The sequence below is a fragment of the Pteropus vampyrus genome, unplaced genomic scaffold (assembly GCF_000151845.1).
Source record: "Pteropus vampyrus isolate Shadow unplaced genomic scaffold, Pvam_2.0 Scaffold167, whole genome shotgun sequence".
Classification (NCBI taxonomy): domain Eukaryota; kingdom Metazoa; phylum Chordata; class Mammalia; order Chiroptera; family Pteropodidae; genus Pteropus; species Pteropus vampyrus.
Window position 1 is genome coordinate 4,699,952 of NW_011888948.1, and position 144,179 is coordinate 4,844,130.

Below are 144,179 nucleotides of genomic sequence, written 5' to 3' on the forward strand. Positions count from 1 at the left end.
TGGGAGAATGGGGTGAAGGGTTAAAGAAGTACAAATTAGTAGCTGATGGATGGTCACAAGGATGGGGAGCAGTATAGGGAATACAATTTGCATTAATACATTGGCTAGGTGGAGAGTCAGGGGAGGGAAGGAGCAACTGGAGGGATCATTTTATTAAATATATAGGTGTCTAACCAAAGTACTATATACTTGAAATTAATTAAAATTTTAAAAAATAAATAAATAAATAAAGGAAAAAAAGAATACTATGAAATAGTATATAACACCAAATTTAATAACCTAGAAGAAATGGACCAGTACTTAGAAAAATGGAACCTTCCTAGACTGAATCAAGAAATTGTAAATCTAAACAGAATGATCAGCAGTATGGAAATTGACATAATCATCAAAAATCTACCAAAAAATAAAAGTCCAGGACCAGATGGCTTTGTCAATGAATTCTACCAAACATTCAATGAAGATTTAATACTTATTCTTCTCATACTCTTCCAAAAAATCGAAGAGGAGACAATACTTACCAATTTATTTTATGAGGCCAATATTACCCTGATGCCAAAACCTGATAAAGATAACACAAAAAAAGAAAACTACAGACTGATATCTCTATGAACACAGATACAAAAAGCCTAAATATGATACTAGCAAACCAAATACAGCAACATATTAAAAAGATTATACACCACAATCAAGTGGGCTTCATCCCAGAAGTACAGGGATGGCTCAACATATGCAATTGATTAATGTGATACACCATATAAATTAAAAAATAAAATCATGATCATATCAATAGATGCAGAAAAAGCCTTCGACAAGATATAGCACCCATTTATGATCAAAACACTTAACAAAATTGGTATAGAAGGAAAGTACCTTAACATAATAAAGGCCACATATGACAAGCCCTCAGCCAACATTAACTGAATGGTGAAAAACTAAAAACCTTCCCTCTAAGATCAGGAAACTGGAAAGCCACCTGCAAAAGAATGAAACTAAACTGTTGTCTATCACCACACACCAAAAATAACTCAAAATGGATTAAAAATCTGAATATAAGACCTGAAACAATAAAATGCAAAGAAGAAAACATAGGAACTAAACTTAAGGACCTTGAACTTAAGAGGATTTTATGATTTTGACCTCAAAGACAAGGGAAGTACAAGCTAAAATAAATTAATGGGACTACATCAAACTAAAAAGCTTCTACACAGCAAAAGAAACCATCAACAAGGAAAGAGACAACCATCCGAATAGGAAAATATATTTGCAAGCAATGCCTCCAATAAGGGCCTAATATCCAAAATATACAAAGAACTCATACAACTCAATAACAACAACAACAAAAAACAAACCATTGAAAAAGTGGGAAGAGGACCTGAACAAACACTTCTCCCTAGAGAATATACAAATGGCCAACAAACATATGAAAAGATGCTTAATACCGCTAGCTATTAGGGAAATGCAAATCAAAACCACAATGATTTACTATCTCACACCTGTTAGAATAGCTATAATCAACAGGACAAGTAATAACAAAAGTTGAAGAGGATGTGTAGAAAAAGGAACCTTCATACGCTGTTGGTGGGAATGTAAATTGGTACAGCCACTATGAAAAACAGTATGGAGGTTCCTCAAAAACTAAGAATTGATCTACCATATGATCCAGCAATCCTTCTACTTTGTATTTACCCACAAAGACTTGAAAACCCATATCAGAAAAGATATTTGCACACCGATGTTCATAGCAGCATTATTCACAGTGGCCAGGACATGGAAGCAACCGAAGTGTCCTATGATAAATGACTGGATAAAGAAGTGATGGTACATATATACAATGGAATATTACTCAGACATAAGAATAGATAAAATATTGCCATTTATGACAATTAGATGGACCTCAAGATAATCATGCTTAGCGAAATAAGCCAGACAGAAAAAGTTGAAAATCACATGATATCACTTATATGTGGTATATAAACCTGAAAGCAGCAAATGAATAGGACAAATGAACAGAGATTCATGGACATGGACAATATATCAATGGTTATCAAAAGGTAAGGAGGAGGGGAGAGGGGAGACATAGATGTGGTAAAAGGGGTCAAATACGTGATGACAGAAAGATATCTAATCATGGGAGGTGAGCACACAATGTAAATATGTGCCTTACTGTAAAAATATACAGCTGAAACATCAGATTTCAGTAACCAATGTCATCATAAAAAATAAATTAATTAATTTAAAAAATATATATAGTTAATGTGTTTATTATTTATTTTCTTTCTTCTACTACAAAACAATGAATCTTCAGGTTTCTTGAGAGATGTGCAGCAGAAAGACACTCTGAATGCTTCAGCCTCTCATACATATATGCTTCAACAACCATTTTCTGTTCAAACATACAGCATTTCTTATGGATGAAAAATAAGGCTTCCTAATGTGTTAGAGAAGAGTGATTAGAGTGGTTGGCATTCTAGATTTGTGGAGGTATGGCTTTCTGAGATTAATTACATTTGAGACAATTGCATTACTCACTAGCCAAGGAATATATTTAAAGATTAGAAATGCATAACTAAGCAGAACTTGGAGAAAATAGAAAAAAGAATCATTTTTTTATCATTAATCTCTATATTCTCTCCCTTCCCTAACTGTAATGAAAACAACAAATAAAACAATCAGAGATCCTCAACTGACATGCAATTGATTAGAAATGTCATTGTGTTGATAATTTTAAAAGAAGAAATTAGAGAAATATGTGTTTAATACCTATTTAAAAAGACAAACAAATCATAATGCCCTTGTCAGTACTCATCACTTATAGAAGAGGAAATTTGGCTGGGTGTCAGGAGATGCATTCTAACATTAAAAATAAAAGGTAACATTTTCTGAGCTCCTACTCTGCCAGGTCATGCACTAGGTGCTTTGTCAATCCTGTAATGGGCTGAGAAGCCTTGGGTAAGTCATTCGACTTCTGACCTTGGCTTTTCTTGACATTATTAGAAATAAGGACCCTGAGTCTGTGCTCTGGGAGGGGAAAGAACCAGCTCTCATTCCCTCACCTCCCTAACCCACCATGGCTGCCCAAATGAGTTGTCCACTTGCTAGAACAGCTCCACATATACATGTGACCCCGATGCACTTTTCCAACTGGGTGTCAACCCATACTGCTGGCAAGCGGGGGGAGAAAGAAGTTTGGAAGGGGTCAAGAATTAGTAAAAGAAGGTGATTGGCCTGTAGAGGGCCTATTCACCACTGAAGAATGGGACACTTGTCTGGCCTTCCTGAGCAAGCAAACTCCAGCACCTCAGGTCCTGACCCTTGCACCTGCAGGAAGCAGAGGCCTCGGGTACTACATGGAATGCTCATTGCAGCTGCATCAGCCTGGGCTGGAGAATGCTCTTGGCTGTCTTGTTTGAGGACTGGTACTTCCTCATCCCTACTCCTGATATCTCTAGCAGCCAGTGATACCATAAATATCACCAAATTGTCATTCATGAGATGTTGCAGGGAATGCAAGTTATAGAGTAAGATTATCAAGAATCACAGGGTCGGGGTACATGAAGTCAGATGTGAAAGTAAAGCCCCACTTCCATGGACACGTTATGGTTAAACAGTAAATCCGTGAGTGACTTCTGAGCCCCTGCTGTCTAAGGAATATTTAATATCCCTTGTGATGTACAAGGGTCATTATGTACTTCTGCTCACTTAGATTCCAAGCATAGAAATGCCAATTGCCAGCAAAAGGGGTTTATTAGAAGGCCCTGCCCTCCTAGTCTCACTCCCTGCCTTTCGTCACAGTCAACTAAGCAGACTGATTTCACAGAGAGCTCTGATGGCCAATAGGACATAGCAGAGAGCAAGCAGAGCTGGCATCCAGAGCAAGGTGGATATCCTTGGAGTTACATGAATCAAAACTCTGGGCTTGAAAATTATACTTTTTGAGTAAATGCATATCCATGGTTATTGCTCCCAAATAAGATACAGACATTTTGTCAAAAACAGTATGAGTCATACAGAAGCAAATCCCCCAGTGACCAAATTTTTACTATCATTATTATTGTTATTACATAAGTGAAGTTACACAGTATATGATCTTGGCAGGGGAGACTATATATTTTGTTTTCTTGAAATTCTAATCAAAATCCAAAATAGTTTATTCAGGGTGGGGGAAATGAAACAAAATAATTATAAAGATTATAATAATTGTTATATAAAAATAAAGGTACAAGAATAGCTAAAAAGTATTAAGTATAGCAATGAGTGAGAACTTGATAAACTAGATATATTAAGATGTGATTTCAGTTGAAATTATTAAAACAGTGTGATGTTGGCATCACATAGACAAGTTAAACAAATAGAAAATGAAAAAAAATAGGCCATACTCTGTAAGGATTTAGTGTATCATAAAGGTGGCATTTCACAGTGGTGGAGTAAGGATTCAGTAGATAATAAATGAGGGCACAACTTCCCAGCATTCTGAAAAGAGTTGAATTTTGGAACATTACTTCACTTACTATACTAAAGTAATTTTGAGATAAAGCAAAGATTGAAATGTAAAATAAGCAAAATATAAATCAATATTTAAGTAATTTGGGAGTAATAAAGGACTTGTTAAGTTTAGCAATAAAAAACAAAAACAAAAGGATAAATTAATTTTAACCAGCATCTCTCCATTTCTCCTAACCCCCTGCCCCTGGTAACCCCTACTCCACTCTCTAATTTAGTAAATTTGACTATTTTAGATTCTATATATAAATGAGACTGTGCAATATTTTTCTTTCTGTGTCTGGCTTATTTCACTTAGCATAGTGTCCTCCAGGTTCATTCATGTTAATCCATGAGGTTTAGATTTACAACCTAAAATTTAAAATCTTATTTACATAAAAAATTTATCATACATGACATGAGGATTAATATTCTCAATCTATGTAAATCATTGCAAATCAATAAGATGAACCTAACAATAGAAATATCAGAAGAAAGATATAAAGGAAAAATCAGAAAAATGATAGAATCATGACTATTTAACATGGAACCAAAATCAACTTTATTAGTAATAAAAGAAAGTAAATGAATCATATATACTTCTTGTCTAATTCACAATGAATATACTAATTAATAAATTAAGTAAAATTAATGATGTGTTTGGAAAAAGTATTATATATACTGCTCAATAGAATAATATGCAATCATAAAAGACAATATAAGCTAATAATGTACTGATGAGGAACTACCTCTGTGACATATTAAATAAAAAGGTGCACACGTTATGTTAATATTATATTCATAGTAAGAAAGAAATATTTATTTATTAGCTCACATATGCTTAAAATATCCTGGAAAAATACAAAAGGCTTGAAATCATTTGTTGCCTCCGAAAAGGGAAATGAGTAGCAGGGCACTGGGATTAAATAATTTTTAAGATATATTCTTTTATGCCTTTTGAATTTTGAATTACATGATTATATTACCTAGTAAATATTTCTTTTTTGTAATTTATTTTTAATTAAATTTATTGAGGTGTTATTGGTTAATAAAATTATATAGGTTTCAAGTGTACAGTTCGATAATGTTATCTGTGTATTGCATTGTGTGTTCACCATGATCCCTTTACCCTTATTTACCCCCTTCTAAGCAACTTTTTTTTTCAAATGGAGTTGACATTTAATATTATCTTATATTAGTTTAAGGTGTACAGAATATTGGCCAGACATCCATACAATTTACAAAGCGATCTCCCCAACCAGTCCAACACCCTTCCGGCACCTCACACTCACCTGGATACCATTGATCATATTCCCTTTGCGGCACTCTACATCCCTGTGACTATTCTATAACTACCAATTAGTTCTTAATCACCTTCATCAGTTTCTTCTTTGTATCTTTGAGTCTGTTTTAATTTTGTTTTTTTCATTTACTGTGTTCCATAGATTTTAGATATAAGTGAAATGACTGACTTTTTCACTTAGCATAAAACCTCTAGCTCCATCCATGTTGTTGCAAATGGTAAGATTTGATTTTTTTATGGCTAAGTAATAGTCCGTTGAATATATGTACCACCTCTTCTTTATTCAATCATCTACAGATAAGCACTTAGGATGCTTCCATATCTTGGTTATTGTAAATATCGCTGCAGTGAACATAGAGGTGCATATTTTATTTTTTAATTACTGTTTTAGTTTTCTTTGGGTAAATACCCAGAATGCAATTGCTGGGTCATAAGGTAGTTCTATTTTTAATTTTTTGAGGAACCTCCAAACTGTTTTCCATAGTGGCTATACCAAATTGTATTCCCACCAAGAGTGCACAGGGTTCACTTTTCTCCACATCCTCACTAATACTAGTTTTTCAATTTATTGAAGATAGCCATTCTGACAGGTGTGAGATGCTATCTCATTATGATTTTAATTTGCATTTCTCTGATGCTTACTGATATTGAGCATCTTTTCATATGTCTATTGCAATCTGTATGTCCTCTGTGGAGAAATGTTCATTCGGGTCCTTTGCTCATTTTTTAATTGGATTGTTTGTTTTTTGTTGTTGAGTTGTATCAGTTCCTTATCAATTTTGGATATTAATCCTTTATCAGATGTATCACTGGTGAATATCTTCTCTCATTCAATACGTTGGCTTTTCATTTTGTTGATGGTTTCTTTTGCTGTGCAAAAACTTTTTAGTTTGATGTAGTCTCATTTGTTTATTTTTCTTTTGTTTCCCTTGTCCAAGAAGATATATCAGAAAAAAATATTACTAAGAGCAATGTCAGAGAGTTTGCTTCCTATGTTTTCTTCTAGGAATTTTGTAATTTTAGGCCTTGTATTTAAGTGTTTAATACATTTTGAGTTTATTCTTGTATATAGTACAAGGAAGGCTAGTTTCACTTTTTTTTTTTTTGCATTTATCTGTCCAGTTTATCCAACGGCATTTATTAAATAGACAGTCTTTGCCCCATTGTATATTCTTGCCACCTTTGTCATAGATTAAATGACCATACAGGCATGGTTTTATTTCTGTCCTCTTTATTCTGTTTCATTGATTTGTGTGTCTGTTTTTATGTCATTACCATGTCATTTTGATAACTATAAGCTTGTAGTACAATTTGACATCAATTAGTATGATATCTCCAATTTTGTTTTTTCTCAAGATTGTCATGGCTATTTGGCATATTTTATGGTTCCATATAAATTTTTGGATTATTTGCTTTAGTTTTCTGAAAAATACCATTGGTATTTTGATAGAGATTGCATTGAATCTATAGATTGCTTTGAGTAGTACAGACATTTTAATGATGTTAATTCTTCCTATCCATGAGCATGGTGTATATGTTTCCATTTATTTGTATCTTCATTTTCTGAGTACAGATCTTTTACTTCCTTGGTTAAATTTATTCCTAGATATTTTATTATTTTTTGATGCAGTTTTAAATGGAATTGTTTTCTTAATTTCTCTTTCTGATAGTTTGTTATTGGTATATAGCAGTGCAACTGATTTCTGAATATTTATTTTGCATTCTGCTACTTTACCGAATTCATTTATTAGTCCTAACATTTTTGGGTGGAATCTTTAGTGTTCTCTACATATAGTATCATGTCATCTGCAAATTATGACAGTTTTACTTCTTCCATTCCAATATAGATGCCTTTTAGTGTTTTTTATTGTCTGATTGCTGTGGCTAGAACTTCCAGTACTATGTTGAATAAAAGTGATGAAAGTGGGCATCCTTGGCCTGTTCCTAATTCTTAAGTAAAATGCTTTTAGCTTTTCCCCATTGAGTATGATGTTACCTGGGGGTTTGTCATATGTGGCCTTTATTATAAAAAGAGGTATGTTCCCTCTATTTCCACTATGCCGAGAGGTTTTATCCTAAATGGATACTGGATTTTGTCAAATGCATTTTCTGCATCTATTGATATGATCCTATGGTTTTTAATCTTTTGTTTTTGTTAATGCAGTGTATCACATTAATTGATTTGTGGATATTGAATCAAGCTTGTATCACAGGGATAAATCCAAATTGGTCATGATGTGTGATCTTTTTAATGTATTGCTGAATTCGATCTGCTAATATTTTGTTGAGGATTTTTGCATTTATGTTCATCGGGGATATTTTCTTTTTTCGTAATGTCTTTGTCTTGTTTTTGGAATCAGGGTAATGGTGACTTTGTAGAACGAGCTTGGGACCCTTCTCTCCTCTTGAATTTTTTGGAATAGTTAGAGAAGAATAAGTGTTAATTCTTCTTTCAATGTTTAGAAATTCACCTGCAAAGCCATTCAGTCCCTGATTTTTCTTTGTTGGGAGTTTTTGGATTACTGATTTGATTTCATTAGTAGTAAGCTGTTCAGATTTTCTGTTTCTTCTTGACTCAGTTTTGGGAGATTGTATGTTTCTAATAATTTATCTATTTCTTCCACATTGTCCAATTTATTGGCATACAATTGCTCATAGTATTTTCTTATAATCCTTTGTATTTCAGTGGAGTCAGTTGCCACTTCTCTTTCATTTCTGATTTTGTTTATTTGGGTCCGTCCTCTTTTTTTCTTGATGAGTCTGATTAAAGATTTGTCAATTTTGTTTATTTTTTCAGAGAACCAGCTTTAGTTTCATTGATCTTTTGTAATGTCTTTTTTTGTTGTTGTTGTTAGACTCTATTTCTTTTATTTCTACTCTGATCTTTATTATTTCCTTTCTTCTACTCACTTTGGGCTTTGCTATTCTTTTTCTTGTTCCTTTAAGTGTAAAGTTAGCTGTTTATCTGAGATTTTTCTTGTTTCTTGAAGTAAGCCTGTATTGCTATGAATTTTCTTCTTAATACTGCTTTCACTGTGTTTCTTTTGTCTCAAGGTATCTTTTGATTTCTTCCTTGATCTCATTGTTAACACATTTTTTGTTTAGTAGCATGTTATTTAGTCTCCATGTGTTTGTGTATTTTTCAGGTTTTTCTTTTAACTGACTTCTAGTTTCATATTATTGTGGTCAGAAAAGATACTTGACATGATTTCAATCTTATTAAATATACCGAGACTTGTTTTGTGGCCTAACATGTGGTCTACCTGGGAAAATGTTCCATGTGCACTTGAGAAAAATGTATATTCTGCTGCTCTGGGGTGAAATGCTCTAAAAATATCAATTAAATCCATCTGGTAGTATATCATTTAAGACCACTGTTTTCTTGTTGATTTTCTGTCTATTGGATCTGTCTATTGGTGTCAACAGGGTGTTAAAGTCCCCTACTATGACTGTATTACTGTCAATCTCTCCCTTTATGTCAGTCAATATTTACTTTATATATTTAGGTATTTCTATGTTGGATGTATAAATGTTTACTAAGGTTACAGCCTCTTGTTGGATTTATTCATTTATCATTATGTAATGTCCTTTGTCTCTTAATATCAACTTTGTATTAAAGTCTATTTTGTTTGATATAAGCATTGCTACCTCAGTTTGTTTTTTCATTTCCATTTACATGAAATATCTTTTTCCATCCCTTTACTTTCAATCTATGTGTCTTTCGATCTGAACTGAGTCTGTTGTAGACAGCATATGTATGGGTCTTGTTTTCTTATCCATTCAGCTACCTTATGTCTTTTTTTCCTGTTTTTATCAATACAGCTTTATTAAAGATTTTTGGGGCTTAGGAGGTATACTAGCATAGTCATCACTGACATTTAAAAGTGCATATGCTTATCTCTTGTTAAAAAAATAGTATATGAGATAACATATAATGTATCATGGCTGTGATCTAGAAAGAAATCTTTTTTTACCCTATGTCTTTTGATTGGAGCATCCAGTACATTTACATTTAAAGCAATTATTGATAGATATAGTTACTGTCATTTATTATTAATATTTATATATTTTCTCTTTTTCTTCTTAAAGAAGTCCTTTTAACATTTTTTGTAATACTGACTTGGTGGTGAATTCCTTTAGCTTTTTCCTGTCTGGGAAGCTCTTTATCTCCCTTTCAGTTTTAATTGATAGCCTTACTGAGTAGAGTAATCTTGGTTGTAGTTCCTTGCTTTTCATCACTTTGAATATTTGGTGACCATTTCTTCTGGCCTGCAAAGATTCTGTTAAGAAATAATCTAACAGTTTTATGGAAGCTCCCTTGTAAATAACTAGCTGCCTCCCTCGCAGCTTTTAGGATTCTCTTTTTGCCATTTTAATTATGATGTGTCTTGGTGTGGCTCTGTTTGGGTTCACTTTGTTTGGAACTCTGCACTTCCTGGGCTTGTATGTCTATTTCCTTCACCAGGTTAGGGAAGTTCTCCATTATTATTTCTTCAAATAGGTTCTCAATCTTTTGTTTTATTTCTTCTCCTTCTGTTACCCCTGTAATGTGAATGTCGTTCTGCTCGATGTTGCCCCAGAGGCCCTTAAACTATCCTCATTTCTTGGATTCTTTTTTTCTTTTTTGTTATTCTGATTCGGTGTTTTTCTAAAGATATTTCTCTAAAAATACTTGGTAGATATCTTTTAATGTCAAGGAAAACAGAGCTTCCTAATATTTTAATAGGCTGAATTATGTTATATTGTTGGAATTACCATATTTAACCAATTTAAGGAATACCTTCTTATAATTATTATGATGAAATAATACATGTATTTAATTTTGATTGTTTTAAATATTTAGTTTATCTATGTGTAATTATTATTATTTGTAACAGCTTATGGTTCTAGATTTTAGCTGCTTAAATTGTTTCTCCCTACTATTTGAAGTTCCAGAACTCTTCCTTGTGGAAAATCTATTTCATTTTGTTTGAAAGAAGTTAATTCTTCCTTTCCTGGTTCCAGAGAAGAGCATGTGACTCAGTCTTGGCCAATCAGAGTGTTTTGTCTATGAGACTATAATGTTTTTTCATACATGGATATGCTGAGCCAAGTTGAACCAATGAAAATCATCTCTAATAGGTTTTACAGTTACTATTTGGAATATATAGTGCACTTTTCTTTGAGGGTCCTGACTTCCCAGTACATAAACTTGGAATCAACAGTGGCCATCTTTGAAACCTAGAAATGAGGTAAATTTAAAAAAAAAAAAAAGTGTTGCTAAGAGATAGATCAATAAATAGTGATAGATAGGAAAATGGATGTTTCCTTAACAACACAGTTTAAGTTTCCAAGTTAGCTGTACCCAAAGACACAGGCACAAACTAATACTAATATATTTCCTTTTGTTGCTTCAACTGGCTCAAGTGGTATTTGTCTTTTATAACCAACATTCTTTGGTTAATAGCCTAGTTCTTTCTCAAACAAATATATTACAGATATTTTCCCCAGTGTGTTGCTTATCTTTTGACTTTATTTATTGTAGTTTTGGCTGTATAATTTTTTTTTTAATTTTACATAGTGAATCTGTTAATTTTTTCTTTTAGGTTTCCATTTTCTGAGCATGAGTGTTAATACCCTATATGCTACTAGGATTTAACCTTATTTTTTAATCTTGTTTTACAATTATGGGTATATTACATTTTTTAAAAATAATGAATTAATCTGTTATTATGCTATAAATATCTCTTCTAGATTGCATATGTGATATGGTAGTTACTTCTATATAAATAATTTTATTCTTTTCCTGGGAAATATAGCACATACTTCCCAGGCAAGGTTTCTTACTTCTGCTTCAAACCAAACTGAGTCTCAAAGAGAAGAATACAAGCATCTCAATTTCTTAAAATCAATAATCAGAAAAATCATTTTACCTAGTATATTTTATCTTTGATTTAAGTCATATTACTACTTGATATGCACAAACCTGACATAATGTGTATTTTCTGACATTTTCTGATGATAAGATAGATGTATAAATTTATGTCATTTTGTTAGGTAGTTAAGCAGACATGAGTGACAGGGGAACAAAGTAATAAAGGCCCAGCGATCTCCAAAGATTTCCATGAAACACTCATTTTATAGTTGTAAATCACCCTTGCATCCTGACGGGGGAAGAAAAGAGCAAAAAAAGCCATAAACATAGCAGGTTTAATCTGGCCAAAAATGCTTGTTCAGTAAGGATTACTCTGACCTTCTTTTCACCTCGGTGTATTTATATCATCATTATAATATTATGCCTATGTCTGGAAGTTCGTGAATCTAATTATAACAGACTAAATTCTGGGTAACTGCATGCACAGTAGGCAGAGAGTTATATAACAGCCAAATGTCAATCAAAATGGCCTCATGTGCCAATCATCTAGGAATGCCTTTGTAACCTCACATCATGGCCCTAATATAATACAGACCTCTCCAATTCTGTGTGGTTATAGCCTTCTTCACTGAAACACACCCTTCACTTGGAACACACTCAGACTTTTGTCTTTTCATTTCCAAAATTCCACGGGGCTGCAGCCTTCCTTGGCATGGCCCATCTCCTTCTAAAAATATACTTTCAATAAATCTTACTTTTCCTAAATCTCTCTGACCTATAATTCTTTACTGAGTTTGGCTGGAAATAACTGAGGGCCCCCTCCATGCCACTGAGGTGATGCCAGATTTCAGATAACTCCAATGGTAACGGTTTTATTTCATCAAGTTTAATTAGCAGTAACATTTTAGATTTAATAACACATAAGTGATATGTCATTCTAAAATTGTTATATCAAAATACTCTTTTACCTTTCTCTTACCAAATACTAATTCTTAAAGCCTTAAGTTCTACTGTGTGCATATATGGCTCTGCAATGTAATTGTGTAAGTCTTACTGTATTTTCTTGCCAGGCTATTACCAAAGGCCTGTTGAATACTGGCACTAGCCTATGGAGTCAGGCTTTATGAGATGAACGTCAGTAGAAGGGAGAGATTATACTAGTTTTCTAAGAGCTTAAGTAATGGATGCAAACAAGTAAATATAAGACTGGAATTTTATTCCCAAAAGCAACCCACAATTGAGATAGTTGGCACTGGATGGATTTCCACAGAAATGCACAAACGTTGGGAATTTGGATACATGACTTTGAGGCCATATGAGGCAAAACTCCACTGATGACTTTGAAATATTATCTTATCACTTAGAATGGATGCATGAAAAGGCCAGTTGTGCAATAAATTCCTTTTGCAAAGAATTATAACACTTTTTTATAGTAAACATGCTCTGAAAGAAATTTTCTAGATTTTCATTGAAATCCAAAAACCTTCACTAATTTTTTAAAAGTAATTATTCTGCAACATTCCCTCATAATCATAAACTTTCATAGAGAGCTAGGCTTACAAAGAAGATTCACAAGAGAAGACACTTCTCTTCTATACAGTACCTATTCTCTCAAAGAAATGAATTACTATATACATAAACACTAATGGCTTTTAAAGTGGGATTCAAAAATCATTGTATGATTCATCAAATCAGAATTTAAAACTACTCTCTTACCAGGAATACTATCTAAAATTAAACTATTTTTCTTTTACTTTTCTATAGCAGGAAGAAGAACAGACATGAAACATAACAGGAAGGTGTGTTGCTCCAAAAATATTGCAGGATTGGATGACACGATAACCATCAAATCTGGGACCATGACACCATTCACATCTGGTTGTGCTGCAATGGAGGAAACATTAAATCAACATTTAGTAAACTTATAATAAAAGAAATACATTTTGTTGATGCTACGAAGGAATCAAAGTAGTATAAAACATGGCTTTTATCATCATTGATCTTACCATCTAATTGAAGGACTAAGATATATGCAAGTGAACAATTAAATGCTAAAAATAAAGTAGATACGTGAGTATAAAACTAGTTTTCTAAAACAAAAAAGTATAGATTCATAGTACAAAAACACTCTAAAGATCAATCCCAATTAGAAAACAGTAATTATCCTTGGACAGCGTAATTAGAGAATTTTAAATTTTTTTATGATGTTTTTCTGCATTATCTCAATTTTCTATAATCAATATGTATTATTTTTATAACTCAAAATAAGTGTATCATTTTAAAAATAAAGAGATTAACATAAACTAGTGTAAGATTAGTGTTCATACATATTGAAAGCTAACAAATCAGTTTTAAAAGAAAGATGTCAACCCATTAGTACACTGACATTGGCATATGAACAGACTATTTACAGAAGAAGAAATCTGAATGTCCATAGAACACTGAAAAGTAAAGCTTCTCAATCAGAAGAATGTAATCAGAGAATACAAAATAGCAAAGAAATATCATTTCACAATCATCGGATGGGCAAAATGTAAAAATGAAATGGTACAAAGTTTGGTGAGGATGAGAACCATCAGGGACTCTCACACTTTCTTGTTGGAATATAAATTGGTATAATCACTTTGGAGAGCAATTTGGCGATTTCTACTTAGGTTAAAGATACACATATCTGTGAGCTAGAGACAATTGCATATTTGCATAAGGAGATATGCTTTAAAGTCATTATCGCTGACTTCTTGGTAATAGTAAAATTGGAACTAATCCAAGTGTCTACCAGCAAGAAAAAATATAAATAGATTGTAAATATTCATTCTGAGGAAAACTATGTAGAAGTTAATGAACTAGAGCTATATAAATCGATATGAATAAATTTTTTAAAAAGTTGAGCATAAAAAGTTGAAGAATAACATTTTGTGATAGTTACATAAAGTTTAAAACATGGAAACTAATACTACATATCTGTTAGAGGTTTTTTCTGACAACAACCAATTTTTCAATTTTCTGTAAACATCAACTGGGTGTCCTAAAATTCAATTCAATTCAATTCTGACACTAATTACCTGAAGTTAGTGCCAGACTCTGCAGATTTAAGAGCTCAGTCCCACAGGAGTCCCCTCACTTCAGATGTAGTTGCAAGTATGAGGTCCCCAGGTTACCCACACTTCTCTTCTACTTGGCTACAAATTAGGAGTTCCCCTGATAACCCCCCCCAGGTTTGATAATTTGCCAGAACTGCTCAGAAATCAGGATAATGCTGTACTTACTATTGCTTATTATAAAGGATACAAAAGAACAGCCAGATGAATTGAGATCTGAAAAAATCCTGAGTGCAGGAGCCTCTGTTGCTGCAGAGTCGGTGTTGGCATGTGTGAAGTCTGGGCACCACATGTTTGCTAACTTAGAAGCTTTTCAAACCTCTTTGTTTAGAGGTTTTTATGGAAGCTTCATTATGTAGGCATGATTGATTAAATGATTGGCAAGTAAATGAACTCAATCTCAAGCACCTCTCTCCTCCCATGCCCGAGGTGGAGAAGCATGGAGTTGAAAGTTCCAATCTTCTAATAAAAGCTTGATCTTTCTGACAATCAATTTCCATTCTGAAGTTATCTAGGGACCCTCCTTAAGAGTCACCTTATTTACATAAATTCAGGTACTGTTCGAAGGAGTTTATGACAAGCAATAAAAGATACTCCCATAACTCAGGAAATTCCACGGATATTAGTTCTGTGCCTTTAGAAACTGAGGACAAATACCAAATATTTTTTTCTTATACTACAATCTTGTTTATGTAAATATACAGATGTTATAAAAGTAAAACATGTAGGGGAATCATAACTATCCAGTAAAGAAGAGTGGTTACCTCTGGAACAGAAGCAAATTAGATTAGGGAAAGACCAAAGGTGACTTTAAATACACCCATAATATTTTACTTAAAAAAATCTAAAGCAAATATAATGAAATGATAAGAATTTGATAAAGGTGTTATTTTAACTAGATTCATTATATAATTAGCCTGCTTTTATATATATATATCACAATAGAAAAGCAATATATGCTAAATTATTAAATGAACACTCCTTAAAGGAAATTGTCTAGTTATGATACATGACATACTCAATCTGTTAGTCAAATCGAGGCTTTTAAAGGTGATCTCATAGAAACAGAGAGTAGAATGGTGGTTGCCAGGGGTTCAGGGAGATGAAAATGAGGAGCTATTACAAAATTTTAGTTATAAAATGAATACATTCTAAGGATATAATGTATAGCATGGGGACTATAGTTAATAGTAAGGTATCGTATACTTGAAATTTGCTGAGAGTAAATTGTAAGTATTCTTACCACATAAAAAAGAGGTAATTGTGTAAGGTGATGAATGTGTTAATTAACTTGATCTTTGCAATCATTTCACAATGTATATCACATAATTATTTTGTACACTTTAAATACATACAATTTTGTAAGGAGGGGGAGAGGAGAGGGGGAATGGAAGAGGAGGAGGAGGAGGAAGAGGAAGAGGATCCAAAACCAAACTGAGGCTTTTGAAACAACCTTCCTCTAATTGAGGCTTTTGAAATAAGCTTCCTCTGGCTGGGAATTGCAAAGGAGGAAGAAAATCCAGTTTGTAAACTGGGTCTCTGGAAATTAACTCATCAGTTTAAACTTGTCAAACAGACTGATGAGAAAAAATAGTTATTAGTACCAAACCTAAAATATGCTGTTTTTTCTTATACATACATACTTATGAAGCACTTTAAACTATCAATTAGGCTCAGTAAGAGAGCAGCAACAATAATAATAAATAGAGCAATTGTAAAAATATACTGTAACAAAACTTTTGTGAATGTGGTTTCTCTCTCAAAATATATCGTAATATACTCACTGTTCTTGTGATGATGTGAAATGATCCAATGCCAAATCTATTCCTGAGTCTGTGTAACTGTTCCTTGTTGTACTAAATAGCTTGGTGTCATTAGTTTTAGGGATCCCTTGCTGAAGTCTTCATTTAGGCTCAGTGCTTTCTGGTGCAACATTCTGTTGTCAGTTAGAACATGTTTTCCGCTCATCTTCCACCCATAAATTTAATACCTTTTCTATCTTAACTAAGCACTTATCATGGCCATAGCTTTTGCAGTTTGAGGTGTGACAACAAAACTAGCAAGAATTTCTTTTTCCTTCTCTACAATTTCATGGATAGAAGGTTTGTTCTTACCATAGACCTTAGCAACCTCAGCACACAATTTTTGTTTTCCTTATTAAGTAAAGAATTTTTACCTTTTCCTTAAAGGAAATACTTTATGGTTTCTCTTTGACATAACAGAATTGCTAACATCACTACTCCTTTGCTTTGGGGACATTATTAAATAAAAGGTTACTGGAACACAAGCACTGAGACTGAGATAGTCAATCCGATAACACAGAAAGCTACTAAGAAACAAATGGGCAGTAGTGTATACAGTGTGGATATGATGGACAAAGGAGTGATTTATGTTCTGGGTGAGTCAGGATCCGAATGGCATGAGATTTCATCATGCTACTGAGAATGGCACACAATTTAAAACTTATGAATTAATTCTGTAATTTTCCATTTTATATTTTTGGACAATAACTGACCACAGGTAACTGAAATCAAGGAAAATGAAACCATGGATAAATGGAGACTACTGTATTATGTTCCAGAAACTATCCTAGGTGCTAGAGGTAATATTAATAAACAAAATCATCAAGTATGTTTGTCTTCATGGAGCTTACATATGAGAGAGAACCAAATATGAAACAAAATAATTAGATAAAATACATAATGAAATGATAATAAGTGTTACAGAGAAAAATAAAGATGGAAAGGAGGATGAAATAAGGAGTACCAGTAATGTGAGGCACATGGTGTTCAAAATTTTTTTGTTTTTATTTTTAATTTACATGTTATATTTTTATTTTTCATTTAAAGTTGACATTCAGTATTATATTTATTTCAGGTGTACAACAGAGTGATTAGACATTTATATAACTTATGAAGTGATCCTCCTGATAAGTCTAGTACCCACATGACACCATACATAATTATGACGGTATTATTCCCTATGTTGACTATTTTGTAACTGCCAAATTGTACTTCTTAATCCCTTCACATTTTTTTACCAGCTTCCCAATCCCCTCCCATCTGGCAACCATCTGTTTGTTCTCTGTATCTATGAGCTTGCTTTTGCTTTGTTTGTTCATTTTGATTTTTAGGTTAACTTATAAGATTATATGGTATTTGTTTTTCTCTGTCTATTTCACTTAGCATAATACCCTCTAGTTCCATCTATATTGTTGCAAATGGTAAAATTTTAAACAGGGTGTTCATAACTATGTTGGGATTTGGAGGGAGGAAAAAATGTATGCATAAAGGTTGATAAGAGTCCTAAATACCTATCTTGCTTAGTAGAAAGTTTAGAGACAAAAAATTCAAATTAAAAACCAAATAAAAATTGTCAAGGCTGCTAATTAAAAATATGAAGGTAACTCCAAAATAAACCCTTACATATATGGTCAAATGATTTATAATAAGGGTGCAAGACAATTTAGTGGGGAAAGAACAGTTTTTTCAACAAATGGTGTTGGGAAAACTGGTTATCTACATGCAAAAAAATAAAGTTGGGCTGTTATCTCATACCATATACAAAAATTAACTCAAACTGAATTTTAAAAAAACCTAACTGTAAGAACTAAAACTATAAACTCTTAAAAGAAAATATAAGGAAAACTTCATGACTATGGCAATGAATTCTTGGATAGGACGCCAAAAGTACAGGACACAAAAGAGTCCTTTGCCCACTTTTAAACTGAGTTGTTTATGTTTTGTTCACAAGTTGTTGTTCTTAATATATTTTGGATATTAACTCCTAATCAGATATTTAATTTGCAAATATATTCTCCCATTTTGTCAGTTCCCTTAGTGATAGTGTCCTTTAATGTACAAAAAATTTTAATTTTGATGAAGTACAATTTTTTTTCTTTTGTGTCATGTGTTTTTGGTGTCATATCCAAGAATTCATTGCCATTGTCATAAAGTTTTCGCCTACATTTTCTTTTAAGGGTTTATAGTTTTATTTCTTACAGTTAAGTTTCTTTATCTAGTTTCAGTTAATTTTTGTATATGGTGTGAGGTAACAGCCCAACTTAATTGTTTTGTATGTAGGTTACCAGTTTTTTGGAAGACAACTGCAAAAGAGAGTTTGGCAATAAAAAGAGGTGACTCTAAGGGTAAAGCATAAGTAGGGGAGAGCTGTGGGCAGGGATAAATTGATTTTCATTATAGGTAGTAAATATTTCATCTTTAAAACTAAATATTTGTGCTGATTTAAAAATAAAATTAAAATTATATTAGAAAGAAAAGAAAACTTTGGTTGAGCAGGTCAATTACTCTTGGGAAATCCATCTTCAGAAAAAGTTTAGTAGCCTGAGTTATTGTTTCCTAATTACTTCTGACAAAATATTTTTATTACTCTCCCCATGTAAATGATATCTATTTTAAAAATACACTGTTATTCGGAAATTAAATTTAAATAATGAATATAATAATCTTATCAAAATTCAAAGATTTTTGCACAATAGTGAATTATGGAAGGCTATAAAGATGTTAAAAACATAGTGAATTACTTTTAGTAAAGATGAATTCCAAGTATTAAGTACTATCAAGGCTTATAGGTTAGTGGATTTGAGTAATGATTTTTAAACTGTAGTCTATAACTCTAATTAAATATTTTTATAATTTTCATGCACAAGAAAGTTAAGATAAAATTCTATACAACATGAGTCTTCTTCTGGCCCAACTCTCGACAAAAGTGATTCTCTCTCAGATTGAGGCGATATAATGCAGGTAGAGAAAGAGAGAGAGACAGATGGTGATAAGAAGCTATAAAGGACAAAAAAGAAGTATACAGCTGCTAATTGATAGGACCAAAGCCACTGGAGGAAGGGGCAGCAGAAACTGAGCTTTGAGCATTCCATGTGCTGGCATTATGAGAGTCCAGAGCTGAGCTGCAGTCTAGAGACCTTAGCAAAAGTAATACTTAGGAGATAAATTGAAAATTCATGACCAAAGCTAAAGGTACACATTAGAGGAAAAGGGTGGGGTTGAATGACAAATACCTCATTATTTCTATTTTTATTAATATCACTACAATCATCTTTAATGAGATTTAATCCTTGGTCATTTTTACTCCTCCCTCCCTCTCTTACTTGCCCCATGTACCTAGGCAGCTGTTGAGTTCACTTTAGTAATTTGACTTGTGTCATTTCCTACCTGTTTAGTCCCATGCCTGTTACTTGGATTTAATCCCTCCTTACTAGTCATAGACAACAGTGTTTTAATTGACCTTCAGCCAACCTTCCCCTACTCTAGCTCATCTTTGATACTACTGCTAGGTCTGCTCATGTTTCACTCAGTGACTCCATGCCCTAAAGTTGAAACTCTCATGCATTCCATGACCTCCATTAGCTACCTCCAACTTTCTTTTTAAACTTATATTTTGCTACTCTTCATAGATATTTTGTACTGGATGAACATTCATCTTTCTCTTTGCATACATCCCTTCTTTTACCTAACTTTGGTTCATTTCCCCATTTGGTTCCCTCTTCCTGGAATATCCCTTGAACACAGTATGTATATCAAAACATATATATTTTACTCATCCTTCTACGTCCTACGTTCCCAGCAGTTATAACCACTCCATCTCTAGCCCTTTTTATTTATCATTCACTAGTGTCACTTTTTAATTACATAAAAATCCATCCTTGTAAAATTTCCAGACAATATACAATTATACAGAGAAAACCACAAAATTTTTCCTTTATTTCCTCTTCAATCACTGTAACTATCCTCTTCAGAATAACTAAAGCTCTGGATGTCAGAAGAATGGGAGAGTGAGAGATGTCCCCAGATCTCTCCCCTTGAAATAATAAGCTGAACATCTAAAACTCAACAAAAAATATCCAACCTGCACGCAAGCATGTCTGAGTGAGGGATCTGTGAATATGAGCTACCACAGGTCAGAAACGAAGGAGTTGAGCGATAGAATGGGAGAAAAAAAGAAGCTGCCTCTTACAATTGGAGCTCCCTGCAGGAAGAAGGGGAGAGGATAAGGTGCAGTGGGTTCCCTGAACAGCTCTGCCTGAGAGAACTGTGAGCTCCTCGCAGCAGCAGAGCCTAGGGATCAGGGCAGAAAGCAAAGAAGTGGGGATGGCAGAGAAGCAAAAGCTGATGATTAACAGCCGCCATTGCAAAACACGAGGCTGAGCTGTAGCTCCCATCCCACAACCCAGAGGGCCCGTCTCCTCATATCCTCCAAGACCAAACACCACGAAGCCCCAAGGGATTATGAGCAAATGCTATCTTAACTGTTGCTAACACTGACAGGGACTGAGACTGAGGGTAGTGATCATGATTGAATATTTATAAGAAAAAAAAGGCATTATTAAGACTTTATATAAAGCAGGGATCCAAGAGATAAGATGCCACTTACTGGAAAAATACTTTCGTGCAACAGTATTCTAAACAGAGACTTTTAGAAAATAAATCTTCTTTCTGGAAAAAAAAAAAAAAAGAAAGCAGAATACACTTCCATTAATGCCCAGGCAGAGAAATAGTCCATTAAACACCACGAACAACCAAGATGAGAAGGCAGCTCAGAAACAAAGAGAAAAATCTCCAGAAAATGAGCTTACAGTCATAGAAATATACGACTTAAGTAATAGAGAATTCATGATGGTACTTCTGAAAAAACTCATTGAGTTCTGAAATGAGTCATATCAACAATTTCAGAAATTGCAAAAACAACTAGATGAGCAGAGCAAGGAGATTAAAACCTTCAAAAAGAACCAAATAGAACTCTGGAGACAAATAAAAAATAAAAAACAAAAAACACCACTGCAAGAGTTGAAAAATGAAATAGCAAGCTTGGGAAATAGAGTCAACCAAATGGAGGAAAGGATCAGTGATATCAAAGACAGAAATCTAGAAATAAATCATAAGGAAGAAGAGAGAAACAGAAGAATGAAAAATAATGAAAGAGAAATTCAAGAATTAGCTGATACCATCAGGAGAGGAAACATAAAAAAATGGGCATTACCAAAGGCGAGGAAAAGGAGCAGGGAATAGAAAGCATTTTCAGACAAATAGTTGATGAGGATTTCCCAAATCTAAGGAATGAGCTAGAACTTGGAATTCAAGAAGTCAACAGAACACCCAATTATCTCAACCCAAAAAGCCCTTTGCCAAGACACAAAAATCAAAAATCAACAACAAAGATAGAATTCTCAGGGCAGCCAGGGAGAAGAAAATTGTAACGTATAAAGGGAAACCCATTAGATTATCATCAGACTTCTCAGCGCAAACCTTACAAGCCAGAAAGGAATGGAATCAAATAATGTATCCAGCTAAGCTTTCCTTTACATATGAAGAAATTAAGACCTTTCCAGACATACAAAAATTGAGAGAATTCTCCACTACGAGGCCTGCACTACAAGAAATTCTGAAAGGGGTCAGTTCATCTAAAATAAAATAATACATAATACAAAAATACATAATTAGGAGTAAAGTGACTATCAGGCAAATAGAAGGAGAGGAGTACAACCCTTACTAAGAACAGGGCATTGTAAGCTTAAACAATAAGAAGAAAATTGCTATAGCAAGGTAGTAATGAAGGTTCAGCATACATAGAAACAAACTGAGATAACAATGACTAAAAAGGGGAGAATTCAAAGATCCAAATTCACAAAGGGGAAAGGTGATAGGTACACACAGAAGAAAATAGACCACTGTATACATATAACTACCTTTTTCATATTTGTAATGGTAACTATGCACCATAGAGTCAGAACTGAAGTATATAACATAAAACAAGAAGAATCAGAGGCAAAACCCACAAAAGCCAACCAAAACAAAGAAAACAGAAGCACAAGGACAAGGAAGCAATGGAAACACCAAGCTACCAGAAAGCAAAGGATAAAATGGCTATAAGAAGACCTCGTATTTCAATAATCACCCTAAATGTAAATGGACTGAACTCATCACCAATAAAAAGACACAGAGTTGCAAATTAGATCAAAAAACAAAACCCAGCCATATGCTGCCAGGAGACCCATCTCAGCTCCAAAGACAAATATAGACTCAAAGTGAACGGGTGAAAAATGATATTTCGAGTAAATGGCATTCAGAGAAAAGCAGGAGTAGTGGTACTAATATCGGATGAAATAGACTTCCAACTAAAAAAGGTAAAGAAAGGTACTGAGGGACACTTCATAATGATAAAGGGAAGCATGCACCACGAAGACATAACACTTATTAATATCTATGCTCCCAATCAGGGAGCCCCAAAATATGTAAAGCAATTACTAATAGAACTAAAGGGAGAAACAGACCAAAACACTATCATAGTAGGAGACCTAAATACTCCACTATCGGATATGGACAGATCATCGAAACAGAAAATCAATAAGGAAATAACATCCTTAAATGATACATTAGACCAACTGGATATAATTGACATTTACAGAGCCTTCCATCACAAAACAGCTGTTTATACATTCTTCTCTAGTGCACATGGAACATTCCCAAGAATCAACCACATACTGGGACACAGAAATAGTCTCAACAAATATAAGAAGGTTGAAGTCATACCAACCATATTCTCTGATCATAATGCTTTGAAATTAGAGATCATCTGCAGAAAGAAATCAGGAAGAACCGCAAATACATGGAGATTAAACAATATGCTACTGAAGAATACCTAGGTCAGAGAAGAAATAAAAAGAGATCAAGAGATACATAGAAATGAATGATAATAATAGTACAACATATCAAAACTTTTGGCACATGGCAAAAGTGGTCAGAAGAGGAAGTTCATATCATTACAGGGCTACCTCCAAAAACAAGAATGAGCCCTAATAAACAACCTAATGCTTCATCTTAAAAAACTAGAAAAGAAAGAACAAATGAAGCCTAAAGTCAGCAGAAGGAAAGAAATAATCAAAATTAGAGCAGAAATAAATGAAATTGAAAACAAACAAAAAAATAGAAAAAATAAATGAAACAAAGCGCTGGTTCTTTGAGAAGATTAATAAAATTGATGAATCTCTGGCTAGACTCACTGAAGAAAAAAGAGAAAGGACACAAATAAACAAAATCCGGGATAAAAGAGGGAAAATTATGAATGAAATCACAGAAATACAAAAGATCATACAAGAATACTATGAAGAAGTATTTAATACCAAATTTAATAACCTAGAAGAAATGGACCAGTACTTAGAAAAATACAGCCTTCCTAGACAATCAAGAAGATCTGGAAAATCTAAATAGACTGATCAGCAGTATGGAAATGGAAACAATCATCAAAAACCTACCAAAAAGTAAAAGTCCAGGACCAAATGGCTTCACCAGTGAATTCTACCAAACATTCAAGGAAGATTTAATACCTATTCTCCTCAAACTCTTCCAAAAAATTAAAGAGGAGGCAATACTTCCCAACTCATTTTATGAGGCCAATATTACCCTGATACCAAAACCTGGTAAAGATAACCCAGGAAAAGAAAACTACAGACCAATATCTCTCATGAATACAAATGCAAAAGTCCTAAATGAGATACTAGCAAACTGAATACACCAACATACTAAAAAGATTATACACCACAATCAAGTGAGCTTCATCTCAGAGGCACAGGGATGGTTTGACATACACAAATCAATTAAATAGATATACCACATAAACAAATTAAAAATTAAGAATCATATGATTATATCAACAGATGCAGAAAAAGCCTTCAATAAGATACAGCACACATTTATGATCAAAACACTTAACAAAATCTGCATAGAAGGAAAATACTTTAACATATTAAAGGCCACATATGACAAGTACTCAGCCAACATTATGCTTAATGGTGAAAAACTAAAAACCTTTCCTCTAAGATCAGGAACAAGGCAAGGCTGTCCACTATCGCCACTATTATTCAATATAACATTGGAAGTCCTAGCGAGTGCAATTAGACAAGAGAAAGATATAAAATGAATCTAAATAGGAAATGAAGAAGTCAAACTGTCACTATTTGCAGATGACATGATTCTCTATACAGAAAACCCTAAAGACTGCACAAGAACACTACTAGAAACAACAAGAAAATACAGTAAAGTCTCTGGATACAAAATCTACATTCAAAATCCATAGCGTTCCTATACTCTAATAATGAAATGTCAGGAAAAGAAGTGGAAAAAATAATTCCTTTTGCAATTGCAACAACAACAACAACAACAAAATACCTAGGAATAAATCTAACGAAACATGTGAAGAACCTATATATTGAAAACTACCAGAACCTATTAAAAGAAACCGAAGAAGATACAAAGAAATGGAAAGATATTCCACTTCCTTGGATTGGAAGAATCAACATAGTTAAAATGATCTTATTACCTAAAACATTATACAGATTTAATTCAATCTCCATCAAAATCTCATCACATTTTTTAAAGAAATAGAACAAAAAATTATCAGATTTGTATGGAAGCACAAAAGACTCCAAATTGCCAAAGCCATCTTGAGAAAAAAGAATGAGGCTGGAGGCATCACCCTGCCCAAGTTCAAATTATACTATAAAACAATAGTAATCAAAACAGCATGGTATTGGCAGAAAGATAGACACACAGACCAGTGGAACAGAATTGAGAGTCCAGAAGTAAACAAATAATTTTTGACAAAAACACCAAAAATATACAGTGGAAAAAAGAAAGCCTCTTCAATAAGTGATTCTGGGAAAACTGGAAAGCCATCTGCAAAAGAATAAAACTAGACTGCTGTCTATCACCATGCACCAAAATTAACTCAAAATGGATTAAGGACCTGAATATAAGAACTGAAACAATAAAATTCATAGAAGAAAACATAGGAACTAAACTCAAGGACCTTGGGCTTAAAGAGGATTTATGAATTTGACCTCAAAAGCAAGGGAAATAAGAACAAAAATTAATGAATGGGACTACATCAAACTAAAAATCTTCTGCTCAGCAAAAGAAGTCAACAAGGTAAAGAGACAACCATCTGAATGAGAAAATATATTTGCAAGCAACACTTCCGATAAGGGCCTAATATCCAAAATATACAAAGAATTCATACGACTCAATAACAACAACAACAACAACAACAAATCACAAATGATCCAATCAAGAAATGGACAGAGGACCTGAACAGACACTTCTCCCTAGAGGACATATAAATGGTTAACAAACATATGAAAAGATGCTCAACATTGATAGCTATTAGGGAAATGAATATCAAAACCACAATGAGATACCACCTCACACCTGTTAGAATGGCTATAATCAACAGGACAATAATAACAAATGTTGGAGAGGATGTGGAGAAATAGGAATCCTGCTGCTGGTGGGACTGCAAATTGGTACAGCTATTATGGAAAGCAAATTGGTACAGCTATTATGGAAAGCAGTATGAAGGTTCCTCTAAAAACTAGGAATTGATCTACCATATGATCAGCAATTCCTCTACTAGATATTTACCCCAAAAACTTGAATACTCATATCCGAAAAGATATTTGCACACCGATGTTCATAGCAGCATTATTCACTGTGGTCAGGACATGGAAGCAACTGAAATGTTCTATGATAGATGATGATTGGCTAAAGCGGCTGTGGTACATATATTCAATGGAATATTTCTCAGCCATAAGAAGAGATGAAATACTACCATTTGCAACAACATGGATGGACCTCGAGAAAATCATGCTAAGCGAAATAAGCCAGACAGAAAAAGTTGAAAATCACCTGATATCACTTATATGTGGGATATAAACCTATAAGCAAGAAACAAACAGGACAAACAAACAGATTCATGGATACACACAATAGACTAGTGGTTACCCGAGGGTAGGGTTAAAGGGTAAGGGGGGAGGTAGATGGAGTAAAAGGGGTCAAATACGTGGAGACAGAAATCTAACTATAGGCAGTGAACATACAATGGAACATATATATGCCTTACCATTAAAATGTACAGCTGAAACTTACTGAATTTCATTAAGCAATGTCATCATAATAAATTAAAAATAAATAAATAAGCAAAGACATTTTGGAAAAAAAAAGGTATAACTAACACTCTTAGCTTGGGTTGTGACCTCTAGTTCCCAGACACGACTATTTTTTACATAAATGGAATCTCTCTTTGTGTATTCTCTCGTCTGTATATGTCTGTGTGTACAACTTGCTTTTCTAACAAAATATCTTGAACAGCTTTCTATGTTAACACATTTTGTTTTAGTTAATGGCATCACGTTCCATAAAATGTGTAGACCATAAATTATTTACCGTTTTTTTATTGATGCCCATTTAGGCTGTAAATATCATTCCTGTGCTTGTGTTTCTGTAAGACAGAATTCTATAATTTTAATTTCTATTTTAAGGGATAATTATGATACTATTAAATTTCCTTCCTAAAAGCTTTCATTAATTTATAGCACCACCAATGCTACATTATAATCCTTTTTTGAATATCCAAAGCCAACACTTAATAAATTTTTTACTATTTATATTATAGTTCCTTGATTACTGGTGTGACTTAACATTCTTCATGTTTGTCAACTATGAAATGCGTACTCTTATCACTTAAGCACTTTTCTGAGTTGTGTCTTTTCTTGTTAATCTGTGGGAGATATACATGTATATTTCAACAGTTACAAGAATGACAATATCTTCTTTCATTTAATGGCTTGTCTCTTAATTTCATTGTTGGTGTCATATTATGTGGAAAATTATACTTTTGTCAAATTTATGAAACTTTGCTTTACTATTTCTTGGTTTTTGTTTATGGTATCATTCCCTACTGTGAAGTCATACAGATAGCCTCTTATACTTCCTTGTAAAGGCTTTAAAGTTTTGCTTTTCATATTTATATTATTAATCTAATGTGAAATTTTGTATATAGATTAATATATTATTAATCTAATGTGAAATGCTTTTGTATATGACATATACATAGGAAGAAAGTCGTCTTCAGTGATCTTCAGTTTTACCACAAGATATTTTACTTAACTTGTGTAGAGCTTTCAGTGTCTGTGAAATTATGTCTTTTCTTCTGAGAGTTTACAGTCATTATTTCCTTGAACAATGATTCCCAGCATTCTCTCTATTCTCATTTTCTGGGATTCTAAGTGTATATCTCCTTTACCTCTTGTCTGCATATACACAATAATTTCTTCAGATCTCTCTTCATGTGTGTTTAACCAAATACTAATTTCAACTATTACCCATTTTAGTTTCTAGAATTTCACTTCATTTAAAATTTTTTTTTCATATTTGACTGGTCATATTTGATGGTCTTTAGTACTTAAGCATTTAAAAATTGTTTTATTTCTTTAAACACAAAGACCTAAAGCTATTTCATATTCTGAAACACTTCGAATATGTTAGATCCTTGGAGATATGTGTTTGTTAATTGTTTTTGCTTACTTTTACTCTTGGTGGCTTATTTCTTCATGTATTTAGAAATTTAAATTGTGAAATAATATTTATTTGAACTCAATTTTTTGAAATTTTCAAACTCTAAATTGAGGATATTTCTCTCAAAAGCATTTGTGGTGAATTCAAATCTCTAGGTCTCATACCTGTTTACCATTCATTAGATAGGTTTTAATTATTTTTAACATTTTTGTCTTTGGAAATTTTTCTTACTTTCTCATGTGCATTGACATCTCATTGCATTAAAATTAGAAAATTTATGGCCTGGTTACTTTTTTATTGGTAGATTTTAATCACTTTTTTCAATTTCTTCAATGATTACTAGTCTGTTAAGGTTTTCTTCCTTTTATTGAGTCAATATTGGTAATTTATATATTTCTAGGAAACCATTTTACTTAAGCATACAACAAATATTTGTTAAATCAGTAATACAGGCACTGATGATTGGTACTGCAGTAAAACTAGTTTTACACCATTTGAAGGAAATAAGTGATAAGCCTGAGAGAACTGAAAGTGTATGGGGTTTAAAATCCTTGTCCTGAGATTAGGCACTGATTCTCACACTGGCCATTGATCCCTGGGGAAGAGAAGTTGCTCCTTATATGTCTGCTCTATTCCTAAAGAACCTTTTTCTTAGAATTACACACTCTTATGTCATTAGCAATTCATAGAAAATAATTATACTACAACTATATAGATGTTGCCAGCCAAACCTCAACAATCTGTATCTCACATTAGATTTAAGTAATAATTTGAAAATATTAGAAGATGGGTTGAATTCAGACTATATTCTTATGCTTGAAAAGTCAGAAGGAGCAATTTGAAGAATTGTGTGTATATTTGTATGTGTGTTGTATGTTGTGTGTTGTGTGTTATTGTTGTTGTGGTGGTGGTGTGTGTATGTTAACAGTAAAACTGTTACCTGAGCCTGTAATAAAGAACATTTTATAAAGTGCATTTTGGTTAAAAGGACTTCAGAATTTGCTCACCAGTTTAGTAATGTTTGAATTTTTACGGGGATCACATCATAATATTTATGTAGATTATTTTTTAAAAAGAACAAAGAAGTAAGATGAGTAAGACGCTGTGGACTATTTAAAGAATTCTCTTTCCAAAGACTAGGATGAGTAAAGTTGTTCTCAAATAGAATTTTTTTCAGGTTAAGCTTCAAAATTCCAGGTGGAAAAGTAGTCAGGTCATTCCCGTCAACAATCAATTTTTTAAGTGATCTGCAAATAAAGAAAACCATACTTTAAAAGATATTCATGCAATTTATAATACTGAAGTAATATTCTATCCCAATGTTTCTGAAAATTGGTATAAAATTTAGTAACCATAAAATACAAGTTCTTAAGTATTTCCTTAGAATCAAAAGAATTAACTTAAAAACCAACCGAACCAATATATTATGCAAAAAAATGCATTTGTATAAATGGTATGTATTTTGGGTCTTTGCAACATGTCATTACTATAGAAAAAGAAATAATAATCACAAACATAGCAAGACATATGAATGTTATACTACATTAAATATAGTAAATGATACAAAGAATTTAATTTCATAGAGAAATTGAACATCAATACATGTTTAATCAAAACAGTGAAATTAACACTATCAAAATGTATTATGTGCTATGATATACTTTGACTTTTCATCACCTGAGTCCCCTTGGTTTTATTGTGTCAATTGCTTCTAATAATTCTTTTTCCTTTTTTCAAAGAGAACCAACATTACTCATTTTCTCATTTTTTTACTACTTCTCTTGATAAAGTTTTTTACATTCACGTATCTCCTTAGTAACTAGTGCTGGAAGCAATCAGAAAAGCATCTGTTCATGAGGGAAATATAAAAATCAAATCAGAGGATTTCTGGTCCAGATGGCAGAGTAGGTAAATTCTGTGCTTGCCTCCTCTCAGGACCACCTCAAAATTACATGAAAATGTACATAACACCCATCATTGAGAATCACTTGAAGTCCAGCTGAACAGAAGTTCCACAACTAAGGACATAGAAAAGAAGCTACCTAGAGACTGGTAGGATGGGCAAAGACATGGATGAGGCTGGTCCCAAATCAACGTGTGGTGATTAAAAATCAGGAGAAATATCTTAGCTGTGGAAGTCCCCCCTGAGGAGTGAGGAGTCTCAGCCCTACACCAGGGTCCCCAACCATGGTTCTTGTGCCAAAATAGAACCCCCACAAATTTGGGCTGTAAAAACCAGCAGAAATTCTGGCTAAGTGAGACGGAGAGTTGCTGGAGACCCAGGTACTCCTCTTAAAGGACCCATGTACAGATTTACTCTCTGAGGGATTCACAACCTCTGAGCTCTAGTGCTGAGGCAGAAGCTTGGGGTGGTGGTGCCAAGGGACATATGAAAAAGAAATTGTCTGACTTCAGGGCAAGGGCTGGAGGGATGAGTTTCTCCTAGCAAAAGTGCTAATAGAATCCACCATTTCTTTGCTGAGACCTCCCCTTCCCAGTGTGCACACGTAGGTGGCTGCCATATCTGCGTCTCCATCAACCTGGCTAACACAATTCACCCTGCTGTACTTCCTTAAGACCCTGCTTCTCCCAACTTGCAGGCCCATCCAAGCCACTTCCAGTGGCTTTCTATATAAATTACCTGCCTTGGTTCATGCTGCAAATATTCCTAAAATCTTCCAAAGGATCACAAAATCCAAACAAGCAACATCTAGTCTCAGCATGCCTCTTGCTGAGGAGTCCCAAACCTGGCACTAGTGGCACCCAGCCTTGGTTCATGGTTTGGCCTCTAGAGATACCTCCAAGCCTAGTGCAGGTGATGGCCATCTACGGATTGCTTGGTGGCTCATGCAGGTAGACCCAGACAGGGCACAAGGTGCAGCTGATTTTAGACTGCTATGGGGCCCTTCCCAGGAGGACCCAGAGCTGGTCTGTCCAGTGGCAAGGTTTGGACCAAGCCGGAGCACCACTCAGGGACACATCAAAAGATGACACACACAAAGGGCAGACTAGGCAGGCACCAGAGCCCTGCTAATGTGAATTCTGATCTATAGAGTCAGCCCCAGCACAACAACTCCTCCACTGTAGTCACTGGCCAGTGCTTACAACAAATCAGCTCATGGGTTCATCCCTTCCATTTACATGCAAAAAGCAACCAAGGTTCAACTACAATAGGAAGGCACACACAATCTACACAAGGGACATACCTAGAGCACCTGGTTCAGGTGACCAAGGAGATACACCACTGGGCCCCATAGGACATCTACTACATAAGGCCACTCTACTAAGATTGGGAGACATAAAAATTCTACCTAATATATAGGAATAAACACAGGGAGGCATCCAAAATGGAGAGAGAAAGAAACATGTTCCAAACGAAAGATCAGAGCAAAGCTTCAGAAAAAGAACTAAACAAAATGGAGATAAGCAATCTACCAAATGTAGAGTTCGAAACACTGGTTATATGAATGCTCAGTGAACTTAAGGGTAGAGTGGATGAACTCAGTGATAATATTAACAAAGAGATAAAAAAAAAAACAAAAAAGAATCAGTCAGAAATGAAGAATACAATAACTGAAGAATACTTTGGAGAGAATCAACAGCAGATTAGATGAAGCAGAAGACTGAATCAGTGATTTGGAAGATAACATAGCAGAAAACACCCAATCAGAATAGCAATAAGAAAAAGAAATTAAAAAATGAAGATAGTTTAAGGGGCCTCTGGGATAACACCTAGCACACTAACATTAGCATCACAGGAGTAACAGAAAGAGAAGAGCGAGAGCAAGAAATTGAAACCTATTTCAAGAAATTATGATGAAAAAATTCCCTAACCTGGAGAAAGAAATAGATATAGAAGCGCAGGAAGCACAGGGAGTCAAGTCCCAACCAAGATGAACTCAAAGAAGCCCACACGAAGACATATCATTAAAATGCTGAGGTAGACAAAGACAAAGAGAGAATCAAGAGCAGTAAGAGAAAAGCAGTTAGTTAACTACAAGGGAGCTCTCATAAGACCGTCTTCTGATTTCTCAACAGAAACTTTGCAGGCAAGGAGAGATTGGCAGGAAATATTCAAAGTGATAAAAAGCAAGGAACTACAACCAAGATTACTCTACCTAGCAAGGCTATCATTTAGAATTGAAAGACAGATGAAGAGCTTCCAAGATAAGAAAAAGATAAAAGAGTTCATTACCATGAGGAGGAGAAGGAGGAGGAGAAAGAGGAGGAGAAGGAAGAAGAGGGTATACAATAAAAAATGTGAATAATATAGTGGCAATAACTACACATCTATCAACAATTAATTTAAATACAAATGGATTAAATGCCCTAATCAAAAGACTTAGTGTGGCTGAAGAGATAAGAAAACAAGAAACACAGACTGAAAGTAAAGGGATGGAAAAAGATATTTCATGAAAATGGAAACATACAAACATACAAAAAAGCTGGGGTAGCAATATTTGTAACAGACAAAATAGACTTTAAAACAAAGGATATAACAGGAGACAAAGAAGGACACAGTAATCCTATTTTTGAGTATTTATCCAAAAAAACCAAAAACACTACTTTGAAGGGACGTGTGAATCTGTATGTTTACTGAAGCATTATTACAATTGCCAAGCTACGAAGACAACTTGAGTGTCTATCAATGGATGAATGGATAAAGGAGAGGTGGTACATATATACAATGGAATATTACTCAGCTATACAAAGAATGAAATCTTGCCATCTGCAACAACATAGATGGACCGAGAAGGTATTGTGCTGAGTGGAGTAAGTTAAGACAGACAAAAATGAATATCATAGAATTTCACTTACATGTGAAATCTAAAGAACAAACAAATAAACAAAAACAGAAATAAAGTCATAGATACTGAGAACATTTTGATGGTTGCCAGATGGAAAGGGGTTGAGGGGATGAAAAAGGGGAAGATATTAAAAAGTACAAATTGGTAGTTACAAAATAGTCACAGGGATGTAAAGTATAGCATAAGAAATATAGTCAATAATATTGTAATAATTATGTATGGTGTTAGATGGGCACTAGATTTATTGGATTGATCACTTTGTAAATTATATAAATGTCTAATTACCATGTTGTACACCTGAAATTAATATAATATTGTATGCCAACTGTAATTGACATCTGAATAATCATTTAAAAAACAAATGAAAAGCTGATCCAACTTTCCAATGTATTAGGGGTAATGACATTAATATAACCACTGTCAATACAATATACATATGATGTATTATTGAATTATATGCTTGAAATCTATATAATTTTATTAACCAATGTTATCCCAATAAATTTAATTTAAAACATTTTAAAAAGTATAATCAATTGTCTATAAGTCAGACTTTATGAAATAAGCAACTGGGAGCCTATAGATGTTCATGTGCATTCTAGTTTTATATCTCTTATCCACACAATTTAAGGTCTTTAATTATGATGCCTGCTGACAATACTAAAACATGGTCAAAGAAGGTATTCAAAACAATGAGGCTAAGAAAATGGTACCTTAGCTAGCTTTATCTCTCAACCAGTCTGACTACTGTACTTTTCATATTCTGGAAATGACGAGCCAGACGCCAGGCTCTGCTTCAGCCCTGAAGGAGAAAGCTAGCATGCTCACTTTTTTCCTCTACAGCAAACACAATCTAGGGGCCAGAAACAGAGAGCCCTATGGACAATCAGAATGTGTAGTGCACTCTAGTGAAATGCTACCAAGAGTCCACAGAACACCCATGGATGAAGCTGCCCTGCTTGAGTTGGTTTACTTAGATGTCCCACCAGTTTGGGTACACCCTTCCTCTCAGTGAGTTCTGAGGGAGCTCAGTAGGCTAAGTAGTCTTTAAATGTGGAAGAGCTCCATGTTGAAAAAACCTTTGCATTTGAACATTCTGGGTAGCAGAGAAACCTCCTCCTGCTACACCACCGATACTCTCAGCCCTCTGAATTGTACTCTGAAGTTACTACTGGACCTGAGTGAAACAGCATCCAGAAGAAGAAAACAAAACAAACAAAATACACACAACAGTGTTCTTAGGGCAAGCCCTTCTTCACTTCTCATCTGTCTGTAAAGACAGATGAGAAGTTGGGACAGAGGAGCAGGAGAAACAAAATTCAAATATAGCGCACAGGCGCATGCACACACACGTACTTTCTTGAACCAAAATACATGATTTGTAAAACTGAAAAATTAAGTGGATGAACTGAAGTAGAACATGGTCTTCATTGAGATCTGAGTTAGAGGCAATGACAAAGTAGATAAAATAGCTCAAATAGAGCAGAAATATTTTTTAACTCATAAGGAAATAAATATGGGTGTCATAGAAGATAGATGAAGTGGATGTAACATGTAAATAATAGGTGTTTCAAGAAGAGAAAATAAAACACATGAAGAGAGGCCATAATTAAATATATTTTCTTAACTCGAAAAAAGTTTGAGCTGGCTGATTAAAAGGGTCCACTGAATTCCAAAAAAAAAAAAAAAAGCAGATGTGAAATCATGATTTATAAAAAATGTGTATTTGGCCACTCACATGACCAAAGTATATTTCTCATATACTTTTCCTCTACAGTTTCTGGCTCACAGCTCCCAAACCCTTGAATTTCCCAAGTGATAAGAGCAATAGGAGCATCTTTTGTTAAATTTGGTCTCTTCTTCAGTTCCTGAAATTGCTTCAGAGACATGAAGTTAAAATGGGTCTTGTTATTCATAACAAACTCCTTTCTACCACATTGGGTTTTATGTTTATGGGGTGACTTTTGGAAAGCACCTAAAGATGAGGGCCAGTTGCCAGAAGAACAAACCATGCCTAGTAGAATGGAACTTTCAGTTCCACCTCATATTTGGGCAGAGGAAAGGGGTTAGAGGTTGAATCAATTATGCCTGTGTAATAGAGCCTCCATAAAAACCTTAGAGGAGGGTGTTCAGAGAGTTACAAGGTTGGGGAACCAGAACACTTCAATGTGCCATTGTGCCGAGCTCCAAACTCCATGAGGACAGATGCTCCTTTGTTCAGGACCTTACCCTATGTATCTCTTCATATGGCTACTGATTTGTATCCTTTAATATACATTCTTTGTAATAAATTGGTAATATAGTGAGTAAATAGGTTTCCTGAGTTCTGTGAGTCACTATAGCAAATTAATTGAACCCAAGGAGCGAGGCTGTGGAAACATCTAATTTATAGCCAGTCATTTAAAAGTACAAGTAATAATCTGGTCTTGCTATTGGCATCTGAAGTAGGGGGCAGTCATGTGAGACTGAGCCCTTAACCTATGAGATCAAGATGCCATCTCCAGGTAGACAGTGTTTGAATTTAGTTGAATTATAGGACACCCAGCTGGTTCCCAAGAATTGCTTGTTGGTGTGCTCCTTCTAACAGAGTGGAATTGGGTGCAGAACCCTTTCAAACAAGTCTGAAAAAAAAAAGACATGCTATTAAGCATAATCTGATAAAATTCCTGAAGATCAGGATGATGAAAAATTATAGTCTTTCCAGATAAAAATAAGAACCACGTAAAAAGAAAAAGAAATCAAATTGATCAGATACCTTATCTGCAACTCTGGGAGCTAGAGGAGGACATGAGGATGTAGACTGCTTGTGAAAAGGCTGCAATGTGAGCTCGCCCACCCATAAGACATTGTTTATCTGTTAGGATTAAAGATTCAAAGAAAAGAGTTACCCGCATCCTTCAGCTGTGGAAAATAAATAAACAAAAACTCTAAACAGCCAATGAATCAAAGAAGACATCTCCAGGTTCAAGATGAGATGAAACAAGAGTAGTAAGCAATGAATCAATAGCGAGCAATGAATCTTAAAATACATAGGGTCTAATGGATAATAATTAAAAATGCTTGTGAGACCTAAGTGCTAAATAAATATTCTTTAAATAAAGAGACATAATACAAAAAAAAATACTAATGAGAATTCAAGACAAAAGTTTCAAAACTATCTCAGCAAAATCTAGAATTAGATAAAAGGTAAATGTGTTTGGAATGAAATTATTCTAAAGGTGTCAACTATTGGTGAAACGCAACAGGGACAGACTGGCATGGTGGGGGACATAGCTTTTATCTTGCTTTTGTAAAATATTTTTTTAAATGTATTTGTTTATGAGTTTGGGGGAAGGAAAGATAGCTCTTAATAGATTGGGAAAGTACAATAGTAGAGTTCTAAAATTAACAAAGGAGAATAAAGAGAAAAAAATGACATCCTGAAAAGAAATTACCTACTTATATATATGAAAAAAAGAAAGTAAATAAATAGTAAATATGAAGTAAAATAAAAAGTAAAATTAAGGGCAAAAAATAAGTATCAGTCATAATGAATATGAACAGGGTGAATTCCCCTATTAAAATACAAAGATTATCACATGGGAAATTAAATAATTGATATAAATATTAGAAAAGTAGCAACAAAATTAACTAACTTTATTGCAGATAAGATTATGCAACTTGAAAACAAAAATAAAACAGTAAAACCCAACTGGAACTAATAAGATAATTTGGTTACATAAATTGATTTTAAGTTAATGTAAAGAAGTGCATAGTTTTTCTTTATTCTGTACTGGAAATTTTCAACTAGAAATAAAAATAGAGAAAATATTACATTCACAGCAACACAATTATAAAATACTTAGGTTAGTAAGAAAAAGGACTTATGTGAAGTGAGTCATAAATTCTTATGAAGACCATAAAATCTGAATAAATGGAAAAATATACTATGTTTTAGGACAAAAAGATTTATTATCATCAAGATGTAAAAGCTTCAAAATTTATATGTAAACTCAAAGTAATTCCAATTAAAATCCCAACTTTGTGCTTATGTGTTTTTGGTGAAGAAAGGCTTGTAATTATATCAAATATCTTAAAGATTATGATCTAAATAGAATAATTAAGAGACTATTACTGAAAAATAATCTTCCTATTCATTATTAAAATTATCCTAAAGTCATAATCAAAATAGTATGCTACTGACCTAGAAGGACATAGATGAACTTCAGAGACTTTTAAAAAATTAATGTGAGAAAGAATCAGAGCTTAGCATAAAACTACACTGTGTATTATTACCATCTTGTGTATATGTATCTCCTTACAAAAAAAAACTGATAAAAGCTACAGGTGCAGACATAAAAAAATGGGTAAAAGTAGCTTGTCATTCTCTTAAGTGGTCATCAGTTTTGTCCTTTAAATAATTACTGAGAATATTATGTCCTAAAAATACTGAATACTAGTCATTCAAATTACTTTTTGGTAAACTTTATGCTTCACACATAACATTTTATGGCTATAAATAAATGAACAAACTCAATTTTCTCCACCACGATCATCACCAAATATGTTCTTAAGGGGCATATGATTTTGTGCTACTTACTACTTCCAAAATACCTGAGTTTCTGTATTTCATTTGGAATAAAAGCAATACTATTGTAGGAAATATCGAGTTCCTCAAGATGAAGCAAGGAAAATAACCTTAGAGAAAATAAATTGTAAAAATGATTATTTGTCATTACTACGCATATATAAGAATTAAATACTTGAGTAAATAGGTAGAAGTATAAAGAAATTAATATTTTTCTAAGATCCTGAAGTTTATATAGACTTAAATTATAAATGATATAATTATAATAAAATTTCATAAAAATTATTCATCTAGCTATTGAAATATTTGGATTGAAATGTTTGGAAAGCCCCTAATACAAAAAAGTATGTATTTAGTTTAAGTTCTAACACTATGATTTCAAACTTTAAATGTTCATCTAGAAAAAGTCACCTGAGAAATTCCTAACGAAATTTAGATATATTTTTTTTCTTGATTGCTGTATTAGTTTTCTAGGGCTGAAATAACAAAATTACCACCATCTGGGTACAGTTCAGGAGGCCAGAAGTCTGAAATCAAATTGTCGAAAGAGTTGGTTCCTTCTGAAGTCTCTGAAGAAGAAACTGTCCCTTGCTTGTTTCCTAGCCTCTGGTGATTGCCAGCAATCATTGGTGTTCCTTCGTTTGTGGAAACATAACTCCAATCTCTGCCTTTGTGTATTTTCTTCTTATAAGGACACCGTTTATTTGATTTTTGAGCCTGCCCTAATCCAGTAACCTCATATTTATTAACTTAGCTAATTACATCTGCAAAGACCCTATTTCCAAATAAGGTCACATTCTGAAGTTCTGCGTGGAATGAATTTTTGTGGCACACTACTATTCAACCCAGTGCAGTTGCATTAAGATTTTCTTAGTGAAATATCTTTCGTCTTCCTTTCCATTATGCTAAGTAGGTACTTAAAAGTAAGAACCAAAGAACATTAAGACTGCAACACAGAGAGCCTTGTGTCCTGGGGTTTAGGAATGGGAGTTGCTTCTTGAAGTCTGGAATTGAAGGGCTAAGTAACAACATTCATCAAAATCCTTAGTAAATATTCCCACTTTGTGTATGGTATTCTCAAATTCCTTCCTGCTTTCCATATACAAATAATATAAAAAATTACTTGCATGAATATTAACTAAAGTATCATGAGCACAATATTTCATTAACTTCTTACTTACTATCTTAGTGCGGCATATAATGGCCTTTATGATCTGGCCGCAGACTACTTGTCCAGCTCGCCTATCTCACTCCATAATATTCACCTATAGATCAGCCTTTATTTGATAAGTTCTCTAAATTAGCCAGTGCTCACATATTTCAAAATACTGAGTGCAATTCCCCCAAACCTGGCTCTTCAACCAATGTCTTTATTTTTTAAGTCTTGGCTCAGATATCATCTTTTCTAAGAAACTGCTCCCAAATCTTCAGACTGAGTGAGAAGCCTATCCTGTAATTCTCTCTTTACCTCAATCACAGAACTTACCACAATGTGTAATAAATGTCTGTCTTATGAACTAGGAGGTTCTGGAAGCCAAGCATTCAATTTTACATTTTTATATATCCAGTGCCTTGCACAGTGCCTAGTATATCATAAGTAAATTACAATTGAATAAAAAGAATGGTTATCCCACTTAATTTAAAATTATTTGCTCTAAGAAATTAAAGAGATTGAATAGAAATCAAAAGAAATGCCTTTTTAATTTAGTGTTCATCTCAGACTTTTTATCACCTCTGTAAAGAAAATGTTAATATCACCTGTTTTATTTTTCAATTAAAAATTATGTTATTTTATTTTTTGCCTCAGGTAATTTTAGGACCATTTCATCTTCCCTTATTACTTCAGTACTGGCAAACTAGTCTGGTTCTATGCTTTCACCATTGATGATATATCCCTGTTGACTATGATGCTTAATAGGGCTTATAGGCAGCATAGTTTTAGAAAAACTTTAAAAAGGCACCAAAATAATATATCTTGGAAGAAATGTATATTTTTAAAAAATATGAAAACCATAAGAAAAATCTAGACTAACAATGAGAAAAAAAGAGAAGGTACAGTCTTTTAAATACAATGCTTAGTCAATAAACAATTTTTTTCTAAATTCCATAAATCTAGAAAAAGTATTTAGTTTAAGTTCTAACACTATGATTTCAAACAAATTAGGTAATCAATTATTTTATTTAAAAAATGCTGCTAGTCTTTCCATCTGGCCACAGCCATCAGGTAAGCCAAGATGGGCGCTTACAAGTACATCCAAGGAGCTATCCAAGAAGCAGTATGATGCAATGTACTTTCTTCTCAGGGTGTGCTGCTGGCAGTACTGCCAGCTTTCTGAGCTCCACACTCCCCCAACCCACTCCCCTGCCCCACCTTGCCTGATAAAGCACACAGGCTGGGATACGAGGCCAAGCAAGATTATGTCATATATCAGATTCGTGTGCACTGTGGTGGCCACAAACACCCACTTCCTAAGGGTGCAACCTACTGCAAGCCTGCCCATCATGGTGTTAAACAGATAAAGTTTGCTGGGAGCATTCAGTCTGTTGCCGAGGAGAGAGTAGATGCCACTGTAGGGCTCTGAGAGTTCTGAATTCTTACTGGGTTGGTGAAGTTTCCACATACAAATTCTTTGAGGTTATCCTCATTGATCCATTCCATAAAGCTAGCAGATGGAATCCTGACACCCAGTGGATCACCACACCAGTCCACAAGCACAGGGAGATGTGAAAGGCTGACGTCTGCAGGCCACAGGAGCCATGGCTTCGGAAAGGCCACAAGTTCCACCATACTATTGGTGGTTCTGGCCCTGCAGCTTGGAGAAGGTGCAATATACTCTCTAGCTATACCATTACTGCTGTTTGTAAAATTCTTATAAACAATTTAGGACAGAAAAAACTACTGCAAATTTTATTTGAACTGCTAAATTTATACTGTTTACCCCTCTTTGTTCAAATGTCCCCTTTTCAATAAGGCGAATCCTAACTACCCCTTTAAAATTATACACTCACTCCCCTTTTCTATTTTTTCTTTTTATATTACTGATTACATTCTAACATACCATATGATTTACTTATATATATTATTTATTGACTGTCTCCCTTAATGTGAATATAATCCTCAGAACAGTAGAAATCTTTGACTAAGGTTTTATATTAGTTTTCTATTGTAGTCATAACAAATAGTAGCTTAAAATGATACATTTATGATCTTAAAGTTCTGTGGGTCAGAAGTCTGGCATGAGACTCACCACATTAAAATTAAAACATCAGCAAGGCTGCATTCCTATCTGGAGACTCTAAGGAGAATCTCTTTCTTTGCTTATTCAGGTGTTTAGCAGAATTCAGTATCTCCGGCTGTAGGACTGATGTACCTGTTTTCTTGCTGGCTGTAAACTGAAGGCTGTTCCTACATTCTCAAACTGCCACATTTCCTGACTAATGGTTTCCTTCCTCTCTTTTCAAAACCAGCAAGTCTTGTCCTTATGTTGCATCTCTCTGATTCGTGCTTCTGCTTCTGTCTTCCATTTTTAAGAGCTCATCTGGTTAGATTGGACTTACCCAGATCATCTAGCATAATCTCTCTACTTTAAGGCCAGCTTACTAGAAAACTTAATTTCCTCTCCAACTTTAATTACTTTTGTTATGTAATGTAACATATTCACATATTCTAGAGATTAGGATGTGGATGCCTTTCGAGACCATTATTCTATCACAGTCTCCCCCGTCCCCTAACAATTCATATCTATCCCACATGCAAAATACATTCACCCATCCCAAGTTTCCCAAAGGTCCCATTCATCTAAATTTCAAAAGTTCCAAATTTTGTCATCTAAATCAGGTCTTGGTAATGCTCTAGATATAATTCATTCACCGGTACAATTTTTCTCCATTTGTGGGCCTATAAAACTAAAGAAATAAGTAATCTGCTCCCAAAATACAATGGTGTGATAGGCATAGGGTAACCATTATAGATTTTGGTTCAAAAGGAAATGGAAGGTAAAAAGTTACCAATCCTGAGCAATTTAAAATCTAGCTGTATAAACTCAGGTTGCAAGGCCTGTGAATAATTATCTGCAGCTCACAACTCTGCCCTCTGGTTTCAAGAGTCTGCCCTCCTAGCTCTTGGCCCTGCCTTCTGGGGTCATAGTTCCACTTTCTGAACTATTGGCTCCACTTCCTGGGTTTCTGACTTCACCTGCTGAGTCAACCTTCCTTTTTCATGAAAATTAGCACACATTTGGATCTGAGTAGTTTTATCAGCCTGCTTCATGCCTGTAGAATTTTGGGAACCGTTTTTCATTTCCTACTTTCTTTATCCCTTTTGATCAAAGCAGCAGTTTTTCTGCTAGTATAAAATTTTTAAGAACCTTGTGGGTCTTCCATGTATGTCATGGGAATTCATTTCATGAGACACAAAGCTTGTCTTAGATAATCTCATCTCTATTTTTTGCTTTTGCTGAAATGGGCTAGGCTGTGGTATACTAGTCATCATTAAAAAAGAAATGGATACATATAACGACATAAATAAATCTCAAAACCATTATGTTGAGTAAATGATGCCAGACATACACACACTATTTGTTGTATGAATAAATTTATATGATTTTCGAGAACAGCCAAAACAAATCTATCATGTTAGATCTGGAGACTGACTGAAAATGTTCATGAGAGAACTCTGTGGAAATGCTTAATACCTTGTTTAATGATGGTTATATGGGTGTATACATTTGTTAAACTCTTTGAATCAAATACCTGAGATTCACACATTTTATTGTATATAAGTTATACCCCCCAATTTCTTTTTTTTTAGAAAGAAGAAAAATAAGAGGAAAGAGGAGAATATCCAGGGTGCTAATAACTATTTTTTAAATTGTGGTAAAATAGCATAAGATCTGCTATTTTAATCATTTCTAAGTGTACCATTTAGTAGCATTACTTACAATCTCAATATTGTGAACCATCGCCATTACCCATTTTTAGAACTTTTCCATAACTCCAAACAGAAATTCTATACCCATTAAATAATAACTCCCCAGTCTCTTCTCTCTCCTCTACCCAACCCCTAGTAACCTTTATTCTACTTTATGTCTCTATAAATTTGCCTATTCTAGGTAAATTTGCCTATTCTAATTCTATATAAATGAAATTATACAAAATTTTCCTTTTGTGTCTGACTTATTCTATTTAACTTGTTTTCAAGGACCATCTTTGTTGTAGTATGTACTAGAATTTAATTCTTCATTAAAGATAAAGAATAAACTATTATATGCATGTGTCACATTTTGTTTATCCATTAATCTGTTAATGTACAGTTAGATTATTAGTATCTTTTGGTTACTGTGAGAAAAACAACTAGTTTTTCCATTTTTCTATTGATGAACATATGAGTTGTTTAATGTTTCAGGCTATTGTGAATAAACCTGCTATGGACATCCTCATAGAAGTCTTTTTATTGAGGATAAAAATCTACCTTCTCCTTCTTATACCTGAATGACCAAGAGCTACTAAAGAAAATCACACATTAATGTAGATTAGCGTCACTACAAATTCATGGTTTCCAGTCTCAGCTAAGCTTACATCGTTGTCTACCAATCTTTTATTTTTTGTGTGTACGTTCATTCTCTCTGCAGTCCTCTTTAAAGGCGGCTTTAAAGCTTCTTTTCGTCGTCACTCTTCTTGCTCTCAAAGTTATCTTAATTTAATATATTTCAAAGTAATCTTCCTCAACTGATACATAATAGGAGCTAAGTAAATCTGTCAATTGAATAAATTTCCTATTTTCTTACCCATATAACTGCATATTTTATACTCTTTCTTTTTTCTAACTTTTATTTTTTATTTTTTAAAATTTTAAAATAAATTTTTATTTTTCAATTAGTTAATTCACAATAGTATATTAGTTTCAGGTGTGCTACATAGTGATTATATACTTATATAACTTACAAAGTGATAACCCCAATAAATCTAGCATCTATCTGACACCATACATAGTTATTATGATATTATTGACTATATTCCTTGTACTATACTTTACACCCTCATGATTATTTTGTAACTACCAATTTGTACTTCCCATCCCTTTTTTATTTTTTATTTATTTTTTTTCAATTAGGTTTATTGGGGTAACATTGGTTAATACAATTATATTTTCAGATGTAAATTATCATTTGATATCTGTACATTCTGTTGTGTGTTCACCACCCAAAGTCCCATCCCTTTTTTAAACAATACACTCAACCCTACTTCCATCTGGCAATCATCAACATGTTCTCTGTATCTGAGTTTGTTTCTGTTTCATTTGTTCATTAATTTTGTTCTTTAGATTCCACATGTAACTGAAATCATATGGTATTTGTCTTTGTCTGACTTATTTTACTCAGCACAATACCTTCTAGGTCCATCCATGTTGTTACAGATGGCAAGATTTTATTCTTTTTCTTTATGGTTGAGTAATATTCCATTGTATATATGTACCACCTCTTCCTTATCCATTCATCCATTGATGGACACCCAGAATGCCTCCATGTTTTAGCTTTTGAAGCCAAAAGTCTAGATTTCAGTGTCCTTTCCATATTCAAAGACTGTCAAGGGATAGCTTCAGTTTCTTACCTGAGCTTCTTTATAATATTTGTGTTTATTTAACACATACTCAGATAATAAATTCTAGAGGTGTAGTTTATTAATTGCCATTATTAATTACCACTTATGTAACTGGTAGGGTTATTTTTAACCAAATAATAAAAAACAAGTCAGCTAATTGGAACAGATTAAGAATTATTAAATAGATAAAAAGTTGCTAGCTGCTTTCAAAAGGGTAACTGATCTTTTTCTAAATCCTAAGTTCTTTATTTTATGTTTATAATCTCAAACTATTAACCTTACCCAGGTGGAAGAGTCGTAATCAAATTAAAGGCAATGTTGAAAACTCTAAGGAATTTAAGTTGTTGAATTTCAGAAGGGATTACTTTGATAGGATTATTTCTCAGGATTAATATTTGTAAATGTTTAAGACAAAATATCTGAGGAATAGAAAGAAAAACAAACATGAGTAGAATAATAAAGTATGCAAATCTCTGTAATTTTTATAGAGCTTTTGGATTAATGAAGAATTAGTGTAGTAGCATTAATTGTATATTAATCATTAGTAGCATTAATCATATATGTCAATAAACACTGTTGAAAAACCTTCAAAATAACTGATCGGCATTAATATGCATGGTATGGTAAAATAGTACAACTACTGTATTTATATCCCCTTGACTCAAGAATGGTCCTTTTCTAAATAAGAAAGTCATCTTGTTTGATCAACCCCTGGCTTCATAAGAGGCAATTATGCAAAGAATGAGGGAGAAAAGAGCTAGCTGCAGAACCAGTAGAATAAATGGAATTAAACTTAGTAAGTCAATTGGGTGTCAGATATCATAGCCAGATTCTTTCACTCTCATATCATTATAATTTCATATATGCTGATTTTTCATATGAAATTTAAAAATAGAATATACCATTTAAATCTATGATTCTCATGAGTGACATCAGAAACATGGCAGAGTGAGAGACGTCCTCAGATTGCTCCCCTTGAAACAACAATAAGCTGAACATCTAAAACTCAACAAAAAACACCCAAACTGTACACCAGCACATCTGAGCCTGGGATCTGTGCATAAGAGCTACCACAGGTCAGAACCTTGGGTGTCAGGAGGTGAACTGGGAGAAACAAAGAAGCTGCCTCTTGCAGCTTCCAGAGTTTCCTGTAGGAGAAGGGCGAGTGGAGAAGGTGTAGTGACTTCCCTCAACAATCCTGCCTGGGAGAGCTGTGAGCTCCACGTGGCTGGCAGCAGTGCCCAGTCATCAGGGCAGAAGGCAGAGAAACAGGGATGGCAGAAAAATGGGGAGGCAGAGAAACAACAGTTGATTTTTACCAGCCATGGTTGCAAAACTGAGGCTGAGCCCCCATCCCCCCACCCAGGGGTCCCTCCAACCATGCTCTCCACAGAACGCTGTGGAGCCCCAGGGAAATCTGAGCAAATGCTACAGAAACTGTCACTAATACTGACAGGAACTGAGACTGAGGCTAGCAAGCGAGATTAAACATCTTTAAAGAAAAAAAAAACATATTAAGACATTATACAAAACAGAGACCCAAGACGCATAGATGCCACATACAGGAAACCAAAATAAAACCACCTTCTTTGCAACAGGCTAAAGAGAGACCTTTAAAAAATAAATCTTCTTTCTAGGAAAAAAAAAAAAAGCAGACTACACTTCCATTAATGCCCAAGTGGAGAAATAGTCCATTAAACACCATGAACAACCAAGGTGACAAGCCACCTCAGAAAGAAAAAAACCTCCAGAAAATAAATAAGCTTACAGACATAGAAATATGCTACTTAAATGACAGAGAATTCAGGATGGTACCTCTGAAAATACTCAATGAGATCTGAAACAAATCATATCAACAATTTCAAAAATTAAAAAAAAATGCTAGATGAGCAGAATGAGTTATTTAGCAATGAGATTGATTCTCAAAAAGAAACAAATAGAACTTCTGGATGTAAAAAGCACACTGCAAGAGTTAAACAATGAAATAGCAAGCTTGGGAAATGAAGTTGATCAAATGGAGGAAAGGATCACTGATATCGAAGACAGAAATCTAGAAATAAATCAGAAGGAAGAAGAGAAAAACCGAAGAATAAAAATAATGAAAGAGAAATTCAAGAACTAGCTGATATCATCAGGAGAGGGAACATAATAACGAGTATTATCAAAGGTGAGGAAAAGGAGCAGGGATTAGAAAGCATTTTCAGACAAATAGTTGACGACGATTTCCCAAATCTAAGGAATGAGCTGGAGCTTGGAATTCAAGAAATCAACAGAACACCCAATTATCTCAACCCAAAAAGGCTTTCACCAAGACACGTTGTATAAAGTTATCAAAAATCAACAACAATGACAGAATTCTCAGGGCAGCTAGAGAAAAGAAGATGGTAACCTATAAAGGAAAACCCATTAGATTATCGTAGGACTTCTCAGTAGAAACCAACAAGCCTGTTCAACAGTTGAATTCATGAAAGGAATTAACAGCCAAGAATAATGTATCCAGCTAAGCTCTCTTTTACATATGAAGGAGAAATAAAGATCTTTCCAGACATACAAAAATGTAGGGAATTCTCCACTATGAGGCCTGCACTACAGAAAATATGGAAAGGGGTCAGCTAACCTAAAACAAAATGACAAAAAAAAAAAAATACATAAGTAGAAGTAAGGTGGCCAGCAGATTGAAAGAAGCTGAGGAGTTCAACCATTACAAGAAACAAGGCATTATAAGCTTAAAAATAAGAAGAGATTTTCTAGCAAGATAGTAATGAATGATCAGCATACATAGGGACAAACTGAGGCAAAAATGACTGAAAAGGAGAAGATTCAAAGATCCAAATTCGCAAAAGGAAATGTAGATAAGGCACACACAGAAAAAAATGGATGACTGTATGTATATAACTATCCTTTACACATTCATAATGGTAACCACATGCCAAAGATCCAGAACCAAAGTACATAACATAAAATAAAAAGGGCCAGAGGGAAATTCACAAAACCCAACAACAGCAATAAGAAAAGCAGACACTCAAGGACAAGGAAGCAATGGAAACACCGAGCTACCAGAAAGCAAAAGATAAAATGGCTATAAGAAGATCTCATATTTCAATAATCACCCTAAATGTAAATGGATTGAACTCACCAATAAAAAGGCAGAGAATAGCAATAGGATCAAAAAACAAACCCAACCATATGCTCCAAAGACAAATATAGACTCGAAGTGAAGGAGTGGAAAATGATATGTCAAGCAAATGGCATTCAGAGAAAATTGGGAGTACCGATACTACCATCAGATGAACTAGACTTCAAAATAAAAAAGGTAAAGAAAGATACAGAGGGAATGATAAAGGGAATCATGCACCAAGAAGACATAACACTTACTAATATCTATACTCCCAATCAGGGAACCCCAAAACATGTAAAGAAATTACTAATAGAACTAAAGGGAGAAACAGATAAAAACACTATCATAGTAGGTAACCTATATACCCCATTGTCAGATATGGACAGATCATCCAACAGAAAATCAATAAGGAAATAATATCCTTAAATGACATATTAGGCCTGGACATAATTGACAATTACAGAGCCTTCCATCCCAAAACAGCTGCTTATACATTCTTCTCTAGTGCATATGGAACACTCTCAAGGATTGACCACATACTGGGACACAGAGATAGCCTCAATGAATATAAAAGGGTTGAAATCATACCAATCATATTCTCTGATCACAATGCTTTGAAATTAGAGATAAACTGTAAAAAGAAAGCGGGAAGAACCGCAAATGCATGGAGATGAAACAACATACTAATGAAGAATAACTGAGTCAGGGAAAAAAAAAAGATCAAGAGATACATAGAAATGAATGATAATAATAGTACAACATTTGGGACATGGCAAAAACATTTGGGACATGGCAAAAATGGTCATAAGAAGAAAGTTCATATCATTACAGGCCTGCCTCCAAAAACAAGAATAAGCCCAAATTAACAACCTAACGCTTCATCTTAAACAACTAAAAAAGGAAGGACAAATGAAGCCTAATGTCAGCAGAATGAAAGAAATAAAATTAGAGCAAAAATAAATGAAATTAAAAACAACAACAACAAAAACAATAGGAAAAATAAATACAACAAAGAGCTACTTCTTTGAGAAAGTTAATAAAATTGACAAACCCCTGCCTAGACTCACTAAAGAAAAAGAGAGAAGACACAAACAAAATCAGAAATGAAAGAGGAGAAATTATGACAGACACTGCAGAAATACAAAGGATCATACAAAAATACTATGAAAAAATATATACACCGAATTTAATAACCTAGAAGAAATGGACCAGTACTTAGAAAAATACAAACTTGCTAGACTAAATCAAGAAGAACTGGAAAATCTAAATACACATATCAGCAGTATGGAAATGGAAACAATCATCGAAAACCTACCAAAAAGTAAAAGTCCAGGACTAGATGACTTCACCAGTGAGTTCTACCAAACATTCAAGAAAGATTTAATACCTATTCTCTTCATACGCTTCCAAAAAATCAAAGAGGAGGCAATACTTCCCAACTCATTTTATGAGGCCAATATTACCCTGATACCAAAACCTGGTAAAGATAACCCAGGAAAAGAAAACTACAGACCAGTATCTCTCATGAATACAAATGCAAAAGTCCTAAATGAGATACTAGCAAACTGAATACACCAACATACTAAAAAGATTATACACCACAATCAAGTGAGCTTCATCTCAGAGGCACAGGGATGGTTTGACATACACAAATCAATTAAATAAATATACCACATAAACAAATTAAAAATTAAGAATCATGTGATTATATCAACAGATGCAGAGAAAGCCTTCAATAAGATACAGCACACATTTATGATCAAAACACTTAACAAAATCTGCATAGAAGGAAAATACTTTAACATATTAAAGGCCACATATGACAAGTACTCAGCCAACATTATGCTTAATGGTGAAAAACTAAAAACCTTTCCTCTAAGATCAGGAACAAGGCAAGGCTGTCCACTATCGCCACTATTATTCAATATAACATTGGAAGTCCTAGCGAGTGCAATTAGACAAGAGAAAGATATAAAATGAATCTAAATAGGAAATGAAGAAGTCAAACTGTCACTATTTGCAGATGACATGATTCTCTATACAGAAAACCCTAAAGACTGCACAAGAACACTACTAGAAACAACAAGAAAATACAGCAAAGTCTCTGGATACAAAATCTACGTTCAAAATCCATAACGTTCCTATACTCTAATAATGAAATGTCAGGAAAAGAAGTGGAAAAAAACATCCATTTGCAATTGCAATGAAAGAATAAAATACCTAGAAATAAATCTAATGAAACACGTGAAGGACTTATATAATGAAAAATATTAGACTCTATTAAAAGAAATTGAAGAAGATAAAAAGAAATGGAAAGATATTCCATGTTCTTAGATTGAAAGAATCAACATAGCTAAAATGACCTTATTACCTAAAGAGTTATAAAGATTTAAACAATCCCCATCAAAATCTGATTAGCGTTTTTTAAAGAAATGGAACAAAAAATTATCAGATTTGTATGGAAGCACAAAAGACTCCAAATTGCCAAAGCCACCCTGAGAATAAGGAATGAAGCTGGAGGCATCACTGCTCAACTTCAAATTATACTATAAAGCGGCAGTAATCAAAACAGACACATGTACCGGTAGAACAGAATTGAAAGTCCAGAAGTAAACTGTATTAATATCAGCAAGTAATTTTCGACAAAAAAGCCAAAACATACAATGGAGAAAGAAAGCCTCTTCAATAAATGGTGCTGGGAAAACTGGAAAGCCACCTGCAAAAGAATGAAACTAGACTGTTGTCTATCACCACACACCAAAATTAACTCAAAATGGATTAAGGACCTGAATATAGGACCTGAAGCAATAAAATGCATAGAAGAAAACATAGGAACTAAACTCAAGGACCTTGGACTTAAAGAGGATTTTATGAATTAGATCTCAAAGGCAAAGGAAGTAAAAGCTAAAATAAATAAATGTGACTACATCAACCTAAAAAGCTTCTGCTCAGCCAGAGAAACCATAACAAGGTAAAGAGACAACCATCCAAATGGGAAAATATATTTGCAAGCAATGCCTCCGATAAGTGCCTAATATCCAAAATATGCAAAGAACTCATACAACTCAATAACAACAGAAGAACAAATGATCCAATCAAAAATGGACAGAGGACCTGAACAGCCACTTCTCCCTGGAGGACATACAAATGGCCAACAAATATACGAAAAGATACTCAACATTGCTAGCTATTAGGGAAATGCCAATTAAAACCACAATGAGATACCATCTCACACCCGTTGGAATAGCTATAATCAACAGGACAAGTCATAACAAACGTTGGAGAGTATGCAGACAAATAGAAACCCTCATACGCTGCTGGTGTGACTGCAAATTGGTACAGCCACTATAGAAAACAGTATGGAGATTCTTCAAAAAAATAAGAATTGAGCTACCATATGATCCAGCAATCCCTCTACTTGGTATTTACCCTAAAGACTTGAAAATCCATATTCAAAAAGATATTTGCACACTGATGTTCATAACAGCATTATTCACAGTGGACAGGACATGGAAACAACAGAAATGTCCTACGATAAATGATTGGCTAGAGAAGCTGTGGTACAAATATACACTGAAATATTACTCAGCCATAAGAAGAGATGAAATACTGCCATTTGCGACAACATGCGACAACCTTGAAATAATCATACTAAGCGAAAGAAGCCAGACAGAAAAAGTTGAAAATCACTTATATGTGGGATATAAACCTAAGAGTAACAAATGAACAGGGTAAACAAACAGAGATTCATGGACATGGACAATGATCTAGTGGTTACCAGAGGGAAGCGGGAATGGGGATAAGGAAGGTTGATGGGGAAAAATATTTAAATAATTTCTTCAATTTAAAAACAAACAAACGAACAAACGAACAAATAAATCTATGATTCTCACTTGATTAATATGTTTCTGCCTCTGATCTTACATAAGGTCTTACATTAGCTCTCCTTAACATTAAATTAAACCACTTAATCATCATAAAGATCTAAAATTGGTGGATAGCGCATGCTCATTCTTGCAATCAGAACTTAAGTCCTCCAAATTTGTTTTTTCTTTTCAAGATTGTTTTGGCTATTTGGAGTCTCTTGCATTTCCATAAGAACTCTAGGTTCAGCTTCTCAAATTCTCCAAAAAGGCAAGTTGTAATTTTCGTAAAGATTGAAGTGAATCTATAGATCAATTAGGGAGTATTGCCATCTTAACAATAAGTCTTCAGATCCATGAACATGGGATGTTTTGCCATCTAAGTATGTCTCCTTTAATTTCTTATAACAATATCCTGTAGTTTTCACAGTATGTTTCCACTTTTGTTAAACTCACTCCTAAATATTTTATTCTTTTTTTATGTAAATAAAATTCCTTTCTTAGTTTTATTGTAAGGATTGTTTGTTGCTATTATGTAGATATACGATTAATTTTTGTATATTGATTTTGTACATTACAACCTTGATGAACTCATTCATTACTTCTCTCTTTTTTTTTTTTAGTAAATTCCTTCGGATTTCTATATATAGGGCTATATCATCTACAACTAGAGATAGTCAACTTCTTCCTTTTTAAATCTGGATGCCTATTATTTCTTTTTCTTGCCTTGGCTAGAAAGTTCAGCATAATGTTGAATACAAAATGGCAAGAGTAGACACCTTCGTCTGGTTCCTGATCTTAGGAGGAAAAAACTTTGAGTCATTCACTATTAAGTCTGATATAAGCTGCAGGTTTATTGTAGATGCCCTTTATCAAGTTGATGACATCCCCCATCCTCTTCTATTCCTAAATGTTGAGTGTTTTTGTCATGAAAGGATGTTGGATTTTGAAAAATGTTTTGTTTTCTGTCTTTGTTTAGATAATTGTATAGTTTTGCCCTCCTTTACTATATTAAACTGGTATTTCACATTGACTCATTTTTATATATTTATCCAAACTTGCATTCCTGGGATAAGTATCACTTGGTCATAGTGTAAAATCCTCTTCATATGTTGGATTGCTAGCATTTTGTTCAGGATTTTTACATCTATATTCATAAAAGATATTGTTTTGTAGTTTGCTTCTCTTTCCATATCTTTGTCTAGTTTTGGTATCAGGGTATTACTGGTTTAATAGTTTGAATTGGAAAGTTTTCCCTTCTCTTCTATTTTTTGAAGAGTTTATAAAGAATTGATGTTAATTCTTTTTAAGATGTTTGGTAGAATTCACCAATGAAGTCGATCCTGGACTTTCCTTTATGGAAAGTTTTAAAATTACTATTGAACTCTCCTTTTTATAGAGTCATTCAGATTTACTATCTCTTCTTAAGTTCATTCTTGTGTCTTGCTGGGTATGTGTCCATTTCATCAAAGTTATCTAGTTGATTGGTATATGTGTATTCCCTTAAAATCTTTTTTTTTTTATTTCTGTAAGGTTTGGTAGTAATGTCCCCTCCTTCACTCTTAATTTTAGTAACTTGGGTCTTCTTTTTTCTTTGTCAGTCTATGTAAGGTTAGTCAATTTTGTTGATCTTGTCAAAGTATCAACTCTTAGTTTTGTTGATTTTTCTCTATTGTTTTTCTATTATTAATTTCATTAATTTCCGTACTAATTCTTTTTATTAAAAATTATTGGGGTGACACTGATTAATAAAATTGAAAAAGTTTCAAGTGTACAATTCAACAGTTTCTTGCATATATATTGCATTGTGCATTCACTACTCAAAGTTAGACATCTTTCCATCACCAAATATTTGACCTCTTTTGCCTCTATCTACCTCTCACTTGCCCATTCCCTGTGTTAACCACTAATCCACTGTCTGCACTAATTTTTATTATACTCTCCTTATTCTTTTTTTTAGGTTTAGTTTGTATATATATAGTGGCTTAAGATAGAAGGTTATTATTTTTTCTTTTTTAATATTCTTTTTATTTTTCAATTATAGTTGACATACAACTTTATATCAGATTCAGGTATGCAAATAGTGATTAGATATTTATATAATTTATAAAGTTATCACCCCAATAAATCTTGTACCCAACTGACACTATATAAAGTTATTATAATATAATTGACTATTTTCCTTATGCTATACTTTACATCCTTATGACAATTTTGTAACTACCAATTTGTACTTCTTAATCCCTTCCCCCATTCACCCATCCCTCCAACCCCATCTCCCATCAAAATGTTCTCTGTAGCTATGAGTTTGTTTCTATGTTGTTTATTTTCTTTTTTAGATTTCACATATAAGTAAAATCACATAGTATTTGTCTTTCTATGTCTTACTTATTTTACTCAGCACAATACCCTCTAGGTCCATCCATGTTGTTGCATATGGAAAAATTTCATTCTTTATGGCTGAGTAATGTTCCATAGTATAGGTGCATCACTTCTTCCTTACCCGTTCATCTGTTAATGAACACATGTTTTCTTCACATCTTGGCTATTATATTGCAATGAACATATACGTGCATATGTTTTTTCAAATTACTGTTTTGGGTTTCTTTGAATAAATATCCAGAAGTAGAATTATTAGGTCTTTCTTTGTCTTTTGTTATAGACTTTGGTTTAAAGTCATTTTATCTGGTAAAGTATTGCTACTTCAGCTTCTTTTTTTGTTTGTTCATTTTCATTTTCATGAATTATCTTTTATCATCCCTTTACTTTCAGTATGTATACATCTTTCGATATGAAGTGAGTCTCTTGTAGGCAGCATATGTAAGAGTCTTCTTTTCTTACCCATTCAGCTATCCTATGTCTTTTGATTGGGGCATTTATTTATATTTAAATTAACTGTTGATAGATGTGCAGTTATTGCCATTTTATTATTCATATTTTTGATATATTTTTTTCTTCTCCTCCTACCCCCTCTTCTCCCTGCCCCTCCTCCTCCTAACATTTCTTGTAATACTTGTTTGGTGGTGGTGAATTCTCTTATAGTTCCTTGTCTGGGAAGCTTTTTATCTGTCCTTCAATTCTAAATGATAGCCTTGCTAAGTAGAGTAATCTTGGTTGTAGGTCCTTGCTTTTCATCACTTTGAATATTTCCTGCCAATCCCTTCTGGCCTGCAAAGTTTCTGTTGAAAAATCAGCTGACAGTCTTATGGGAGCTCCCTTGTAGGTAACGAACTGCTTTTCTCTTATTGCTTTCAAGATTCTCTATTTGTCTTCAACCTTGGCATTTTAATTATGATGTGTCTTGGTGTGGGCCTCTCGGGGATCAACTTGTTTGAGACTCGACTCTCTGTGCTTCCTGCGCTTATATGTCTATTTCCTTTGCCAAGTTAGGAAAGTTTTCCATCATGATTTCTTCAAATAGATTTTCAATTCCTTGCTCTCTCTTCTCTTTCTGGTACCCCTAGGATCCAAATGTTGGTATGCTTGATGTTATCCCAGAGGCCTCTTAACCTATCTTCATTTGGTGGGGGGGGGGGATTTTTTTTTGTTGTGCTCCTCATATTGGGTGTTTTCTACTACCTTATCTTCCAAATTGCTGATTTGATCCTCTGCGTCATCTAATCTACTGTTGATTCTTTCTAATGTAGTCTTCATTTCAGTTATCATATTCTTCATTTCGACCTATTGTTTTTCATGTTTTCTATAATTCCTACCTCTTGCTGAAGTTCTGAGATCATTGAGCATCCTTATAACCAATGTTTTTCACTCTGTATCTGGTAAATTGCTTGTCTCCATTTTGTTTATTTTTTTTTCTAAAGCTTTGTTCTGATTTTTCATTTGGGACACGTTTCTTTCTCTCCCCATTTTGGCTGCTTCCCTATATTTGTTCCTCTATTAGGTAGGGCTTCTATGTCTCTCAGTCTTGGTGAGTGGCCTTGTGTAATAGGTGTTGTGAGGCCCAGTCTTCCTCATCACCTAAGCTGGGTCTTCCTCTTGTGTCCCTTGTGTGTGTTGTGTGTGCCTTCCTGCTGTAGTTGAACCTTGATTGGTGATTGCACATCAGTCGGAGGAATTGATCCTCAGGCTGATTGGTTGTGAGGACTGGCCTAGACAACAATGGAGGAGCTATTGTGCAGTGGCTGACCCTATGGAGTAAGATTCAATTTAGCAGGGCTCTGGTAGTTGCCAAATGCGCCCTTTGGGCTTGTCATTTGTGGAGGAGGCTGGGTGGTGCTCTGTTATGGTCTAAAGCTGGCCATGGGGATGTTGGTTCTGGGGCCTTTTGGGGGGGCTCTGGTGCAGGCCAAGGTCAGTTGCTGCCTGTGTTTTGCCTGGGGTCACTTAGTATGAGCTACAAAGTGATCTGCAAATGATTGCCACTTGTGCTAGGCTTGAATGTTCCTGAAAGATCTAAGCTGCAAAATGAGACTAGCTGCCACTAGTGCTGGCCTTGGGGCTGCTTAGCAAGAAGTACAGGGCATGCCAAGGTCAGATGCTGCTTATTTGGGGCTTCTGAATCCTTGAAAGATTTTAGGGAAGTCTGCAGTGTGAGCCAAGACAGGCCATTTGTAGGAAAAGCCACTGGAAGTGGTTTAGGTGGGCCTGCAAGCTGGTTGGGGCAGGGTCTCAGAGAGTCACCAGGGTAGGATGAAAGATATTTGCTAGGTTGATGGAGACTCAGTTTTGGCGCCTGCTTACATCTGCATGCTGAGTGAGTGGAGGGCTTGACAAAGGAACATGGTTTCTGCCAGCACTACTGTCTGGGAGAAAGCTGTTCTTCCAGGCCTTGCCCCAAAGCCAGACCATTCAGTTCTTCTCCATATGTACCTGGTGCCTTTCAATCTGCTATCCTAGTGCTGGATATCTGAGTCTGTCAGCAAGTAAATCCATGTATGGACCCTTTAAGAGGAATGCCTGTGACTCTAGCCACCTTCTGTCTCACTTAGCTACAATCTGCCAGGAGTTATGGTGATTTCTCTTCCTGGCACTAAAACACTGGGCTGGGATTCTAGCATGGGGCTAGGACTCCTCATTCCTCAGGGAGGATCCTCACAGCTGAGATATCCCTCTCAATTTTGAATTTCCACATATGGGTGTGGGACTAGCCCATTCCATCTCTCTACTCCCTCCTACAATTTCCACATGGCTTCTTCTACATATCCTTAGTCATAGAATTTCTGTTTGGCTAGACTTCAAGTGATTCTCAATATTAGTTGCTCTGTAGTTTGGTTGTAATTTTTAGGTGGTCATGGGATGAGGCGAGAACAGCATTTACCTAGTCTGCCACTTTGACTGGAAGCCTATTTTTCTTTTCTTTTCCCCCCACAATAACATATTTTAATAAAAAGTAACTATATTTCAAAACAAAGAAAAATGGGAAGAGTAACATTGTTTTACATTTTTCAAATCTCTTTTTTTCAAGGTTTTTTTTTTTTTTTTAGTGACATTGGTTAACAAAATCCAGTAAGTTTCAGCTGTACATTTTAACAGTAAGGCGTGTTATATATATAATCAACAGGACAAGTCATAACAAATGTTGGAGAGGATGCAAAGAAAAAGAAACTCTCATACGCTGAACAGACACTTCTCCCTGGAGGACATACAAATGGCCAACAAACATATGAAAAGATGCTCAACATCACTAGCTATTAGGGAAATGCCAATTAAAACCACAATGTAAATATTATATATATATATATATATATATATATATATATATATGTATATAATATTTACATTGTGTGTTCACCTCCCATAGTTATATTTCTTTGTGTCACCATATATTTGACCCCTTTTACTCCATCTATCTCCCTCCTTCCCCCTGCCCTCTGGTAACCACTAGTCTATTGTCCATGTCCATAAGTCTCTGTTTGTTTGTCCTGTACGTTTATTGCTTTTAGGTTTATATTCCACATATGTATAAGTGATATGATGTGATTTTCAACTTTTTCTGTCTGCTTATTTTGCTTAGCATGATTATCTCAAGGTCCATCCATGTTGTCACAAATGGCAACATTTCATCTCTTCTTATGGCTGAGTATTATTCCATTATATATATGTACCACAGCTCCTTTACCTAATCATCTATTGTAGGACATCTCGGTTGCTGCCATGTCCTGGCCACAGTGAATAATGCTTCTATGAACATTGATGGGCAAATATCTTTTCAGATATGGGTTTTCAAGTCTTTGGGGTAAATACCCAGTAGAAGAATTGCTGGATCATATGGTAGGTCAATTCTTAGTTATTTGAGGAACCTCCATACTGTTTTCCATAGCGGCTGTACCAATTTTCAGTCCCACCAGCAGCGTATGAGAATTTCTTTTTCTTTGCATCCTCTCCAACATTTGTTATGACTTGTCCTGTTGATTACAGCTATTCTAACAGGTGTGAGGAGGTATCTCATTGTGGTTTTAATTGGCATTTCCCTAATAGCTAGTGATGTTGAGCATCTTTTCATATGTTTGTTGGCCATTTGTATGTCCTCCAGGGAGAAGTGTCTGTTCAGGTCCTCTGTCTATTTTTGATTGGATCATTTGTTTTTCTGTTGTTATTGAGTTGTATGAGCAATTTGGTGTTTTGTTTTGTTTTGTTTTGTTTTGTTTTGTTTTTAGATATTAGGCCTTTATCAGAAGTGTTGCTTGCAAATATATTTTCCCATTCGGATGGTTGTCTCTTTACCTTGTTGACGGTTTCTTTTGCTGTGCAGAACTTTTTCAGTTTGATGCAGACTCATTCATTTATTTTCACTTTTATTTCCTTTGCCTTTGAGATCAGATTCATAAAATCCTCTTCAAGTCCAAGGTCTTTGAGTTTAGTTCCTATGTTTTCTTCTATGCATTTTATTGTTTCAGATCTTATATTCAGGTACCTTAATCCATTTTGAGTTAATTTTGGTGTGTGGTGATAGACAACAGTCTAGTTTCATTCTTTTGCAGATGGCTTTCCAGTTTTCCCAGCATCATTTATTGAAGAGGCTTTCCTTCTTTCTCCATTGTATGTTTTTGGCTTTTTTGTCAAAAATTACTTGCCCATATCAATATGAGTTTATTTCTGGACTCTCGATTCTGTTCTACTGGTACATGTGTCTGTTTTTCTGCCAATATCATGCCGTTTTGATTACTGCCACTTTCTAGTATAATTTGAAGTTGAGCAGAGTGATGCCTCCAGCCCCATTACTTTTTCTCAGGATGGATTAGGTAGTTCGAGGTCTTTTGTGCTTCCATACTAATCTGATAATTTTTTCGTTCTATTTCTTTAACAAATTTCTTTAGGTTTTTCTATATGGAGAATCATGTCATCCCTAAATAGTGACCATTTGACTGCATAGAGCTCACTGCTCTGTCAGGCAGGGCTGTTCGGGGAACTCACCCCTCTTTCCCCCTTTCATGGAGCTAAGGCTGTGAGAGGCTTGTTTGTCTCTCCCAGTCTGATGACTAACTCCCAGGGTTCTGACCTGTGGTACCTCTTATGCGCGGGTCCCACACTCAGATGTGAGGGTGTGCAGTTTGGGTTTTTTTTGTTGAGTTTTAGATGTTCAGCTTATTGTTGCTTCAAGGAGAGAGATCGGGGAATGTCTCTCACTCCATCATGCTTCTGATGTCACTCTATTTTTCTTTTTTAATGTAGGCATTTATAGCTATAAATTTCCTTCTGGAAACTGCTATAGATGTATCTCATAAATTTTGGAATGTTATCTTTTGATTTTTATTCATCTCAGAGTATTTTCTAATTTGTCCTGATTTCTTTATTGAATTATCGGTTATTTAAGTGTGTGGCTTAATTTCCATACATTTTCAAATTTCTTTCAGTTATTGATTTTTAATTATATTCCACTATAGCCAAACATATTTCTGTGATTTTCATTTCTTTTAGATATATTGGGACTTATTTTGTGGCCTAACATACGTTCTGTCCTGGAAAATGCTTTATGTGAATTTGAGAATTATGTATTCTTGTGCTATTTGTTGGAGTTTCCCATGGATGTCTGTTAAGTGTATGTGTTTTATAGTGTTTTTCAAGTCTTCCATTTCTCTCTTGATTTTCTGCTTTATTGTTCTATGCATTATTGTATTGGGGGTATTGAAGTACACAACTATTAGTACTGAATCTTCTATTTCTTCCTTTAATTCATTCAGTTTTTGCTTCATATACTTGAGGATATATACATATATATGTTATATTATCATGATAATTTTGCAAAATGTCCCTCTTTAGCTGTAGTAACCTTTCTGTATTAACATTTATTTTGTCTGATATTAGTCTAGTCACTCTAGTTTTCTTATGGTTGCTGTTTGCATTATATGTATTTTTATACTATTAACTTTGACCTCTTTATATTTTTTTATCTTAAGTGTATCTTCTATAGACAGCATATCATTGGGGCTTGTTTTTATATTAAGTCTGACAATCTGTGTCTTTGGGTTGTTTGATGTGTTCATATTTATTGTTATTATTGACAAAGTTGGATTTACACCTCCATTTTACATATAAGACATATAGTTTTCTATATGTCTTATAGTTTTCTATATGTCTTATGTCTTATTTGCTCCTTTATTGCATTCTTTTGCATCAACTGAATATTTGCTAGTATAGTATTTAAATTTAATAATTTTTCACTATATTCTCTTAAATTAATTTCTTAAGTGATTGCTTTAGGGGTTGTAATATATATCTTAATTTATAAGAATTTTCTTCATATTTACACTAACTTAATTCCAGTGAGATATAAAAATGTACCTAAATGCCTCTATTCCTTCTTCTTTTTTTTGCTCTATAATTGTTATATGTATTACATCCATATATGTTACAGACCTAACAATACATTATTATAATTAATACTATATACAATTTATGTCTTTTAAAGAAGCTGAGAGAAAGAAGACCAAAATATGTATTTACAGAGTTTTTATATTAACCTTTTTATTTACCATTTTTGCTTCTAACTTTTCCTGTCATAAACTATTTTAGTAGATTCTCCTCTGCCTGAATCTATCATCTTGAGTTTTCGTGAAACTTGTAATAATTCTGATCACCACACTTATGCCAACCTCTGATCCTCTATTGATTTTATTTACATTATATTGATAACTAGGCATCATTAGCCTACCCACAGTACAGCCTTTCCAAGCCTGGACATTACTATCTTTGTTGGAATATTTTATCTATAGCTATACAACACAGATATACATTTTAGTGGCAATTTTTATTGATTTCTATCACTTTAATAAAATGGGCACTTAAAATTTTATATCTGAAGATCTCCCTTATCAGCAATTGCTTTATATATTCTTTTTTAGTGGATAGGGTATGTTTGGAGATATACACCCTCATCACAACTATTTAGAAGAAAGTTAAAATTAACATGAAGAACTAAGATATCTATATTCCTTTGGAATTCTTGTCAATTTGTCTTAGTCAAATTGATAAAACTGTTGTTATATTTTAGAAAATAAAAAGTAACTCTTCTAGTGAAAATAAAAACATAATACTATAGAGAAATTATGTAAGATATGTTTTCAATATTATATGTTTAAAATAGAAAGTAAGTCAATTTACTAAAAAGCAATTCACTAAAATTCAACATTCAGGAAGTCAATTCACAAAACAACCAATTACCCAATGACCAATGAAGAAATGACTAAAGACACTGACAACATAATCTATCCTAAATACTCATAATGACTCATTTATTTAAAATGACTCTGAATTAGCTCATTCCAAGCCTGATTATCTGATATGCTTTATTATGCAGAATATCCTATTTTAACCTATAATAATTAAAACCTGTTACAGCATCATATTACTTAGTCACTAAACTTTGTTTTTAAAACGTCTGATTAACACATAGATAAGGTTTATTTTAGGTTTTATTCAGTTAGAAGAATAAATAATTTTATAAACATTGTACAATTATGAGGACATATTTGAGAGTCTGACTATAGCACGATCTTTGAGTATTATGTCATAGGACATTCTAAGAAATATGTATGATACTTTTGTCATTTCTGAAAATAAGCCTTTTGGGCTTATTTATATTTACTTTATAGTAACTCAAGCATATCATGCATCTATTTTTGTTATAATTATTATTCATAATAAGAAATTATTCCTATATATAATAATAAGAATGAACTTACCTCTGTGGGAAAGGAACTGATATCATTAAATGATAAGTTAAGATATATCAATTGAAAAGCCAAAGGTGTTAAGTCTGGACAATTCATGATAAAAAAGCCCTAAAAGAAAGTGACAAGAGATAAGAGGTTAATCATTAACAATGCAGAAAATATTTTATACAAGAGTGAAAAAAAAATAGCACATATTCTGAGTGATAATGTTTGTTTTTTGTCAATGTACTAATAAGCCTATCTTCATCTTCCATTAATTTATTTTAGTCTATCATGATAATTTCTTAAATATATAAAGGATAGAAATAAAATAGAAACACTACTAAGTACTTATGTATGTAATAAATATAGTGATATATGTGTGACAGGCATTATTTAGTATCTACTACATGCTGAAATATATATAATTAAATATATTTTATATTTAATTATGGGTTTTTTAATGTCTCTACTTCTATCTCTGTTATCTTTCTATTAACCTGATATCTATCTAAAACTTCTAGCTTAAATATACCCATTTCTGAAAGAGGAAAACTTGTTATGGACTAAATGTGACCTCCAAAATTCGTACTTTGAAACCCTTCAAAACCAGATAATTTGATTTTTTTCACTTCTACTAATGGTCACTGACCTTGTTTCAAACCAACTCTCCCACTAAAACCAAAAAGAAAAACAAACAATACAACAAGGCTTGGAGTAATTACCAAGATAGCTAGCCAAAATTTCAGAGAAAAGAGACTCTCACAGTGATAAAACACAACACTCAATACTATTTTTCTCCAAAAGTCATTTGCTTAATCCAAAGCTGTGGCCAAGAAGCTGCGTAGAACTATAACCAGTCTCATAGGGCCAGGGAGACAATAATGAGAATTCAGGGCTGACCAAGGCAGAGGGTCTACAGATTTGGTATGAGGCAGCTAAAAGGCTACAGCAGAAAATATTAACAGGGAAGTTCTACAAAGGCAGAAGTCCAGCATTAAACCAGCTTATTGTCTGATCAAATTAAGGTGAATGTCCCCTAGCTTCTCTGCCAGACAGAAGCAACAATAAAAATTCTCCAGAAGAAGGTAACATAATCCAGGGCCTCAAAGTATCTTTACACAACATCTACTATGCAATCAAAAATAAAAAGACATGCAACAAGATAATAATTGGACAAAAATCAAGAGAAATGATAGATCATAGACACATGCCTAGAGAGAATCCACATATTGGATATATCAGAGATGTGTTAAAAATAACTGTGATTAATAGGCTCAAGAGATTAAATTATAAAGATATATTATAAAATAAAAATTTAAACAATAAAAATATTTAAATAGAAATTTATATTATAAAATAACAAAAATCAAGGACATAGCAAATTTCACAAAATTAAAAAGAGAATAATTGAATTAGAATTTAGGTAAGAAGAAAATACCCAGAATAAAGCAGGGAGAGTAAAAGGGATGGAAAATACAGAAAAGAGAGTAAGAGATAAATGGGACAGTATGGTAAGGTCTAAGATACATGCATTTGGTTTTCAATAAGAAGAGGACATGAATAATGGGGTAGGGGCAATATCTGAAGAGATACTGAAAAAAAATCTGCCAGAGCTGATAAGAGATATAAAGTCATACATTCAAAAAGTGCTATGAACCATAGAAAAATAAATATTTTAAAAACTACACTTAGGCACATCATAGTAAAATTGCTTAAATTCAGACAAAGAGGAAATCTTAAAATCAGCCCAACATAATCAATCATTACCTGAGTTAGGCAAGGAAGAAATATACACTTGAGAAAATTCCAGTTAGGGTTACAGAACCCAAATAATGTGAGGAGAGTGTCATCATAGGAGAGTTTCTCAGATAACAAGCAAGGAAAGGAGGGAGTATACATAGGTGAAGGGATGACAGCAGAAAAGCCAGTTTGGTTACATATTGGTTGAATAAGTACAAAAAAGTATGGAAAATGAGAGCCAAATTTCTTACTATTGGAGTTGTATATTTAACAGGGAAGAAAATTAGAATGACTCTTGTAGTGTTAGATTAGAATTAGATGTATTGATACAAATTCAGTTTTCAGTATGTGTGTGTGTGTGTGCGTGTGTGTGTGTGTGTGTGTGTACGTTTGTGTACGTGCTTGTGCGCAAATCTATTACCTAGCTTTTTTCACTTAAAGAGTCTATAATATCTTAATCTCAGTGCACATCTAATGTCTAGGTCTTGGCTTTCCCACTAAAAATAACCACGAGTACTAAGAGAATAGAAGATTCCAGGACTGGGGCAGGGCGAGTACAGGATAAATCTGGAAGAATGATGGAGATATGTGAATAGGACAAAGAAATCAATTTGGTTGCGCTTTTACTAATGAAATCTGGGGCAACTTGAGAATAAAAATAAATAATGGTATAACCAAATAAAAGTGATGTTAATTAATTAATTAATTGAAAGTTTAATGAGAAATAGAATTATTTGCATAGTTTTAAAGTATCACAATATACTTATTAAATACAAAGAGAAAATAGTAATAGTGGAGAAATTCTGAAGAAATCATGTACTATGTGATAAGATAGAATGAGAAAAAGCTTTTAAGATATTAATGCCAAGGTGAATAACCTATCTCTAATCATGAGAAAATATAAAATAAGCCCTCGGTAATGGACATTTTACAAAATAACTGGCCTGTAATCTTCAAAAGTTTCAATCGTGAAAGTCAGAGAAAGCTGGAAACATACCAGCTTGAAAGAAACTAAAACTACCATATACAACATGTGACTCTGGATTGGATCTATTGTTATAAAGAACATTAGGTAAATCAGCAAAATTTGATTGAGTTCTCTTGTCTGGATACAGTAATGAATCGATATTAATTTCCTGATTTTGAGGGTCTGGTCTGTGGTTATATATGTAGGAGACTTACCTTGCTTACAGGGAATATGCACTAAAGTATTCAGGGATGATGAAGCAACCGTGGGGGATGCAGTTAAAGGCAAGACTGCAAGTGAATTTATGGACTTAATTATATAAATAAGAAAAAGAAAGGCTGTAACTTAGTGATGCCCATATTAATATGGGCATCTGTTGAAGTCTTTTACTTTTTAAAAAATTATTTGAAAGGCAGAATTCTAAGTGGTCCCCGGGAATTTGTCCCCTGATAACACTCCTGTGCCTATTTTTAAAATATTGACTTTGTTTTCAACAGCCATGATAAATTTACTTATTACTAGGATTTCTTTTTTGAGATTCCTTAAGATTGTCCACATGTACAATCATGTTGTCTGATAACGAGGAAAGCTTTACTTCTTCCTTTCCAATCATCATGCCTTTTTCTTCCTTACCTTAATTGGTTAGAACTTTCATTACAATGTAGAATAAAAGTGAAGGGAAAATTTTTCTTGCCTTGCTCCCAATCTTAGGGAGAAAGTATTCAATTTTTATAAATTACATATGATGCTGGTTGCAGATTTTTTATAGACATCCTTTATTTGATTATAAAAGTTTTATTTTAATCCTAGCTTACTTAGATATTTTTTAAAAAACCTTAAATGGGTTTTGAATTTTGTCAAGTTTTTGTATCTATTGAGTGATATTGTTGAGAATAAACATTGATTTTCCAATATTAAAACAACTTTGAATTTCTTGAGAAAGTTTCACTTGGTCATGATACATTACTCTTTATTTTTAATTTTTGATATTGTTGGATTTGATTTGCTAATATTTTGTTAAGAATCTTTGCATTTAGATTTATGAAAAATAATTTCAAAATTGGTCTATAATTTTCCTTTCTTATACATGTCAGGCTTTGTTATGAGAGTTGTACATGCATCATAAATGAGTTAGCAGGTGTTCCTCCAGCTTTACTTTCCTAAGGATTGATGTCAAATGGTTTTTCTTCCTTACATGTTTGAGTTACCAGTGAAGTATGATGTTTTTGGAGCTTTCTCTGTGCAAAAGCTCTTAATGAAAATTTCAATTAGTTTTGTTTTTTTGTTTTGTTTTTTTACAGGTGCAAGACTGATATTTTATTTCTTCTTGTCCCTGTTTCAGCAAGTTGTGTTTTTCAAGGAATGTTTCCATTTAATCAAAGTTGTTGCATTTATTAGGAAAATGTCCTTAATATTTCATTATTTTCTATTTTAATGTCTGTAGGAAATACAGTAACTTCCCTTTTTAAAATAGAATTTAGTATTTAGAGTTTTCTTTCTTTTTTCATTTATCAATCATATTCTGGATTTAGTGATTTAGTTAATCTTTTCAAAGTGCCAAGTTTTTATTTCATTGATTTTTCTCTATGTTTTACATTTTCTAGTTCTTTGATTTTTATTCTTATTTTCATTTCCCTTTTACTTTGAGTTTAATTTGCTTTTTTTCCTGCCTTCTTAAGATGGAATCATAGATTATTGATTTTTTTAGACATTTCTTCTTTTCTAATATATTTGTTTAAGTCTATAAATTTCCCGTTAAATACTCCTTTAGCTGTCTTACAAGTTCTGATATACTGTGTCTTTATTCAGTTTGAAATATTTCTAATTTCCTTTGTGTTCTCTTAATCTTTTTGTTATTGGCGTGTTGTTTAATTTCCAAATATTTAGTACTTTTCTAGGAATCTTACAGTTCTGGGCTCCTATTTTAATTCTGCAATATTTCAATCTTTTGAAATTTACTGAGACATGTTGTATGGCTCCACATATATTCTATCTCGAGATTGTTCCACATTCACCTAAAAAACAGTGTATATTCCACAGTTGTCTGGTGTAGGGTTCCATAAATATTAACTGGGTCTAGTTGGTTAACTCAATTATTTCGGGTCTTAATTTTTATTGAAATTGTTTTTGACTACTTGTGCAGCAATTCTTGTATCACTAATCGCCACAAGAATTGTGAATTGGTCTATTTCTCACTTTAGGTCTGTCAGTTTTGCTTTATGAATTTTGAAGCATTCTGACCACATTTATCCACATTTAGATTATCATATCTTCTTAATTAAATGATCCTTTAGACATTTTGAAATTTCTTTCTTTATATTTCATAATACTCTTTGTCTTTAGTGTTATCTTATACTTTGATAATATAGTCATAACAGCTTTATAATGCTTGGCGTTATCTTTTACCACAATTTTACTTTTAACTATCATTGTCTTTACATTTATAGTATACACCTTGTAAATAACTTAAAATTGGGTCATACTTTTTTATCCAGTTTCACAATCTATTTTTACTGGAATGTTTAGCCTATTTATATTTAATATGATTATTAATACGTTTAGATTTCAGTTTAACATTTTGATGTTTGTTTTCTATTTCCTTATCTATTCTTTTATTGTTTTTTTATCATAAAGTATTTTTGAAGATTTCATTTTATTTCTTTTATTTTTTAATTATGCTTGTTTTTTAAAAGTGTTTTTTTAAAGATCTCTCTATGTACCTTCACAAACAACCTTCAAATAATATTCTACTGCTTCACGAATAAAGAACCTTATAGTAGAAACATACATTTAGCCCCTCCCAAGCCTTTGTAATCCTGTTGCCAAACATTTTATTTTTATATTGGCTATAACCCCCACAATATATTGTTAATCAGCACTCTTATAAAGAGATTTAAAGTTTGTTTTACTAGGTACTTTATATTTATTTAATGATGTATTTACCATTTACGTACTATTTACAGTCCCATTTATTCTTTCCTGCGGAACCAGGTTTCTATCTAATATCATTTCCCTTTAGTTTTTTGTTTTGTTTTGTTTTGTTTGTTTTTTAACATTTTAGTAGAAATTTGCTGCAGATAAAACCTCTCAGCTTTTCTTTGTCTGAAAATGTCTTTTACACATTCATCTTTGAAGAATATTTTTTCTGGCTGTAGAATTCTGGGTTGAGGCACTTTTTTTTTTAAGTACTTAACACTGTTATTCCATTGTTTCCTGGCTTTCCTTGTTTCTAATAAGAAGTCTGTCATTATTTGTATCATTACCCTCTGGTATATATCTTTCTATTCTAGTCACCTTTAGAAATGTTTTCTTTACCTTCAGTTTTCTGTACTTCAAGTATGGCTGCCTAGTGGCCATCTGCTTTGTATTTATCTTGTTCAGCATTCACTAAGGTTCTCTGATCTGTGGGTTATTATATTTGATCAGTATTAGAAAATGTATAGTCATTGTTGCCTCAAGTGTTTGTTCTACCACAATTTTCTCTTCTTCTATGATTACACTTATAAGTATGGTATGTAATTATATGTATGGTATACCAATCACATAGATTTGATATTGTTCTACTGTTCTTAGATGTTCTGCTTTTTGTGTTTTTGTCTTTCTTCTATTCATGTTATAGTCTGGATAATTTTAATTACCTATTTTATATTCACTGATTTTTTTCCTTTGTTGTGTGGCAAATATAATAGTCTCAAAATAATAGTAGTTTCACTAGAAATAGTTTACACTCACATTTGAACTTTTGTCCTTGGACTATGTCCTCACTAAGAAAGTATGGTCAAAATGTTGTTTTATAGTCACTTGACATAATTGTTATTTATGTGGTAATTTTTCAACCTTCACTATAGGTAGGCTTATTTATTTCATTTAGAACACACAGCATCAGTATAAAAATTTTAAAATATTTAGGTAATGATTTGTTTGCTTTTTGCTTTAATTTTATTTTTAATTATTAAAAAATTTTACACTGTTGTATATGGTAGTTCTAAAGTCAAAATTATAAAATGAAGATTATTCAAAGGAATTTCATTTTCATCTCTGTTCTATTCACACAATTTCTTCCCCATCCATATATGCATATTTTTAATATTTTTCTTTTCTTTTGCCATTTTTGGTTAAAGTTATTCCCTCCCGATTTTTAAAAATAAAGTGTTGCCTACCATAAACATTGTGTCATACACTGTTATTTTAACTTAACAATACATTATGAAGAATGCTTCAGAGAAGTATATAGAGCCCTTTCTCACTCCTTTTATATTTTTCCCTCTTATAGCTCTCTCCTTTGTATAGAAATACCATAGTTCTCTCAACCAGTTCCCTACTTATGACCATTTGGATTGATTTCAATCTTTTGCTATTACAAATAATGATGCAATAAATGAACTATTCGTATATCATTTTATACTTTGCCAGTATAATGAGTGTTGGCTAGGTGAAAAGGTGAATGCATATGTAAATTTGATAACTGTCCTACATTCTCTCTATAGGAATGCACTATTCTGTATTCTTCCCAACAATATTACAACTTCACCAATAAGATATGCTGTCAAACCTTTTCCAATTTGTTGAGAGAAATTGTATCTCTGTGTAGTTTTAAATTGCATCGAGGTTAAGTATCTTTTTGTATTTATAAATGTCATTTGTTATCTCTGTTTCAGTGATTTATCTGTTTATATATTTTGTCCATTTTTTCTGCTGGATGTTATTGCAAATGGAATTATTTTTTTAATTTCCTTTCAGACTGTTCATTGTTGATATATAGGAACACAACTGCTTTTTGTTAATCTTATACTCTGAAACTTTGTTGAATTTGTTAGCTATGGTAGCTTTCTTGTAGATTCATTGAGGTTTTCTACATTTGGTATATGACATCTGCATATAGATATAGTTTTCTTTCTTTCTCTCCAATTTGGATGCCTGTTTTTGTTTGTTTGTTTTTTGTTTTGTCTAAACGCTCTTGCTATAACTTCCAGTTCAATCTTGTATAGCAGTGGTGAAAGCATTCTTTTTTGTTTTGTTCCTAATTTTAGGTGGAAAGCTTTTAGTCTTTCATCATTGAACTGTGGATTTTCCTATTGCTATTTTTATGAGTGGTTTCTTTTTTTATCATGAAAAATTTGGATTTTGTCAAATGCCTTTTGTGCATTAACTAAGATGACCATGTGTTTTCCCCTTCATTTATTAAGGTACTTGTTACATTGTTTTTCTTATGTCAAACTACCTTCTCATTTAAAAAATAAATATCATTTGGTCATCAAGTATGATTCTTTTAATATTTGGGGGGATTCAGTTTGCTAGTATTTTGCTGAGGATTTTTCATGTATATTCACTAGATGTATTGGTCTATGTGGTGTCTTTGTCTTTCTTTGGTATCGAGGTTAAACTGACAGCATAGCATATGTTAGAGGTTGTGATATTTTGATTTATAACAAATAAATATTTGGTTGTTCTTATGTATATTTGATCTTTACTTAAAGTTCTTGGTTCATAGCTCCCTAAACCCTTGGAATTTCCTGAATAATAACAATGGGCACACCTTTTGTCATAATAATTGGTCTCTTGTCTGAAATTGCTTCAGAGCCATAAAGGTGAAATGGGTGTCTTGTTATTCATAATAAGCCCCTTTCTACCACAACTGGGTTTATGTTAATCAAGTGATTTATGGACAGTAACTAAGGATGGGGACTAGTGGCCAGGAGAACCAACCATGTGATTAGAGGGTTAGAACTTTCAGTTCCCATCCACCTACTTCCCAGAAGGGAAGAGGGGTTGGAGACTTAGTTCAATCACCAATGGCCAATTTTTAAATAAATAATGTATATGTAATGAATCCTCCCTAAAAACCAAAACAACAGGGTTTGGAAACTTCTGGGTTGGTGAACATATGGAGATTGTGGGAGAGTGGTACCTGGAGAAGGCATGGAAACTCTGCATTCTTTTTCCATACTTTGCTGGCTATTGATTTGTATCCTTTAATAATCTTTCATAATAAATCAGAAATCTAGTAAGTAAATGGATACCCTGAGTTCTCTACTACATTCTAGCAAGTTAATTAAACCCAAGGAGGAGGTTGTGGGAACCCCAGATTTATAGCCAGGTTGTTGCTAACAACCTGGGCTTGTGATTAGAGTCTGAAGTGGAGGGCGGTCTTGTGGGACTGAGCCCTTTACCTATGGAAACTGATGTTATCTCTAGATAGATAGTGTCAGAATTGAGTTGTATTGTAGGGCATTCAAATGTTGTTCAAGAATTTCTTGGTGGTGCGGGAGCCCTCCACCCATACACACAGAGTGGAATTGGGTCCAGAATACTATTAGAGGTGTCCTCTCTTTTACTTTTCTGTAAGAGTTTGAGAAGTACAGGTGTTAATTTTTCTTTAAATGTTTAGTGGAATTCACCCACGAAGCCATGTAGTCCTGAACTTTTCTTTGTTGGGAGGTTTTCAATTATTTATTCAATCTATTTTAGGTCTGCTCAGATTTCAATTTGCTGCTGAGTCAGTTTTGGTAATTTGTCTTTTTCTAGAAAAAAATCCATTTCATCTAGGATACTTAATTTGTTAGCATACAATTGTTCATATTATTTTCTTATAATCTCTATCATTTCTATAATGCCAGCAGTAATATTTCCATTTTCACTTCAGATTTCGGTTCTTGCATCTTCTTTTCTTCCATAGTCTAGCTAAACATTTGCCAATTTTATTGATCTTTTCAAAGAACTAACTTTTGGTTTTGTATATTCTCTCTACTGCTTTTCTATCCTCTAGTTTTCTTCTGCTAGTTTTGGGTTTAGTTTGCTCTTTCATTTAAGTTCCTTAAGGTATAAAGTTAGTTACTGATTTGAGATCTTTCTTCTCCACATGCCCCTTCTCCACACACACCCATAGCCTCCCCCAACATCAACATCTCACATACCAGTGTACTTGTTATGATCAGTGAACCAACATTAGTACATCATTATTAACCCAAGTCCATAATTTGTTAAGAGTTCAGTGACTTTTCTAAACTATTTTTGTTAAGTCTATATTGTTTTTTATGTGCTGTCTTTGAAATTTCTGTTCCTTCAGCTTGTGTTCGTTCAGCTGGTGTTTTGACACAGATTTTCTTGAATACAAGAAAAGACAGAGGGAGGGCAGAAGGGAAGAGGAAAGGAGTGTGGAGGAAACAAGACTTCTCTCAGTGTTTTTCAGATTGGCTTTACGCAAGAGCACACCTTCAATGCTTAGCTAAGCCTTTTAACTCTGACTTAATCTTTATTTTCCACTTGTACTGCACCTACAGATCAGCAGAAGTGAAAGCTTAGGGTTTTCTCAGGTATTTTTTGAGATTGCACCCTGCCCTCGATATTCACATAGCTTTCTAAATTCCCTAGTATATACAGGCATTTTTTAATGATTTAATTTCTCAAAGAAAATCTTTTGGCAACTTTTCCTATTTTTGCAATTTTTTATGAGTTTGAATTTATTTCAAAATAAAATTTACTATAAAAGCGGATTTGAAGCCAAAATGTTCTAAGTTCAAAGCCAGGCTCTGCCACTTGCTTGCTGTGTGATCACGTGAAAGTTACTTTCATTGAGTTTCAGTGCTCTCATCTGTAAAGTGAAGATTGTAATACCTACTTTGCTAAATTATAAATTTTAAGAGCAATATTTGCTTTGCACACAGTGGGTGTTTAGTAAGTGGTAACCATTATTATTGTTATTCATCATACTGGGCTTGTGGTCAGTGAAAAGCTAGCCTAGTATGAGATTTGGCACATAGGCCAAAGATTGTTGATAACTTAAAAATATAATAACTCTGAATCTCACATTTCTTATCACACTAGGTAATGGAAAAGGCACTATAATTACTTTGAACATGAGCTGTTTTTAAAAACTGAAATGAAGGCAAACTAGGACAGAGAAGGTTAGAAATGCAGTTTGAATGAGTTCTTGGGAAATCTTGATTGCAACAGGAAATATCCTTTTAATACTATAGAAACTAATCTAAGTTAGGAAATCTATAACAAAAATAATGAATAATACAACAGGAAATTTCCATTAAAAATATCTAGTGTACCTTAAGATTTAGTGCATTTCTTCCATATATTTGACAGTTTACTACAGCCAGGTTGGTCATGGCTGTTATTGTTTCATATCGTGTTGCTGCAACAGTCTTAAAACCTTCACCATGCATGGCGCTTGCCTCTGATTCATCTCTTTTTCTAGATTTAATGAGACCTAAGTAAACAAAACAATACATGAGACAAATGTGTTATCACTTAGAGTGAAATTTAAAATGTACTTATGTTAAGGTAACAGGATATTATAAATAAGTTACTGGTACACATCCTCTTCATAACCTTTACCTACCCAGTCAGTTGGTTCTGTGTATCAAAGTGGGAGTTGTTATTGCTTCTAATATTAGATAGCACAATTGTCTTTCTAAAAGAAAACCATATAATCATATATTTCTACCTGAATAATTTAGATTCTGTCAATCTTAGTCTTTTCTTTTTATCTTATTTGTAAAAAACATTTTTAAAACATTTTTACTGTGAATTACATAAACGTTTCTTGCTTCACAAAACTAATAGAGAACATCGTGTAAGCATAACTCAGATAGGAATCACCTCCCAAGAAGCAACCTTGCATTTTTCCTCTAATAGTACCTTGATGCATAATTCAAAGGCCCAGTGTAATTCAGCTTTTCCTTCAGTCTGAAGACCCCACACAAGAAAAAAACAAAAACCAAATGACTCAAGGGTTAGCCAAACAGAAACAATCTAAATTTACTTTATTGTGTCCCTTGTGGATTTTACCTTCAATGAAAGCTAGCCTGTCCTGGCACCAAGAACACACAGGAGACCCATAGCTTGTCCTTTCCAATACACAGGAGTAATGTCTGAGACACTGAGGTGACTGGGTTGTAAAGCGGACACCCACCTCCTAGGGAATACAAAGCATTTCCACAGCCAAAGTGACACCACCTGTCACAGATCCCTAGAGCCCAAGCAGTGCAGGTAATAGAAAATAAAAATTGCGCTTCAATGCCACCTACTGGAAAACAAAGAAAAGATCTCTACTTATCTGTTAAATAGTGAAGTACAAAATTCTTTAAATTCCCACAAATGCTCAGGCAGAGAAATGATCCATCAAGCACAATGAACACACAATATAACAAGTGAATTCAGAAAAAAAAAATTAAAAATTTCCACAAAATATACTTAAAGACATGGAAATATGTGATTTAAATGACAGAATTCAAGATTGCAGTTCTGAAAAAACTCAATGGGATACAAAAAAACTCAGAAAGGCAATTCAATAAACTAAGAAATAAAGTCGATGAACAAAAGGAGTGCTTCACCAAAGAGATTGAAACTATACAAAAGAACCAAACAGAAATTTTGGAGCTGAAGAACTCAATAAAAAAGATGAAGAATGAATTATCAAGCTTAGGAAATAGAAAAGATCATATGGAGGAAAGAGTTAGTGACATAGAACGGAGAAATCTAGAAATGACTCAGGTAGAAGAAGAGAGACGATTGAGAGGAAAAAAATGAAAGAACTCTACAAGAACGATCTGACTCCATTAGAAACAATATAAGAAAAATGGAAAGACGGAGAAATAGGTAAATGCTGTGCTTGCTTCTTTTCACAATAAATCAAAATCACTACTAAATAGCCATCATTGGAAGTCAACGGAAGTCTAGCTGAATGGAACTCCTACAACTAGGGACACAGAAAAGAGGCAATCTCGAGACTGGTAGGAGGGGCAGAGATGCAAAACAGGCTGGTCTCATACCCGCATTTGGTGGTTTAGAACTGGGAGAAATATCTCGGCTTGGAGATCCCCACAGGAGAGTGAGGGGTCCCAACCTTACACAGGGTTCCCAAGTCCAGGGATCCAGTGCTGGGAAGAGAAGTTCTCACAATATCTGGCTGTGAAAACCAGTGGAGATCGTGGCAGAATGAGACAGAGAGCTGAGGGAGTCACAGACTTTTCTCTTAAGGGGTCCCACGCATGGAGTTACTCACTGATGGATTCACTTGCTCTGAGCTCCAGCTCCAGGGCAGCAGCTCAAAAGGTGCCAGGGACATACAGGATGGAACTGAATCATCTGATGTCAGGGCAAGAACTAGAGGGGAAGCTTTCTCCCAAATAGAAATGCTGGTTAAGGGCTGAGCCCTCCCCACACAGCTTGCAGACCCAGGTGGGTGCCACATCTGAGTCTCCATCAAAGTAGCTAACACTGCCCAGCCCAGATGAATCCCTGACACTTTACCCCATCAACCTCTGGGCCCAACCAAGCCACTTTCAGTGGCTTTTCCAGCCTGTCTTGGCATATGCTGCAACTGAGACACATCTGGCCTCGGCGAGACCTGTACCTCTTGCTGAGCAGACTCAAGCCTTGCAGTAGCGGCAGCTGGCCTCAGTTTCTGCTTAGACTCTCGAGGCACTTCCAAGCCCAGCATGGGTGGTGGCCATCTGCCAATTGCTTGGTGTCTCATGCCAGGTGTCCATAGCAGGAAAATGGCTACAGCTGAACTTGGCCTGTGGCAGGGCCTCTCCCAGGAGACTCCAGCATGCACACCTGGTGGCTGGCTTCAGTCTGAGATGGAGTATCACCCAGGGTCATATCTGAGGACAACACACCAAAGGGTAGACAGGGCAGGTACTGGCGTCTTGCTAAAGCAAATCCTGCCCTGTAGAGTCTGCCCCAGAACATCAGCTCCTCTGCTGGTCACAGCCAGTCATCACAACCAATCATCCTGAGGTTCAGTCCCTCTCACTGATGCGCAAACAGTAACCAAGCCTCAATTACAACAGGGTGCGGGCACATATAACCCACATAAGGAACATACTTGGAGTACTTGGCTCAGGTGACCAGGGAGATTGTGCCACTGGGAACCACAGCACACCTACTACATAAAGCCACTCTACTGGGAGACATAGCAGCATTACTAATATATAGAAACAAGTACAAGTAGGCAGCCAAAACAAAAAGACAAAGAAACATGTCTCAAATGAAAGAAAAGAATAAAACTCCCCAAAAAAAAGAACTAAACAAAATGGAGACAAGCAATCTACCAGATGCAGAATTCAAAACACTAGTTATAAGGATGCTCAATTAACTTAGGGGAAGAGTAGATGAATTCAGTGAGAACTTTAAAAAAGAGAATGAAAACATAAAAGTGGAGACAGAAAATATAAAAAAGAACCAGTCAGAAATAAGAATACAATCATTAAAATGAAGAATACCTTAGGAGGAATCAACATTACATTAGATAAAGCAGCAGATTGATTCAGCAATTTAGAAGATACCAGTCCCTTGTTCCCATTGTTTTTGGCACAAGGGACTGGTGCTCACAATACTGGTGTGAGAATCTAATCCCTGATGATCTGAGGTGGAGCTGAGGCAGTGATGCTAGTGCTGAGGAGTGGCTGCAAATACAGATGAAGCTTTGCTCGCTCACCCACTGCTCACCTCCTGCTATGTAGCCTGGTTTGTACTGGTCCATGGCCCGGGGGTTGAGGATCCCTGGATAAGGGACCTCTGGGACAAAATCAAGCATAACAACATTGACATCTTAGGGATACCAGAAGGAGAAGAGAGAGAGCAAAGAATTAAAAATCTATTTGAAGAAATAATGATGGAACACTTCTCAAAGCTGGCAAAGGAAATAGACATACAAGTCCAGGAGGTGCAGAGAGTCCCAAACAAGATGAACACAGAAAGGCCCATGCCAAGATACATCATAATTAAAATGTAAGAAATGTAAGAAAGATACATGCAAAAGAATAAAACTAGACTGCTATTTGACCCCATACACAAAAAAAATTAACTCAAAATGAATCAAAGATCTCAATACAAGACCTGAAACAATTATATACATAGAAGAAAACATTGGTACTAAACTTATGGACCTTGGTCTCCAAGAGGATTTTATGAATTTGACCCAAAAGCCAAGGGGAATAAAAGCAAAAATAAATGAATGGGATTATGTCAAATGAAAAAATTCCTGCACAGCAAAAGAAACCATCAACAGAACAAAAAGGCAACCAACTGAATGGGAGAAGATGTTTGTAAACAATATCTCCAATAAGTGGCTAATATCCAAATTATATAAAGAATTTATTCACTCAAAAACAGAAAAAACAACAACCCAATCAAAAAATGGGCAGAGGACCTAAACAGACACTTTTCCCAAGAATACATACAAATTGCCAACAGATATATAACTTCTGTTATATATAACAGATATATAACAACAGATATATATATGCTTAACTGCACTGGCTATAAGGGAAATGCAAGTCAAAACCACAATGACATACCATCTCACAACTGTTAGAATGACTATTATCAACAAGACGAGAAATAACAAGTGGTAGAGGATGTAGAGAAAAAGAAACCCTCAGACACTTATGGTGAGAATGTAAATTGGTACAGCCATAAGTGAAAACAAGTACTCTCTTTTGGGTATCTAACTGAAAATTTTGAAAACATTTGTTCATAAAAACATATGTACTCCAATGTTCATTGCAGCATTATTCACAGTGGCCAAAACATGGACACAACCTCAATGTCCTTCGATAGATGATTAAGTAAAGAAAATGTGGCACATATATACAATGGAATACTCCTCAGCCATATAGAAAGATGAAATACTGCCATTTGCAACAACATGGATGGATCTTGAGAGTATCATGCTAGTGAAATAAGTCAGATGGAAAAAGATAAGAATCATATGATGCCATTTATATGTGGGATATAAAACAGAAAGCGACAAATGAGCAAACAAAACAACAAACAAAAGACATACCTCATTGACTATGACAACAGTATTGTGGTTACCAGAAGGGAAAGAAGGATGGATGGAGGTTGAAAAGGTAAAGGGGATCAAATATACGAGGATGGAATGAGACTAAACTTTGGATGATGAGTACACAATGCAATATACAGATGACATATTATAGTATTGTGCACTTGAAACTTATATAATCTTATTAAGCAATGTCATTCCAATAACTTTAATAATAAAAAAAGAAAAGTAAAAATCATCTAAAACATATAAAAATGCCTATCTAGGTATACATCCAAGTCTGGCAGGAAAGTATTTTGAAATTTGATGAAATATTTTTCACATTTCTAGCCATTATTGCTGCATTACTTGCAGCAACACATTTTACAATCTCAGTAATTTTTTATGGCATTGCTTCAATGAGAGCTAATAGTGCATTCTAGAACAAAGAAAACAATGTTCAGTTTTTAATTTCTAAAATGGGCCTTGTGTGCTCATTTCAGATCAATATATGTGAAACTTAACCACAGAATAAAGAAGGATGTATGATATGATATGGAGATTCCTTGTTTTAAGAGAGAAAATGGAGCAAGAAGAAAAGTTAAGACATAAATCTGTGGCCTGCTCGCAGACCACCCACCCTCTCAGTCTAAGCTCAAGCATTTGGCTTCGAGTGGAAAGGAAGGAGATGGAGGTGGGGAGGTAGAAATTCCCTGATCTCTGAAGGTGAGGACATTTAAATTCACCTAAAATCTTTCAAAAGGTGAACCTCCAAAGTACAATAAACTTAATAAATCAGAAATGGCAGCATGACTTAATAAGGCTTATGACATGGAAGAGACTCAGCAGTTAATTTATGTCACAGATAGTGATACAGAACTACTAGAATAGTGAGCTCAGAAATTCCTATGACTGCTATAGTTAATAATACTTTATTGCATATTTGAAAGTTGCTAAGAGAGTATATCCTAGAAGTTTTTATCACAAGAAAAAAATATAACTATGTGATGTGATGGATGTTAACTAAACTAATTGTGGTAATATTTCACAATATATACATCTATCAAATAACTATGTTGTACACTTTAAATTTGTAGTGTTATATATCATATTTCCGTAAAACTGGGAGGGGGTGGAGTTCTATGGTTGGAGCATTCTGTATATAATCTCATATTAAAAACATCTGTTGAATCATTAACTTGTTATGTTATTTTTCTGTTCTAGAATTTTATTTAAATTTTATATTTAAAAACAAAAATTCCAGTTCTCTGGTAAAATTCTCCAACTTTTTTTCCTTGAATATAGTAATCATAGTTATTTTTAAATTCTTATTTGAAAACTCCAAATATCTCAATCTATGAGTCTGTTTCTATTTTTTTCTCTGTTTTTTTTCAGATGTTTCATTGTTTTTAAGATGCCTTGTGATTTTTTTATTTTAATGCTGCCATTATGGATGAAAATTTAAAGAGACTGGATAATGCATCCATTCTAACAAGTATCAGATTTTCTTTGATTAGGCAGAAAGTATCACTTTGGCTTATGAAAGATTATTTTTAAGCTTTGTTAGGGATAATCTATTTCACTTTTGTCCTTTCTCCTAGAACATCATTCTTATTCCTAAGGCATGGGTTCTCTGAGTCTTAAACTAAAAGTCTAGGGTGTTTATCAAGGCCCCTTCATTTTGGCAGAGCTTGAACTTCAATAACTCTCCTGTGCAACTGTCAAAATCTATGCTCAGGTCCTTAGTATTTCTGCTGATGTTTTCTGTTGTGTTTCTTAGAGTACTGTCCTGCACATACACAGCTTCAAAATCAGCCAACACCCTTAAAGGAGTTCGTATGCAGAAATTTGGGATTCACTTCTCTCTTCTTTGAGATTTTGCCCCTCAAGTCCCAGTTATACTGACAGTCCTGAAGTCTGACTTTTATCTAAATTCAGTAATACTATCACTTTCTATTTGTACTTTATTCTCCAAAACCACAAATGCCCCCTGGCAAAAGCAAAGGTAAATGCAAAGCTAACTCATGAACTTCCCTTATTTCAAGAATTATAGCCACTCAGGTCATGTCTGTAATGGTTACTCTCCAATAGCTTCAAAAGATATGTTATATATTTGGGGCAGTTTTAATATGTGATTTTGGTGAAAGGGCTTGTCCAATACAAGCTCTTCAATCTTGGACAGAACCAGAAGTCATTGGGTTATTTTAAAATATATCCGATAATTCTAATACTTAGAACTCCTGTGGGTATATTCTTGTTAGTTTTCATTTATTTCATCTTTCTCTTTGTGTACCTGGTAATTGTGAATTGTTTACTACATGCTGTATTTTTGAAATTGTTTATAGAGATAATGTGAGGTCTAGAATGATATGATCTTTTTAAAAAATGATTTTTCATTTGTTTCTGCTAGGTAACTAAGGTCAAAGCACCTAAAACAGTGCCTGACACATGGCAAATAGTTAACTCATTATTGCATGTCTATCTGCCCCACCCAGATTAAAAATATCCCAGCTTTTATGTTCTCAACATCAGTACAAACTTTGGTTTATAGTCAATACTTTAAAAATAGTTACTGGGTAAATGGCTTAAGGAACTAAAAATGAGACATGTGTGAATCATATACACACAGAGACAGACACACAATGAATACTTCTATAGAGAGATAATCTTATACAGTTTTTAAAAGAATATAAACTTAGCTTTTACCTTCATATAGGGTTGGCTTACTTTGCCTTGGAACACTTTCTACATTTTCATTTTCTGTTATACAAATTTCTAGAGAAAAAAAAGAAAAGAAAAAAAGGACCTTTGGATACTTGTGAAAATTCATGTTGAGGTTGTTATGATTTCATTGTAATTGTTCATCTTTTAATGAATTGGAATAATCCATGGCAATTTGCCATAAAGTCACCCATTGGCATTGGCATTCTGCTTCTGGAGTTCATCTAGATTACCTTCATTCACACTACTCCTTTATACTAGTTTTTCTCATTCTTTGAACTCCTTTATCTGATTTCCGCCATCACCACCTGGGTGGAATACCCAGTTTGGCCTTGGCAGACCTGCAAGGTCAGGACTTCTGTTACTGTATTCTGGCTCACATATTAAATGTATAGGCCGAGAGTGATCTCATCATCCCACTCTGCAAACCCAAGGGGGAGAGCAGCATTTGCTTACATGCTTTCTCTTCCCTTTGCTCTACTTAACCCCATTATTACCAGGCTCAGAATGGATTTACCTATCAGTGACTGTCTTTGAGGTTTTCTTGGTAAAATTGGTAATGGTAAGAGAACAGTATCAGTAAAATTACTAATACTTAGTAGCCCTGTAGTATTTTGTTGTAAATGGTCAGACTGCCATCTTTCTGCTCGAACAGGCATAATTCTTGGGAAAGGGCTTGGCATTCTTGCACTTAAATCTATAAGACTGTGCTTAAAAGTATAGGTCCTAGCCTTTGGTAAAAGTAGATGCTCAGAGCAAACTTTCTTGAGTTTGGGAGTAATAACTAAAGAAGCAGCACTTGAAGGTTTGGAGAACTGTGAGGAGAGAATCAGAATGTCTTTTAGCATGTTATCAACATAAATCTTTTTCATTTTCGATGGCTCTTTTGATTTTCTTGAAGTTTTCATTTGGCTTGTTTCTTTCCCAAAAACTCGACTAGAAGCTGAATGACAACTTGGAAAAAATATGGAACCAGTAGCAGTCTCTGGAATGTTCCAACAGACTTTCTTAGAAGATTTTGGGAGTGTTGAAATAGTAGTCATTCTTTCTTGTACATGATGATCAAGAGAGAGATTTTGGATATTGACAGGGGTTTGTGATTGATTTTTTGAAATGTCAGGAAAATTAGTTTTCTCTCTTTTAATTAAAGTGGTTTCATCTTGAGTAAACTTTGCATGTGGTGGATCAGTTACACCGGTCTTGACTAAACCAGAAAAAGAAAAAAAGAAGAAAAGCACAATTAGATTATACTCATCGAGGTGTCAGGGACAAAACTATAACGTCTTAGCATTCACAGCTTTTCTTTATTCACTCACCCCTCTCTCACCTTCTAAAAATGTTTCTGTATATATGCACTCAGATATCAGGACTTTTGTTTAGTTGACTGGGATAAAGTTTAAATGAACAATTGGAGAAGAGGCTAACCTATATTAGATTTAGAAAGGGTAGGGGGCTTACTCTTGAAAAAAAACAGAATTGACAAAGTGAAAAGTGGATTATAAAAGGAGATTTTTGAACAGTTGCCACTAAAACTCTGGCAATATAGATGGGTAAAAATAATTCTGATTAATGTTTTCTATTTATCATCTCTTCCTTATTTGAAATCTCTTTAAGGAAAGATGACATTTCTTTTCTTTTCAATGTCAGATGTCAGACAAATGTGTCTTTCGAATATAACATTCTTATACTAGCTACAAGGTATCACAGTTCATTTAGGTTACAACAATAAGTATTCTTTTCTCTCTTAGGTCCAGAAAATGCACTGTGCCTGCATTCTTAGGGACCTCACTACATCAAATGTACTTTCTCTTTCCTATGTGACAAAATATTAAATGGCATTTATTTTCTATTGTCTCAATTGAGTACAATAAATGATGAGGACCTCTATATTCTAATGAGGAGATAACAGATTCATTAAGGCAAGATTTGCAAAGATGTGGCCAAAACAAGTACATTCTCACTCACCTGTTTTATCTACATAAAATATAGCTAGATCTTGGTTTAGAGAGAGGATTTCTTCTGAATAGCACTATTGAAGTGCTATGTGTTTCCTTGATCTTTTCTTCCCTATAGTGGGTGGAAGAGAATAATTTTCTCCCTACACCTTAATCCAAGGGGATTCTCAGAAAACCATGTATAGAGAACAGAAGTGTATGTCACAAGGAGAAAATAACTTCTCACCACTCCCCTACCTACTTCCCTACTGATACCTACAGAGTAGGAAAAATGTGTTGGTTCACCCAGTGCTGTGTTCCAACTGGACTAAGGCAAGAGAATCCTTTAAACTTCTTGACCTGTATTTCTAGGCATTTTAGGAGGGTACAGAGATTAATACCTGATTCTCATCTTAACTCTTATCTCCACTTATTCTTTGCCACTCCTAGCCTCACCTATGGAGAAGCCAGAAACTACAATGTGACTTGGGGGAAAGAAGTAAAAGAACAAGGTGACTCTGTTTCCCGTGTCTTGTCTAAAAATTAGCAGACCTAGTCTGAGCTAGGAGAACAAGGCTTGATTGCATACTAGATGAAAGTATTGATTTACATTGGACTAGTTGCTTATTATCTGAAAATGAGAAAAGGTAATAGATGAAAGTGACTAGAAAAGTCTTGGAAGAGGGATGTGTGCTATGTGACTTTGAAAGGCAGTAGTAGTAGTGGAATGTTTGCTTCCTGCTTATGTAAAACTAATCAAAGTGAGCTCATTCAATAAAATGATTACACCACTATCTCCAACTTTATTTTTTCTATCTCCCATGTTAAAACAAAACATGATACTCAGCAAAAACTCTGATAGACTCCAAAACTCCTTCCAACCACCACCATCCCACCACATTTATCCTTCTCTTCAATGGCAAACTGAAGTAGTTTACACTTGTTAGTCTGACTTCTTGTCCTCTCATGTTTGTTGTTTCACTTTATTTATTCTGTAACATTTTATTAAATTAGCAGACTTTACTTTTACAACAGTTTTAGATATATAAAAAAAGCTGAGCAAGATAGTACAGTTACAATATATTCCACTTTATTGTACACAGATTCATCAATTATTAACACCTGGCATTAGCGTGGCACATTTAATGAAACAATGTTGATACATGCTTAAAGTTCATAGCTTACTAAAGGTTCAGTCTTTGTGTTGTACAGTTCTATAGATTTTGACAAATGCATAATGTATCCACCATTACAATATAATACAAAACAATTTCACTACCTTCAAAATCCCATGTTTTATCTATTCATCCCTTCCCCTCTCCCTAAACCTCTGATAACCATTGATATATATTTTTTACCACCTCTATAGTTTTGCCTTTCTAGAATTCCATATAGTTGGAATCCTACAGTATTATAGCCTTTTCATCTGGCTTCTTTTGCTTAGCAATACACAAAGTTCCTCCATATCTTTATATGGCATGATAGCTCATTTCTTCTTATCACTAAATAAAATTACACTGTGTGGATGTACCACAGTTTATCCACTCACCTATTGAATTGCTTCCAATTTGGAGCAATTATGAATATAATTGTGAATATAATTGTGAATATAATCATATAATTATGAATATAATTTATATCAATAGAGTTGATATAAATATGCATGTGCAAGTTTTGCGTAGACTTAAGTTTTCATCTCAATTGGGTAAATACCTATTTCAATTGCTGGATTATATGGTAACAATTGTATGTTTAGCTTTGTACAAAACTACCAAACCATCTTCAAATGTGGTTGTACCACTTTGCATTCTTACCAGCAATGAATGAGTTTCTCTTGCTCTTCTCCAGTATTTGGTGTTGTCAATGTTTTGTATTTTAGCTCTTCTAATAGGTTTACAATGGTATCTTGTTTTAGTTTGCAATTCCCTAATGATATATGTTGTTCAACATTCTTTCATATTCTTATTTGGCCTCTGGATATTTTCTTTGGTGAGGTGTTTGTTTGGCCCACTTTTTAATTAGATTGTTTTTTTATTGTTGAGTTGAAGAGTTCTTTGTTTTAGATGCAGTTCCTTTACCAGATATTTATTTTGCAAATATTTTTCCCAGTACATGGCTTGTCTTTTTATTCATTTAACAATGTCTTTCACAGATAAGTTTTTAATTTTAATGAAGTCCAATTTATCAAATTTTCTTTCATAAATTGTTCTTTTGATGTCATATTTAAAAAGTCATTGCCAAACACAAAGTCACTTATATTTTCTCCTATGTTATGCTAGAAGTTTTATAATTCTGCATTCGTATATTTAGGCCTATGATTCTTTTGTGTTAATTTTTGTGAAAAGTATAAGTCTAATCTAGGTTTTGTTTTGTTTTTGTTTTTTGTTGTTTTTTTTTTTTTGCATATGGATACCCAGTTAGCTTGTTTCAGTTTCATTCACTGAAGAGACTATAGTTTATCCATTCAGTTGTCTTTGCTTTTGTTGTAAAAGAGTAGTTGACTATATATCTGTGTGTGTGTCTATTTCTGGGCTCTGTACTCTCATCCATGGATCTATTTGTCTGGTTTTTTGTTTTTTGTTTTCAATATAACACTGTCTTGATTATTATAGCTACATTACTATAAAGTCTCGAAATTGAGTAGTGCCAATCCTCCTACTTGCTTCATTTTCTTTAGTGTGGTATTGGCTATTTTAGGTCTTTTGTCTTTACATATAAACTTTATTATTATTTTTAAGTATATCGGAGAAATGTTGGTTAATACAATTATATAATTTTCAGGTGTACATTATTATTTGACATCTGTATATTCTATTGTGTGTTTACCATTCGAATTCCAGTTTCCCTCAGCTACCATATATTTGACCACATTACCCACATCACCCTGCCCCGATACTTGACCCCCTCTAAACCGTCTAAAAAAATAAATGAAATGAAGAGCTGGTTCTTGAGAAGGTTAATAAAATTGACAAACCCCTAGCTAGACTTACTCAAGAAAAAAGAGAAAGGACACAAATAAACGAAATCAGGGATGAAAGAGAGGAAATTATGACTGATATTGCAGAAATACAAAGGATCATACAAGAAAGTATATAACACCAAATTTAATAACCTAGAAGAAATGGACCAGTACTTAGAAAAATACAACCTTCCTAGACAATCAAGAAGATCTGGAAAATCTAAATAGACTGATCAGCAGTATGGAAATGGAAACAATCATCAAAAATCCACCAAAAAGTAAAAGTCCAGGACCAGATGACTTCACCAGTGAATTCTACCAAACATTCAAAGAAGATTTAATATCTATTCTCCTCAAACTCTTCCAAAAAAATCGAAGAGGGGACAATACTTTCCAACACATTTTATGAAGCCAATATTACTCTGATACCAAAACCTGATAAAGATGACACAAGAAAAGAAAAGTACAGACCAATATCTCTTATGGACACAAATGTGGAAATCCTAAATAAGATACTAGTGAACCAAATGCAGCAACATATTAAAAAGATTATACACCATGATCAAATGGGCTTCATCAAAGAGGCACAGGAATGGTTTGACATACGCAAATCGATTAATGTGATACACCACATAAACAAATTAAAAAGAATCGTATAATCATATCAATAGATGCAGAAAAAGCCTTCGACAAGATACAGCATCCATTTATGATCAAAACACTTAACAAAGTCGGTATAGAGGGAAAATACCTTAACATAATATAGGCCATCTATGACAAACCCTCGGCCAACATTATACTTAATGGTGAAAAACTATCACCACTATCGCCACTCTTATTCAATATAACATTGGAGGTCGTAACAAATGCAATCAGGCAACAAAAAGATATAAAAGGCATCCAAATAGGAAACAAAGAAGTCAAACTGTCACTATTTGCAGATAACATGATTTTCTATATAGAAAATCCTAAAGACTCCACAAGAACAGTACTGGAAACAATAATCAAATACAGTAAAGTCTCTGGATACAAAATCAATGTTCAAAAATCAATAGCGTTCCTATACGCTAATAATGAAGCATCAGAAAAAGAAGTGGAAAAAATAATTCCTTTTGCAATTGCAACAAAAAGAATAAATACCTAGGAATAAATTTAACAAAACATGTGAAGGACCTATTTCATGAACACTACCAGACCCTATTAAAAGAAATAGAAGAAGATACAAAGAAATGGAAAGATATTCTGTGTTCTTGGATTGGAAGAAGTAACATAGGTAAAATGACCATATTACCTAAAGCATCATACAGATTTAATGCAATCCCCATCAAAATGCCATCAGCATTTTTTAAAGAAAAGAGAACAAAAAATCAGATTTGTATGGAAGCACAAAAGACCCCAAATTTCCAAAGCCATCCTGAGAAAAAAGAATGAGGCTAGAGGCATCACTCTGCCTGACTTCAAATTATACTACAAAGCTACAGTAATCAAAATGGCATGGTATTGGCAGCAGTACAGATACACGGACCAGTGGAACAGAATTGAGAGTACAGAAGTAAACCCATATTTATGTGGGCAAATAATTTTCAACAAAAAAGCCAAAAACATAAGTGGACAAAGGAAAGCCTCTTCAATAAATGATGCTGGGAAAACTGGAAAGCCACCTGCAAAAGAATGAAACTAGACTGTTGTCTATCACCATACACCAAAATTAACTCAAAATGGATTAAGGTACCTGAATATAAGACTAGATTTAATAAAATGCATAGAAGAAAACATAGGAACTAAACTCGAGAACCTTGGACTTAAAGAGGATTTTATGATTTTGACTTCAAAGACAAGGGAAGTACAAGCTAAAATAAATTAATGGGACTACATCAAACTAAAAAGCTTCTGCTCAGCAAAAGAAATCGTCAACAAGGTAAAGAGACAACCATCCGAATGGGAAAATATATTTGTAAGCAATGCCTCCGATAAGGGCCTAATATCCAAAATATACAAAGAACTCATACGACTCAATAACAACAAACAAAAACAAACGACCCAATCAAAAAATGAGCAGAGGACTTGAACAGACTCTTCTCCCTAGAGGACATACAAATGGCCAACACATATATGAAAAGATGTTCAACATCGTTAGCTATTAAGGAAATGCAAATCAAAACCACAATGAGATATCATCTCATACCTGTTAGAATAGCTATAATCAACAAGACAAGTCATAACAAATGTTGGAGAGGATGCAGAGAAAAAGGAACCCTCATACACTTCTGGTAGGACTGCAAATTGGTACAGTCACTATAGAAAACAGTATGGAGGTTCCTCTAAAAACTAAGAATTGATCTACCATATGATCAAGCAATCTCTCTACTGGGTATTTACCCTACAGACTTGAAAACCCATATTCAAAAAGATATTTGCACACCAATGTTCATAGCAACATTATTCACAGTGGCCAGGACATGGAAGCAACTGAAGTGTCCTACAATAGATGACTGGCTAAATGAGCTGTGGAATGGAATATTACTCAGTCATAAGAAGAGATGAAATACTGCCATTTGCGACAACATGGACAGACCTCAAGATAATCATGCTAAGTGAAATAAGCCAGATTGAAAAAGATGAAAATCACATGATATCAATTATATGTGGGATCTACACCTAAAAGCAACAAATGAGCAAGACAAACAAACAGACTCATGGATATAGACTACAGCGTAGAGGTTACCAGAGGACTATATACTAGTTTTTACTATTGGGGTAGGGAAGGAGGTGGGAGGTAGACGGGTAAAGAGATTCAAATATAGGGTTTAGGGGGAGGGTGATGTGGTAAAGAGGATCAAATATATGGTAGCTGAGGAAAACTAGACTTTGAATGGTAAACACACAACAGAATATACAGATGTCAAATGATAATGTACACCTGAAAATTATATAATTGTATTACCCAGTGTTATCCCAATAAACTTAATTTAAGAAAATTATTATAAAAGGAAATCAGTGAGCTAATTAAGTCCTGCTATTTCAAAAGAGAAAGATGAGATCCACTGACTAAATGACTTGCTAAAGCCCTACATCACCTTTGCGTTGGAGCTAAGACCAGTATTCATATTCTTAGAGTCCCATTCTAGGGCATTTTGCACTGTTCCAGGTTACTGCAAGTTAGTAAATTGTGAGCCAAGTGAGAAGTATTACAAGTATTATAACATCTTACAAATATAGAGTGGTTTTATAAAGTGCTTTCAGAGAGGCTTTTGCATTTTATTCTTCTTCCTTCATAGTTATGTGATCAAAAAAATACCCCCCGATTTCCCCTTTTGATTTTCACTGCCATTGTCTTAGTCCACATCAACTTAATTTTTCCCTTGACTTTCTGACATAGCCTTATCATGTTTTCACAAAATTATCTAAACCTTATTAATGATAATTCAGATTTCTTAGTTTGGTATATAAAAATCTATGTGACTTCGATCCATTTCACCTAACCTTGCTCTGTGATGACTCATTACCTTCCAACAAGAACCCTTAGATACTCTAATTATTAGTGACAATCACAAAGACTCATTTATAACTTCATTTCTTATGTTGATCATGCTGTGTGGAATACCTTCTCTTACTAAGCAATTTAAATCATTTTCTTCTTTTGAAGTCTACCTTAAACTTTATGCAATCCATCTTTCTTGATTAATACAACCTACACTTACTGTTCTTGTTAATTAATTCGATAAACATTTAATACCTCCATATGCCAGCTCTACACATAGTGCTGAGAGTACAGTCACACAGCACTAACCTTACTACAATCAAAGATCTCACTATTTAGTATAGAAACTACGTAGGCAAACAGTTATACTAGAAAATGATAAATGCTCAATAGGGGTAAATATGAGATGGGAATGTTAAAAAAGACACTCTGATTGGGTGAAGAGGTATTTAGAGATAGCTTCCCAAGATGATATCTGTCTTCTTGGTTCCATACTTTCTTATTTTTGTACACATTTCACCATGATTTCTTTTTTCTAGTAAATTTCTACTGTTCTAATAGACTCTCCTTTGCCATTAAAAACTACACAGGTCTCTATAATCAGATATTTCGCTCCACTTTTACTAATTCCTCAAGTCTTATTTCAAGCCCTTTTCTTGCCCTAGTGCTTTCTCACATTTACGAACAACTGTCTGCACCATTAATTGGACATAAATTCTACACTGTTTTGTATTACTATTTAAGGTTCTTATTTTATGTATCTCATCTTTAAAGCTTAATTAAATGTCTGGAAAGATCCCGAAAGTCAGAGACCAGATCATTTATGTCATTAATTCCTTAAGGCATTTAGCATTGTATGCAAATTATAGATATTTAGTTTAGAGTTTTATTTCAGTGTTTGAATATTTATTTTTGTAACTGTACTTCCATCATTTTAAGAATTCATTCATTCAACAAATATTTTGAACACCTACTCTGTGCAAAGCACCCTACCAAAAGCCTTTGGGGACACAGAATTCATAATAGTCAAGATCATAAAATATCCAAAGTAACAAAAGCAGAAGAGGCCCCCCACACACGTACAAAAAAAAAACAACCCCAAAACAATTAACCAGCCCAAAACATCAATAGTGAGAAACTCTGTACTAGAGCAGAAACTTCAAGTGAAAGATGGATGGATATACTACAAAAAAAACAAAAACAAAAAAATCCCCAAAACCTGGCTGTGTGCAGTAAACCTACATAACTGTGGGTATTATTGTTAAAGAACTGTGTGTAAATATAGAAATTCAGAACATTATAGAAATGTAGCAATGACAATGTAGAAATGATATAACAAAAGTCGGCAGGGAAAGTGAGAGAGGAAATTACAGGTAATACAGGTGTGGTGATTTAAATACCTTTAACAGCCGTGGATCAGAAGGCAATAATTTAACATTGTAAATCAAGTTATAGACTAGGCATATTTTAACAGTATAAACGTTGACACTAAAGCAATTAATGCAATCAACTAAAATCAGGTGGTAGAGAAGACTAAAATTGGGAAAGAAGAAGAAATATGCTAATTTTATCATTGCTTATAAATAAGGAGTCAATAGATACCATATACAGAAATAGAGGATTAAGGGTATTATATAAAGTTATAAAGTGGCTCATCTTTACTTCACAGCAGTTATCACAGGGCAGTTTTATATTTACTTATATAATTATTTGACCCCACAGAGGATAACTAATGAAGAAGACTGGCATGATCTATTCCGCTCACTATTATATCCCCAGTTCCTAGCACTGTGCTCATAAATAGTAAATTCTTGTTTTGCAGCAGTTCTATAAAGTGTCCGTGAACACCAAATTATCCAACACTGAGTTGTGGCTTCCAGGGATAATAAAGGGTTAGGGTCCTGCAAGCCTCTGGTCTCAAAATTATCTTACTTAACATATATTGTTGATTCATTAACATTGAACTCATGGCCAACCACACTGTAACTCATGTCTGAAGTAAGCACATATTTTTCTCTGTAAGGTGCATCACAGCCTTCTTGTGCTTTGGAAGACTAGACAGCCCTTGAGCACTATGCTTGTGGGATATGCTACCCAGTGAAATCACCAACACAAAGTACACTTATTCAAAAAAACATGGCATTAAATAGATCAGAAAAAAGGACAGTTGTTTACAGTATGAGACCTGAAACAAGAAGGTAGAATGTACCTGTTCAACCTCAAATGTGTGAGCAAATCCAGAATGACTGAGAGTTATTATATATTCTTCTCTCCTGCACACAGTTCAACCTACTATAAAAGGAGTGAGAAAGAGCTCTATATACAGCTCTGAGTGTTCTTCACGATATATTGTTGAGTTAAAAGACAAAATACAAAACAATGTACAGATTTGAGGGTTACAAATAAATGTTAGCAGTTAGTTAAATTTGCACTTACAGAATCCACAAATAATGAGAATAAACTGTACTTGTAGAATTGAATTGGATGCTAACATCTTACGACAAACATTTGTCAGTTACTGGTTATTAGTGTCTTTATTGTGATTTTGAGCTGTGCAGGTTGAGGACTTTCTATGAAAAATAAAGTTAATAACATATCCGATTAATATACATACCTGTACGAACTTTCTTCTTATGTAAAGGAAGCTTAGGGAGTTTTGGAGGTAAAGGTCTTCGAAGAAGCTGTGGGTGGTTTTGCATTTCAATTAATAATAAGCACTGTTTTTCACAGCTATTAGTCAAGAACTGAAAAGCTTTTGAATATCTTTAAGTTGTTGCTGAAAGATAATTCATTCGAATCTAGGTTATAACTAATGAAAATCATTCTGTGCTAATACTATACTGAGTCCACGTAGAATTCCTATATATAAAAAAAAAAAAAAAGGTAAGGAAATCATTCTTTAAAACTTCTAGAAAGAACCTAGGTAAAATTTAGGTTTATAAATCAGAATTTTAAAACACATATGCTATTATTAATCAAGATCGCTCTAAAATTTCCCATGTTAGCATAAAATTCAATCTGCCAGTGCTCCCTCAGCTAGTAAATACTGATTTTCCAGACAGTAGAAATGATACTTAATTTTTTCTCTACCTCCAAAATGTAATCACTTAATCTGGAAAAAGTTTTTGCTCAAAAGAATGAGAAAGTACCCCCATGACCCACAATATCTAACATCTAAGTTGTTATTTTTCTGTAATAATGGCTTATTTTAAATTTCAACCACTATAATTGGGCCATAACTATTTAATTCAAAAACAAGATAGTCTTCAGTATAATGAGATTTTCCAGGATCTCTGTCTCAATTAGCACTTTATAGAAATGATTCCAGAAGACAGAAACAGAAATGTGTCTGGTACATCAAAGTGCCTGGTACCTCACTATTCTGTTGATAGTTTAGAAGAAAAAGCTTTGGAGCTGCACAAATGGGCCGTTTTGCCCCCAAAATATGACTGCACATAAGCGCTCAAGGTATGCTTCCTGGTAGTACATCTCACTTGATGACAGCGATTTTCCTTCCTTATCTGAAGAGGTGCTTGGAAACGTTGGACTCCTCAGAACAGCTGGATTTTCCTTTTATCTCATTTTCCTCGAAATTTAGGCAACGAGGTCGGGGGTCTGCCAGCCGGAGGCAGCCCAGAATAAAAGCACCCAAGCCACCCTTACTCCCTAGCAGGGTGCAGCCTGAGGCGAAGGAAATAGGTCCTACCAACCGGAAGCTTGTACTCACTCTGCCTGCAGGATGCGCAGGCGCCGGAGGCGAGGGGTGGGAGAGGCGGGGCGCACGCGGGCGGAAGCCTGCGAAGTCGGCCCCGCCCCACCGCACCGCGCGCGGAGCCCAGTGCCCTTACTCAGACCTGGCGCGGGACTGCCGGGGCGGCTGTGGGCTGGAGGGGCTGAAGGCGAAGCCTGCTCCCCGTGCGGCTGCTGTACGGAACCGCGTGGTGACAATCGTTATTGCTATTTTATTCTTAATGACAATGATCACTATTATTTATTTACTTTTCTTGGTTACAGCGTTCTTAACTCGGATGTCCAGGGTCGGGCTTGCATTCTTTAATGCTCCACTTGGGCGCAGCCGGTCCCGTTGCTGATTTTGCAGTGCCCCGGAAAAGCGAACGTTGTTTTCTTTCTCTTTCTTGAATGCGAACTGTTTTGTCTTTCTGATCCTTTAAAGTTCCTGGATGAAGAAGAATTGCTCAGGAATAGGGGAATTCAGAGTCCAAGCGAGGTTTTAAAAGAAACCCATTTCTCACTGTCACAGTCATGTGTTCTGATTGTCGTAATGTGATTTGTCTCCTTTGTCATGGTGTTGATGAACCTGTACGTACAGTGAGCAATACATCGTGCGTGTTTGCATGTATGTGCGTGTTTCTCTGGAAATTTGAGGGAGAAGGAGCGCGAGAGAGGATTTATTAGGTAGATGTGTAAAACCCAACTCAGTAAATTAGATGGAGCTTCCTACCAGTCTTGTTTGTTTGTTCGTTTGTTTTAAGCACATGTGTAGAGACTTAAGTAAAGGTTTTGGAAGATGAGAGACTTCTGTATAGCTTTTATGATCTTTCAAGATTTACTTTCTAACCAAGTCTTCCTTTTTCTTCTTAGGAGCAAGCAGGCATTTTAAAGCAGTGGGTGAAAAAGCATTTCATCAGACTGGGAAATATTACGCACCTTGTTTTTCTTTAGAGTATTAACATATGGGTTCTTTTCCTTGTAAGATTACTATACTCCAATTAGACTGCCTCCACAGACCATGAATTTTTTCCACTTTTGCCTGTGTCTACTTCAGAGATTGATTAGCTTCTCAGAAAGAGGAAAGTTGACAATAGGCAAATCTGACTGCTAGGTTTTTGTCTTAAGTAATATTTATTGTGCATATTTTGTAAGTGTGAAAAATGTTCATATTTTTAAGCATAAAAAATGTTTATGTTCCAATACATAAATTGAGAGAAAGAACTACTGGCCAGTGCTAGGCATTTATAATATGCTAGGTATTGCATAGTCAAGACAATGTGCTTAACAATCTTTTTAAAAAATGCTTTGTCACACATGGAATTGGGCATCAGGCTTCATTTCCTGCAGATTTCTTCTAGCAAGTAACACAACCTAGGGCTATTTAATATGTCACCTCCATACATGTGAATATTTTGTCTTCTACTACTTACTGTTTCTATCAGCACCAAACATTTAAGCAAATGAGATAGTTACTTTGAAAATCCATGATTTGGTGTGTTTTATATGTATTTGTCAGTTATTTTAACACATCTTACGTGCTTCATCTATGGAAATGATGTATAATGAAAGCTGGATTTGGAAGGCACAAATTATATTCAATATGGATTGTATTATTATTTTAATTTAATAAATATTTAGTTTATTTAGTAATAATAATTTATTTAAAAATAATAAAAAATTTTGAAACTATTACGTTAATTTCCTTTTTTCCTTTTTAAAAAATAATCATGTCTCTTTAAATAATATAGCTCCTTCTTTGATTCTAAGTACAGTACAGTCAGCCTATTTATTTGTCCCATTAGCTTAGCAATTTGGTAGAACCATGTGATGAAGCTTGTCACACTGAACCACAACACTTTCACTCTCTCAGCAGATTGGGCAGGGTACTAGTGAGCCCCAAGGATATACATCCTGTGTTTTTGTTTTTATTATTTTGCTAAAATGAGATAAAAGCTTTATGCAAAAGAAACCCTAGGCACTCCACAAATAATGTTATTGATTTTCCTAAATAGTGGCGAATCTCAGATTCACTGTTGGTGACAAGACACAGCTCTGTTGGAGTGGTGTAGAAGTTGTTGCTAGAAATCTTCACAATTTTCTGCATACCTCTGTCCTCTCGTTTGTTTATTTGTTTGTTTGAAAACAGAACATAGGTTTAATAAAGTTTGGTCAGTGTAGATTTAATCCAAATTTTACATTATGGAAATAGAGTAGTTTGTATTTCTATGCTATTGGTATTTAAAGTTCTTTTAAAAAATGAATAGTTATTTTTGAGTGTGCACGGGGTAAACTGTTGAGACCCCAGGGTAACCCAGGGCACTAAAAAGTGTTTTCTTTATCTGAATTTACCTGATCATTTAATTATGTATGCTGGGAAATGTCTTTACTTTCGCCAGCTTAATGGCTTAAATGTATACTTTTATTTTGTGTGTTTTCATTCTGCAGAGAGAACAGTTTTATATTTCTTAAAGATTAATAAGGATATTTTGAAGAAGCTACTTTACTTTTTACCTCTCATGTTACTGCAAAGACAAAAACTTTATTTCTGTTCTTAATTATTTTTTGGCTAGTTATTTCTTTTTGTCTTTCAGGATGATAGTTATTTCTTTACTTTGTTTAAGCTACAGGGCAATCCTGGGATTCCTAGCAAAAAAAAATACTAATAAGGAAATGTCATGCAACCTGCATCATAGAATTAAAAAAACAACAACTTTTAAACATAATGAAAAGACAATGTTTATCTGTTTTTAAAAGCATATTCATGAATTTACTCATTCATTCCAGAATGTTTTTTGTGAAACACTACTATGCATAAGGTACTTTTCCAGGTGTTAAACTTTAAACTTTATTAAAACCACTTGGAAAGATTCATTTGAGGCTTTATAATTTTAGACATTGAGATGAAGTTTTAAATCATTTTCAAAGGCTTTACTTATCGATAATTGAGGCTTTTAAAAATGTTAATATTGTTTTTGTTATGTTGCTTGGGTAGAATAGTGTTATTTTTTCACACTACCCCAATACTCAGAAACAATTTTATATTTCCTTAGCTTCAGTCATTTTCTTTGACTGCCTATACCCAGCTGATATTAGATATCTGTGTATATTGTGTGATCGTGTCCACCAAAAAGAGGTAAATAATATTTGTTTCCTTATTGTTAGGTTGGCTAAGCAACATTACCTTTAGTGCTGTGAATGATAACATATCAATGTTGGTTACTTACTGTGTGGAAGGCACTATTCTAAATGTTGACTTTATGTTTTATCTTACTACACAATTCTCATGTTAATTGAAAATTCTGGTAACTGCATCACATTTCAATCAAAGACAGCATCGCATAGCTCGGCTTGGCTGGATTCAAATCCCTGACTTACACGTGTTAGCTCTGTGCCCTTGGTCAAGCTGCTTAACCTCTCTAAGGCCCTGTGGTTTCCTCACCGTATATAATTGGGGTAAAATGGTATCTAACTCAGGGTATTGTGAGGATTTCAAGAGAGAATCTATGTCAAGAACTTAGTTTTGTGCCAGGTGTAGAGTTTTAATTAGATGATAGTTGTTAGAAAACAAATGGCCCAGGATTCCTATCTATATTGTGTCTATTTTATGCGACGATAGTTGATATTAACCAAAGTGTTTGGTTTGAAGGGCTAGAGGGTGAATCCTGAGCATTTATCTCTAAACTATCACACTTCGCTAATGTCTCTGGTAAGTTGGAGAACCTAGTCTGCAGCTCGCAGATTATCAAATAAGTGCCATGCTCTAGGCAGCTTCCAATATTCTGTCACTGGTCTTTATACCCATCTGGCTGCAGAGAACCTGTGGGACAGCTTATGCCTGAAAGAGTACAAGTACACTAATGTAAGTAAGGAGGCCTTGGCTTGTCCACGTGAGTTGAGTCCGTGAACTGCTGTTAGCATTGACTGAGCTGGACTGAATACATGATGAATTTTAACCAGTGACCCAAGGATGAAAGCTGCCTTTTACTCAGCATCCTTGAGGCAGCTAGTGAGCCGAACAATCATGGAAGAGGCCAAAGGGTTGCAATGTGACTGCCCTTTGAATGGCTAGATGGAAAAGTGTTCCAAAAGCATATCATCTTTCTCAGATTTTTTCTAATGTGCACATCAGACTTTAGGAGGTGAACCTACTGAGTCCTTGGGACCAGCTGGGATTTAGTCCTAAACTTAAAAAGGACATATGCCACACCTGGAAGGTATATGAGCTACATGCCCTCCGTTTTGTCCCCCAAAAAGTCCTTTAGTACTTAGAACAATAGATGAGCAGAGATGCTTAGTACTGACTTACTCTTCATTCTAAGACAAGTAGCAACTTATGACCTTAAACAGTGATGGATTTGCTCTTCAGATATATTATTTTTATGCTCACAATCCTGAAATATATGTTTTATTCTTAAGTGTATGAGGTGAAAATTATGTGGGGACTGAGGGTAGGGGAGAGCACAGATTGCCTGGACATGAAATGATGCATTATATTCTCGTTGATGGAGAACTTGCATTTCTTATACAACTGGACATATAACCAAAACTTATGTTTTAGTATCACAGAGTGAGTTTAGTATGTTTTTGATAGTCCTTCAAGTTTTACAAGAACCTCAATCCCCCACTCTTATGTTTTGATGTCAGAGATTGTATCAGTGTTGAAATTAATAAGGTCCAGGCCATTGCTTCTCTCCTCACTCTGTCCCAGATAGTCACCTGCCTTGGTGGTATGAACAAAGCTCCATCTTTTCCTCTACCACTTATTTCAGATGAAGTAATAACCTCCATGGGTAGAGGATATGGTGTCTAACTCTATTCAGGAGCCATGGGAAGACAGATTACAGGGCTCTATTCTTCCCTCCACTTCAGTTCCAAACAGAACAGCTACACTTTTATCTGTTTTACATATTAATATGGTTCTGCTTAAGACTTCCTTCAAAGAAAAGATTCTGCAAATTTACAAGAGATTTGCATGTATACCACCAAACAAGATGAGACTTAGTCTATGCTCCTGTTTCTCATTGAATCATACCTTGCCCTGCCAAGTCATGGAAACCTTGTATGCCATTGCTGGTGGGGTACCTTCCTTGTGCCCAGGAACCTCAAAATTAGACACATAAGGAGATACCTCTACTCATAACTTCTTTCAGCAGGAGCTAAGGAAACCAGAACATTCCTTATTTTTCCTGCCCCTCTCCTTCCCAAACCCAGACTCACAACATTAAAAAGAATTGCTTCCAGGGGGTTTGTAACTTGGTGTATCACTTTACCTAGGTGGTCATACTTGGGAGGAGAAAAAGCATTTCATTTTACACACTCACTCTGTGGTTATTCTTAGTACAGAGTTGTGAGATACTTGATGTCCCAGTGAAGGTAAAAGGGAGATGTCACTAATGAGGTCAATGAAGAGCTAAACTGATAGACTGCAGTGATTGAAAGTAGAACCATAGGTGTAACAAATCCAACTTGCCACCATTAGCTTTGTAGAAATTATTCAGTTAGGAACTAGAAGGGCCGGTTTCGCTAATCTTGTACTGTGAGCAAAACAAGCTCTGAAGAATTAGAGCAGCTGTGATTTAGACCCATACCTGAGGACTACACTTGGCCCAGAGTGTTTCTTAATACTAGTATGCCACTTATATATACTTATTTTCAATGGGAAAAAGTCATTTTCAAAGAGAAATGTTTTTTGTAAGGTTTAGAAGTATTAAAGCATCGATTGCTTCAAGAATTTCCTATATTAGTAGAGGTGTGGATTTTAAGAGGTCAAAATTTTCCATAATGAGTTATTGACATGTTCTGGCTAGAGGATAAAGGGACCACAGAAGGAGTGGCTCTTGCCGAAATGAAAGCAGAACTTTATCTCCTGCTTGACCTCTAGACCTTCCCCAAATGCTCTCTGCTCATTAGAAACATCCCACAAAGATTAACAGACATCTTTCTTCCGGGTATCTTACAGTACCTCTCTAAAGTAGAAAGGACAGACTTTTATTGGGGTCAGGGTGAAGCACAGGAAGGGGAGGTCACACAGTCCTAATCACAGATAAGATCAAGATCCTGTCTTCTGAAACAGCAAACTATCCTGATAGTGGTTTTATAATGTTTGTTTTTTTAAAAATGTGTATATTTCTGGAATGTGATTACAAAATTTACATAATGGTTATCATTATTGAGTCACTCTAGGATAGTTTCATCCTAAATCTCCAAAGGAATATCCAAGAGATTAGCTAGGATTATTGTCTTCTGTGTTATAAATATAAAAAGTTTCTAAAACTGAACTGGGACTCAGAGGACTGTCTAGCTTCAGTTGGCTAACCTCTGTGAACCTCAGTTTCCTGACCTTTAAAGCTTTTTCAGTATTTAGGCTCTATGGTTCTATTACTAATTTCCATTCATGAACTGTTATTAATTAGCCATAAATGTATCTAAATAATTACTGAGTATGTTACTAATTTTCATATATACTAAGCTTGGAATAAAAATGTCTATAAATCTTATTTGTTTTTCAAGTACTAGACTGGGTAATTTTATTTACTTTTAAATAATATCTGTTCAGCTTTGGTGGTAGATGCCCTTGAGTTTGGTATTCCCATGATTTAATGACCAGAACCATTAGTCATTAAATGATCATGATGGATTTTGATTAGTTCCTCTCCCAACCTTGATATATTTGAGTGTTTTAATTACAAAGTAATTAATGCTTGTTGGGAAAAAGTAATGAAGTGCAGAAAGTAAATGTCTTCTCTGTCTTCTCCCTAATTCTAAATATTTTGGGGTGTGACATTCCAGAATTATATATGCACATAATTATTATTACTTATATGTGTATATAATTTATATATTTTTTTATGTAAAGAAATTACATTATCTAATTATTTGTGACTTAATTTTTTCACTTGACAATTTATCTCAAATATCTTATGGAAAAATATTTATAAATGCCCCCTACTTTTTCTAATCCCAGCCTTTCATTTTATAGGCTCAGAACCTTGCTTTTCAGTCTGTCCGGATATTGTAAAAAAAAAAAAAAAACTGAATTAGGGGTCAGTAATATGAAATTAGTACATGTTAATTGTAGAAATATCAATTATATAGATAAAAAAGAAAAATTTCATATAGAGATAACTATTGTTAATATTTTGATATAATTAAAGCATTTTATATACATAGAAAATAGTATATACACATACATGTATATGTGTATTTTAATTTAAAACTATTCTAATCCATTTCTATTTTATAACCTATTGTTCCTCTCAAATATATGAGAATTGTTTTTCATGTGGCATAAGGATTTTAAAGCTTTTTGATAAAATAGTCCCTATTTATCTTTTAGAAGTCCTGATAAACTCCCACCAGCTGTGTGTGAGAGTGTTTCTCTTTATTTTAACATATCCTGGGAGTTTATCAAATTTTTAATCACAACTATGCTATGTAGAAAATAGCATCTTATTTTAATTAATGTTTGGTTGTTAATGAGCTTAAACATCTTTTCCTCTGTTATTACTGAATGTATTCTATTATAAATGACTTATTCTAGTTTCTTGCTATTTTTACATTTTTGTGTTTATTCTTCCCCCTAGTGATTTTTAAGGGATATTTGCATATTATGGACACCTAATATACCTAGTTTGCCTACGTGGGCTATTTAAGATGAGATATAAAGTGGTTACATATTTGGACCCTAAAGGCAAACAGACATGGTTTGAGTCCTAGCTGCACCATTTACTAGTTGTATGACTTTGGTCAGGTTACTCAACCTTTTAAGCCTTAATGTCCACATCTGTAAAATTGAGATAATAATGGCACCTACTCTATATAGAGTTGTGAATATTAAATGAGAACGTCCTCAGAGTGCTTCAACACAGTTCTTGGAGTATTGAAAATACTCAGTAAATGTCAACTATTATTTTTCTCTATGATAATTTAGAACCTAATCATATAAAGGAAAAGCTACACATGACAATTATTTTATTTCTTTGTTGCTAAATTATACTAAAATTGAACTTATACCCTTCTAAATATATATGTGTGTGTGTGTGTGTGTGTGTGTGTGTGTGTGTGTGTGTAATGGGAGTGTGTGTATATATCTATATCAAATATATAAACTCATAAAGTTATCTTACACTTGAGTATGCGTTTATTTAGATGGTTAAAAGTTAATGCCAAGATTTTCTATGTGACTACCAATGCTGATGTGGACAGCCTTCTCTCTACCCTCAAATACCTAGAAACACCAGATAAAATATGTAGCTGAGATTAACAGAAAGGAAAATCCAGGGTATTGGAAACAAAAAATATTAATGGTAGTGAAGTAAACTTGAGATGAAGCCATGGTAGTCCACAGGAGTATCCAATTTGACATGGGCTTTAAGTGACCAGGCACTGGGATTGTACCACTTCATGGCAAGTGAGAATAAGCTCTCTAGTCTGCAGCAGGCAGAGACTGAAACAAAACACCCTGAATTAAGTTGAAAGCCTCAGAACTGAGACCTTTTCTCTGAAACTAGAAAATCTGCACCCTGACCAGTGAAGTGTCATGGAAGTTGGCCAAAGGCTGGACAAACAATATATTAATATTAGACAAAGTGGGCTCTCATGGACTTGTTTTTTAAGATACAAAGAAATGATTTATTAAGATGATATGCCAGTATAAGGCTATACCTAATAATGTAATTTCTAAATATGTGAAATAAAAATTGACAAAATTACAAGGAGATATTTTAGATAAGTCCACTGCTAAAATAGGAATTTTTAAAAACACACGTCTCTCAGAAACTAAGAGATCGAACAAGCAAAAGATTACTAAGGATGTGGAAGATTTGAATAACCCAATTCATAAGCTTGATCTGATAGACATATATGGATACCTGTATCCAATGAATAGAGAACAAACATTCTCCTCAATGCACAAGAAATACTTACCAAGATTGATGCGTACTTAGCATAAAGAAACTCAACAAATTTTTTTAAAAAGGAGATATTTCATAAGTGCCTTCATTCTGGCTGTTATAACAAAAATGCCATAGACTGAGTGTCTAATAAACAAACATTTATTTCTCACAGTTCTGGAGGCTGGGAAGTCTAAGATCAAGGCACTGGCAGATTTGGTGTCTGGTGAGGGCCTGTTTTCTATTTTACAAATGGCTATCTTCTTGCTGTGTCTTTACATGGCAGAAGGGATGAGAGATCTCTCTGGGATCTCTTTTATAAGGGCACTAATCCCATTCATTGGGGCTCCACCTCTAAATACCATCACATTGGGTGTCAGGTTTCAACATATGAATTTTGAGGGGACACAGACATTCAGTCTATGGCAACAGATATCTTAGTTTGACTAGAGAAGTTTGGTAGGTAAGACTACAAATGTAAGTCTGAGAGGAACTTAAATGTCAGGATTTTGACTGGCAGCAAAGACCACTGAAAGATTTGGAGCTGAAAATCTACAAAATCTCCATGAAGAGATGAATTGGGATTTCAGGCCAAGTTACTCCCTTAATTTTCAAGAACTAATGAGAAATGAACCAGCTCCAAATAAATCATGAGTTTGTGCAAACGGAAGGCCAAACAATGTTACCGAAGGCTGCAGTAGTTCAAAGAAAGCGAAATGGAAGAATTGAGCAGAACACAGTAAATACATGGGCAGTGAATACAGGAGACCTGCATCATGGGTAATCATTACTGGGCTCACAGGACAAAGAATGACTGATTTCCAGAAAATCATTACTATCCTCATTAAAATACTTAACTTGATTTTGTTGTTATTGGTGTTTTGATTCCATTTAAATACAATTTTTAAACCAATTTTGGATTTATAGTTAGGCTCTAACTGCATTATACTAAGTTTTATTTTTGCTGATGTAATAGAAATAGTTAAAGACAACTCTGGAAGTCTGCAATCATTTATCCAGATATTTATTCATGTTAGAAAAATTCTGGTCTAGTTGATTCCATTCATTTTATACTTATGTAAAATGAAGCATGGAAAGGTAGTTAATAATAATAGCAACTATAATAAAAGTTATTAAATATGAAAACTAGCACTTTTGGTGCATTTACTGTTTATTAGTCATTATGGTAAGCATTCTCTGTGCATCTTCCTCATGTATGCCTTGTAAATATGCTAGGATGTGAGTGCTGTATACTTTTTCTATTTTGATGAAGAAACAAGCTTAGAGGGATTAAGAAGTATGTCCAAAGTCACAAAGACTATACACCCAGAAACCAAGTTTGGATTCCAAGCCTTTGAAACTCCAGAGCATGTGCTCTAAACTTCTTTGCTATACTGGCTTGTTCTGGCCACACAAGTAGAAACTCAACCAAATTTAGATTTAGAATCTCTTGACTTGTGGCCTAGTGTACTTACCTCGCCTCAGGCCTCCGTTTCTTTGAAAGTATATAGCTAAAGCCCCAGAGTAGTTCAAGATCCTGCTGTAAGAAAAATGTTTAATTAGGCACATCTACTATATCAGAAGTTGAGAATATATAATTATATTTTCAATTTTATTTGTGAGAAAATTTGACTTTTCGTGGAGTCCCTGGAATGTTTTAATTCGATATTTGACATCTTTTATTTTCTCTATCACCTGTAGCACACACCAGATATTCAGATTTTTGACCAGATATTGGTCCAATAAGTTAGTTGGATGAATGAAAATCTAGAACCTCTTTTTTTCTTATGAATAGGTTAGATTTCAGAATGATTTCACTTATATGCAGAATCTAAGGAACAAAAAGAACAAATTAATCAAAAACAGACTCACACATATAGAGGACAATCTCCCCTGCCAGAGGAGAGGGGGTTGGAGGTGCTGGGAAATAGGGCGAAGGATTAAAGAAGTACAAATTAGTAGTTAATAGGTGGTCATGGGGATTGGGAGCATGGCATAGGGAATGCTGTTAGCATTAATGTAATGGCTAGGTAGAGAGCCAGAGGAGAGAAAGAGCAATTAGGGGCATTGTTTTATAAACTATATAAATGTCTAACCAATGTACTGTATACTTAAAACTAATAATAAAATTTAAAAAGGCTATTTTCAAATACACTTACATATAAGTTTATAGTGAAAAAAATGGATTTGAGAAGTGTTTCCCGATATTGGCAATTGTACTCTGGTAAACTAAGTGTTAACATTTGAGGGATTTGGATGAAGGACAGATGGAGATTCTTTGAACTATTTTTGCAATTTTTTTGTAATTCTGAAATTACTTCAAAATGAGAAATTAGGAAAAAAATGGTGTAGGTGATAGAGGTTCTGTTCATTCCTCTGGTGACCAAATCAAAGTTGTGATGGAAACAGGAGTAAACAGCAAGGAAAAATCACCTGGGATCTAGGTAAACAAGCCATACAGCTAGGGAGAAATCCAAGAAATCACCCTGCAACGGAGGAAGGTAGGACGGGGAAAGGACATGCAGATACCCAGTCCCAAGTGGCAGAGTGGGACAGAAGCTGTGGCAGTAGCAGCTGCAGAAACCTCTTAAAGGGGCCAAGTACGTGAGTGGATTTTTGTGATGGCGTATCTGGGACTTACAGGGAGGCATTGTGCTCTGAGGACCAGTGCTGATTTGGCTGCACGCAAGGGGCACCAGGGACTTACAGGGAGGCATTGTTGGAGTGAGGGCCAAGGTGAGACTTGCTCTGTACAGAAGTGCCAGCAGTATCCATTGTTCCCTGTTGAGCCCTCTCCCCTACCAGTGCATGAACACAGCACCGCCATAGTGGTGACATAATCAAACTGGATAACGGAGGTCACTCTGCCCAGAGAGTTCCCTCAAACTTTGCCTCCCCCAACTCAAGACTCTACCCAAGCCACATCTAGATGTATCCTCAGCAAATCAGGTGCTCCTTGCAGAGCAGTGCCTAGACTCACATTGGAGGCAGCTGGCCTCGGTTTTTGATGTGGCCTTTTGAGGCAACTATAACCAGAGCATCTGTGGATTGCTTACTGAATCTTAACAGGTCGCTCCGGAGGGGCAGAGGCTTGGGCTAAACTTGGCCTGCAGCTGAACCCCTCTCAAGACTGTGCCACACCTACTTAACAAATCCACACTAATAAGACCAGGAGACTCAGAAGCTTTGCTTAGTACATAGAAATAGACATGGAAAGGCAGTCAAAATGGGAAGACAAGCAGAAACCATATGACAGAACAGAACAGAGATCCAGAAATAATGGAGTCAAGTAAACTAACATGCAGAGTTCAAAACACTGGTTATAAAGATGCTCAATGATTTTTGGTTAAATTTAGTGAGAACTTCAACAAAGAGATAAAAAAGAAAAAACACAAAAATGGAAATGGAAATTATAAAAGGGAACCAGTCTGAAATGAAGAACACGATATCTGAGATGAGAAGTATATTAAATGGAATAAACAAAGGAATAAACAAAGCGAATAAAGAAAAAGATCAAATGCCCTATGTAGAGGGAAAGCCAAGGACACACAATCAGAATGGCAAGAGATAAGATGCCAAGACTATAAAAATAATTTAAGGAGCATAAAGGATACTATTAATTGTCCAAATATTGGTCTTGACTGGCATAGCTGAAGAAAATCAAGATATTGAACAGCTGTTTGAAGAAATGATGGAAAACTTCCTAGTGAAGAAAATGGACATAAAACCTAGTGAAGAAAATGGACATAAAACCAGGATGCTCAGAGAATCCCAAAAAACAGGAACCCAAAGAGGCCCGCACCAAGACACATCATAATTAAAATGCCAAAGGTTAAATATAAAGAAAGAATATTGAAAGCAACAAGAGAAAAACAGATAGTTACCTATAAGGGAATAACCATAAGACTGGCAGCTGATTTCTCAAAAGAAACCAGGAGAGAAGGGTTTGGCAAAAAAAATATTTGATTTGGTGAAGATCTAGAATCTACAACTAAGAATACTTTATCCAGAAAAGCTAACATTTAGAGTTGAAGGACAGATAAAGAGCTTCCCAGACAAAAATAAGCTAAAGGAATTTATCAACACCAAGTCAGTATTACAGGAAATGTTGGAGGGACTTCTTTAAGAAGAAAAAACAACTACATTGTATGAAAAACAACTACATTCTTATCAATAAGTACCTTAAATGGAAAAGAATTAAGTGCTCCGACCAAAAGATAGAGTGACTGAAGGGAGAAGAAAACAAGACCCCCACATATGCTGCCTGCAGGAGACTCACTTCAGATTGAAAGACACACACAGACTAAAAGGAAGGGGATGGAAAAAGATATTGCTTTGATGAACCTAGAAGATATTTAAGTCAGATAAAGATAAACACTATATGATTTCACTTATATATGGAATCTAAGGAATAAAAACGAACTAGTCAAAAACAGACTCACAAATATAGTGGACAATTTGGTGATGGACAGAGGGGAGGAGGTTTGGGGGAGCTGGGAGAATGGGGTGAAGGGTTAAAGAATACAAATTAGTAGCTGATACAGGGTCACGGGCATTGGGAGCATGGCATAGGGAATGCAGTTAGCATTAATACGTTGGCTAGGTGGAGGGTCAAGGGAGGGAGGGAGCAGCTGGGGCGGGGAATCATTTTATGAACTATATAGATGTCTAACCAATGTACTGTATACTTGAAACTATTTAAAATAAATTTAAAAAATGAGAAATTAAGTAATTAAAAGAAAAATATTTTTTAAAATGTCATCACTAGTCTTGAATGTTGATTAGCTATTATATCATATACTCCTAAAGCATTCACTCTTTCAGACTCCTAGACAACTATTTCATACACTCCTTTCTCTGCATTGCTTCCATAATTCCTTCCCCAAACTCATTCATTGTGAAAATAGAGGAAATCAAGAGAATTTCCACAAGCCCACCTCTCAGCACTTGTAACCATTTACTCGCTTTCTCTCCTATCTTTGTGGATGAGCTGTCCCTACTCCTACCCAAGGCAAAGTCCTCCACCTGTTTACTATAAGTCATCTTCTCTTATCTATTCAAGAAAATTGCCCCAACAAATCTTCCCTCTATCTCTTGCATTATATATTTTTCTTCCTCTCTTCTGGATAATTCCTGGGAGCATAGAAACATACTGTTTTTTTTTTTTTCTCTTAGAACAAACAAACAAAAACTCTTGAGCTCACTTCCTCCTTGAGTCAGCTTCTGCAACACTTCTCTTTTTCCCTTTATAATGTATCTTTTTAAATTTTTTTAGAGTTGCTGTCTCTAATTTCTTCTCTCCCATTCTTTTGGAAGACTACTCCAATAGGACTTTTGCCCCACTCTTCCACCAAACTGCTCTGACATGTTTCTGCATCCAGTTGTCAGGCAGTTCTCTATCCTTATCTTATATGACCATCGGTAGCTTTTCAGAGGTTGATCCTTCTCCCCAACTTGAGATCTGTCTTCACTAAGCTACTAAGTCGTCATAATCACCTATCTCTTTATTTCCTAGTGCTCTGAAAGTTCCTTTATAGTATACTTTATTGGCCCTTCTTCATTTCCTAATCTTTTATGTTGGAGTGCCCCCAAAGCTCAGAGCTTGGACCTCTTCTCATTTCAATCATCATTCACTTTCTAGGTGCTCTCATCCAAACTCAAAGCTTTAAGTACCATCAATATGCTAAAGACTTCGAATTTAAATATACAGCATGGAACCCCAGATGCTACAGCCAACTGCCTACTCAACATCTCCCAATTGGATTTTTAATAGTCATAACAGGTCTAACATTGAACTCTTGTTATTCACTACCCTCAAGCCTACTCTTCATCTAGTCTTCACAGTTGATGCCAACTCCATCTTTCCAGTGGCTCAGGCTAGAGGACTTGGATTCACTCTTGACTCTTCACTTTCTTAAATGTCACAAAGAATATGTCAGCAAATCATTTCAACTCTGTTGTCTGAATATACACAAAATATGATGACTTCTTGCCATCTCCACTACTAAGACCTTAGTCCAATCCATCATTGTCTTTCACCTAGATTATTTCAACAGCTTCTCAGCTGGTTACACTGCACCTGGCTTTGCTGTCCTTTCGTTTAATCATGACACAGTCAGAAGGATCCTTTTAAAACATATGTCAAATTCTGTAACCCCTCTGATTAGCCCATCTTCCCTGCAATGACTTCCTATCTCATTTATTGTAAAAGCCAACAGTGTGATCAGGCCTCTCTCACCTCTTCTGCTACTACTCTACCCCTTGTTCTTTGTTACATCCCATTGAAAATGACAAATGCACCTGTCCCTTGGGGCCTTTGCACTTGTTCCTTCTGCCTAGAATTTTCTTACCCCAGATATCTTCAGGGCTTGATTAACTTCTACTCCTTCACTGTCAGCCTGCACTTCCCTCATGTTTCTGCTCAAATGTTGCTTTCTCAGTAAGGCTTTCCTGGTAACCCTAGTTAGAATTTCAATTTCACATTACCCTCCTCTCTCATGTGCACACATGCTGCACACGCAGACTTCTATTTTCCTTCTCTGATATAATTTTCTTCTCCCTAAGATTTATCACTGTTTAATATATTGTACACTTACTTTTCTTGTATATTGTCTCTCTCAACTAGAATGTAAACTCCATAAGGTCAAGAACTTTTGTCTGATGCATGAACTATTTTATTCCAATACCTCTAATGGTACCTGACACATAGTAGGTGCTCAATAAATATTTGTTGAATGAATGAATGGATACATGAATCTGTACTGGAACCCCAGCAAAACAAGCCATGAACCAATGGAATCATCTATGCCTTGCAACAACTTTAAGGAGCAATTCACAATAATATGTTAATTACATAAATCCCTAGACTTCTGAATTAACGTTAGGCTAAATTTACCATGCTAAATATTTTCCCCTGGTTTCTAGCTGCTAACAATGACCATGATGGTTGTGTAAGTCTAGTTGTTTTAACATTTTGCACAACTTACCAACCTTTCAGTATTATTATTATATGCACCAATATTATTTTCTCTCCATTCTTAAGTTTTTAATTTATCTCTTTTCACTTCCATTGTAACTGTATGCCTATTCTTTTAGGGCCTTTCAACATTCTTGAATCTTGCATTGATGGCACGTGCTAAGGTTAATAATGTTCATAAACCTGCAACGACTTCCATGTTTCTGTACAAACACAGCAAAATTGCCATAGGCCAGAAGTTGTAAGTTAGTGACCTCTAGATAAATCAGTTACAGATTAGCCAACATGACATTTTTTAATTTTTAAAAATTCATTGTCAATATATAAGAAGTCAGATGATTTTACATAAAAATCCAAATTTCTGGCTTCCTCTTGAACAATCAAATCTGCATTCCTTCTGCTGCTACCTTTAGACAATATGTATTTTCCAGCATGTGGTAGTCCCTGCCACTTATACTGGGCCCATTTTACTCAGCCTGGTCCTTTTAGGTATTTGAGATGAACTCAAACTATAGACAGGAAAATTATTTAGATTTAAACAATGCTGTATGCCCACTTGTGCCACCTACTAGGGCAGGCAGAGTTGGCATACTTATTCTGAAGCATTGTTTTCTATCTCTGAACACTTATAAGAGTTTATAAATTCGGTAGCTTCAGTAAATACAGTGCCAAAAGCAGTTTTGGAGAGTCCATACTTGGTTCATTCTGGTGCTTGTTTCTTTTTTGATTCTTAATTTTAAAACTGTATTTTTTGTTTATCTTTCATTTATTTTTCATTTCTCTTGCTTTAAATAGGAAAAAGCAATGAGAAAGAAGATGAAGTGACAAAGGATCTTTCTCCCTCCTGTTTTTCATTCTTCCTTCTGGAGTTCATAAAGGACAAGGAGCCCCGTGTAAGGCAAAACTCTCACTGTGTACAGAGCTGACACAACCATTTGGAGTGGTGACAGGAACCACTCAACTACTCAGGTGAAAATGTGTACTACTTGGGCATATATTTATTACATTCTCTCACTACCATATAATTTGTTTAAAAGAAGATCTCCATCTGCTGGTTAGCAAGCATTCAATCTTCATCTGTAAAAAGCATGTAGGAAAAGGAAAATGGGGAATGTCACTGAGATTCAATCTGATTACTTAGGACTAGAAGCGAAGAGGCAGGATGCAAATTGTCATGGGCTGGCCTATGAACACGAGAACAGAGAATGTGTCCATCTTATCTGCTACTGTATTCTCAGTGTCTGGCTGAGTGCCTTGCAGAAAGTATTACAAATGAGGAAAATAGTGAATCAATTCGGATATTGTGATCATTGTAGGCGGAAATAAGTTTTCAAATTTTCTGGGCCCTTCCAAGATCTTGCTGATGGAAGCAGACCTTACACATTGGTGTTTGTTTCCATTATTAATATTTCTGTTTCGTTTAAGGATCTTCATTTTTAGCCATGATTTCTTCTCTCTGAATACCATTATTCTCTAAATGGATAGAATTTGAAGTGATGTGCCTTCTCCTTTATTAATATTTAACTTTTATTGGGCACATAAAATGGGAATAAAATGTAATTCTTTATTATCTAATATAATCTAAAGTAATCTAAAATCTAATACTATCTAAATATATTTTATTTTAGTACATTCCAAAAAATTGATCAAATTGTCCTTCCTTTTTTCTTTTCCTCTCTTAATTTTAGATGACAGTCCTTGAACTTCTGCTCATTTGCTTCTACGTGCTTCCTCCTAGAGTTGATTCTATCTCATAGTTTTAGTTACCTCATGCTGATGAAGCTCAGATCTGTATCTTCTGCCTTGACCCAGCCCCACAGCTCCAGATATGCAGTTTACATTATGCAAAGGCCAGCTCTCTTGAGCCTTTTCAGTGTTGCCTCTATCTCATTATGATTCAGTAGGTTTCATACTTGTCTTCCCTAAATGCTATGTTTCTACCCAGGACATCACTCTTCCCTGAATTCCTTAAGTTATTGACCTCAGTCATATGTGAACCATTTTTCTCATTTATCCTCTATAAACAGTGAACCTCTGGAACATCTCTTATGTTTCTCTTTCTTCTATTGCCCATTGCTGTCATCCCAGGCCTGGTAGTTATTGCCTCATGACTTGTCAATAGCCACAGCTTCCTAACCCTTATTTCCAGTCACTTCCCAATCCATTCCATTTCTCTGCCATCAGACTAATCTAAAATTATCTATTTCATTGTTTTACTCTCTACTGCATAAGTTTCCTATGATTCTCTTTACCTGTGTTTGGTTTGTGTCTTCCTTGGCACTTCATTATACATAGTAAATACTTGCTTAATATATGAGTGCTTGAAATAAGGAAACTGTGTCATATGAATTCAAAGAAATTAAGCTGACTGTCCTTTAGCCTAGCAATATAGAGAACTGTCAGCTAATTCATTTCTCTATTTAAAGAATGGAGAACTCAACCAGAAATATTTTCATATTGCAGCTACAGATAAACAGTAAAAACAAAACTTTTCATATGGGCCTCAGTTCTCACCTATATCATGGGCTTGCTGCAAATATTAAAATATGTCAAGGCACCCAGCACAGGGCATGAGTAGATACAAAAAAAATTCCAGTTGAATCTTAATAAAGAAATTGATTGAATGAATGAATTTGAATTGACGTAATGAAATATTTAGCTATTTTATATAAATCACAATTTACAAATTAAAATTCAACTAAAAAAAGTGTTAACATTTATTATCTCATTATTAACATTTATTAACATTTATTATCTCATTTAGTCTTCAAAGTAACTCTGTGATACAAGTGGTATTTTCTCCAATTTACATATAAGTTCACCTGAGGAAAGGGAAAATGCCTTGCACAAGATCCATTAACGTGATAGAATCAAAGATTGTCTCTAAGATTTCTAATTTCAGATCTTTTGCTTTTCCCTTGTACCATGCTCCTCAAATATTTTTTAAATTAGTTTTTTTTACTTTTTTAAATTTGCATTCTTAAAAGGCTCATGACTTTCTGTTTTAATATTTAATTCACACTATCTTTAACTGTTTTCTATATGCTTATTTTTAAATCTTTGTACTTGTATTCTTGCTAGTTGAGAACATCTTAACCATTGTCTCTGCAGCAGCAGCATATCTGTTTTACAAAGTTGAGGAAATACTGTATTTCTAGCATGGGAAGTTGAAGGTAAATGCCATATATTCATTTCAGCCTGCATCTGTTCTAATGACTATTAACGCAAATGGGTTATAAAATGTCAGTGAATATCTAGAGAGTTGTTATAAACTAAAGATATACAAAGTCTCTACTTTTGAAATGGTCATAGCCTGCATAGTAAGCTGAAATCAACTTTTCAATACTTAGAAATATTGCAGGGATAACATTTTTATATACTTGACATTTTATGATAATAAAATTTACAGCTATAAACAGCACTCCTTTTTATAATCTGCCTGGCAATAATAGCTATGATTAGTTTTTGTTACACTATTATCAGAAAGAGATAGTAAAATTAGCATTAACCAGATGTAAAGTCATATGGCAGCTGTATATATAAAATCTCTGGAAGACGTAACATTCTTAGACAGTGAATTTTAGATGTATATTTAAAATTTCTAATTACTTTTGATCTTTGGTTTAATTTTAAATGCCATATTTTTTAATGGAATCAATTTGTCTTCTCAACTAATCAAATAGTTTTTGAAGTTGTACTATAAGCAATGATTCATGTTAGATGTTAGGAGAGGGTGTAATTCCTTTACTCCAAAAATCAACATTGTAGTTGGGAGAGGAACATAACATTCCCACGCTGTTTATATATACTGATCTCTCTGAAATGCCCTTTATCATTCTCTTTCCTTCCCTTTGCTGGGTCCCACAGTTTTTGCTGGGTCACATATCTTCAAAGATGCCTTCCTGCCTGGAGCCCCAAACCCGAGTAATTGGTACCCTGTGAATAGTGTTTGTCACAGAGTATTATAATTGTTAATATATTTGGTAACTTCCCAGATTGTGAACTCCTTGAGTGTCTGTCTGTTAGTTTTGTATAAGTCTATTATAAGTCTGAGAGCCTTGCACACGAAATACTTAGGCATTTTATATATATAATATGTAATATTCCTAATAAGAATTTGACGAATGAATACAGATGCCACAAGCACATACAGTTATATAATCATAGAGATTGACAAAGAAAGAAGGCATGCAATAAATATCAAGACTGGCTTATAAACAAGTACTATAGGTTTTAAGAGAAGAAAGATTAAATTGATGGTCAAGGAAGGATTTTGTTCTTTTTTTAAAATTTGTTGAGGCAACATTGGTTAATAACATAAATGTCAGGTGTACAACATTATAATTTGATATTTATATACTCTATTGCATGCTCACCACCCAAAATCTAATTTTCTTCTGTTACCATGTATTTGACTCTACCTAATTCACCGTCCTCCAACCTCCTACTTCTCTGGTTACCACCATTCTGTTATATTCTATGTTTGTTTTAGCTTGTTTCATTAGTTCCTTTTTTACTTTTGTTGTTTTATGTTCCACATATGAGTGAAATCATGCAGTTTTTGTCCATTTTTGTCTGACTTATTTCACTTATCACAGTATTTTCAAGATCCATCTGTGTTGCTGCAAATGACAATATTTCATCTTTTTTTGTGGCTGAGAAGTATTTATATATATATATATCATATATATTTATATTTATATATTTATATATATTTATATATATATATATAATATATATATATTATATCTTCTTTATCCATTCACCTATCGATGGACACTTAAATTGTTTTCATGTCTCGACTATTGTAAATAATGCTGCAATGAGCGTAAGAGTACATATATCTTTATGAATTAATGTTTTCATATTTGGGGGGTAAATATCCAGAAGAGAAATTGCTGGGTCATAAGGCAGTTCTAGTTTTAGTTTTTTAAGGACCCTCCATGTTTTCTATAATGGCTACATCAATTTAAAACAGTGTACAAGGGTTCCTTTTTCTCTACATTCTATCACTTATTTCTCTTCTTTTTGATAATAGCTATTCTAACAAGTATGTGGTGATATTTCATAGTGGTTTTGATTTGCATTTCTCTAATAACTATATCTTCCTTGGAAAAATGTCTATTCAGATCCTTTGCCCATTTTTTAATCAGATTATTTGTTGTTGAGTTATATAGGTTCTCTATCTACTTTAGATATTAACCCCTTATCATAAGTATCATTTGCAAAAACCTTCTCCCATTCAGTTGTTTGCCTTTTTGTTGTGTTGATAATTTCCTTTGCTATGCGGAAGCTTTTTAGTTTGATGTATTTGCTTTTGTTTCCCTTTCCTTAGAAGTCAAATTTATAAAAACACCTATGAAAACAATGTCTACAAACTTAGTGCCTATGTTTTCTTCTTCGTATTTTATTGTTTCAGGTCTTACACTCAAGCCTTTAATCCATTTTGAGTTAATTTTTGCTTATGATGTAAGATAGTGGTCTAGTTTTATTCTTTTGCATATGGCTGTCCAGTTTTCCCAACACCATTTATTGAAGAGACTTTCCTTTCTCCAGTGTATATTCTTGGCTCTTTCTCATAAATTAGTTGCTTATATACATGTGAGTTTATTTCTGGGCTCTTAATTCTATTTCATTGGCCAATATGTCTGTTTTTCTGTCAATACCATACTGTTTTTATTACTATAACTTTGTAGTATAGTTTGAAGTTGAGGAATGTGATACCTCTGGCATTGTTCTTCTCAGAATTAAAAGAAGGATCAGGGCCAGCTTCATGGGTGTATGACCCACGCAGTCTCACAGGGTCTTATTCTCAGAGGGCTCTACACTTGGCTTAATGCTATGCTGTCACCATCTAACAATTCTTAAGATTTTATGAACAAAGGGACCCTTCATTTTAGTTTTGCACTGGGATCCACAAATTCTGTAGTTGGTTTTATTCCTGTTTCTAGGAGAATGATTCAGATTTTTAGAAATTGTCTTCTTCTTCTATCAGTTCTTTCTTATTCTTTCTGCCTACCAAGTGTCCCTTGAATCTGCCCACCTTTCTTTGTCCCACTACCACTTATCACCTTATATGACACTAAAGGCAAAGGCCTCTGGAATAGTCTAATCTTTATCCTCCTTGCCACACTCCAACCTTGCCATCTCATTTCTTTCATTGGAGGAAGGGGGATTTTTCTAAAATACATCGTGTAACTTTCTGCTTAAGACTCTGTTATAAATTGTGTCTTCCTCAAACAATATCGAAGTCTTAATCCCCAGTGCCTATGAATGTGACCTTATTTAGAAATAGGCTATTTACAGATGATCACATTAAGATGAGGTCATTAGCATGGCCCTAATTCACTATGACTCTCTCCTTATAAAAAGGGGAAATTTGGACACAGCAGAGATCTGGTCCTTGTAGATGATACCTCTACAAGCCAAGGATACCAAAGATTCCCAGCAAATCACCAGAAGCTGGGAGAGAGGCATGAAAGGGACTCTTCCTCCCAGCTGTCAGAAGGAACCAACCCTGCTGACACTTTGATTTTAATGTCTAGTCTCCAGAACCATGAGACACTAATTTTCTGTTTAATATATTTTAAACAATCCAATTTGTGGTACTTTGTTACAGCAGCCCTAAGTAACTAACATAGATCCTAAAATAGTCCCTCATTGCTTGCAGACTAAAGCCAAAACTTCTTAACACAGGTAAAAGACCCACCATGATCTAGTCTCTGCTAAAGTCTCCAGCCTTTTCTCTTTCTTTGCACCCTCCCCCACCCTCATTTCCACCCCTCTTACACTCTTCATTGCAAGTGTGCTCAGCTTTTGTCTGGTTCTCAGTATATTCTCTCACCTATGATCTTTTGCACACACCATTTCCTTGTGGTTAGAGTACATTTCTGCTTTTCCTTTCCATCTCATCCTTCAAGTCTAAGCTTAGTCCTCTTCATTCATTTATTCAACGAACACACACACATATGTGTGTGTGTCTGTGTGTATGGATATATTTATATGGATATTCTTATTTTATTAATGATATTTTTATTTTTCAATTAAAATTGGCATAATATATTATATTAGTTTCAGGTATACAACATAGTGATTAGACATCTATATAACTCATGAAATGATCACCCCAATACATCTAGTACTCCTCTGACACCATACATAGTTATCACAATGTCATAAACTATATTTCTTATATTGTACTTTATATCTCCATAACTATTTTGTAACTACCAATTTGTACTTCTTAATCTCTTCCCCTATTTCATCTGGTAACTCTCAAAATGTTCCCCGTATCTAGAGTTTGTTTGTTTTGTTCTTTAGATTCTACATGCACATGAAATCATATGACATTGGTCTTTCTCTATTTGATTTATTCCACTCAACACAATACCCTCTAGGCCCATCATGAAGTACCTTTTCCATTCCTTTGCTTTCTGTCTGTGTGTGTCTTTTAATCTGAAGTGAGTCTCTTGTAGGCAGCCTATATAAGGGTCTTGTTTTCTTATCCATTTAACTACCCTATCTTTTTATTGGAGCATTTAACTCTTTTTCATTTGAAGTACTTGATAGTTATTGCCATTCTTTATTCATATTTCTAATACATTTTTTTTTCTTTTTCTTAAATAAGTCCCTCCAACATTTCCTGTAATACTGGCTTAGTGGCGATGAACTCCTTTAGCTTTTTATTGTCTGGGATGCCCTTTATGTGTACTTCAATTCTAAATAATAGCTTTGCTATGTAGACTAATCTTGGATGTAGTTCCTTGGTTTTCATCACTTTGAATATTTTGTGCCAATCCCTACTGGCCTGCAAAGTTTCTGTTGAGAAATTGGCTGATGGTCTTGTGGGAGCTCCCTTGTACGTAACTTAACTGCTTTTCTCTTTCTGCTTTTAAGATTCTCTCTTTGTCTTTAACCTTTGGAATTTTCATTGTGATGTGTCTTGTTCTGGGCCTCTTTGAGTTCATCTTGTTTGGGACGCCACTCTCTGTGCTTCCTGGGCTTGTATGTCTATTTCCTTCACCAGGTTAGGGAAGTTTTCTGTCATTAATTCTTCAAATGGGTTTTCAATTTCTTGCTCTCTCTCTTCTCCTTCTGGTACCCCTAGGATGCAAATGTTGTTACGCTTGATTTTGTCCCAGAGACTCCATAAACTATCTTCATTTTTTCAAATTTTTTTCCTGTTGCTGTTTTAATTGGGTGTCCTCCACTATCCCATCCTCTGTATTGGTAATTCTATCTTTCTCTTCATCCACAATGTTGATTCCCTCTCATGTACTCTTAATTTCAGATATTCTATTCTTCATTTCTGACTGGTTTCTTTTTATGTTTTTCATCTCCATATTTTTGTTTTCTATCTCTTTGTTAAAGTTCTCACTGAGTTCATCTACTCTTTCCCTAAGTTTATTGAGCATCCTTATAACCAGTGTGTCAAACTCTGCATCTGGTAGATTGTTTGTCTCCATTTTGTGGAGTTCTTCTTCTGAAGCTTTGTTCTGTTCTTTCTTATAGAACACATTTCTTTGCCTTCCCATTTTGGCAGCCTCCCTATGTCTGTTTCTATGTATTAGGTAGGACTCCTAAGTCTCCTGGCCTTAGTAGAGTGGCTTTATGTTGTAGGTGTCCTGTGGGGCCCAATGACATAGTCTTTTCTAGTCACCTAACCAAGGTGCTCAAGATGTGTCCCTTGTGTGGGTTCTGTGTGACCTCCTATTATAGTTGAACCTCAGTTGCTCTTTGCATGCTGATGGGAGGGATTGACCCTTGGGCTGATTGGTCGGGAGGATTGGCAGAGAGGGGTTCACCCTATGGAGTAGTATTCACTTTATCAGGGCTCTGCTGCCTGCCCAATCTGCCCTTCATGTGTGTCCTCCTCAGATGCAGCCCTGGGTGGTGTTCTGACTCTGGCTTTTGTAGAAGCAAGCCATTGGGTTACTGGCCTGATGGCCTCCTAGGAGGGGCCCAGCTGCAGGCCAAGTTCAGCCACAGCCTGTATACTTCTGTAAAACTTGGTAAGAGTCACCAAGCAATCTGAAGATGGCTGCCACCCATGCTAGGCTTATAGGTGCCTCGAGAGGCCAAGTCAGGAACCAAGGCCAGCTGGCACTAGTGCAAAGCTTAGGGCTGCTCAGCAAGAGATATGGGTCATATAGAAGCCAGATGCTGCTTCTTTGAGTTTTGTGAGCCTTTGAGAGATTTTAGGAAAGTCTGCAGCAAGAGCCAAGACAAGCTATATGTATGGAATAAAACAAATGGAAGTGGCTTGGGTGGGCCCACAAGTTGGGATAGGCAGAGTCTCAGTGACTTGTGTGCTATCCAGGTTGAAGACTACTCAGATATGGTGGTACCTGCATCCTCACGCTGGGAGGGTGGAAGACTCAACAAAGGAACAATGGATACTGTCAGTACTTCTGTTTGGGAGAAGGCTGTCCCTCCAGCCCTTGCCCTGAAGCCCGACAACTCAGTATCTCCCTGTATATGTTTTGTGCCCCTTGAGCAACTGTCCCTTCACTGAAGCTCAGAGTGAGTGAGTATGATAGTGAGTAGGTCCAGGTACAAGCACTTTAAGAGGAATGCCTGTAACTCCAGCAACCCTCTGTCTCACTAAGCCACAACCCCCACTGGTTTTCACAGCTAGAGGTTGTGGGGAATTCTCTTTTTGGCACTAGAATCCTGGGCTAGGGATCCCAGTGTGGGGCCGGGACGCCTTGCTCCTCAGGTTGGGGAGGAGGCTCTGCAGTCAAGATAACCCTCCTAATTCTCAATCTCCACACGCGATTGTGGGACCAAGCCATTTCACATCTCTACCCCTCCTACTAGTTCAAGCTGACTGCTTATGTTTGTCCTTAGTTGTAGGGCTTCTCTTCAGCCAGACCTCAGGTGACTCCCAGTGATGGTCGCTCTGTAGCTTCATTATAATTTTGGTGTGGTTGCAAGCGGAGGAATGCACAGCATATACTTTCTACACCATCTTAACCAGTCCCTATTCTTGTTCTTTTTAAAAATTTAAAAAATTTTTTCAATTACACTTGACATCTAATATTATATTAGTTTCAGGTGTACAACAAAGTAGTTAGACATTTATATAACTTATGAAGTGAATCCCCAATAAATCTAGTACCTACCTGGAACCATACATGGTTATTACAATATTGCTGGCTATATTCCTTATTCTATACTCTACATCCCCATGACTATTTTGTAATAATTTATTTGTACTTCTTAATACCTTCTCCTTTTTCTCCCAGCCCCTCAACCACCCTTGCATCTGGTAACCATCAGTTTGTTTTTTCTGTATCTATGAGTTTGTTTCTGTTTTGTTGTTCATTTTTTGTTGTTGTTGTTCTTTAGATTCCACATATGTGAAATCATATGGTATTTGTCTTCCTCTGTCTGAATTATTTCACTTAGCATAATACCCTCTAGGTCCATCCACATTGTCACAAATGGTAAGATTTCATTCTTTGTTAGGGCTGAGTAATATTCCATTGTATATATGTACCACCTCTTCTTTATCCAGTGGACACTTAGGTTGCTTCCATATCTTGGCTATTGTAAATAATGCTGCAGCGAACATATGGATTCATATGCCTTTTCAAATTAGTCTTTTGGATTTCTTTGGATAAATACCCAGAAGTGGGATTGTTGGGTCATATGGCAGTTACATTTTTACTATTTTGAGGAACCTCAATACTGTCATGCTGCCTCTTATCAAACTATAATATAAGGCTATAGTAATCAACACAGCTTGGTACTGGCATAAAAACAGACAAATCGATTAATGGGACAGAATAGAGAGTCCAGAAATAAATTCATGCCTGTATAGTCAATTAATCTATGACAAAGAAGACAAGAGTAAACAATGGGGTAAAGACAGTCTCTTTGATAAATGTTGAGAATATTCAATAAATATTTTTGAAATGCCAGGTACAGTGTTTAGAAATAAAAAAACAAACACGGCCCTTCATCTCATTGGATTCCCAGTCTAGCAAGAAAAATCAATATCCAATGAAGCAGCATAAGACAAAAAATATCAGTAATGTTGGAGACCATAAAAGGGATTGTGGAAAGTGCTGAAGGATACACAACAAGCTGAACCCCAAGCCTCTAATGAGAGAAGCCAACAAGAAGCAATTTAAATCACAACACAGACACTCAGCAAAGTGAACCCTGTGGCATGACATACCTTTAAATGTAGGTGTGCAAGATGGAGCTGTAAAACAGAAGTAGTGGTAAAAAGTTTATATAAGAAGCAGTAAGACATTTCTCACCTCATCCTGACCCCACCTAGCTATAAGAAAGGAAAATTTAGAGAAAATAAAGAGTTTTTGCTATTAAAATGATAATAGAAATAAAATGTTCAATAGAAGTTTTGAAGAAAAAGTCGAAAAGCTCCCTAATGGTAGCATAAGAAGGCCAAAAGCAAAAAAAAAAAAAAAAAAAAAAAGAAAAAGAAAAGAAAAGAGGGTGGCTCCATAGTGTAGTGGTTACCACATCTGCTTTACACACAGAAAGTCTGGGGTTCGCGCCCCAGGTTGAGCCACGGACCGTAGTCTGGGTGCGCCAGGACCCCAGTGCGCCAGGCCCCGGGTGCACTCCACAAACATGTTGGGGGAGATGCCCTGCCTTCAGAGATTCAGTTCTTAAAAGGGAAACTGCAACATCCATAGGTCAGAGGTAGAAGAGTATATGTGTGTGTTGCGGGGGAGGGAGATTAAAGAGGGGGAAAAAAAGAAAAGAAAATTAGAGGATCAATCCAAAAGCCCCAACATTTAAATAAATCTAATCCAAAAGAAAGAGAACTTTGAAAACAGGAAAGGGGAGAGACAGACAGGGAGGAAGGAGAGAAACTTCCTAGAACTGAAATATTACAATTTCCAGATTAATAGATCATTGAGTACCTAGCATAGTAGATAAAAACAGACCCACTCTAAGATATATCATAAAGTTTCAGAATGCCAGACATAAAGGGAAAATCCTAAATATTTCCAGAAATAAAAAAATACTCTCATGCAAAGGACTGCAAGTCAAAATGGTACCAGACCTCTCAACAGCAACACTGAAACCTAGAACACACCAGAACAATTTCTTCAGAATTTTGAGAGATAATTTTCAGTATAGACTTCAAGAATGAGGGTATACTATATGTTTTCAATTATAAAATTCCTCAGAAATTTTATGTCCCATGCAATCTTTCTCAAGAATCTACTAGAGGATGTGTTTATTAAATCAAGGAAGTAAACCAAGAAAGCAGAAGATATGTGGTCCAGAAACAGGAGATCCAACCCAAAGGAAAAAGGGGATTCCCAGGATGATGGTGAAGGGAAGCTTCTAGAAGGCAGTTGGGCAGCAGGACCAGACAGGAGGATGAAGGACTCTGGGAAAGACCTTTTTAAAAGAGAAAAAATGGATTAATTTCTTGATTTTTAAAAATTATTTTATCTCTTGGAGAGTTTGTTTCAGAATATGTAATAAGTACATAGAAATGTAGCAAATGAAGATACAAAAATGAAATATAAACATAGTGATCTACGTAACTCAGATATGGATATTTATATATTGTAAAAACAATGTTAATTGTACTAAAAAAGTGTTATAGCTTGATTTAGAAGATTGTAAGAGAGTTAGTATATACATGATGTTGGAGTGAGAGAGCCAAATCTTCATATCCCAAGTAAGAAGTAAAAAAAGAAATCTGCTCCTTAACAATCAAGACAATATAAGCATAGTATCTAAAAACATAAAGCAGCAAAAGAAATAGCTAAAACCGTTGAAAATAATTGTTTCTTGGAAATGAAAATTGGAGATAGAGAGGGAGTGTGTCAGGAGACTGGTGTTTCACAAGCCCTGAGGTAATATTTGACTTCTAAAACTATAATGTATTACTTTGATTAAACATTTAAAAAAAAACATAAGTCCACACAAAAACATGTACACAAATGTTTATAGCATCATTATTCATAATATCCAAAAAGTGGAAACAACTGAAATGTCTATCAACTAATGAGTGGATAAATAAAATGTGATATATACACAACAGAATATTATTCTTCTATCGGAAAGGATGAAGTACTGATACATGCTACAACATGGATGAGCCTTAAAAGCATTCTGCTCAGTAGGAGAAGATCGTCACAAAAAGACTCCATTTATATGAAATGTTCAGAACAGGCAATTCTACACAGACAAAATAGCTTAGTGGCTGGAGATTTGGAATGTGTGGGTAATTGAGGAATAATGGGTACAAGGTTTCTTTTGGGATGATGAAAATATTCTGTAATTATATAATGTGATAATTGCCCGACTCTGTCGACATACTCAAACCTACCGAATTTCACTTTTAAATGATGACTTTTATGTTATGAGAATCACACCAGTATTTTAAAATTGAAGAAAAATAACCCTAATTCATAGAGTTGTTGTGAGGAATAAATGAAATAATGTACATGAAGAGTCTAGCCCAGAGCCTGGTATAGATATTAAAAGACAAATTAACACTTATACAGCATTTACTAGTGGCAGGCACTCTTCTGAGTTCTCTACATATATTGATTCATTTAACCCTCACAGCAACTGTATAAAATAGACACTATTCTTAGCTCCATTTTCTAGATGAGGAAACAGGCCAGTGAAATTAAATACTTTACCCAAAGTTACACAACTAGTATAGCAGTAAAACTGAGATGCGGCCTTAGACAATTGGCCCAGCATCTTTACTCTTAACCACTCCATGATGCTCCCTCTGCATGCCTCCCAGACCCCAAGTCTGGGTTAGTGCTTTGTGCTCCCATAGGCACTCTACTTTTCATCCGTCATGGTTCTGAGTATCACTTCTCTTTTCATTTGTCTGTGTCCTTGACTACAATGGACATTCTACAAAAGTAGGGACCGTGCCCATTTTAATTACTGTCATTCCCTGCCCAACAAATGTTGGGGACTAAGTAGTAGAGTGAAGCAGAGGTGCAGAGGTGTTTTTCCTTTGTACAGATCCCATGAGTAAATGAAGGGGAAGTGAGAAGAATATAAGAGATTAAAGATTCTAGAAAAACATGAGATAATTGATAGAGCAAGGTATCTAAGGAAGCAGAAGATGTAAGATTAAGATTATAATGGGAAACTATTGACTCTGAGAAGATGGAAGAATGCCTCCTTTAAGACAGAAAGAGAGGAAGAAATGATGTATATTGTAAGAGTAGAGGAGGCTAGATAAGGAAGTGCATACCAGATGACTTGACCATATCAATAAATAAGGGAAAGGAATCTTGGGCCAAGAAAGGATGAAAGAGAGTGAAGTAGAAGATTGAGGCAATAGTTTGGAATAAATGTGTGACTTTTGGAGTCTCTTTAATATTAAGATGAATCATATTATGGACCCAGAAAAAAAAGCACATACACACAAAATTATGTATTCATGGACCCAAGATTTAGAATACCTGCTCTCAGTAATTAATGAAATTAAATAAAAGTATTTCTGAAAAGTAATTTTAAAGACAAGTGGCTTGAATTTATAGCATTGCGAATCTGTGTTCCTGTGAGGGTAGTACCTGATGCGATATAAGGAATTGAGGCTGTGGTGGAAGTGCAGTAGGAAAGGGCAATAGGGGCAGCAGGAAGGCAAAGTACATGTCAATGAAGAAGTGGCAGAGGTGGCAGTGGAGGCATGTGGAGAGTGAGGGGTGGAAAATAGGAGAGATCCACTCTGCATGCAGGTCATCCAAGGTGCATTGTCTATAGAGAAAGAAAATAATAATTAAATCAAATGTCAGTCTTCTATTTATTATCATGATGCACAAGCAATTCTAAATGCTGACAGTGATAAACTACTCCTCTCTGAAAAAGCCTTGATCTAAAACCTAAATAGTTGCTTGCTTCTGGGTAGATGTATGCCACTGAGAGGCAGATAAAGAGACTAAGAGGGAGGGAGTAGCCAGGATGTGGGTTAGGTGGTGTTGGGTGGCTGATGTGGAGCCAAAGCTGAGTTGATGCTATAGTAGAAAAAGACTCTTTCATTTGGGTGATTATAAGCAACACGATTTAGTGGCTTTCATCTCCTAGAATCTAGACATTATCTGGAATCCTAAATTCTTTTTTTGACTTGAACCAGCTGCTAGTCAGAACTATGCGTGTTTCACTATCTTCAAAAGTCAATTCCACTCAAATCTGCACTTTGTTCCACTACTTCATTCACCCCCTTTTTTTAAAGCATTTATTTACTTATATTCCCCTACTAGATTATGTGTTCCTTAAGAGCAGTGATTGTGACTTACTCATTTCTAAATTATTAGTGCCTACAGATAGGCATCCAAACTCTTGTTGAACCAATGCTCAAATATATTTTGCTCTTCTTTATAGATTCCTCAGGTCTCTGATGACCAGGAAACAGTAGATACAGAATGCTACAGTTTTTCTTCTCCCAGGTACATGAATTGAGTCTCTCTTTCCATTTATGAAATGTTACTGAAGGACCTTCAGTCTATCCTGAAATCAAAGGGATGCAGAACCCTATTTTTTTTTTTAGAAAGATCCACAGTTACCTCATACTTTTTTATCCTAAAGACATTATCTGTGGAGTCCTGCCGTAGGACACTATGATGACATTTCTCACCAGCATGGAAAACACCAGGATTTGGACGCTTTATAATATGATCGGTCTTGTCACACCAATGCATGGATGTTTCTCTGGTGTCTTGAAGAATTTAGGAGCTTTATAAAGCTTTTATTTTTCAATTTGAGTTGACATTTAATATTATTTTATATTAGTTTCAGGTGTACAGCATAGAAGTTAGACATTCATATAATTTACAAAATGATCCCCTCGATTAGTCTAGTATCCACTTTGCTCTATACATGATTATTATATTATTGACTATATTCTCTATACTATACTTCACATCCCCATGACTATTTTGTAACTGCCAATTTGTACTTCTTAATCCCTTTACCTTTTTCACCCAGGCTCAAAGAATATCTCCCATCTAGCTATCACCATCTTGTTCTCAGTATGAGTCTGTTTTCATTTTGTTTGTTCATTTATTTTGTTCTTTAGATAAGTGAAATCATATAGTTTTTGTCTTTGTCTGACTCATTTCACTTAGCATAATATCCTCTAGGTCCATCTATGTCTTTACAAATGGTAAGATTTCATATTTTAATGGATGAGTAATATTCCATTTATATATGTACTGCTTCTTCTTTGTCCAATCAGTTATTGATAGGCACTTTGGTTGCTTCTATATTTTGGCTATTGTAAATAGTGCTGCTGTGAACATAGGGGTGAAAAAGTCTTTGCAATTATCATTTTAGATTTCTTTGGATAAAGACCCAAAAGTACAATTGCTGAGTCATAAGGTAGTCTATTTTTAATTTTTTGATGAACCTCCAAACTGCTCTCCATAGTGGCTGTACCAATTTACAATCCAAAAAATAGTGTATGAGGATTCCCTTTTCTGCAAATCCTAGTTAACATTTCTTGATTTTTGATTTAATTGATGATGGCCATTCTGACAAGTGTGAGGTGATAGTTCATTGTGGTTTTAATTTGCATTTCTCTGATGATTATTGATGTTGAGCATTTTTCATACATTTATCAGCCATTTCTCTGTTCTCTTTGAGAAATGCTTATCAGGTCCTCTGCCCATTTATAATTTGATTGTTCATTTTTATTGGTGTTGAGTTATGAGTTCTTTATACATTTTGGATATTAACCCCTTATCAGATGTATCATTGGCAAATATCTTCTCCCATTCAGTAGGCTAGCTTTTCATTTTGTTGATGATTTCCTTTGCTATGCAAAAACTTTTTAGTTTGATATGGTTCCATTTGTTTATTTATTTATTTGTTTGTTTGTTTGTTTGTTTGTTTGTTTTTGTTTCCCTTGCCTGAGAGATATATTAGAAAAAATATTACTAAGAGCAATGTCAGAGCAACTGCCTGTTTTCTTCTAGGAGTTTTATGGTTTCAGGTCTTTAATTTAAGTCTTTAATTCATTTTGAGTTTATTCTCAATGACATAAGAAGGTGGTCCGGTTTCATTGTTATTGCATGTATCTGTCCAGTTTTCCCAACACCATTTATTTAATAGACTGTTTTCACCCAATTATATATTCTTGCCTCCTTTTTCATAGATTAAATGACCATATGGGCACAGATTTATTTCTGGGCTCACTTCTCTGTCTATTGACCTATGTGTCTGTTTTTCTGCCAGTTCCATGCTGTTTTGATTGCTATATCCTTGCAGTATAGTTTGGTATCAGGTAGTGTGATACCTCCAACTTTGTTCTTCTTTCTCAAGATTGCTGTGGCTATTCAGGATCTTTTATGGTTCCATATAAATTTTTGGATTATTTGTTTTAGTTTTCTGAAAGCTGCCATTGACATTTTGATAGAGATTGCATTTAATCTATAGATTGTTTTGGGTAGTACGGACATTTTAATGATGTTAATTCTTCCTTCCATTTGCATGGTATATGTTTCCATTTACTTGTTATCTCCTTCAATTTCTTTCTTCAGTGACATAATTTTTCAAGTACAGGCCTTTTACTTCCTTGGATAAATTTATTCCTGGGTATTTTATTGTTTTGATACAATTGTAAATGGGATTGATTTCTTAATTTCTTTTTCTGATAGTTTATTATTAGTACATAGAAATGCAACTGATTTCTGAATATTGTATCCTACTACTTTCTCAGTTCATTTATTAGTTCTAACATTTTTTTTTTTCTGGTGGAATCTTTAGGGTTCTCTCTGTATAGTATCATGTCATCTGCAAATAATGACAGTTTTACTTCTTTTTTCCCCACTTGAATGTCTTTTCTTTCATTTTCTTGTCAGATTATTGTGGCTAGGACTTTCAATACTGTGTTGAACAAAAGTAGTGAAACTGGATCATGCTGGTCTTGTTTCTTGATCTTAAGAAAAACACTTTTAGCTTTTTCCCGTTGAATAATGATGTTAGCAGTGGGTTTGTTATATATGGCCTTTATTATACTGAGGTATGTTCCCTCTATTCCCACTTTACTGAGAGTTCTTATTATAAATGGGTGCTGGATTTTGTTAAACAATTTTTCTGTATTTATTGATATGACCATATGGTTTCTATCTTTCACTTCGTTAATGTGGTGTATCACATTGATTTGTGGATATTGAACCAACCTTGCATCCTAGGAATAAATCTAACTTGATCGTGGTGTATGATATTTTTAATTTAATGTATTGCTGAATTCAGTTTACTAATATTTTGTTGAAGATTTTTGCATCTATATTCATCAGGGATATCAGCCCATGATTTTCTTTTCTTTTTTTTTTCTTTCTTTTTTTTTAATAATATCTGTCTGGTTTTGGAATCAGGGTAATGGTAGCCTCATAGAATAAGCTTGGGAGGCTTCCCTCCTCTTGAAGTTTTTGGAATAGTTTTAGAAGAATAGGTGTTAATTCTTCTTTGAATGTTTGGTAAAACTCACCTGCAAAGCTATCCAGTCCAGGACTTTTGTTTTTTGGAAGTTTTTGGATTACCGATTCAATTTTTTAGTACTAATCAGATGGTTCAGATTTTCTGTTACTTCTTGACTCAGTCTTGGAAGACTGTATGTTTCTAGGAATGTATCTATTTCTTCCAGATTGTTCAATTTGTTGACATACAATTGCTTATCGTATTTTCTTATAATCCTTTGTATTTCAGTGGAGTCAGTTGCCACTTCTCCTCTTTCATTTCTGATTTTATTTGTTTGGGTCCTCTCTTTTTCTTGATGAGTTTGGTTTAAGGTTTATCGATTTTGTTTATCTTTTCAAAGAACCAGCTCTTGGTTTCATTGATCTTTTGCACTATTTTTTTTCCCCAGACTCTATTTCACTTATTTCTGCTCCAATATTTATTATTTCCTTACTTCTACTCACTTTGGGTTTTGTTTGCTGTTCTTTTTCTAGTTCCTTTAGGTGTAAGGTTAGATTATTTATTTGAGCTTTTTCTTGTTACTTGAGGTAGATATGTATTGCTATGAATTTCCCTCTTAGGACTGCTTTTGCCGTCTCCCATAGATTTGGGTTCATTGTGTTTTCATTTTCATTTTTCTCAAGGTATCTTTTGACTTCTTCCTTGAGCGCTTATTTAAGTAACATGTTATTTAGTCTCCATGTGTTTGTGTATTTTTCAGTTTTTTCTATTTTTTGATTTCTAGTGCCATACCAGACCACTGTTTCCTTGTTGATTTTCTGTCTGGAAGATCTGTCCATTGGTATAATGGAGTGTTAAAGTCCCCTACTAGTACTGTATTACTGTCGATCTCTTCCTTTATGTGTAGGTCAATATTTGCTTTCTATATTTAGGTGCTCCTATGTTGGGTGTATAAGTGTTTACTAGGGTTATATCCACTTTTGGCTTGATTCATTTATCATTATGTAATGTGCTTCTTTGTCTCTTATTATTGCCTTTGTTTTAAAGTCTATTTTGTCTAATATAAGTATTGCTACCCCAGCTTTTTATTCATTTCCATTTGTGTGTCCTATCTTTTTCTATCCTTTTACTTTGTTTCTTTGTGCTTGTCTATCTGAAGTGAGTCTATTGTAGATAGCTTATGTATGAGTCTTGTTTTCTTATCCATTCAGCTACCCAATGTCTTTTGATTGGAGCATTGAATCCATTTACTTAAGGTGATTATTAATAGGTACACAGTTATTGCCACTTATTCATATTTATGTTTTTCTCCTCCTTCTTCTTCTTAAAGAAGTTCCTTTAATACTTTTTGTGATACTAGCTAGGTGGTGATGAATTCCTTTAGCTTTTTCTTGTTGTGGAAGCTCTTAATCTCATCTTCAATTTTAATTGATAGCTTTGCTGAGTAAAGTAATTGTGGTTGTAGGTCCTTGCTTTTCATCACTTTGAATATTTCCTGCCAATCCTTTTTGGCCTGCAAAGATTCTGTTGAGAAATCAGCTAACAGTCTTATGGAAGCTCCCTTGTAAGTAACTAGTTTCCTTTCTCTTGCTGCTTTTAGGATTCTCTCTTTGTCTTTAAAACCTTTGCCATTTTAATGATGATGTGTCTTGGTGTGGGCCTGTTTGGGTTCATCTTGTTTGGGTCTCTCTGTACTTTCTGAACTTGTATTTCTATTTATTTCACCACATTAGAGAAGTTTTTAGTTATTATTTCTTCAAATAGGTTTTCAATCCCTTGTTCTGTCTCTTTTCCTTCCGGTACCCCTATGATGTGAATGTTGGTGTGCTCGATGTTAACCAAGAGGCCCCTTAAACTGTTCTCATTTTTTTGGATTCTTTTTTTCTTATTGCTCTTCTAATTGGGTGTTTTCTGCTACCATATCTTCTAAATCATTGATTTGATCCTCTGCTTCACTAATCTACTGTTGATTCCTTCTAATGTATTCTTCATTCTAGTTATTGCATTTTTAACTTCTGACTGTTTTTTTTTATAGTTTCTATATCCATTTTTAAGCTTAATATCTCTATGTTGATGTTCTCAGTAAGATCATGTATTCTTCCTTTATGTTTATTGAGCATCTTTATAACCTGTGTTTTGAACTCCGTATCAGATAGGTTGCTTGCCTCCACTTCATTTAATTCTTTTTCTGGAGTTTTCTCCTGTTCTTTCACTTGGGATATGTTTCTCCTTTTCTTATATTGGCTGCCTCTACGTTTGTTTCTATGTATTAGGTGATTTTCTATATCTCCAAGTCTTGGCCAGGTAGCCTTATGTAGTAGAAGCCCTGTGTGACCAGGAGACACAGTTTTCCTGGTCACCTGCACCAGGTGCTTCAGGAGTGTCTGTCCCTTATATGGGTTTTCTGTGTATTTCTATTGTAGTTGAGCCTTGATGGCTATTGGCACATCAGCGGTTGAGACTGACTCACAGGATGACTGGCTGTGACTACTGGCTGTGCCCACAGGATATGAGCTGCTGTGTGGGTGCTGACCCCGTAAAATGGGATTTGCTCCAGCAGGTTTATGTGTCTGTTGAGACCACCCTTTGGGTGTGCCCTTGTGGGGCTAATCAAGTGGTGCTCTGTTGTGGCTGACACCAGCCTTTGTGTGTGTTGGCTCTGCAGCCCCTTGGTAGGGGTTCTCATGCAGGCAAAGCTCAGCCACTGTCTCTGACCCAACCAGGGCTATCTTGTAGGAGGTACCAAGCTATCCATCATTGGTTGCTGCCTATAATGGACATGGAAGGAGCCACGCTGCAAACAGAGGCTGGCTGCTACTGGTTCCAGGCCTGAGGCAACTCAGCAAAAAGCCCAGGGCACCTCAAGGCCTGTGGCTTCCTGCCAGCTAGCTATAAGGTTCAGAAGCTGAAAGAACCTGAGGCAGTACTCAAGTTGGGTGAGGCAGCATCCCAGGGAGTCACCAGGGTGAGGCGAGCTGTGTTCCCCAGGTTAGTGAAGATTCAGACTTTGTGCCAGTGCTGAGCCAGTGACCACTCTCAAAAGTTTCAGATCACACCGAGGCCAGCCACTGCCCACCTCTAGCACACAGACTTCCAGGATTTGTTCAAGAAATACTGCTGCTCTGGCTGGGCCTGGTTGCCTGCCACTGGAATTGTCTCTGGAGGTGCGTGAGCTGAGTCCTGTTGATTGCTGCTGAAAGAGCTTCCTGCCAGGAGGGCTGGGGGAGCCAGTTGCCCAGCCATGAATATGCCTCCAACAATTTGAAAGTTGATAGCGGAGGCATCCCAAGGTGGAGCAAGAAGATTTCAGCAGGCCAGTTCAGATTCAGATTTGGCTGTGTGTGGGAGGAGTCAACACAGGCAAGATGGCACCTGCCTGCAGGCCACAGGAGGAGGGCTCTACACATGGTTTAATGGTGGCTATCCCTCTAGCCTTTGCCCTGAAGCCACATGATTCAGTCTTTTCCTGTATGTCTCTGGCACCTCCCAAGCTGCTGTTCCTCTGCCAGAGTTCAGGATGAGTACCTGTAAGTGAGTGAGTCTGTGCATTGGCCTTTTAAGGGGATGTCTGGGTTACCAGCAGCCTTACGTCTCACCCAGACAGTCAGAATCCCTATTGATTTTTGCAACCAGATTATGTGGGGACTCCTCATCCTGGCATTGGAACCCCGGCCTGGGGAGCCCTGATGTAGGGTTTCGGGCTCCTCATTCCTCCGGGGGGGACCTCCACACCCTAGATATTCCTTCAGATGCTCAACTGCCACACGTAGGTGTGAGACCAGCCTGTTTTGCATCTCCACCCCTCCTACCAGTCTTAATATGGCCTCTTCTTTATATCTTTAGTTATTAATTTAGGTGCTTCTTGAAACCCCTCTGCAGCTTATTACTGGGGGATTAATTATGCAATGGAGAAATCAGGATTTGATTCACCAACTCGGTCTTTCCTAGGGAGTCACAAGATATTTTTCTCTGTGAGGTGAACCACTTCTAGAATGAACTGAATCTCCACCATCTCTTCTTATTCTTCCGCCTAGCCCCAAGATGGCCACTCTTGGGTTCTACCACTGGCTGATGGAATAGATAAACCAAAATAGCTTGGTTTAACATTTGAGGTTGGAAGTAGGACTTTTCTAGAGAAGAAATCAAAGAAGCAAAAGAAGTATAAAGGCAGCACCCCAATCAGGGTACCCACTGGCAGAGTCCCAGGCCCCTAGTAAATACAAAAGTGAATGGAATGATCAAGCATCTTCAATTCACTATCAGACCTGGAACACAGCCATACATCCTGATTCTTCAGTAGAAGGCTGGCCACTGGAGCTGCATACAGTCTCTAGGCAATGTGGAGACTATGCTTAATGTTCCTTCAACATTACTCAGGGTGCTACACACTCTTCATGACCACTGTTAGGCTATGAGCCCTTGAAGACTTACATTTGAGGACAGGAATTTGCCCTCAAGACAAGCATTTGAGGTTTGGACATAGAATAAACCTTTTTTATTCTCGTGCTAATTTTATTAAATGTGCATACAAAAATAAATCTAGTCTGTATGAAGGAATTTAGTTGTTCATTTAACCATAACAGCTGCCTGTGTGATCCACTGGTGCTCTTTATAGGAAAAATCTAAATAATTGAAATCATTAATTGGGTTAAAGAGATCCTTAGCACATAGTGTTCTATAAATAAAAGAATGTGTAAATAATATAGTGGCCTCCCTTTTTCAGCTCTTCCCCTTAAAGAGATTGTTTTATTTTGTTTGCACCAAAGATCATTGTTTGGGGACTCTTAAGAGAGGTTTGGTTTTGGCCTATGTTGGCCAAATCTTTTTTAGTTTGTTTCAGGTGTACTGCCACCTTTTTCCTTGGTTCTTTCACTCAAAATGAGTAATTTGTTTATCTTTTCTGTAAGTAGCTAGAAACCTGGGCTTTGCATTTGTCACTGGGGTCAAAGAAAGAAGTCAAGGTAGCAGGCTGACCTTTCTTTGTTATCTGAAATCAAATAGGTTTAAGCGCCCATAATCTGACAGCTAGAGCAAAAAGAAAGGGAAGGAAAGAGAAAAATGCTTATAAAGCGGAAGTGGTAAGAGGCTTCTAAATTTCAGTGTGACCTGTTCCGTCAGGTGATTTTTTGCAGGGGAGGGAACATGAAAAAAAAGTTAAGTAAAATGTCCTTATAAAGACAAAATCTATTTCTTTCTTGGCTGATGATTTGTCATTTTAGTCACTTCCTGCCTTGTGACCACACACTCAGGGTTGACAAAGTTGTTCTGCAGATCAGAAGAAGGGGATTTCTGGTCACAAGTCAGTACCGCTGAGGACAGTTTTTCTACAAGGTAAATTTTCTTTATGTCGTTTTGTCATTTTTAAATGCTTATGATATTTTGTTTGTTGGGTTGCTCTGTTTCTGTGGATTGCAGATTTTGCCTTCAGAGAACTAGAGATCTGAGCACCTGTCACCTGAGCCCTGTGTGAGCCCTGCCACCGTTAAACTGCCCAGCAATTGCTGCAGCCACATCATGTGGCCATTGAAAATGGGACCCCTCAGTTCTCCGGGTGGTTCCTTCTCCAGTTATCCACTGTTACTGCCTCACAAAGCTATGACTTTTTTCCCCCTTTAAAACAACACCATGTTCTGATTTATTTCTATTCCTTTATTTCAGGGAGGCTATTTACTCTGACTTTATCTACTTTATGTTTTCAGGATATTGATCATTTAGATTGCGTTGCTCATTGGTCAATAGGCATAGTTTAATTTTAGCTCCTGTGGTTCTGGTTTTCTAAAAAACTTCTTTACAATACTTTAGTCAGTGGATATATTAACATCTTGAGTCATGTATTAATTTGGTACTGGTTATTTGAATGATTTTGGTGCGAATGGTTTTTAATGGGTGTGCTTAATAACCACATGAAATTAGAGGTCACCTCTCCACCATTTATTCTCTAAAAATAAAAGCAATTTCTGTTGCTTATTTGTACGTTTTCATAGAATTGTCTGAATTATCTGTTATCCTTATGACCTTACAAATGACTGTTAAATTCTGGATGAAAGGTTTCTGTCTACAACAGAATTTCTTATCAAGTTTGTATGGGATATTTATTCTAGGAACTTTGTTGAAACATAGACTTTGGGTCTTGCAGCATCAGCCTTTATTTAATTGTCATTATCCGACAATGTTAAGAACTATTGATAGATGATAAACATCAGCATACTTAGCAAAACCCAATTTTTCTTGATCAAATATAGCAACTTGTTTTCTAAAATCACTTCCTAAGGATATTTTATAAAAATCATTAAATGAAGGTGGTTTATCCACACACATTTTGATTTTAAATTTATATAAATTTACATCATTGGTTTCTATTAAATAAAGTTTGTTAAAGAATATCTGCACAGGCAATTTTGAATGAAATTTACCTATAAAAGTGAATTTCTGGACATTGCAAAATGTGACCATCAATATTGTTTTACACATCTCATCTGAAAAAATGTGGAATTGGGAGAGGAGAACTTGAACCCCAAAAAGGACAAATTAAAAAATATATACTATGTGTTATTTTAAGTAAAAATATTAATGAGAATGAAATAAATTAGTATGCAAAGGTATGGCAGTATTTTCCTTACATTGGAGGGAGGGAATAAAATAAAATATGAAAAAGTTATTTCAAAATAGAAAAAACTCTCTGGATATAAAGCAAGTTCAGCTTGTTAAAGCATCAGCCTAATATGTTATAAAATATCCAGTCTTCATCATTCTAGCTCACTCTCGGTAACAGCAGGGAAGAATCTTCTGGGTCTTGCCCTTTAGACAAGCATTGCTGTAGTAGGATGGAGCTGTACTTATGGGGACATTTCATTAGCATCCTCAGGGATACTTTTCTTTGTCACACTTTAAATTTTGTCTCTTCATAAATTATACCTTGAAACATTTGGTAATTTGGGAACAATTTCAGGGTTTTAACACCATTTATAATTCTTTTTATGAACTCTTTGGAGGAAGAGAGGCTAAAAAGTGAAGTCTCATTCAAATGTATCTATTTAAATTAGAGAGGATGGACAAGTAATAATAACACAATATTTATAAATACAGCCATTCTTCATGGATTACCTCATTTGATCCTCTCAAGTACCTTTACAGATGAGGAGTGGGCCCACAGTCACTGGGCAATTGGAGGGGACAAAGGGCAGTAGATAGCTGGGATTTATGGCTCCAGACTGCCTCTCTATAAGCATGTGTCTATTCCAGATCCTCTCTTCCACACTAGCATACTTTTCCCCCTAGAAATAGATAATTAAGGGCTTTTATTTCTGAAACTGGGGAGGAAGGGAGGAGATAGAGTGATGCACAGAAAATGAGAGAAAAAGAGAGAAAGAGAAGAAAAGTTGCAATAAACCCAGAAACATTTTAAATTTTATAATAGATATCATTGAAGGTTTTATATAATAATAGAATGAAGTGTTTTCTTTTAATTAATGCATAATTTTACTAAAAAATTGTGTGCCTTCACAAACTTGCCTCAACCACTTACCCAACCTAAATTTCTTGTCACTTCCTTCTGCTCTAGCTGCTTTCCCCACCCCTTACACCCCCCTCACTTACCCACATTCTAGGTGCACAAGACCACAAGCCACTGGAAAGTTCCATGCTCTTTCACTTCTTTTTGCTCCAACCGTTTCTCCAATTGCTTTCTTCTTTATTTGTAAAACTTCTGGTTATTTTTCAAGGCTCGTATTAAGAAATCTGCTCTTTGAGAGGTCTTCCTTACAGGATCCCACCCCCATTTTACTTGCCTAAAGTTTCTTCTATGTGTGGTTGTTTAATGCTGTGATCTTAAAGTAAATATAGCAGTATTCAGGTTAGTTTAGTTTCAAGTCCTTATTTGCTGACATCCTGAGCTCCTTCTCTAGCTCTCCTGGCATATAGTAGGTCTAATGATGTTTATTGAATTAAAAATTTGTCGCTAATATTTTTTTCTCAGTTTCTTAGATATTCGTTGAAGTCTTTTCTGTGATTTCACTTAACTTAATATTTACTGAGTTCCCCCAGTGACTGCCATGAAAGAAGATACAATAATATAATATTTTGCATTCTACTGTGCTTCCTCTTCGCCAAAGCACTATTCTTCGTTTTAGCCTCAAAGCACTAAATGAACATTGACTTGAAGGAATTTAAGAAATTGTCCAATGACAATTGCACACAGACAAAATTATAATCTCATTACTTATTGAGCTAAAAGTTAGCTAATCTTACCAAAACTACATACCTGATAATGGGCTTCTCTGATGATAAAACACAGGACCAAATATCATTAACTTTTATTCACTTTGGATTATCCTCAGAAAATTCTTAAGTCAACTTCTCCTTATTGCATAAAGACCCCTCTGTGTATACAGGAGAGATGGCAAACAAATTTTTAAATCAAGTTAGGTATAATAAATTTAAAAATTTTCTTATAAGATTATATTTATGAAGTCAAAAATTTATAAAATAAGATTATAAAGGCATTTTATAGCAGATTTTATAGCAGAGTGACATTATTTAGATTAATGTAATTGTCTTCCTAAGGTTTTTTTTTTGTCTGCTAGTTTCCCTACTCACAGATATCATCTAATGAAATGATGTTATTCCATCTGCATATTGAACCCTATAGAAATAAAAATTAGAATTAGAATCTATATAAAACTAATCAGTGTCAGCAAATTCCAAGTTTCAAGTTTCCCTATTTTTCCAGACAGATGGCCATGCATTTCTTAAATAAAAAGTGTTCCTTTGACATAGTTTTCATTTGGAGGTCTAAGAAGTTTCTATCTGATTAGATGTTTATCTTCTAGGAGCATCTCCCTACAGCTGCTGTAACCACTGGGCTCCCCAGATGGCATCTCCTGATTACTTTCCTCAGTTCCCTCCTGATTCAACTTCCTTATACTATTAACTGTTCCTGTTGTTTTGGTTTGTCAACTTCAGTCATTACATAGTCTTCCCAGTAATTTCGTAATTGCTCCATTTCGTAAGATACTGCAAGCAGCAGGGGGCGGAGGGAACAAATTTCCATTTATCGTCCCAGTAATAACAGCTAATACTTATGTATTACTCACTTCGAAGTGAGCATTTTTAAAGCATTTTAACCATATTAATGCATTTATTTGTCACAACAATCCCGTGAGGTAGTTGCTGGTATTATCTTCAGATTTAAAGGCTAGTAAATCCATTCAAATATTTTATTACTTTAATTTTCTACAATTGAATTAGTTTTGTATTAACTGCCAGATTCTAGGGAAATCTGGAATAAACAAACAGGCAGCAGACCATGGTACTTATTTACACCTAAGCCCTTGAGGTAAACTCAAATAATCATAATTTATCCTAAATAAATGCATTTGTGATATAATGGCTTTAATTAAACACACTATTCACCATCATCATCATCATTAGTATTTACTCAGCTCCTCTGTGTACTTGACTGAGTATTTGTTTTTACCAATTTATAAGCCTCTGCCTAGGTAACAAAACCTGATCTGTACCCTCAAAAGCTTTAAGAAGTTCTCAGTCTTAGAAGGTTAGAATACTTTTAGTCAAGTGGCATTCACATTTTCTAATTGCTGTGACTGACAGACACAAATAAATTTAGTATTTAGACCCAAGCACACATATCTATAATTATATAGTAATAGCCAAATATAGGTGTCCTAAAAACCTCAAAGGAATGGAAGATTATTTTAATTATGAGTTGAAGTATAGAAGTAAAAAGTGACCCACTTACTGAGTTAAAATAAGTTTTTCTCAACTTCAGAGCCATGCCTGTATCAGCCCCACTTACAAGTTATACAGAGGCTTGTTTCTCAAGTATGGTTGGTTGGTTTTTTTGGCGGAAGAAAAAGCTAAGATGTTAAATTGAGGAACTAGCAAAACCACAGTTCTGTGGTTGAAGAATTGATTCTTGTTTTAGTCCAACATCAGTTACGTGGACTGATAGACTGACTCTCTCTCTCTCTCTCTCTCTCTCTCTCTTTTATTACAACTGTTAGCCTCAGTTGTAATATTTCAAAATATGGATCATTGGCACCTCCTTGACATTACCAGCTCACATTACCTTTACCAGGAGGGTCAAATTAAGAAAGAAGAGTGGAATACACATTCCTTAGCGAGAAAGATAGGTAATAGCGCAAAGTGAAAGTAAGAAAAAAAATGAGGAACAAATATGCAGTTTTGCATTATTGAGCCCCCTTTCTTTATCTTAAAAATGTGAAATGAATGCTCCTTGTCATTTTCAGTGCTTTAGAAACATTTTAAATTATTTCTCTTTGGAAAGATGAAATATTATGGATGCCTTTGAGTTTTTCAGATTTTTTCCTTCCCTTGGTGTCTTTCAAGTTGAAATTTTCATCAAAATATCCCTGATTCTCTTTTCTTTCCTGTGAGCACAGAAAAAGGCTATTGTGAAGCTTAAGCTATCTGGCTATCATATATAATGTATGTAATATGTAACATACATAATATCATATGTAATGTCAGTTTTTTAAAGCCTATGAGACTAAGTGTGTGTCTACAGTTTCTGTGCATGAAACAGGTATGGTACAAAGAAGAGAGTAAATTAGGAGGCAAGTTTGGAGGCAAATTTGGATTCATAGTCTAGCCTTTTACTAAATGTTGAGTGTGAGTAAGTATCATTAAGCCTTCTGAAGTTCAGTTTCTTCTGCAAAATAGGGGAAAGTCCTATTTCTCAGGTCTATTTTTGGATTTATTTCCCCTTTACTTTCATTTCCTTATTTTATCAATCTATGTGTATATTTCACTCTGTTACACTCATCATCACTACTGACTTATTGAGTTATTACGTATTGTTAGGCATCATGCTAAGAACTTGATATATGTTTGCTCTCATATTTCCACACAAACGCTGCATAAAGTTGATGTTATCATCATCTTATAACAGAAAAAATCCTCAAGCATTGGTGCACCCAAGAGTGAGGAAGCATCGCCCAGTGGTTCTCATCACCATTAAAAAAGGATACCTTTCCTCTTCATGACTCATATGGATGTGGCTAGGCTTTTTTAAAGATTGCTGTAATTTTCCCACTCTGGCCACACTTCCTCAACTGTTAGAAGGTACTTTCCACCATCTGTATATCTGGCAAGGCTAAGCCCAGAGTCCCGTAACCACTCAACATGAGATCAGCCAGTACCAACACTGTTGGCTTCTAGTTGGCATGATCTATCATTCGTAAAATACCTTTTGAGACTCACTTCTCAGACTCTGGATGAGAAATGTGGTACAAGATCCCATTCAAGCCAAGCTAAAAACATTTTAAGATAGAGCACATATATGAAATATAGATTTATACCCACTCCCATACATACATACAATTAAGATGGTGACTCTACATAATATTTCATACAATTTACAATGAAAATTGGGTTTGTTCCCCAAGATAATTTTGTAAAAGTTCTAGTTCTCTATGTTCTTTTTCCTTCCTTCCTTCCTTCCTTCCTTCCTTCCTTCCTTCCTTCCTTCCTTCCTTCCTTCCTTCCTTCCTTCCTTCCTTCCTTCCTTCCTTCCTTCCTTCCTTCCTTCCTTCCTTCCTTCCTTCCTTTCTTCATTCCTTCCTTCCTTTGCCAAGCACTGTTGCATGAAACTTAAACACTTTGACTCATTTAATTCTAGCACAACTCTATGGAGTGAGCACTGTGGTTGCATTATTAATATCACCATTTCACATGTGAAGAAACCGAGGCTCAGAAAATTTCAGTAACATATACAAAACACACAGCAAAAGCAGTTGCATCAGAAAAACCCAACATCTTTTCATCATATGCCATAAATAGGCATATCAAGCTTATTTATATAAAGGAAGTTAGAATCATTAATGTTTGGCTGAGGTTTGTGAGATGCCTGAAATGCCTTTCCACTGGCTTAGGATGGGAGAGAGACAAGTCATTTTCTAGCATAGGTGAAACTGTAAACTAAAGAGCTGGTGCCATTCTTGAAACATGAGGAAGAAGAAACTCCTCTCTTATTTTCCTTTCCACCCAAATATCTTAAGATATAAAATACATTTTATGGATTGTGCATCTCAAGGGGTTTTTTTTTAACCTTTAGGTTGTTTAGTGCTAACTGACTTGTATTCCCCTTACTTTGGGCAAGTCAAACCAAGATACAGAGGCTCTACTCTTTTTAGACTAGTCACTGACTCACTTTGAGAATTTGGGGAGCAACTTTACTTTTCGGGGCCTCCATTTCCCATTTTCTAATATGTCCATTTTCCTTCTCACTTCACAAGTCTGCATTTTCTAAGTGGGAGATAGTGATAAAAGTAGGAAGATATGTACATACAAACAGAAATGGCTTCTAGGCAGAATCATTTCATTGTTTGAGGAACATGAAGGGTATTCGTATTACCTATAGTAAATGCAATAAGCATTGTAACTGAAGACAGCAAGAAAAGCCTAAACCATCAAGGTTTTCCTTCTGGAAACAAAAGCTATTGAAGAAAGAAACCACGATGCCACTTCCCCAAATCTTTCTAGGGTTATGCCCCCAACATTCCCAGCCAGTTATGCTAAACTCTGAACAGCTTCTGTGGTGTGCTCCTGCTTGTTTCCTCACTCTTATATGGAAAAATGGAGTGCTCTTCTCCATTTCATCTCTTTGGAAAACTTCTACTGGTTCTTTCTCTTCTCTCCTCCGGCAGAGTTAAACGCTTCCTTATTTGTGCTCCTATGGCACCGTCGTAATAATACCTTTAAACAATTTCAATTGGTGTGGTCTTTAAGTTGCATAACCAATTTCCTTCATGGGACTATGTGTCCTCAAGAGCAAGGACTATTCGATATTCATTTTTTTTATCTCTAGTATCTAAGACAAGGCCAGTGCTTTATTAAATGCGAGTGAATGACAGGTGTGGAGGCTACTAATAGAAAGGATCCCTTTGTCCACCAGAGGCAGGGGACACAGGCAGAAGTGGGCAAGAACAAGCCTGGTGGTGTCATTACTTAATTCTTCCTTCAAGATGTTGAGGAACTGAAGAGAAGAAACATTTAGAATTTCTCAAAAGAGCTTCAGATGAGCCCCAGTCATAAATAAACTCTTGCAGAAGTGTATGTGTTCCTAATCCACATGAGGTCAGAGCTGAGTAAACTGAGTAACCCCAAAGGAGAGTAGAGAAACTTGAGATACAGAAATCCAATGGCCAGGGGCACTAGGAAAGGTAACTCCAGCAAGGCCTACATCTGTGTTGGCCTGCAACGTCCAGGCAGGTGCTGGCATAAGCAGGAGGCTTCCCCGGTTCATAGTATTGTAACCCTGGACCAGTTTTTTAAACCTCAGTTCTCTCATCCATAAAGATAAAATCGTAATAGTGCTCCATAAGATTGTGGTGAGAATTAAATATGATAATGCTTATAAAACATTTAGCATTGAGTAACCATTCAGTAAACATCAGCTGGTCTTCTCATTTGTCCTTTAGCTATTATTTTCTCTGACTCAAACATAGATAAACTTTCTATGGAGAGAATATGGATTAATCATCCTACATGAATAAGGAAAAAGACTAACTGAGCAATCTCCTCACCTGTGGAAATCTAAGTCAAATGTCACTTCTTCTGGAAGGCCAGGCTTGGCTCTCCAGAGGAAAGCTATTTTCCCCCTTCTCGTGAAGCTAAAAAGTCCCCTTATATTCTAGTGAGTGGAGTCTCTCTCTCCTACTACACAGGCAAGGACCACATCTTATCTTTATGTTGCCAGCATCTAACCCAGAGCCTGGCATATAGTGGGTATCCGACAGATATTTATTGAAAGAAGAAATGTACAAACAAATATATGAATTTGCTTAGTGGCAGACATTTAGAATTACCAGAGGATGAATTTTACAGTCCAGACAGTGACATGCAAATTATATTCAGGTGAACTCTAGCACCTATTCCAAATGATTTTCTGTGTGCTCCTGGTACATCCTGGCTTGGTTGCATCTTCCTTTCAGTGACTGCTCTATCTCTACAGTCTCTTTCCTCCCAACTCAGCAGGACTCAGCTCAGAGTCAGATACTATATACTTAGATAGAGACCCACTGCCAAGCATTACCAGCAGCTAGCAGGGTTTACAGAAACCCGGTAAGAATATGCAGAGTGAAAGGCCTGCTGGCAGTTCCCAGGCTTTAATTGGTAGGTTCTCCATGGTTTTAGCCATAGACAATGATCCTATTGGTTCCTGTTTTCCTTTCACAGGCATGGGGAATGAGTTGTTAGCAATCCCAGCAGAAATCTTCCTTTGTGCTAAAGGTGTCTTCCTGGCCTGGATGCAGGCTCATCGGCATATTGCGGTCTCTGAATGTAGCTTAACATTTTAAATTCTCTTGCCACCTCCCTATATTACCTTTATATGCAGGAAAACATACATGAAATTATATTCATAAGCTATTTGAAATCATGAGGGAATTATACCTTCTATATGTTGAGCATGTCTTACTTAAAGAACAGCATTCCCCCTTAGATTTGAAAACTGATTATAAAGGAAAGGGGAAAAATAAGGAGGTCTAGACTCCAGTCCCAGTGAGCGATGTGATGTTGAGCACATCCTTTAACTGGGCTGTCATTTTATTCCACTGTGACAGGAGGAGGGTAGCCAAATAGATAATTTCTAATGTCCCTTCACCTCTGCATTCTATGACTCTGTTATTCTTATGTTATTATTTAAGGAACTTGGCACAGACCCAGAAGATCGCAAACTATTAAAGATTTGGAAAATAAACCTCCAAAACAGGTTAAATGAATTTTTTAAAGCCTGGTGGCAGTCACCAAGGCATGTGACAGAATTTTTATTAATTGAGCAGCTTCTGTAACTCCCTCTGAGAATAGCTCAAGAGAAAAGAAGCTTTAATCATATCAAAAATAGATTTAAGTTACAGAGCAGGGATATGAGATACCAGAGAGCTTGTAGAGTTTCCTTATTTGGATACTTTTAAGAAAATAATGGATGGTTTACTTTCTGGGACAGTTTTCATACAGTCTTGCATAGAAACTAGGAGTGAACTGAGTCAACATGTCTTAAGCTTATACGCCGTGACACCCCAGAAAGCATATCTCATGTGCTGCTCTGTTAACTTCCTTGCACTGTGCTGAGCGGGCAAACAGTGGGCATCTGCCTCTGTCAGTGAGGAGAATTCATGAGGACCAAGCTTTACCTTCTGCTCAGGTAAAGAGCCAGATGGGGATGGGAGAGATGCTAGGTTCATGTTAGAAGAGGCACCCCAGGAGGTTGTATTTGAAACTTGATGTGTAACTGTGGGCTTCTTGAAGCCCCAGCCTTTGTGAACCCCATGCTTTTAGCCCAACAATCAGAGCAGGGCTTTGTTTATAGACTCATAAGTGGAGTGAAAGAATGAACGTATGAATGAATGAATGACATCTGATATTGAATTAATCATGTAATAGTAAATAATCTACTAGCCCATAATAATAGTCAGCTTTTTAAAAAGATCCGGGATACCCGAACTTTCAAAAGAGAAAAGTCCTGGTGGTAGAATGCGAAATGAAGGGTAGCTGTGGATTTTCAAGACATTAACACCAGGAGTATTATTATGTACAGTCCAGGGAGAGAGATACCAAGGCAATGAGGGCCTCCCTAACCCATGGCCTAGAGTATCCCCTTTGCTTGCAAGAGGTTTGCTCTGTATCACATCGTTGGCAGAAAACAGAGGTGTTGGGTGTTTGCTGGGGGGAAAGGAGACAGGTGGTGAGCACTCCTTAGTTGGTGACAGAGCCAGGCTCTGTGTGCTACGCTATACAGCTTCAGAAGCTCCTCGGTGGAATAATCAAACTACAGTGGATCCATCAAGTCCATCAGGTTTGGAGTAATGTGTCCTGCTGGCTTCCCATGACTGTTTACATGACCTGAGATAGTGAGAGAAGAGAGCCGCTAGATCTGTACTGTGAATAGGCTTCCCCCTGCATTTTTTTTCCTTTTTTTACCTCGAAGAATGCAGAGATAAGAATTCTGTACCCTGGAGCAGTCCCTGGGAGAATCAGTGAATCTGCAGGGAGAGAAAAGATGACCTGAAGAAGATTTGACTTGATAAAAGAATTTGTAAGGGCCTCTTTAAGTGGCTTTCTGTATTTATAATTCTTCAGTTTCTTAAAAACAAAATCATTTTTAAAATACATTTCAGAACCATCTTTTACATAAAGCTTTGGTATATCTATCTGTATCTGTAGACAAATTGTTTCCCAGGAATACATGGTAAATTACTCATAGTTAGATCCCCTAAAGTGGTAGGTCCATTTTGTAAAATGAAAGTGAAAGCAAAGCTCCTTTGTTATCTAAGTTTTTACAAAAACTTATGGGTATTTCATTTTGTGTCAAAGTTTTATGTATTTGATGTTGTACTTCTAAAGTCATCACAGTCTAACACTTGAGATTACAATATTAATCATGTTCTAGATTACATGTTGTTTTGGATTACTTACTGTTCATTGAGATATTTGGGAAAGTGTACAGTTTTCCCCTGGATACATACTGAAATTGTTGAGGTAAAGCTAGGAATTTGGGTCCTGAGTTTCCAGTTTTGCTTTACCCATTGTGTAAAATCGCATAAAAAGTAGGGCATATTCAAAAGAGTACCTTGGCAATGTGATGCCAGGTAACAGGTGCATCCTTGATTCTGGCCATTACGTAATTGGGCATCAATATATTGATTTGAAATACTGACCGGCACAGCACACCTTTGAGAAATAATTCTAGCCCATGAGCATTGTACTCTGGACAGGTCACCTTTTTTCCATCCTTTCTGCTTCTTTCATTATCAGTTTTCTCTCACCCCAGAGAAAATTCAGCCTCTAGTTTTATATTTATTTAAGAGAACATATTTCCTTCTGTAAATTCTATAGCACAGTGGTCTATAGTAAACACCAAAAATAATTTCTATATTCAGACTTCAGGAACTTGAGTCAGTTGCTTTTATTCTAAGAAGAAATTTGTTTTTACTACCAATCTGGGAAGTACCAGCCTCCCTTGAGCAGGGATTCAAAACTCACTGACCTAAAGGAATCAACAGATTTTGTGGTTTTTGCCTTTTGAGGGGTTACTTGATTTTTTTTATGAGACTTTAAAAACAATTTTATAAAAATGAACAACTGGTACTTTCTTTGGCCAAATGTCATGGAATTCTATAATTATTGATTTAATAAATTTAAATGCTCACAGAAAAACTTGCAGCCAGATGTGACTTAGAGAAGGGTTTGAGATTTGTCTTCTTAGATTTTGTGTTGAAGTCTTGTATATTTCATGTTTCACTTCTTTAGATTTGGGCAGTGATTCAGAAATGAGATCTAAAATTCACCACTGATTTACAAGAGACTTTACTTAAAATGGTTTCTGGCAGGGCATAGTTAGATGATGCAGTCACTACATAAAGTAGTTCAAAGGCCACACTTACTGCAAGAGCAGTAGAGCAGAGCTGAAGAAACTGCTCATTCATGCTCTGGAAGAGACATCATATCTTACACTTTTTTTTCAGGCTCCAAATGCTTCAGCAAGTCTCATTACTGCAGTGATCTCTCTATAGTCTGCTGCCAATATGGTGCCAGTAATGTGCAAAATAAAACACGATTTGCCTTGATGAATTTTATCAACAATATTGTAACTCATATCTTCAAATGCATGCATTAAAATGAGTGTATTTTTCCAGGCAAACACATTAACAGACTATATGTAAGGTACTTAATATTTGATTCTAACCCCAGCGATGTCCTTCTTAGAAATGGTCTGATCTTCATGTAAATAGCTTCCTCTTCCTGTTTCTCTGCTTTGTGAAAATGCTTCCATTTACATATGCAGTTCAATTAGTTAAAAAGTCTCTTTTCAGTTATGGACCAAAATGGCACTTCTAATGGTCCCTCCATCCTTTTCTTGCTCTGCTCTCCAGCAGCTGCATCAACAAACTGTAGCCTGGCGTTGCTTTGAAAACAGAGACAAAGCATTTCATCTCATTGGACCTTCAGATTCCTTGTCTATAAAACGAGATGGTTGTAAGAAATTATTTCTTAGTTTCTTTTTGCCTCTAAATGTTGGTTTATGCTTCTAGGACTTTCTGTTCATTTTGATGTTAAAAGAGAATCTCTTCAGATACCTATTTGTGTTTGGGCCCGATGACCAAAAAAAACATATCACAGTAACTTAGGCTGTTGAATATCGCTTCTCCAATTCATTTTTTAAAGTAGTTCAATCGACTCTCTTGTCCTTTAGCTCTTAAATCACTGACAGGTTTTGGGTTTTTAAAATTTGAAGGCTGTCTCACTATATGGCTTCTCTGAGCTGACCCCATTTATAAATCTCTTAGAAAAATGTGGTTATCCAGATGCTCAAGTTTTTCATCTTGACCTATCTGCCATGGCTTAAGAATCACATGGTTTTAAAATAATGCTTTTTTTCTCCTC

The 144,179-nt window shown here is 35.0% G+C and overlaps 2 protein-coding genes across 2 annotated transcripts in view; one reads left to right on the top strand and one right to left on the bottom strand.

Moving 5' to 3' along the window:
• Positions 1–13,375: 13,375 nt before the first annotated feature.
• LRRC63 (leucine rich repeat containing 63) lies at positions 13,376–91,463 on the bottom strand. The gene is made up of 10 exons (XM_023536723.1): positions 91,144–91,463; positions 90,385–90,629; positions 79,914–80,600; positions 79,382–79,450; positions 71,949–72,109; positions 61,212–61,310; positions 44,374–44,510; positions 37,518–37,601; positions 29,124–29,363; positions 13,376–13,520 (listed from the first exon to the last, which is right to left on the bottom strand). Exons 2-10 carry the CDS (start codon positions 90,467–90,469, stop codon positions 13,376–13,378), a joined length of 1,707 nt encoding a protein of 568 aa, XP_023392491.1. The 5' UTR covers positions 90,470–90,629; positions 91,144–91,463.
• A 39,511-nt stretch (positions 91,464–130,974) lies between these two features.
• LCP1 (lymphocyte cytosolic protein 1) overlaps positions 130,975–144,179 on the top strand; it is a 47,097-nt gene continuing 33,892 nt past the window's right edge. Inside the window, exon 1 of the mRNA XM_011370368.2 lies at positions 130,975–131,087. The gene's annotated coding sequence lies outside the window, so the exon portion shown is untranslated. The remainder of the gene's footprint in view (positions 131,088–144,179) is intronic.

Coding starts and splice junctions, on each gene's coding strand:
- LRRC63 (XM_023536723.1), bottom strand. CDS start 90,469: ATGCAAAACCACCCACAGCTTCTTCGAAGACCTTTACCTCCAAAACTC. Junction 61,311..71,948: donor GAAATGCACTAAATCTTAAG/GTACACTAGATA, acceptor ACTTTCTTTTAG/GGCTTTTTTATCATGAATTG. Junction 37,602..44,373: donor ATTACGACTCTTCCACCTGG/GTAAGGTTAATA, acceptor ATTTTCTCTAAG/GTTATTTTCCTTGCTTCATC.